Source organism: Malus sylvestris, chromosome 5 (genome assembly GCF_916048215.2).
Source record: "Malus sylvestris chromosome 5, drMalSylv7.2, whole genome shotgun sequence".
NCBI lineage: Eukaryota > Viridiplantae > Streptophyta > Magnoliopsida > Rosales > Rosaceae > Malus > Malus sylvestris.
The window spans coordinates 41,267,085-41,376,606 of NC_062264.1; the positions used below are offsets into that span (position 1 = coordinate 41,267,085).

General features: G+C 37.7%; 8 protein-coding genes, 3 long non-coding RNA genes, 3 other non-coding genes and 1 pseudogene across 16 annotated transcripts; 11 read left to right on the top strand and 4 right to left on the bottom strand.

Moving 5' to 3' along the window:
- The first annotated feature begins 10,432 nt into the window (after positions 1-10,432).
- LOC126622069 (phytochrome E-like) lies at positions 10,433-14,831 on the top strand. 2 transcript variants are annotated; one of them, XM_050290724.1, is made up of 5 exons: positions 10,434-10,945; positions 11,396-12,823; positions 12,986-13,793; positions 13,926-14,219; positions 14,344-14,831. In XM_050290724.1, exons 1-5 carry the CDS (start codon positions 10,777-10,779, stop codon positions 14,585-14,587), a joined length of 2,943 nt encoding a protein of 980 aa, XP_050146681.1. In that variant the 5' UTR covers positions 10,434-10,776; the 3' UTR covers positions 14,588-14,831. The 2 variants fall into 2 exon arrangements, with proteins under 2 accessions (XP_050146680.1, XP_050146681.1); XM_050290723.1 differs by having other exon boundaries at positions 10,433-12,823.
- A 226-nt stretch (positions 14,832-15,057) lies between these two features.
- On the bottom strand, positions 15,058-21,409 carry LOC126622070 (protein MEI2-like 5). The gene is made up of 13 exons (XM_050290725.1): positions 21,123-21,409; positions 19,952-19,994; positions 19,722-19,865; positions 19,172-19,641; positions 18,467-18,625; positions 18,247-18,363; positions 17,986-18,137; positions 17,738-17,829; positions 16,649-17,618; positions 16,481-16,565; positions 16,300-16,368; positions 15,928-16,107; positions 15,058-15,768 (listed from the first exon to the last, which is right to left on the bottom strand). The coding sequence occupies exons 2-13, from the start codon at positions 19,980-19,982 to the stop codon at positions 15,646-15,648; spliced, it is 2,592 nt and encodes an 863-aa protein (XP_050146682.1). The 5' UTR covers positions 19,983-19,994; positions 21,123-21,409; the 3' UTR covers positions 15,058-15,645.
- A 7,390-nt stretch (positions 21,410-28,799) lies between these two features.
- LOC126623555 (uncharacterized) lies at positions 28,800-49,982 on the top strand. 2 transcript variants are annotated; one of them, XM_050292471.1, is made up of 10 exons: positions 28,800-29,044; positions 29,548-29,684; positions 29,785-29,919; positions 30,220-30,330; positions 30,677-30,961; positions 31,659-31,858; positions 32,075-32,384; positions 32,946-33,056; positions 33,625-33,816; positions 49,521-49,982. In XM_050292471.1, exons 1-10 carry the CDS (start codon positions 28,858-28,860, stop codon positions 49,866-49,868), a joined length of 2,016 nt encoding a protein of 671 aa, XP_050148428.1. In that variant the 5' UTR covers positions 28,800-28,857; the 3' UTR covers positions 49,869-49,982. The 2 variants fall into 2 exon arrangements, with proteins under 2 accessions (XP_050148428.1, XP_050148427.1); XM_050292470.1 differs by lacking the exon at positions 49,521-49,982 and adding an exon at positions 34,268-34,703 and having other exon boundaries at positions 28,802-29,044.
- LOC126623557 (uncharacterized) lies at positions 37,201-38,019 on the top strand. The gene is made up of 2 exons (XR_007623795.1): positions 37,201-37,445; positions 37,567-38,019. It is a non-coding gene; the product is annotated as an uncharacterized LOC126623557 (long non-coding RNA).
- A 908-nt stretch (positions 49,983-50,890) lies between the features above and the next one.
- Positions 50,891-53,029, top strand: LOC126624074 (60S ribosomal protein L32-1-like). Its single transcript, XM_050293084.1, has 4 exons — positions 50,891-51,017; positions 51,170-51,272; positions 52,454-52,635; positions 52,723-53,029. The coding sequence occupies exons 2-4, from the start codon at positions 51,183-51,185 to the stop codon at positions 52,850-52,852; spliced, it is 402 nt and encodes a 133-aa protein (XP_050149041.1). The 5' UTR covers positions 50,891-51,017; positions 51,170-51,182; the 3' UTR covers positions 52,853-53,029.
- Positions 51,279-52,453, top strand: LOC126624075 (uncharacterized). The gene is made up of 2 exons (XR_007623981.1): positions 51,279-51,774; positions 51,819-52,453. It is a non-coding gene; the product is annotated as an uncharacterized LOC126624075 (long non-coding RNA).
- Positions 51,361-51,446, top strand: LOC126624888 (small nucleolar RNA U31b). The gene has a single exon (XR_007624262.1). It is a non-coding gene; the product is annotated as a small nucleolar RNA U31b (small nucleolar RNA).
- Positions 51,871-51,948, top strand: LOC126624878 (small nucleolar RNA Z195/SNORD33/SNORD32 family). Its single transcript, XR_007624253.1, has one exon. It is a non-coding gene; the product is annotated as a small nucleolar RNA Z195/SNORD33/SNORD32 family (small nucleolar RNA).
- LOC126624880 (small nucleolar RNA Z196/R39/R59 family) lies at positions 52,044-52,126 on the top strand. Its single transcript, XR_007624254.1, has one exon. It is a non-coding gene; the product is annotated as a small nucleolar RNA Z196/R39/R59 family (small nucleolar RNA).
- Positions 53,030-53,871: 842 nt separating the features above from the next.
- LOC126624073 (pentatricopeptide repeat-containing protein At5g46460, mitochondrial) lies at positions 53,872-55,923 on the bottom strand. The gene is given in 2 exon segments (XM_050293083.1): positions 53,872-54,035; positions 54,037-55,923. Coding segments are annotated over 2 exon segments (1,872 nt in total). The 5' UTR covers positions 55,788-55,923; the 3' UTR covers positions 53,872-53,914.
- A 686-nt stretch (positions 55,924-56,609) lies between these two features.
- LOC126623671 (membrane protein PM19L-like) lies at positions 56,610-57,634 on the top strand. Its single transcript, XM_050292624.1, has 4 exons — positions 56,610-56,815; positions 56,937-57,156; positions 57,262-57,307; positions 57,384-57,634. The coding sequence occupies exons 1-4, from the start codon at positions 56,689-56,691 to the stop codon at positions 57,468-57,470; spliced, it is 480 nt and encodes a 159-aa protein (XP_050148581.1). The 5' UTR covers positions 56,610-56,688; the 3' UTR covers positions 57,471-57,634.
- A 222-nt stretch (positions 57,635-57,856) lies between these two features.
- LOC126623670 (uncharacterized) lies at positions 57,857-61,127 on the bottom strand. Its single transcript, XM_050292623.1, has 4 exons — positions 60,719-61,127; positions 59,650-60,290; positions 59,446-59,544; positions 57,857-58,286 (listed from the first exon to the last, which is right to left on the bottom strand). Exons 1-3 carry the CDS (start codon positions 60,807-60,809, stop codon positions 59,452-59,454), a joined length of 825 nt encoding a protein of 274 aa, XP_050148580.1. The 5' UTR covers positions 60,810-61,127; the 3' UTR covers positions 57,857-58,286; positions 59,446-59,451.
- Positions 61,128-65,207: 4,080 nt separating this feature from the next.
- Positions 65,208-69,152, top strand: LOC126623896 (SH3 domain-containing protein 3-like). The gene is made up of 10 exons (XM_050292875.1): positions 65,208-65,490; positions 66,298-66,420; positions 66,593-66,662; positions 66,831-66,976; positions 67,502-67,603; positions 67,682-67,879; positions 67,965-68,027; positions 68,115-68,204; positions 68,573-68,647; positions 68,813-69,152. Exons 1-10 carry the CDS (start codon positions 65,431-65,433, stop codon positions 68,930-68,932), a joined length of 1,047 nt encoding a protein of 348 aa, XP_050148832.1. The 5' UTR covers positions 65,208-65,430; the 3' UTR covers positions 68,933-69,152.
- Positions 69,113-86,838, bottom strand: LOC126623897 (ABC transporter B family member 9-like; annotated as a pseudogene).
- Positions 86,839-89,446: 2,608 nt separating this feature from the next.
- On the top strand, positions 89,447-91,536 carry LOC126623898 (uncharacterized). The gene is made up of 2 exons (XR_007623928.1): positions 89,447-89,599; positions 91,293-91,536. It is a non-coding gene; the product is annotated as an uncharacterized LOC126623898 (long non-coding RNA).
- The last annotated feature ends 17,986 nt before the right edge of the window (positions 91,537-109,522 follow it).

The following is a 109,522-nucleotide window of genomic DNA, read 5'->3' on the forward strand; positions in this document are numbered from 1 at the left end:
TATCTTTCCCTAATTTTCGCTCAGTAACACTTCACTTGTAAGTGAAGATCGTAAAATATTCATTACAGCTATAAATTTTTACGTAAATTTATATCAATGACAGCTGGCAGTTAAGTTTCACGCATAAGTTATTTTGGGCCGAAGTTGTGAGTATGCCCTAATGTTGATGGTGAGAGTAACCAATCTACCCCTAAACTTTTTTTTAATTAGGAGAATAAATGTATGCCAACTCTTATTTATGCCTACTTTTTTTGGGTTGGAAATTACGTTGCCAAAAATTTATTATATAACTCGGAGATAGTCACGTGGTAAAATTATTTTCTTGCGTTATAAATGATTGATCTTGATCATTAACATCATTTCAAATCAATTATATTTAAATCCTCTTAGTCTCCATGTTAACAAGTTAGCTTCTTAGTTCGGTGTTACTTTTCTAATCAATATTGGAAGAGTTTATAAGTTTGAATCTCATCTCTTGTAAAATTACGTGAGAAGCTTCTTGTCCTTTCTAATTTAAATTATGTCAACCAAACAAATGATTTTGAGGTAAACAAATATGAAAAATGCTCGAGAGGCCATCATTTTAACCACATTTTGTAATCACATGATGTGACAATAGAATAAAATGTCAAGATTTAAAGAATTTAAAAAAGAAGATAAGCAGTTAACAAACATATCATGTCATTTACAAAACACAATTTTAAAAAATAATCTTTCAAGCATTACTAAAAAATATTTAGGGTTTTGGTGTCTAAAGGACAATCTTGGGTGTGAACTCCTAATTTCTAATGAGCCCAAAATCTTAGGGCTTGTTTATTAGGCTTACTTATTAAAAGCCCATGACTCCTTTTCCTGTCATGTCCCAACCCGCGAATAAATTCTATTCACGATTTAGGGTGTGAGTCATATTTTAACTATAGAAATAAATTCTACGACCAAGACATGGTGGAAAAATTAAAATAAAATTATTAAAATTTATTGAATACGCAACAGAATAACTATAGTGCACAAATTAATTCACAACAAAAAGTACCAACAAAATAATAATTAAATGGTAACAATTCTTTTGAATGCATGAAATATATGCAAATGAGATAGATGAATGTAGTCAGTCCCTTCTAATCCCGCTAACACATACCTAAGGCACCCAAGCCTACACGTCTCATACCATACTTATATCACTTGGCTCCGAATACCTTAGAATATGAGTTAACTCTCGTTCATCCCTTAACCCAATTTTTGTAATTAAACTCTCAGTTTCCACTTTATTAAATAGGCACTTCCCCCGACGCCCAATTGTATATTCAAGCCATTCCCCCGACGCCTGACATATACAAGATTTCATTATTTTATAATCAACCAATTTGTATACTCAAGCCTTGCACCCTACGCATGACATATACAAGGTTCATTATTTTATATTCAAGGCAAACTTTAGCTCTTGAATATCCTCACAACTCAAACACTTTACAAAACTCGTCACAACTGAACTCTTTTTTTTGCTTTGCAATGCATATGTATATGTCATGTGCACATAGATATCAATACTCACATTTTATCTAACAATCTTGCGAGCTTCAACATAAATCAATTTGATTAGTAACAAGAGTAATATAATCATAATATTAATAACAAAATAATAATTTATAATCCATCATATAAAGTGTTGCTCGTTGACCAGTGAAATATAAGTCTCAAATGTCACAAGGCATGAAACCATATGACTCAATTTCCACCTCCAACCTCATCTTTCCAAATTCACTCATTTTTCTCTAATTTTAGTACATACACCATCAGACTCCTTTTATGTTTTCTTTGTGTTGATCAAACCACTCTATTCTTCCATCTCACTCATCTTTTATTTTTATTTCAACCCACCACTAATCTTCTCATACAAATTTTCCCAGAATTTCTCCCAAAGAACTATCTTTGCCATCTTTCTTTTGAATTGGTACTCCCACTTGCTCTCTTCCTTACTCTCTCTCTCTCTCTCTCTCTCTCTCTCTCTCTCTCTCTCCATCTCTCTTCACTCACCTGTTGCTTCCCATTCCCACTATTTTCCTTTCTTTCATTTCCTCTCACAACTCTCCATTTTCACTCATCACAAAACACCTTATCTCATCATCTCAATCTATCAAATAATCATAACCAAGGGCGGTGATAGTTGGCAGGGATGGATGAGGCACATGGAATGACTCTCATGAGAGCCTAGCCACAACGTCACCCATTGTCTCATTCATCGTGGTTGTCATTGATGAGTGTGACTGGCCAAGCGTAGCAGTTGTTGCGTGAGAGGTGAGGTTGAGTTGATGATAAATATATGAGGACTTGGGTTGGCAATGGCCAGCTTGACGTGATGATGACCAAAAGAATCCATTTTTGGTTCCTTGGCTTTTTAATGTTGTTTTCTTCCGTTCATTTGTAGTCACCTTAATTCGACTTGCACAACTAACTATTTTTTATTGATTGGTGATGTGTTTTCATAGCTCTTACTAGGAGAGTAAAGAAGAAGAGAGTAAGTGACATGCCCCGATCCCAATATTCCCCAAACACCAAGATAGGTATGTGTTCACCGACACCCGAAGGTGACGCAAGCCATTTAGAATGCTTGAGAACAAGAATAAATAAGACTTATAGATTTAATACGATTAATATACGAATGAGGAACGTGTTCAGAGCATACAACTAATTTAGAATACTAAAATAAATAATATAAAATTGAATGAATAAAGGAATGGGTCCTACACCGAGAGGACTCGAAGATGCCGATGCGGAAGTGCCTTGACGCTGACATTGTACGCCTCGATTCTAAGTCCTTAGAGGGCGCAAAACAAACATGAGTGGACCACATTGATATATATATAATATTGAAATAGTAATCAACATATTAACCCTCAAAGTTTAATGAAAACATCAATAGCATAATATGTAGTAGGTTTTTCCGAAAACCCTAGCATGCCATAAAACCTTCTTGAAACATATATCATATAGTGTGCTAACTAGTGGTATCATATATCAGTATCATACGGCTGAAGCCACCAACTTACACCCGGCCGAAGCCAATATAAGTATCTTTTGACCGAAGCCACCAACCTACACCCGGCGGAAGCCAATATAAGTATCTCCCGGCCGAAGCCACCAACCTACACCCGGTCGAAGTCAATATAAGAATATCATCGCCTGTAGGCAGAACAGTAACCAGTAGATACGCACAAAACATTGAACATAATCTTTCCAAACATAGGTACATATATCTCAAAAACATCTTCATAGTATAAAATCATCCATCATTTATACTATAAAGAAGTTTGTAAAAACATGTTCTAAATAGTATATTGTCATCCATTATATACCCTACAAGAACATGGGTTCGATATAAAGTATGGTATTCCAAAATATTATAAGTAAAGCATAATATCTCATAAAACATAATCAATAAATCATACTTTTCATGTATGCAGTTCTACTATTAAAACATGCATTTTAGAATGGGTCCACTCACAGATACTTCGTCGTCGAAAAGCCACGCAAACTAGCGAAGATAGAATCGCCACAATATATGCACCTAAGCACATAAAGGGTCCAATTAATAAAACTATATTATAACAATTGAATTTGGAAAAACGAACGTCAAAAACGGGTCCAAGATGTCAAAATTAGCCTAGAAGGGGTCCCGGACGAAAACCTAAAAAAGTCAACAAAAGTCAACGTTGATCATTGACCGGTCAAAGTCAAAGTCAACGCTGACAGTTGGCCAGGTAAACGGTCAGACCGGGTTGGGTCAAGGTCAACCGTCCGGGTTAGGTCAAACAAGTTGGTCAAATCGGTTTGAGGGCTTAGGGTTGGACTAGGTTTTGGGCCTGGGCTTAGCCACGAGCCTGGGTTCTATGGCCCAAAGGCCTAGATCCAAGTGTGAGGGTATCGGGTGTGCTTGGTTGTGTGGGTACAATCGGGAAAGGGAGAGCGTCTGAGAGAGATAGAGAGTGAAAGAGTGAGAGATTCGAGAGAGCTTAAGGGAAGGAGAAAGAGGTAGAGAGTTTATGGGTTGCCACGTGGCAACTTGAGGGGGAAAGAAAATCTAGATGGAAGGTCCGAATTAGATTAGGAGAGGGGACCAAATTGAAAACTTCAAATACTTTTAGGGGGAAACGTAAAATTACAAACTAAATTTGGGGCTTTACAGTAAGATCTTGTAATAACAGAGTCACGCACCGGATTTAAGTGGTTCGCCAATTCGGCTACGTCCACTAGAGTTACATATGCATTTATGTTTTCACTATGTAAGAAAGATTTACAAATTACAATGAAAATTGCCTAAAGACTTAAATATATAAGAAAAGGTATACAAGAAGGACGATTTTGCTATCTCTTCTTTCTTCCCTATTTTCTCTATGTCCTTCGTTGGTTCTTTACTCATTCCTTTATAAAGATTGCATGACATCTTCATCTCCAAAATATCTCCCAAGTGTGTCAATAGAAAGAAACCAAGTGTTGTGCTAATCATTACCATAAAATGTGTTCCAATAACAAGGCAACAAATGTTGTTCTAATGATTAAGAATGATAAATGTTCAAGTGGCAAAGCAACAAGTGTCTAGTTAGTTATGAACAAATGAATATCATGCAAGATGTTCCTTGCATCAAAGGCCATGTCCAAACTCTAAGGAATATGAATCCCACCCATTCTCACCTCATTGGAAGATTTGGAACAAAATTGAATAGAGAATATTGTAGCCAAATGATTAAGATTCCTCTTAGCCTTGTCAATCAACACTTTAAAACCACAAAATATTGCCAACTCATGTACTTAGACACATATATAAGCCAAAGACTTCCCACCTCCACATTTAAAGTGGTGAATATCATCCTAATAATTAAGATTCCTATAGATTGATGAGTAAGCACTTCTAATACCTCAAAGAGTTGCCACCTACATGCAAATAGACTAACATACACATGCTATAGACTCCACCTCTTCACCCTAATGATTAGCTTCTATTAAATTACCAACTTTGTCACAGCCCGTCCCGAAATTAATTTATCAATGATGTAAAATGACAACTTTATCCTTGGACGGGAAAATGGTAGTGTGTATGTGTGACATATTGAGACTTAGAGGTTGTTGTGTGGTTTTGGATTGGTGACCATGTGGATTACACACACACCACACTCATTCCTCTCTTCATTCCCGCGCTCTCTCTCTCTTACACTCGAACTCTCTCTCTCTTTCTTCTTGTACGGACAAACAACAAGGACATCTCAAACCTCACAGATCGAGGAAGAAAATGGTACCGTTGTGTTCGTGAGGACCCTACGAGTTCAAATGTACCAATTTCAGGTAAGGAAACCTTCGATTTCACGTGGAAACCCTAGCTCCGATTTTGGTCACTATTCATTTGGACGTAAATATGTTGGTTTCAGGGAATTTCAAGCTCATAGAGAGCTTTAGGAGGTCCTAAGGAGGCTCGGGGTGGTTCGTTGGATAAATTTGGATGTCGGGATAGTTTCAAAGTTGACCGGATTATCGAGCTTCCTCAGGTAAATTCTAATGGATTTCAAGGCTTAAAAATGGTATAACGTGATTCTACATGTTGTTAGCTTTCCAATGGTTCAAATTTCATGAAAAATGGTGCAAAAATAAAGAAGTTAGGACGATTTAAGTATTTTTCTAGAAACCGGCGAAGTCACCGGCGACTCGCCGGATAAGACAGAGAATAATCCGTCATTTTTTACGGAATATGCTGACGCCGTCAATTAGTTTGGACGGTTACCGTTGGGTTTTAATTGAATATTCCAGGAAATATTCCTAACGGCAGTTTGGGAATCCGTCAGGATTCCTTGTGTGACGGCGCGTGGGGGCGCTTGAAGCTTCCAAAATTTTTTCTGAAAATTTGGGGATGATCATAAGGTTGTGTAGGTCACTGTGGTATATTCATATACCCATTTTGAGCTATGTATGATAAGTTATTAACTAGTTTTACCTATGTGCTTTAAAATAATGTTTTTATAGTTAATTCGCATATAAGTGAGACTTATCCCGAGGACGAGCGTATCCACGGGCGACTCGGGGGTTACGACCCATCGACATACCAGTGAGTGGGCTTTTGGTTTTCAGAATATATTTATATACTTGATATTTTCCCAGAAATATGTGTTTAAATAATAATATGACATAATTGTCATGCATATAAGTTTAAAATTCATACATGATTGATATGTAAGGCTTTATATATATATATGTGTGTGTGTGTGGTGTTGTGGATGCTCAGGTAAGCTCAGGTAATTTGTGTTTGGTTATGTTAATCATCTATGATGCGATATGTGATTGAATAATGTTGAGCTCGTAAAACTGCACTTAGGATGATTATGATTTAGCCATAGATATGGCACATGCCTATTTATTATGTCACCTCCCGCACCATATGCTCATATTGGATCTAATTTAGGTGCACAGTCTTGTCGTACAGACCTTATTTATGGTTTCCACTCGTAGGTGACTAGCGATTTATCGCGCCAGCTATTATGTGAGAGTAGTATTGAGCATGATTGTATTACACCCATTAGTGTCGTATAGACTTTTTTGTTTGGTTTCGACTCTTGTGCAGTATATTGCCGTATAGGTCATAGTAGTGACTCCGGGTAGAGTGACTTTTGAGCTATGAATCCAGCTGTACAGACTACCATAAGGGTTCCGGCTCACATGTTATATTTCTATGAAATTATTCTTACCTGAATTGCTTACTCTATTATATCTTGGCATGACATACATTTGAATATGATTATGTGAAGTATAAATTGAATTGATATGATTTCATATATATTTATGTATATGCTTATATCTTGATTCTGGGAAAAATTATACATGTTTTACAGCGAGGGGTTAGATATGTTGATAAATGAAATGGTTTTGTAAAACATTTGTTTTTGCCCACTCAGGTTTTAAGTAAGCTTGATGTTGATGGCTTTGAGGGCGTCGGCAGTTCTGACCTATCTAAATAATAGTAGGACATTCTTGGTATTGTATAACTAGTACTTGTCCTACTGGACTGCACCTAGACTTATTATACTATGATAGGGAGTGTTTACTTTTGTAACTAACTCCTATCACTTCCTGTTTAGTAGTGCACTCTAGTAATTTGGTTTTTAATTATTCGTATATTTCTTATCATTATTACTTCCGCATTGTGCACATGGCTATATCACTCTCACGTGACGGCCAGCATGCCTTGATCTCGATCGGGGTGTGTCAAACTTTCTCCTCATTCTTTGGAGAAAAATCAAGCTAACTCTATTAGAAAATTCCCACCTCTCGGAGCTTAACTCTCCAACCCTTTTACACTTCACTAATTAAAGATCAAAAAGGCTAGCAAGGGTAACTTAGTTGCTATTGGCATGAAAAGGGTAAGTAGAAACCCTAACATTTCAAATTAATACATATATACATATAAGATACACAGTTACTGGACAAAGTTACAAAATTATGATGAGGATGCCAAAAAAATAGAACCCTCTCTGGTTGGAGACATTTGAGTATGAAAGTACTGGTTAGGCACAAAAATATATTTTTGTGGTGAAAGAATCCCTACTAACTTACATGTCAAAAATACAAGTTCTTGTACTTATAATATGTAAAAGGAAATTAAAAAAAATCATTACATTTGAAATAGATATAAGTACGTACACACACATTTATATAACCTTTTTTTTAAATACGGGGTATTACATTCCCCCACTCTCGTGTATATGTTTCATAATTATCTTGAAGCTCGTATGGAAGTCTTTTTAAATTTGCTAAAAATGTTTTCGGAGAAAATGTTTCTGAAACCAATCCTTATTAAAAATAAAATAAAATTTTGGAAAAGCACTTCAAGTGTTTTATACAAGAAACACATAACTTGTGCTTCTTGCAAAAAACATTTCTGTGCTTTTGAAACTCAAAAATATTTTCTCTAGAACCACTTTTAGTCATTTTAAAAATACTTCTAAATGATTCTTTAATTTGTTTGATCTAAAATAAGAGAATATTAGAAGAGAGAATAATGTGCGGAAATCACTTTTCGAAATTAAGCCTTTACCAAAAAAAATTTCCCCAAAAATTGCCAAACAAATGAAAAAAGAAAGAAAGAAAGTTCAAAGTTAGCAAACCTTAGAGGTACACATCATCATCCTTAGCTAGCTATTTGGTCTCAATGATAATGAGACACATTCATTGCTAATGAATAAAACTAACCAAAACAAATTGGAAGGGAGATGCCATTTTATGTGGACCAAAACAATCACAGGACCACCTTATTTTTTCTATTTGTAGGTCTCGAGAGGAGATCAGCCGGTGGCGAAAGCACAACAATCTACTATTTTGATAATTTAAAAAAAAAAAAAAACTGAGGCATTTCAATATTTTCTTGATCACCATTGCATGATTCATAAACACTCACTTGCTATCGTTCTCACTTGTTGTCGATGATGAAGGTGACTGTAGTTTCACGGAGTGGCCGAGAAGTTGTCAAGGGCAGAGAGCTGTTGGACAGGATGACAGAGGGCAATGGGAAGATGGAAAGGAGTATTGAAGGTGAAGGGCATTTTGAAAACAAAATTTTGATTCCAGATGAAGTCTTCTTCCCGGAATCCAAATATCACCTTCGTCTACGTAATTCAATTCCGACACTATCAGGAATCGAAATACTGATTTTACATAAGACCTATAAAACTGTACATTCTGCTTAAGTTGGTAAACAGAGGAATAACCAGGAATGACGAATGACTTTCATTCCGTCATATCCTTTCCCCACATGTAAACACGCTATAAGAAGTAACTCAGAACCGGCTGTACGGAAAAAGGTCCCGCTTATTTTGATCGTCAGTCTCACGTGTTCGTACATATGGAGCTAGATTTTTGGTTGTGAAGCATATGGGGCCTGGCCCACATGTTGATTATTTGTTCCCAAACCACTTATCAGAAGACAATGTAAACCGTGTTTAGTTCGTAATTCCCAAGAAATAAGGCTTAATTAGCAAGTGCTAAGTAAACTTAAATTAATCTGAAATTATGAGTACGATAAAGTGGTTTGAAGTGACTTTGTTGCGGGTATTGGCTGTCTATGCATCCAGGTGGTCCACACAAATTACATTATTTGTGGTCAATACTAAATAAAAAATTATAAGTTTGGTTCATCACTTTATGTCACCTTCCTTTTTTTTTTTTCTGGATATGATATTTAGACACCTCATTTTACTTTTTATACATATTTTAATTCTCGATCGTCGGATCAAATAAATTGAAGAAAATCAATTGATAGAAATTAACAAAGAATGTGTAACAAGTAAAATGAGATGTATGAATAACACATCCATTTTTTTTGCTTTCTATTTTTTACGAAGACTAGTGGTCAGACATTTCTCACAAAAGAGCATGTTTTTATTGTATTTGAGTATCATCCGACTTTATATAGGTAAAATTGTTAATTCGAAGTCCTACTCTTTTGTTAGTCAAATTGTCCTCCTCTCTCATGTTACTAGCCAGCTTATTATCTATGCGGAGGAAAAGAAACTTGCAAGGGATATCATAATGAAGATATTTTACACTAATTTTGTTTTGGCGTGTGTTTTAATTTTTCACACACATTGCAACAATTTACCTAGAATACGATCTGTGTGTCATTCCACCATTAGTCGCGGATTTAGGATTTGAATCTTGAGAGGTTCTAGTGTCAAATACAAGTTTTTCAAATAAGAACAAACATATCCAGATATACATAGCATGTATTACATTGAACATTTAGTAGGCACAAAAAAAATTTGTACCGAACGTTTGGAGGATCCTTAAAAGACATTCGTATATATATTTTTCAAATTTTGTGTGGTCCTAAGATCCCCTTGGTTCCTACTTCCATCCGCCTCTGCCTACCACCTTCTATTCACTCTTCTTAAATCCTTCTTTTCATCTCCATACTTCATCTATTTGTAGCATAAACGTTAAAAATAAAATAATTCTCAAACAGTTTTTGTTATATGTTATTGCAGATCCAACAACGAGTACCATTTCATATCCTAAGAAGGGGCACTTCTTGAACATTTTTCGTTGAATAATGTTAGGTAGACTAAACTTATTGACTAAATTTACAAACTAAATGATGTGTCACCAATAAAAAATAAGTACGTTAATCAACACTTAAATATAAACCGATTATCAACTTAAAGTCATTTAATTTATAAAATTTAATATACAAATTTAATCCCCCTATTATTATCCTTTCTTGTTTAGTGGAGAACGACTTTAGACGGTTACCGGTACTCGAAGAAAACTGAATTTTCCAACTCCCACACTTTTTATAGTTTTTATTCTCTCTCTTCTTTTTAGTTTTTTATATATTTATACGTATGTGTTAAAGCCCTTGATATTGAGGTGACGCGTCGTGCAATTTGCATGGCGGAAAATACAGGAACGCAAACTGGAGAGAGAGAGAGAGAGAGAGGGGAGGACGACAGAGAAGTGGACTGTTGAGCCAAATAACATATGATTAGGAACGGATGATCAGACACGCTTAAGCGTATGGAGGAGATAAATTGTAAACCGCGAAAACGATGACAGGGACGTGAGGAAGGTCCAAGCAGTAGCATGACCAACCAACATCAACTACCGAAGCACCAAGTACAGAACTAGCCATACCACTCATACTATCCTGCTTTTCCATTTCCAACCCCCACATGAATAAGCACTTCCCACTGAAAGCACTTCTCCTCTTTCTCCTTCTCCTTCTCCTTCCCAAAAGCACTCCAAATGGAGCTTGAAAAAAGCAGTGACAGAACACGCGCCGCCGCATTCTCCTCCTCCTCCGCCACAAGCAACATGAAACCCACCCCCGCTGCTGCCAGACCCGACAAGTCAATCGCTCACTACAGGGAGGACGCCAACCTCTTGGCCGAGTACGAGCAGTCTGCCGTCTCCGGTAAGTCCTTCAACTACACAAGGTCAGTGCTTTTTCCTCCGGATTCTGTCCCCGAGGAGCAAATCAGTGCCTACTTATCGAGAATCCAAAGGGGTTCTCTCGTCCAATCCTTTGGCTGCATGCTTGCAATTGAAGAACCTACTTTTCGAATTATCGGTTTTAGTGAGAACTGCCATGAATTGCTCGGTTTGGATAAATTGGATAGTGTTTTCGAGTCTAATGAGTTAATGGGTTTGATTGGGGTGGATTGTAGAACTCTGTTTACTCCTCCTTCCGCGGCTTCATTGACGAAAGCTGCTGCTTCGAGGGAGATTTCGCTGTTAAACCCGATTTGGGTGTATTCTAGGAGTACCCAGAAGCCATTTTATGCTATTTTGCATAGAATTGATGTGGGGATTGTGGTTGATTTGGAGCCTGCTAAGTCTGGTGATCCTGCATTGTCACTTGCAGGGGCCGTACAGTCACAGAAGCTCGCGGTTCGCGCAATTTCTAGGCTTCAGTCTCTCCCTGGAGGGGACCTTGGTGTGTTGTGTGACACAGTTGTAGAAGATGTTCGGAAGCTTACTGGATATGACAGAGTTATGGTTTATAAGTTCCATGACGATGATCACGGTGAGGTTGTGTCTGAAATTAGAAGGTCGGATTTGGAGTCTTATTTGGGTTTGCATTACCCTGCCACGGATATCCCTCAAGCTGCCCGTTTCTTGTTCAAGCAGAATCGCGTGCGTATGATCTGCGATTGCTATGCGAATCCAGTTAAAGTCATTCAAAGTGAAGAACTGAAGCAACCTCTGTGCTTGGTCAATTCAACTCTCCGGTCTCCACACGGCTGCCACAGACAGTACATGGCGAACATGGGCTCGATTGCCTCGTTGGTGATGGCGGTTATTATCAATGGTAATGATTCAACGAAGCTTTGGGGGTTGGTGGTGTGCCACCATACTTCCCCCCGCCATGTCCCTTTTCCTCTTCGCTACGCTTGCGAGTTTCTTATGCAGGCATTTGGGCTGCAAATCTACATGGAGCTTCAATTGGCATCGCAGTTGGCTGAGAAAAAGATTCTCAGAACACAAACCTTGCTTTGTGACATGCTCCTCCGTGATTCCCCATCCGGTATTGTGACCCAATCTCCGAGTATAATGAATCTCGTCAAGTGTGATGGGGCTGCATTGTACTATGGTGGGACATGCTGGTTGATGGGTGTAACTCCAACTGAATCACAGGTTAAAGATATAGCAGAGTGGCTGCTAAACAATCATGGGGATTCCACCGGTCTGAGTACCGATAGTTTGGCGGAAGCTGGTTACCCCGGTGCACCTTTACTGGGCAATGCAGTTTGTGGTATGGCTACCGCAAGGGTCAGTTCAAAAGATTTCTTGTTTTGGTTCAGGTCCCACACGGCAGAGGAAGTTAAATGGGGAGGAGCTAAGCATCATCCAGGGGACAAGGATGACGGTGAAAGGATGCACCCGAGATCATCGTTTAAAGCTTTTCTTGAGATAGTAAAAACTAGAAGTTTGCCTTGGGAGATCTCTGAGATTAATGCCATCCACTCTTTGCAGCTCATCATGAGAGACTCGTTTCAGGATATCGAGGAAACTGGTTCGAAGGCAGTGCAACAGAGTGACGCTGAGATGCAGTTGCAGGGGATGGATGAACTCAGTTCCGTGGCGTGTGAAATGGTTAAGTTGATTGAGACAGCTTCTGTTCCAATTTTCGGGGTTGATTCGGATGGTCTCATCAATGGATGGAACGCAAAAATAGCTGAGTTGACAGGATTACAAGATAGCGAAGCGATGGGGAAGTCCCTAGTTAATGAGATTGTTTACGAGGACTCGCGTGAAGCTGTTGAAAATCTTTTACGCAGAGCCTTACAAGGTAAATCTTTGATTGCAGTTATAAATTACTATCTGTGAGGATTTGAATGCCAATCAAATGGAATTTACTTTCGAAATTTTCGTGCTTAGTTTGTGTCCTCTCTTACGCCTCTCAATAATTTTCCCAAACAATATGACCGTTGTTAACTTCTATACTATCCAGGTGAGGAGGACAAGAACGTTGAGTTAAAACTGAGAAATTTCGGGCTTTCGCAGCATAACTCGGTTGTCTATATTGTCGCCAGCACTTGCACAAGTAGGAGTCCTGCAAAGAATGTTGTCGGTGTATGCTTTGTGGGGCAGGATATTACTTGTGAAAAGGTTGTTATGGAAAAATTCATCCGCCTGCAAGGGGATTACAAGGCAATCATACAAAGTCTTAACCCGTTGATTCCACCGATATTTGCATCTGACGAGAATGCCTGCTGCTCCGAATGGAATTCAGCCATGGAAAAGCTTACTGGTTGGACAAGAGATAACGTTATTGGTAAAACGCTTCCTGGGGAAATCTTTGGAGGTCTTTGTCGACTGAGAGGTCAAGATATACTGACTAAATTCATGATTATGTTGTACCAAGGAATCAGTGGTAAAGAGATTGAGAAGTTTCCGTTCGGGTTTTTTGATAGAAAGGGGAAGTTCGTTGAGGCGCTCTTAACAGCTAACAAGAGGACTGATGCAGGTGGGAATATAATTGGTTGCTTCTGTTTCCTGCAAATTTTTTTGCCTGACTTGCAGTCGGCCTTGGAAGGACGCATACAAGAGGATGGAGAATGCTCTTTGAAACTTAAGGAATTAACATACATGCGACAAGAGATGAAAAACGCGTTAAATGGTATTCAGTTCACCCACAGACTCCTTGAAAGTACAACTATTTCAGAATATCAGAAGCAATTCCTCGACACTAGCAATGCGTGCGAAAGACAAATCATGACAATCATCGAGGATATAGATGTGAAGAGCATAGCCGAAGGGTGAGTATTCGTAGTTGGTTCATGATATGCGTAAGTTAACTGTTGTAACTTTATTTCTACAGTTTCGTTTCTATTTTAGTGTACTGATGAGCCTGTGTGACAACGCCTCACATCTTCTCCGCGTTAATGCAGTAGCGTGAAGCTGAACATGGAAGAATTTGTGTTGGGAAGCGTTGTGGACGCCATTATTAGCCAATCAATGCTCTTGCTGAGGGAAAAGAATCTGCAGCTCTTTCATGAGATTCCGGAAGAAATTAAGTCACTGTCCTTACATGGCGATCAAATCCGGCTTCAGTTGGTTCTGTCAGATTTCTTGCTCAATGTGGTGAATCACACACCTTCCTCGAATGGCTGGGTCGAAATTAAAATTTCACCTGGTTTAAAGTTGATACAGGACGGCAACAATTACATCCGCCTCCAGTTCAGGTAACGGTCTATGTTTTACTACGCACATATACTAAATTTGGCATCAGTTCAACCTGTCCTCGACAAAGTTTATAGCCGGAGCCTTAAACCCTGAACCCTATTTTTCATCTTCTCGTGCGTGTAGAATGACACACCCCGGCCAAGGCCTTCCAACGACGCTTGTACAGGATATGTTCGAGGGAGGAAACAGATGGACGACACAGGAAGGTCTCGGACTAAATCTGTCACGAAAAATTCTGAACAGAATGAATGGTCAGGTGCAGTATGTTAGAGAGCACGATAAATGCTACTTCCTCGTTAACATTGAACTTAAACACAAGAAAGAAAGGCAGAGGGTATTTGTGTCTCATGAGAGCACAACGACTTGAATTTGATGAGAGCATCTGTGTTGATTGAGTCTCCATCTGTTTGGCATTGTATTTTACCAATCTTGTTTAGAACAAATAACTAAATAAATATCATAAGGATTCAACATAAGATAGGAGTGTCGGCTGTCAACTACCTGACGCCCTCCCCCTCCTCCTTTATCCGGGCTTGGGACCGGCAATGTAAGACAAACTTACACAGGCGGAGTTAAAATAAATAAATAAAATAGCATGTATCAATTGTGTATTTTGTGTGAATGCAAATCTTTAGATGATCATATATTGATTGGAGTTGGAGATTCGAACTTGGGTATAAGAAGTCGGGCACAATGCTCTGATCGCAAAAATTGATCCTATTCCGTCTTGAAAAATGATTTGCAGACACCTCTGATTATCTTTGTCCACGGATTCATCTCCGATTTGTTCAATCTGAAGGTTAAAAATATGCAAGGATGCGCATACGAAACAAAGGGTGCGTGAAAATCACTTCCCGTTTCAATATTCAACTACACATTTGATAACCTTTCGATAATTAATTTGGAGCTGAGAAATCACAATCTCAAATAAACATTTGAATTTTCCATTTCAAGAACTGCAACAAAATAATAACGCCAAAAAGCAGCAGGTTTTTCCCCCACTATACAATTTTGTACCCCATGTCAAATAACCACCCCCCCCCCCCCCCCTCAAAACACATGTACTCAGATACCTATATGCACATCATATTTGCAGGCTACCTTATCCACACCCCGAAGTCGAACAACAAAAATGAGCCCAAAAATCAGAAACCTGCACAACCGGCGGCAACTGCTGTCAGCAGGGAGGATTGGATTCGTCGACATGCACTATCGTTCTCTCATGTGACCGTTAACTGCAGATAAACAAAACGCTGCCGGATGTTTCCAGTCAAACACTCTAGAAGATACTACTAAAAGGAGCTACAAAAGAAACTCTGCATCCCGTACTTCTCCGACTTGTACATATATATACTTGATAGTGTATGATTGTTGGAAGCCACGGCCACCACCAAATTCAGCCCTGGCATCTGCTTTGATACACTGTTAACTCTTATCTGGCTTCTCGTCAAAGCCACGCTTTGGGCTTCCTGATGAATCAGAGTCCGACTCCTTTTCCTGACCAACCTGGATGTCCAAATTGTTGGAAGGAAGATGCTCTTGGATGATCTAGATAGAACAAATGCTTATCAAATATGTCTTCAAATGTATGGAATATCAAAACAATTAAACTAGTTTTATGAAGCAAAGAATCAAAGAAAATGCTAGCACATTAATCACTACAAGTTTCATGAAGCCATTGTTTTCCTGTAGTGTTTACTGTGTTACCTGATCACCAGCCTCAGAACCCTCTGAGTGAAAGAGAATCGGACGACAACGTTTGTCTTCATTCATTAGGCTTGAATTTTGAAAGTGCGCTACAAGAGCCACCTTCCCCTGGATTCGAGCATAAGCCAAGGAGGCAACTTTCTCACTATTGAACTTCTCCCACTTCTTTCCATTAAACGCCTGTAGAAAAATGGAAGTGTACATTAATAACACATCCTGTTACCATGCCGATACCATTTCAGTTTCTCAAGGAGAAGGCTCAAATTGACAGTATGCATATCGTTCAATGAATACAATGATGTAGAAATAACCCAAAGAATTGAATATAAAATCCAAAGTGGTGAAAGAACAAAAAGAAAAACGAAAAAGCACCTCATAAAATGGGATGATGTGTGAAGGAGACAGCATATTGATAAATGCATAGCCCACATTGCATTTGTTCTGCACATAAAGAGTAAATATCAATCAAGGGAGAATTGTAGAATAAAATAAATGAAAATATATTATCGCATACAAAGTATCAAAACATACTCTTAAGGAAACCAAAAATTACCTTAAAATCAATTGGCAGATAGAGAAAATCAAAAGTACCCCTGTGATTTTCATCTATTGCAGCAAGTAACATTTTCGAGGTGTACCTAATGACAACAAGAATACGAAAATCATGATAATGGCCGTCAAATATGATAAATACATGAAATATTGTAGACGTCAGTCTTACTTGTTTGGAATATTTTTAATCATTAATGTTGTTCGAGTATCTTCCCCGGAGACAATCTTATCCAAATCAAGCTGAAACTGCTTCTTGCTATCAATCTGGGTCCCATTATTCTCCATTCGTCTGCTCCTCCCACGCTCAATCAAACCATCTATGCTTGTAGGTGGCAGTCCTGCGTACGGGCCATTCCCTAAAAATACAGGGCTAAGCTTCGGTGAGCCCACCATTTTAAAGCTTGACAAACTACTTTCAGACATGTTTCCCAGTATGGATATGCCACTATTTCTTGAAGCACGAGCACCCATGTTAATCATAAAATTTCCACGACTGGGGCCCAAACTCATGCCTCCATAGGCAGCGGGACCCAAAACAGATGTTTCTGGTGACTCTGGAAAGTAATTAAAGCGGCTGTCTAAATGAACACCAGATGGGGCAGATCCAACATGATGATGATGATGATGATGATGATGATGATGGGAAGAGCTGAGCAAAGAGCCATTATGACCCGAGAATGGAAAGGCATGCCCCTTCCCATTGGATGTAAGTTGATGTCCCACTGATTGGTGATGCCAAGCTGAAGAGTTGGTGTTTTCTGAGTAAGGAGTCGGACTCCCCCAAAGGAATTGCGGGCCTGATAATGTTTCCACATGAGATCCACTTGAGGTTGAAGGACTGAACGAGGGCATGGATCCTTGGAAATGGGTTGAGTTCTCTGGAAATGAGTGGGATTGTTGAAATGCAGATCCGTGGGATGAGTTTGTATTGGAAAATATATGATCAGCATGACTCCCCCTTCCATGGTTATTGCCAATGGGTGCAACCTTCACAGTGTTTGATGTCTGGGGATGCAGAATTGACGCTAATCCAGACAAATGGTTGCTGTTTGTTGGACTAATTGTCCCAAAACCAGGAGATTTACTAATACTCCGTACAGGACTATGTTCCATTGGGTTGTGAAACTGAGCCCAGTTACCTATAAAGAATTTTGCATTGACCTCATTTTGTAAGAAAAATGCAATAACAGAAAATATTTATTTGTTGAAGCCCTTATATGTTCACGAGTGATAAAATTTATCTCCAATGAGAAGTTACCTGGTGGAGAGATGGTTATCGGGGAACCCACTGGATGTCGAAAACTCTGAGATTCATCTTGTTCAGGGTCTTGATTCAGTTGCAGCATCAAGCTAAAAGGTAGAGGATACAATCAATTAAAGACACCAACAGTTGGTTCAAACTTCAAACACAAATAAACAAACCAAAATCCAAGAAACCAAATAGAAACAATATCACAATAAATAATCACAAAGCAAGAAATCAAAACATTTATATTGTCAACTCACTTTCGACGAGCTCCACCAGGTCGACTGGGTTCAAGCTTTATGCGTTTACCAGCTATGTCACTCCTATTTAACGACTTAAGGGCTGCTTCTGCAGCTCTAACATCATAATACTCAATAAATTTATGATGCCTCTTGTGTGGTGTTTCCCTTATCTGCTTTGTACAATGAACACCAGAAACAAAAGTTAACCGCCTCATACTTTCAAAAGTAAATAAACACAAAACAAGAAATAGAGGGGGTGAAGCAAGATACAATCATCACCTCTTTGACCTCGCCATAAGCCCCAAATATTTGACGGAGGTCTTCATTTGAAACTGATGGATCCAAATTGAAAACTACCAAAGTTCCTTGATTAATATCCTTCTCTGATGGATTATCCTGGTGTTACATGAGAAAGAATGCAAATATTGTAATTTATATTTTCACATATACAAATGAATGTCAAAGAACAACTAATTTAGTACTGGAAAGTTGTTTTGACCTTTGGAATTGAGAAGTGAATATCAAGTTTCCTACGTCGCAGAGGCTTGTTTTGTAATGTGCGCATAGCAGTTCGAGCAGCACGAATATCATAATAAGATATCATCACAAAGCCCCTATGTTTACATGCAGTGTACAGCGTTCTAATATCACCGTATTGCTACAAAATAGATAAATGAAAACACAAATTAAGAGCTGGATCTTCCAAACTGTATGGTGTCAGATGATGCATCAGATTTTATTATTTAAACAACTGTTCTGGGATTCAAATACACAATGCCGGATGAGTAAGAGGCAAAACTTGTACAAATGTATGATAGGTAAAACCTGTACATCAATATGAAAAATAAAATCTGGTGGCTATGGTCATCTAGCAGAATAACTAAAATGGAACCATATCATTTGAAATGAAAAGAAAAAAAGATCAGGTGATAGGTACTATTTTCCTTTTATGCACAGAAGAACATGCCAGATAACGTCAATACTTAAGATCATCCAAAAACAAATTAATACATTGCTCCTATTCGCAGTTTAAAATCAGGAAGTGCATCTTATGCTCAGAGAGTGAAAGATTTATGCTAAAATCAATTGGGTGAGTAATATAATCCATTACAATTTCTCGGGAGGTGATTAGAAAACCGAACAAAGGATATGGGTATTACTGGTATGAACATGAACACAAGGAGTTTTGCCTTGATTAAACTACCTCAAAAAGTGTTCTCAGTTCTGAATCCTCGACATTACTATTGATATTTCGCACAAACAATGTTCTGGAAGGATGCTCTCCATATGGATGCTCTCCAGCAACAGCTCCCACACCATTTGGAAGGGCAAATTGAGCCATCCCATTCCCAGTAGAACTGTCAGCTAAACTTACTTTTGACATGCTTATTCTCAGGCTCTCCTGTGCATCAGTTTCCAATTCCATGCCGCCTCCACTACCAAATAGATCATAATCTTCCAAGTCTTCCAGTGAACCAGGCAACCCACTGAGGTCAAGATCATCCGCTATGCCAGCTAATAGCTCCTCCTCATCGCCAGGAAGCAAGCTTCCAATTGCATGAGTTTCAATTTCTTCAAGCAGATCATTACCCTCCAAAGTTTGGTGGAGTTTATTTAAGCCAGACGAAAGATCATCAATAGATTGAAAGTCATGTTCAGTACCATTCACGTTCACTGCACATATGCAAAAAGACATGAGGCTTTCCCTTCTAAACCTGGATGTTAAAAATCTCTATACAATAGCTCACGCATACACTTCGGATGTGGAAGAACAGGTAGTGAGCTTGAAAAGAGGGTAGCATCACTTGAGGCATTGTAGGCACCAGATCCAGATAAAATACCCCATCCTCCTCTACCCACTTCTTTAGGAATGCCCACCATTGGAACCTCAGTTGAGCCTACAAGACAAATTAACAGATATGTCAATCAGATCACAAATAGCACATAATCACTACATACACGATATACGATTGAAGAATATTACCAGAAGATGAAAAGTTCAAAGACTGATTCATTGCATCCCTTTCCTGTTTACCGTGAACAATACATAAGAGTTAAACTTCTGTGATGGTAACAAAGTAAGAGTAAGAGGAAAAAAAAATATATATATATATATATATCATTGATGGGAGTACACTGATGCTATTGACCAATGAGAAAAACCAGTGCATGCACATTGAAATTATTGCGAGTAAAGGAACTCAAACCTTACTTGTGCTCTAGCAATGAGTTTCAAGAAAACACAATACCGTTCTGTTTAAATCTTAAAAAAATCAAACCCCAAACTCTTCATCATGTTCACAGTAATACCATTGAGTTAAATATACAGCTTATCGGAAGTCAATCATAATTTTCAAATCTTTCTCACAATTTAAGCAAAACAGAAAAATTCTGAAGGCCACACAAAGGTGCACAGAAACAAATATCACATTCCTAAAAAAATCCAGGAGCCCTTTCCTTTTAAACCAAACTGTAGTTTACCAATTTAAAAGCCCCTTATCCAAGTGTTGAGAATTGGCACCAGAAAAAAAAAAACAACTTCCATCTAGAGCACTCAGATTGCCCGATTCAAGAAATCAAAGACGTCTCGGCATAGAAATACATCAAATTCCAGTTAGGAAAGGAATTAACAGCATATTGTTCGGAGGGTAGGTGTCCATTTCTCTATAGGTAGGGCAATTTACGGCCAGAGATAAATGCTCGTCTTGAATTCACAAATATAAACAGCAATTTATATGGAATCAAAGACCCATACTTTTATAGATTATACTAAAAGTTTCAAACAGCCTTTAAATATTCTATAAAAAAAATAACATAAAATCTCAGAAATGCATCTCAGTCCAAGCTCTCAAGTTCTCAGAGTGGGGAATTACTGATTAGAAAATTCTTTGCTCCTTTTTGTGTATGAACTAATTAGCACAGTAGCCATCTAAATACCCAAAAAAAGCTCATTGATTTATACAATTTGGTCAAATTTTATACAATTTCCAGCAAACCCCAATACTCAATATTTTAAAAGGAACCCAATAAATGATTGAAGCAATATTATACACAACTTTTGCAAGTCCAAAAAAACCCATTTGATCAAACTTACCAAATACTGAAAAAATAAAAATAAAAACAAAATTACAACCAAAATATGGATTAAAAATTACCTCAACAGCTAACAGAGGCAAAGCCAAACCCTAGAGCTTCGAAGTGAAGAGACGATCACAGAGACGGGAGCAGTCTTTCTTCCTTCCCCACTCCTGCAGCCACTCTCTCTCTCTAAAAACCAATTGGAAATTATTTAGAGAGAGAGAGGAGAGAGCGATGATGATTGGACGATAAAAGTATTAAAAAACCTAAAAGGGCAGAGAATGATTGAGAGAGGGAGGGATGGCTTTGGGTCTGGGTTTGGATTTTGGTTTGTGAGGAAAGGGGGTGGGGTGGTTTCAACTTTCAAGTGCTATTTAAATTGAATTTTTGGTAATCCAACAACAACAAGTTAGTCTTTTTTGGATAAGTTAATTAATTTTTTTTTGTTTAAATTATTAAAAATAAAAGCAGAAAAAACAAAAAAGGGAAAGTTTTATCGTTTGGTTTAAGGAAGTTTTAACGTAATACTATGGTACTGTTCATTTTTAATGTTAAGAACATTTTTACTTTAAAAAGTCACTCATGGTAATATTTATTTACAACATTTGTTTGTCTTTTTTATTAAAATTCAAAGTTTTTAAGCTCTTTTCGTTTTTTTTAATCAATGAAAAGAGTTTAAAAACTTTTATCCTTTCGGTTCCAATGTTTATCCACATTGTTATGGCATGATTGGCATGATAATCAGCCATCATATACTCCGAGAAACTTTTTGGTGTTTCTGGAACACGGATGATACTTCACATGTAATGTATCAACGCATGTACAATGACATGTGGCGCATCAGTACCAGTATCACCACGTGTTTCGGTTATACTGAAAAATTTCTCTTATACTCCACCATATCTTTAGGTTTTTAAATTAACAATTTAATAATAAAAAGAGTTTGTAGCTCAGGTGGTTAATAATTTTTAAGTTGATGGTTAGTGGTCTAATAGTATTCGTCTCTAATAGCAAGTGGAAAGTGTTAGGTTCGTATATCGTGAATGAATTCAATACAAAATTAATATGGTTAGCCCATATATATAGTTATGTATCCCTTACGGACTCGGAGAGTCAAGGTCGTATTTATACCATTTGCAACTAAGTTCAAGTCTTTACTTCCTAATTAAAAACAATATATTTCTTTAAAAAAAAATGATTCCGACAATATACTCATCGGGTTAGGTTTTCAACTCACTTAGTATTTTTTTAGTAATAATATTTTAATTTAATATAAACTATAAAGAGGAGAATAAAATTCTAACTTAAGTGTAAAGATGAAGCACACGACTCTAATCGACTTAAGTAAATTTAATCAATTTGACATGTGCGTACAAGTAAGTTGTTTTTTCTTCCCTTTAATTATTGAAAGGAAGAGTGGGAAATGGGCCACACACTCGATAAAAATGTAAGAGTTTTCAACTTTGGAGTAATGTATGAAATTCCACTTGTTATCCATTTAACTAATAGATTTATGGGCCTTTTGCTTTTGCATAACATATTCGTCCTCAAACCTAACTTTCCCATTAAATAATATAATATATTCAAACTTGGTCTAATCACATGACTTGTCAGACATGATTTGTCCAATGGAACCGGATTCCTTCCGAACTCAAATAAACTAAATCTAAAGATCAAAGAATTTGGACCGTTGAAATTTGATCAAACGGCTATAATTATTACAACTTTAAAGGATCCCCTATTTATAAATGTTGGACCAAATTTCAAAGGTCCGGATCCTTTGCTTAGGAGGCTCAGTTTATTTGGGTTCAGAGGGGATCCGATTCCTTGTCCAATTTAGTTTCTCATCGTGATTCTTGGAAATATATCTTCTCTAGATATCTTCCACCAATGCCCACTAATCAATTAATCTATGCCTTTAAAATTTGATCAAACGACTACAAACAGGGGCCCCCTTTAAAAGTTATAATCATTTTAGCCGTTTAATCAAATTTCAAGTGCCTAGATTAATTGATTGGTGGGCTTTGGTAGGAGAGATCCAAAAATGATCTATTTCCTTGATTCTTGAACTAAATTTCGATTATTGCGTGACCTAAGGTATAATGGAGACAAAAATCGTAAGAAACATTGTTTTACGAGGAAATTGTTGCAATAATCCTTTAATTTTAATTGAATTTGAGCAATGATCTCTTGACTAAAATATGTGACTATTGGTCCCCTAACTCATCAAACAGTGTAGCTATGGTCATTTTTGTCAACTTCGTAAGAACTTCCGTCAAAATATATTTCTTCAAAGCACAAATATGGAAAACCAAAATGAGAAAATTGTAGGAATGTCCCCTCAACTTTAACCCAATTGTAGCAATAGTCCTTCCATCATGACTCATTTTGACAGAGTTGACAAAAAGAACTATAGCTGCACGTTTTAATGAGTTAAGAGACCAATAGTCAAATTTTTAGATGAGGGACCAACACTTCAATTGGGTTAAAATTGCAAGACTATTACTAAAATTTTCTCTTATTATTGTGAGTCAGTGTTTAAAATATCAATATATGTGGAAATATTGATGTGCAAATTTATGGATATGCCGATATCGAAATTAGTTGCCTTCAATGGAAATTATGGAAATTTGCAATGGGGTGGATATATAAAATCACTCAAATTTAGTCAAAACTAGAGAAAAACCTCAACAAAAATTAAAAAGTTCGAAATTTACAATGAGTTACAGTAAAATTTATGTAGTGAATCAATATATATTGTCGATATTCATTGGTGAAGTTTGCATTTAACCCCCTCTTCATATCGATCTTTGATGTTTTGGATATTTCGACGAAAATATCGGCAATTTTGTATACATTTTAAACACTGTTGAGATGCAAAATTTGTTGATGATGTTTATGAGGTGGTTGGGCAGAGTAGTCGATGGTCGTCTCTTATTGCGGAAGCTCTCAGTTGATAGGACTGTTTTTCTCTTATTGCTAAAAACATTTGTTTAATTATTTTAATTTTACAAATTAAGAGAAAAATAACATGTTTCCTTCTAGGGATGGTGCAGCTTAATTTTTATAAAAAGCACAAGTTGTTTTGACAAAACAATAAGTTGAGCAAATTATGGCAGCTTGAGTTTTGAGAACACACGTTTGATAATTTTAAAAGAAAACTTTCCCTTAAAGGATATGCATTTAGAAAAAGTTGACTTTAAATTTTCTCATGGTGTCTCTTGACTCAAACCCTAGCCAAAGATAGTGCACTTACTTGTAATCCAAACATAAATTAATTAGGGATTGATAGGGCTCCATTCATTCTCCTAATCATTTTCCCTTTTTCTTGGACATTTCCCAAATCTCAAATTAGTACAACAAACAACCTATGGTGTGTTTAGCGATCCCAAAATGGGTTTTATTAGATATCTTACAACTAGAAGCCCTCTTTTTTCCAATCCAATTTCTCCACCATCGCGAACCCCAGTTAGAGTCAAGCATGATACACTTTTTAGTTATTGGGAGAACCCAAGTACTCTCTTTTGGATCCAGAAAACAACTCTCACAAGTTGCAAATTTAAAAACGTCTTTGTTCGAATATGCGGTGATACAAAGCACATGAATTTACTCGATGTATAAATGTTCAACTTAAGCCTTGTCTAGAAAAATGTTCCTTATTACACAAGTTTTGGTCACTACAATACTTGAAATACATGTAAATTATTCATCACAAGCATCCACCCTCGCCACCAATGTTACCAAGTTGTCGGTTTTGTCATCATGACCTATACTATTTATATTTATCTTTCTTGTCTTAAAAAATGGCATAAAAGCGTCTTGTCTAGTTTGGAGCTATGAAGCTTACCTTATTATAAAAGGTAGTTTACTTGCTTATTTGTTAGAGAAATGTAGCATGCTTACTAAGTGTATGCACTAAGAGGAAAGAGCTTTATCGGTTGGTGCCTGCTACTTTTCCTCTTAGTGCAAACACTTAGTAATAATATATGACTTAGTAATACGTAATTTAACACTTGAAAACTAAAAATTATATTAATCATGGGGAGAGTAGATGATAATCTCATTTTCATTTCTCCTCTCCTTTCATGTACCAACATGATCCTCTTCTGGTCATTTTGGTGAGGATCTTGAGAATCTGTGAATCGTGTTCGTTCATCGTACATTGTGCGTTCAATTTTTGTCAAGTACTGTTTATGTTTATTTTTAAATAAAAATATTTAAAATAATTTTTGACCGCACGATATACGATGAACGAACACGATTCACGGATCCCTATGATCCTCACAAAGAGGATCCGACGAGGATTCAGACTCTTTCATGTATTCTTCAATTCATAATTTTTCCATTATAAAAAAATAAACATACTAAATTTTTTTACAATACACATGGCAACATCTGTGTGCCATAAATAGGAAAAAAATTTCAATATGCCAAAGAACACGAGCTGGTACACAAAGTGTCATAATACAATTGGTTTGAATTATTAGTTTTTTTTTTAGTTTTCAACCAATTATATTATTACACTTGATAAACTAAGCAATGTTCCCGACACGCTAAAAAATATATTAGTGAAAAAAATATTTTAAAATACTTCGGTAGGTTCCCTCAAAGAAAACAAAGCACATTATTCCTAGGTCGCTTTAGCAATTGTCTTGTCTCATCCATTTCTTTAATGTCACTTGCCAAAAATAAAGATTGAAAACATAGGAAAACTAATTAAAAGAGCTTGAAAACTTTGAGTATTAAAGATAAAGACAAAATAAAACATAAAATGAATAGTATCAGAATTGACCTTTTAGTGTAAAAATTTGATTTTTCGTTAAAATAAACATTACCGGAAGTTTTTCTTTAAAGTTCTTAAAAAACTATCGTCATCGCTTTTGTCTATCTCAACTCTCCACTTCTCAAGTGGTGCCATGGGAACATGGGGAGTATTTGATTTGAATTTGATTGATGTCAACAAATAAAAAATTTGAGCAATCTAATGATTATAATCTAAAATATTATGCAACTTGCAAAGCAAGTGTGTAATGCGTGTGGCCCCTTGAGGGAGTGGGTCTCTTTCAAGCTTCAAACTTTAGAATTTGGATCATTTCCGAATCTCACAGTTTGGAACCTAAATATTAGATAATTAGGACAATTCAAGGGAAAAAAAAGAAAAAAATTTAGCATTTGATTTGTATGAAGTGAGCAAGCAAAATGAATTAATAGAAAGTATCAAATTCAATTTAAACGGTTCGAATTCTCTATTACTTTAATATCGAACAATAAAATCAGGAGAGAATCGTTGTCCCAAACTTTCAAGTGATGGAAGTTTTCTCAACTTGTTCTCCACATGGACGTGGAAAGTTGGGTTGGCGCGCACGTAAGCTTGTATGTGGGTGGGGTAAGATTTTGTCGCCTAGTGCATCATCGTACGGCCACACTAGCCTGAGCCTGATGCACGAGTTCACACGTTTTCATGTAGGAACACACGTACTTCTTGCCTGGAGGAGGGATATTCTACCTTTATGTACTAGGAAGCATAGGGAAAAGGATTATTGTCGGATCATTTTTTTAGGGATTCAATAATTGTGTTCGTTTATTGTATATCGTACGGTCAATTCTCGTTAGGTACTATTTATATTTTAAATTTAAATTTTAAATGATTTCTAACAGCATGATGTACGATGAACGAATATAATTGTGGGATCCCTAAGAAAAGGATCCGGTGAGAATCATTTTCCGAAGCATAGCACATGGGACTTTAAAGGAAAATACTCCATTCTCCATAAACACACACCAACCGACCATGGGCTTTCACACACTCTTTATTTCATATTGTCCGTTAATTTTGCTTAATTTATTAATTTTAATGACAAAAAATAAAAGTTGCGTGTTAAGTTTCTAATTACGATTTAAAAAGAAAAGTGAATACAAGGCGAAATTGAAAAAAAAAAAAGTTATCAAACAGACATAAGATATTAAATTGTCATTATGGAGGTGCAAAGTTTAATTGTTGATATTCTCATATGTATAAATATAGCAATGATACAATTATCATCTATTTGACAATCTCTCTAATAGAGGTAGGATTTACTGACACATGTGAATCCTGTTTTAATTATAAAGACTAGCATTTGTCTACACACTTTGTGTGTATAAACATGTTTTTTTAGAAAATGAGAAGGATAGAGGGAGAGAGAGAGAGAGAACATGAGGGAGCGGGAGGTTTTTGTTTTTAGGTTTTTTTTTTTAATATTGGAGGTATTTTAACATCACATTTATGTGAGGTTTCACTAAAAAACAGTAAAATTTGAACATGTGAAATTACATTATTACCCATCATTTTTTGTGTGTGATAGAAGACTAATTTATCTTTTTACTCTCTTTTAGTTGACAAAAAAGGTTTCATTAATTAGTAGAGATAATACAGATGATATATAAATAGATGATAAGAATATCACTTTTTTATAAACACAAAAAAGTTTAAAAATAAGCAACGCCCTTTACAAGTACGAGGATCTTATAAAAAGAAGGAAAATTCATTTGGTTTTTCTTTGTGAGACATTTCTTGATTGACTGACAAAACAAATCACGGCCCATTGGGCCTTGAACAACTGAGTGTGACTGTAGCCTTGCAAGCCCGTTCACTTTATTTTTCAAAAATGTTAAACAATTAATTAATTAATTAAAAAAAATCCAAGGACGTCATTAACACAAATTAAAAGATGGTTATATAGCTAAAATGGTCTATGAGATTTGCATAACTCATTACTTTGTTCCTAACATTTCAAATTGATAAAAGTGGTCCCTGAAATTGTCCATCATCTATCGTTTTGGTCATTCCGTTAAAAACTCAGTTAAGTGTTCGGAGCTCTTGGCCAGAAGTTTGGACAATTTTCAAAGCTTTGTAACTCAATCGTTTATTAACCAAATTCGACTCATAATATATCAAAATAAAGATAGGAAAGTGTAAAATAAGATTATACCTATTTGGAAGCCCAATGGCTGCCGGAGATAGCTAGAAAATAGCCTTAAAGTTGACTGGTCCGATGGAAAACTGAAAACTCGCCGGAAACTGGGTAAACTTTAAACGTTCATAACTTCTTCAATACTCAATGAAATCAAGTGATTTAAAAACGAAAATCATACTTCTCAACAAGACGAAGATAATGGTACATTTTTCAATGGATAAATCACCGTGTTTTGGCTGGAAAACAGCTCGAAAGTGGCTGTATTGGTCTCAAGTTAGCCATTTTCGAGCCGTTTTCCGGACAAACCACAGCGATTTAGACGTCTACAAAGATACCATTCTCTTCTTTTTGTCGAGAAGTATGATTTTTGTTTTTGAATCACTTGATTTCGTTGAGTATTGAAGAAGTTACGAATGTTTAAAGTTTACCTAGTTTCCGGAGAGTTTTCCAGTTTTCCCACGGACCAATCAACTTTGAGGCTATTTTCTGGCCATCTCCGGCATTCATTGGGCTTCCAAATGGTATAATATTATTCTACACTTTATTGTCTTCATTTTGATATATTATGGGTCGAAGTTGGTTAAGAAACGATTGAGTTACGAAGCTTTGAAAATTGTCCAAACGTCTGGCCAAAAGCTCCGGGACACTTAACGGAGTTTTTAACGGAATGATCAAAATGATGGATGATGGACAATCTCAGAGAATACTTTTATCGATTTGAAATGTTAGGGACCAAAGTAATGGGTTATGCAAATCTCAATGACTATTTTGATTATTTAGCCTTAAAAATTAAATGTAAAAATCAAGCCCGTTATCCTCGTGTAACAGAGCTTTGCGGCGGGTGAGAGCGCCAAAAATGCAGAGAGCTTCTTCCATTCTCTGCTCTTCAAATCCACTTCCGGCTCTTCCCCCGACCTCTCACAGACTCGTCGCTCCGTTCCAAACTCGACCTACTCGTCCCGACTCAGTGCCCTCGCCCCTCCGGTTGCCCCTGACTCGTCTGCGCAATTACCGCCTTGCCCTCCCTCCTCTCCACAGCACTGGTAACCTGCTCTTCGCTTATCAATTGGAGTATTTTCTTTTGGGTTTTTTGTTTTGGAGTGTTTGATTGATGGGTTTTGTTTATCTCAGTATTTTGTTTACTGGGTCTAATTAATTTTGGGTTTTAGTGGCTCAGAAGCTCAAAAAATGAGTAAGTTTTTTAGTAAGTTTTCAGTAGAAATTCATATATTAAGGTGAAGCACCAGTAATTATGAGTTAAAAACTTGTTTAGTAACTTAATTATGATTAAAGTCTTTGCTTTCCTCTGTTATTAGCAACTATGTAATTGTAAAATCTGTTTAGATGTATTGCATAATGTGATGAATCGATGGGATGTTTATGATAATTCCATTTGGTGGATTTGGTGTTTCGAACCAGATAGAAAAACCATCGTGGAATTCATCCGAATTGAATACATATGTGGGATGCCTTTGATGATTTTGATGTACTTTCTTATGTTCAATTGTATGCTAAATTTATTTATTGTTGTGTTTTGTCACTTAAGTCTCTGAAGAGATTGTTGAGACTGCGACGGCGGAGTTAGGATTCACTCAAGTTGGGTACATATCGAATGTCCACGGGCTACAAGGGGAGATTCGTGTGAAACCCAGTACTGAATTTCCTGAATTGCGGTTTTCCAAGGTAACTATGTATTCGAGTGGATTTGGAATGTGATTGTTTGAGGGTTTTATTCGTCGAATATTATAATCTAATTGTGGATAAATTGATTTTATTTAATTAGCCTGGAAAAAGATGGTTGAGACAGCAAGTATCGGGCAGAGAAATAATTCAAGAAGTTGAGCTGGTGGAGGGAAGAGGACACCCTGGTCAGAAGAGTTGGATACTGAGATTGGGAGGAATTGAAACGGTGGATGAGGTGAGCTTATTGAGGGCTGGCTTTTGTTTTTGGTTGTGCATGCAATAATTCCCGTGTTTCACTTTTTCAAATTTCATTTTGTGTTAGTTCTGTTTACGCGTAAAAGATATGGTGATAGACTAATTTGGGTCTGGTGTCATCTTTGTTCTATTCACACATAAAAGATATGGTGTATACTATCTCTGAGAATTACGTTTAAGCTTTCCTTGGTAAAATCTATTGTAAGGGAGAACATTGATTACGCTTTTGTGTTCACAATCATTAACTTTTAATGTCTCTATGTGGGGTTATATTTTTCAGGCCAGACAGCTAATTGGTTCAGCTTTACTTGTGAGGGAAGAAGATAGGCCGCAGTTGGAGGAAGGCGAAATTTATACTCGTGATCTTGTTGGGATGAAAGTTATTCTTAAGGTTCGTGTTGATAATGTCCTTTATTTTCAAAAGACATAGCTTTGTGCATGAAAATGTGTGTGTTCCTGACATCTACTAAATATAGATTGGTGTGATAATATCATTTTATACTAAATTCATTCTTTTGAAGAGACAATTTGGTTATCTAGTATTTTTCACAGATTTATGTTTCACTATAATATTTTTCTGGAAAAATGTTTTGTCTGACTTTATCTCTAGCTTTTGTTCATCAGTTTTCTTTCTCTTACTTGGCGCAGAAATTTGTCCTTTCCTTTTCTCATCATGGATTCATGGTCGGAACTCAATGTAGGGTTTTTATTGCTGTAACTATGTTCCTTGTTTTCAGGAAACTGGTGAACCTGTGGGAAGTGTTGTTAATGTTTTCAACAGCGGAGCAAGTGATCTTTTACAGGTCATGCTCGATACATCTCTAAATATTGTTGATTCAACTGGAAAACCAAAGCCAGCAGGAACAAGATTATCTGGTCACCTTGTGTGGATACCATTTGTCGAAGAAATTGTTCCAAATGTTGATATGAACAGGAAAGAAATGCAGATTACACCTCCAAAGGGACTCTTGGAACTAAATTTACGCTTTGATGAGAGGTCCAAGAAGGAAAGGCGCCAACTTGTGAGGCACACTCTCTTTTTTACACATCATATCTGTTATTTCTTATTAACTGAGCCACCTTTTCCAAAATCACAAAATACAGAAATATGGTGTTTCTTGGCATTATAGTCCATGTCATCAAGCTTTTTGTTCAATTCTCTTTGAAAGAATAACTAAGTCAAAGTCCCACCAGTTGGAACTTTGGTTACAGTTGATGTGTTGGAGGCTAATTGGATTATACTTTTGTAGATTGATAGTGTTATAATGTCCTATCATGGCCTGATAACAGACTTACAGTAGGAAATTCCTGGCTTGCTATGGTTTAAAATGTGGATTACCGATAACATGATCTCATGGAAATCGTAAACCCCATATCATCCATGGGATTTTGTACTTAGATATGTGAATTTATGAGTTTCATGGGATTAAATGATTATATTTCTTGTTACTGCAAGCTATGAGGAGATTAGGCCGTACCCAGTGCACAAGGCTCCCGCTTTACGCAGGGTCTGGGAGATTAGGCAAGTGAACAAAATGCAAAAGAACATTCACCTTGTTGTTGTCTGCACAAAAACTTTTGAAAAGCTTACTAGTGTAGGTTACTGTAGTGAATTTAGATGTAGATTAATATCCCGTCGATTTCTTTAAGTTTAAATTATCATGCTATTGTACTCGATGGCTTTTGTGCCATTAGTTAAAATCTTATCATATGATTCAGGAATGGAAAGAGAGAAAAAAGTTGCAAAAGCGCCTCATAGCAGCAAAAAAGAAACTGTGTGATATGGAGCAAAAACATGTGTTCGATGGGTTAAGATTTGGAGAGAAAGCACAAAGAAGCTTACTTGCTGATCAGATTGTTGCTGTAAATTCAAAATTGCTTCAACAGGCTCTAGAAAATGTTCAGATACCATCCAAAAGGTAATATGATTTGTTCACATGTTGGTTTTTTGTTTCTCTGCTTCAAGCATTTTGACATAAAATGGAATGGATTTCAGTCTCAATCATTAAAATCTAATATGAAAAAAAAGTTATGTTGTTTATGAAACTGTGTGCACTGACTGAATAAGATGTCTGCTCTACTGCCAGATGTACTTGTCATTGATTGTTGAACTTTTGTCTGACTTCTTGGTTCAGATGGAATGTAACTGAGATGATCAATGCCCTTAAAACCAGAGAAACAACTAGCACTCTGGAAATTTCAGAGAAATGTCTCGTGTCTTCTGCAAGCAAAGATAAGCTGGGTACACATCTTCATTTGCAAGAGAAAGGACTAGATCTCATATCGAAAGGAAAAGTTGCCATTGCTTTGGTTGTAAATGACAATGGAGATCAGCAAGGACCACAACTGGCCTCTAACCCTGATCTCGAAAATTCTGATGGCACTGAGACAATAATGTCGTCCTCTCTTCAGACATTACTTTGTGACGATCAAAGATTTGTAAAGGTGATGCTGATTCTTTTCTTTTATTCCCTTGAGAGGGTTTTTCTGATCATCTTTATGCATAATCTATACTTTTCCATTTGTTCCCGTAAGTTGTAAAGCTTGGAACAAATTTGTGATCACTTGAGTTCTGGATGGAGTTCTTCTGTTATGTGCATATTAAGAATTTGTTGTTTCAGTTTCCACTTCATTTTAAAGTTTAAACTATATTCTTAATGTAGTCAAATTTTCTCAAGTAGATTTGAGTGGGGAAAAACAATGTCAAACATTTGTCATTTATAAATGTTTCTTTTAGTTGTGAAGATACACTATGGAGTGTGTGCATATTTGAATTTTCAGTTGTCTCGAATGTATTCAATCTCCCATTTCATTATAGAAATGTCACTTGGTACTTAATTGTTCTCCAATAAGATGCATGTTTCAGTACAATTGATGCTTTATGAAAATAATTATAAAAATGGGGAGAATTGTCTCTTCCCCCTTTTTCTTTCCGCGGTGGCAGGGGACTGCCTTGTTTGGATAATGTTTTCACAGTATGGTCTACTGGGATATGTGTTATTGCAGATGGAAGATCGTGTGTCAGTACCTTTGGTTCTGGTTTGCTCGGCCCAGACAGTTCAATCTTTAAGGATGCATTTCTCAGAAAATGATTACTTTGGCTTCGTCCCTGAAAAGGTTTGTAGTTACAGCATCAAGTGAAGAATCTCTTGATAATTTTGACATAGCATATGGCATGGCATGGTACTATAGAAGCACTAAACACATTAATAGTCACACCTTATAATGGTTACAACGTGGCACTCCATTGAAACGGTAATTCACACTGCAGAGGATCAATGGTCGTATAAATTGAACATAAAAATTTCCTTGAATAATCAACTCTTCAATTTATATTAACTTTATTTATACTGATAGTACAGAATATGGTGCTCTAGTTGAAAAGTTTGTCCATTCCAATTGGACCAACATTTTCAATTTAAAATGCATAACCTAATTGTGATGTTCATGTCTCTAATGATATGAGCCTCAGACCCCTGTTTGTGCGTACGTATGTAAGCTAGAAATAAACTAACCATCCTATTTAGAATACTGTGTTGTACACATACGTCTTACTTCTTTTTCATATAGGAGGGTTTCTTTGTCTTAAAAAGAAATCACGAGTAATTGGAGTTTGTTTTGTTTTGTTTTGTTTTTTTTTTTTTTTTGTATATGCTTCCTTGTGCTCCCTTTGAACCTTTCACAGGTCTGGTTCTTAGAGGAAGAGAAACTTCCAGTTGTCAGCAATTCAGTGGAAGAAGAAAAGAAGCATAAGATTTTGATGAAATCCCCTTGGGAAATACTTCAATTGCCGGTTGGATCTGGTGGAGTTTTCAGTTTGCTTTCATCAAACAATATTCCAGAGAATCTCAGTGAAATGGGTGTGGAGTATATTGAGGTTAGATAAATTCATTATAGTCCATTTCGTAGTTTGGGTATTCTCAGAGCGCACTTAAGAATAAGATAGAAAAATCTTTAAGAACTCACATGTATGATTTTATTTGTTTTAGTTCAGACATGTTACATACGATAAACATGTAAAGTTTTCCAACGGGTCTTTCCTTGGTGGACTGATGCTTCATTTTCTTTTTAGTCTTATGAAAGCATTTTTTAACGGTGCCATGGCCTTTGCATTAGCTTTCCCCAATGCTAATGCATTTGTCAACCAGCTCAGCATATGCCAATCTGTCTAGCAGATTACAGTGTTAGTGTTTCACATGCTGCAGTCATAAGTACCTATGCCACGCATAGACTTCGTATGAATACTGTGCCTGCTTGCATCGTTGATCATTTCATCCCTTGAGCACATTTTCTCCTCCTTGATTCATTATTTCTGCTCCCTCTTTCAGGTTTGCAGCACCAATCCTGGACACGTAGGTGCGAACTCGCTACTTCTTGGTTTTGTTAATTCGTGGAAATCTGACTTCGGGATCCAAATTTTCAAAGGCAGAAAGGAGGACTACGAGAAAAGTTTTGACTTTATATTCTCAACAAACTTGATGACGATGTTGACGAAACAAATTGATAAACTCCAGTTCTATGCAACTCCGAAGCAAAATTCGCATGTTGAGATGGCGGGAAAAGAATCGGTGGACGTTACCCCCAGCTCTCCCAACTCTTATGAGTTCGGTTGTTCAATTTACAGCGCTTTAAAGGCCTGTCCTTCCAACAAGCTTTGTATAATGGAGGTTACAGAGTAAACCTTGTCATTTTGGGTAGCCAAAAGATATGAACAGATGTGTATACCAGTCTTTTCAGTATATATGGATAAATATATGTTATTTTTGGACTACTGTACCAAAAAAATAGTCATTCATAAAACCCTAGCAACCCCAATGGCACATACACAGCGGCTAGCTTGCTTTGCAAGTTACCAAAAAATCCTAGGGAAGCTCTCTGTGAAACCCTAAGAGAGAGAAGGTGTGTTTAGGTTAATGGTGGGAAGTTTACAGGTCGAGTTTCGATAGAATTTCATCTATTTTGCCACCAAATACTAACATGAATTTACCCTCAACAGTGAATCACGTACTGGTCCTGGCTAGTTTTTGATAGCAAAGTGGATGAAGTTTCATCAAATCTGACGGTGAGGTGAGATTTTAAATGGCTGATTTCAAATAGCTAAGAAGTCAATTTACTAAAAAAATAATTTGAGGGGTCAATTTCAATTAGCTATTACTCAAACAAGCATGAAACGTTTGCTTGCGTAAATAATAATTTATAGGATGGGTAATGTTTGGGCCCTACAGAGCAATAGGCTAGACCCAGTTTTCAAGCCCAGATCTCTTAACCGGGGTTACGTTAAACCCATTAGCCAAACAGACCAAATTTTAGTCCATCCCCGAAATCACAAAACCCTAGCAAGTAGCAACCCCAACCTCTCCCACTCTTCACTTATAAAAACAACGGCCCCAGCTACAATCCGCAGCGCGGCGGCTCAGCAAAAACCATATACACTGTAAGCCTCACTCTCTTCCGCGCCCAGATCTCTTAACCGGGGGTTACGTTTGCTTTTGCTCCTCCACCCTCTTCGGTCTTCCCTTTCACACTGTCCAGCTCTAAGATCTGCCCTCGGATGGTGAGGTCAGTGTGGTACAGTTGAGGACCTGGGTGCTCAACTGTCCTGACTGTCTTCATTTTCTGAGGACGGATAGCTATTTCGCCGCGTCTTACTTGCATCTTTGCAATGTGGTGAATTACTGATCGACTATCTGATCTTTTTTAGCAATAAAAATTTGGGTTTTTACCATTTGATTGGTTAATTTGTGGGCAATCTACGGAATTTGCTTCAGTCTTGTTCACAAGTTTACTGGTTTGTTCGAAAAGGTTTTAATTTCAAGCGATATGCAACAAGAAGTGATGATTTGCACCCATCTATTCTGCAATTTGAATGATGAATACTTACATGCACTACCATCTGATCCTCGTTGCATTTCCATTTTCATTTACCACTTTTAGTAATTTGTTTTGTTTTCTTAAGATTATTAACTCTTTTTTTTCTGTTTGGAAGTATTCCAAAAAATATTATAAAATAACAAAATAACAAATAAAAAACCAAAAAGCCAAAAAGCAACATAGAAATTTAGAGCAGACATTCTCAGCTAGAGGGGAAGGTTGGAGATTATATTCACATGAAGTCAGGAAGTGGTCAACAAAATGATAAGAAAACAAAACACATGCAGGCCTTTCGGTTGCAGCGGCAAGACTGAGTCCAATTTCGTACGGTGATTACATGCTACGAACAACTATATATTGAAACACCATGACACATCATGAAAATAATAAAGAAGATTATACAAATTTGGAAGAGAAAAGCAATACCTTGAGAAATGGAGGAAGATTTGTTCTTCTTCTGTTTGAGACTGGTCCTCTTCTATCTATAAATGTGAAAATAAATCTGAGGGGGTTAGAGTGAGATTCTTGATGCACCTTGAAATCCATCAAAATTCCTCTATCATTAAAATCCTAACAAATCTTTAGTATTTTGACTACCCCTAGACTTGTACTGATTTTTTTTAAATCATATTTAACTACCCATGGATTTTGTTGTATTCTTTAAAATCATACCAAATCTTAATTTGACTACACTATGATTTCAAAATCCTTTAAAATCATCTTATAAAATTCTGACTGACTACATTTAGATTTTGGGGTGTAGTCAAACTAGGATTTTAAAGTATTTTAAAAGTGATAGATTTGATAAGATTTAAGAGGATTAAAGACTCTTACAAAATTCATATGGATTTTAAAGAATTTGAATGGATTGTGGTGGATTGTGGGGGGAAGGATTTGAAATCCTAGGGGATGAGGTTGAATTCTTTTTAGTTTTGGTTATACATACTTTTTGCTTTTAAATCCCACAAAATCCACAACTTATTGAAAATTTTCAAAATCTTAATTTTTTAATACATTTATATTTGGATGGATTCTAAAATCCTTTAAAATATTTTAATTGACTACACCTAGATTTTAATGGATTTGAAAATCTTTTAATTGACTACACCTAGATTAGATTTGAATGGATTCTAAAATTCTTTAAAATCTTTTAATTGACTACACTAGGATTTTAAAGTCTTTTAAAATAATCTCAAATGATAGATTTGATAAGATTTAAGAGGATTAAAGACTCCTACAAAATTCATATGGATTTTAAAGAATTTGAAATCCTAGGGGGTGAGATTTGATTTTTTTTAGTTTTGGTTATATATACTTTTTGCTTTCCAATCCGACAAAATCCATAACTTATTGAAATTCTCCGAAATATGGAAATATATAAATCTGGTCTTATTGGGTTTTCATTATCTTCAAGATCTAGCATCAGAAACCTGTGATTTTCCTGGAAAATCGGTCTGGGATTTCTCGTTTCCTGAGAAAAAATCTGCGCAACCTTGGTAATCCGGGGTGTCTGAGCCAAAGCTTCAATCTTCACCGTCCACCTGGCGATCAAACTTGGTTCTCATCATTTGGGTTTTGCTATAAATCCTCCCTCCAGTGTTTGATTTCTTCAAATTCACACGCCCACTCACTCTGGTTTGTTTCTCGGTCCTCCAATTTCTTTGTTTTTACAAAAATGGCCAACTTTCTGGGGATTTTCACAGTGAAGAACTTGCTTGGGCTGTCACTGGCTCTTAATCTGAGCTTGGTTCTGAAGGCGATTTACGAGAGCGGGAAGGATGAGGCCTACATGGGTTCTTTGTGGAGGAGCAGAAAGGGCCGTCAATGGCGGACATAGCCAACAACCTCCCATCTCCGTCGCGAGTGGCCGTCCTCCTCCAGTCCCTCAACGTCAGCTGCATCAAACTTTACGACGCAGATGGCGATCTTGCCGGTTCTGGGCTGACCCGCCAGAAGAACGGCCCGACCCGTGATTTTTCCTTCCTTGATCATCTGGAGAATGATGCCAGCGGCTTTTCGGGTGGAAGTCTGGCCCACCATGCCCTCGGAGACGTCACGGCTTCAATGGAGACATCACCATGTATCCAGTAGAAGGGCTGGTTACAATCAGTCCCAAGTTGCTTTTCAGATAGACCCATATCATGGAGCTAAGGTTCAATGTGGTGGTGGACAGAGAAAGCTGATGAAAGAACATAAGAATTTTTTTTTATCTGATGAATTAATGTGTCGACCACCAACTCAAAAAGAAAGGGACACCATCATCAAAAAATAGGCAAAAGCAATCATCCACTAGCAGTGGCACGGGCACCACCAACGGGTCCTTCACGAACTCCAACCATGCACTCACTCATGCTGTAAACGTGCAGTGGAAAAGATAAAAAAGAGAAAGCAAAAGGAAAAGCAGAAAAGGAAAAGAGAAAAAAAGAAAAGCAAAAGATCTTCCTATTATTATGATTCCTTATGTCTGCCAGATAAAGAAACAGAGAGAGTGCAACAGAAAAACACTGCAAAAGTAAGGAATAAACACCCCACCAGAATGATGTAATTTATTATCTTTCGGAGACATATGTATAAACCCCATCAGTGGGTAATATGTATAAACCCATCAGAGGGTAAAAAAAAAAAAAAAAAAAAAAAAAAAAGGAAAAGCCCAAAACAAATGGGCTGACATGTTGTGGAAGGCGAAGACCCACAAGCTTGAAATAGCACCAACCAGGTGACTAAAAGTACGCCTACTACTCCAAATTATACATGAGCATTACTCATGTCATTCATACATAAACATTCATGAGCATCACTCATGATAATCATACATAAACATTCATGATCATCATTCATGTCAACATTCATGAGCATCACTCATGTTAACATTTCATGAACATCACTCATGACAACATCCATGAGCATCACTCATGTCAATCAACATAAACATTCATGAGCATCACTCATGTCAATCAGCTTCAAAAGCTTCATTTACAGAGCTCTAGCTTCAACAGCTTCATTTACAAAAGCTCCAGTTTCGAAAGCTTCATTTACAGAGCTATAGCTTCAAAGCTTCACTTGCAAAGCTTCACTTACAAAGCTTCAGTGCAGGGTATACAAATACCACATCCGAACAACCGCCACTTCGGCCCATACATGGATTCAATTTGAAGTCTCCAGCCAACATACTCTATTGACCGAAGACTTGGGGGACTACATTATGTACCATATATTGGGCCTCAACTGGGCCTCATAAAAAATACTTGGGGGACTTAACCCATTACTTATGTATTGAGGAGCGAGCCCTTATTCTATAAAAGGGACTTCCTCACTTTCATTAGAGAGCACCCATCATTTATGTACTGAGGAGCGAACCCTTATTTTATAAAAGGGACTCCCTCACCTTCAAACGCCGCAAGCCGAGCCAACCATGGCAACATAAGCCACGAGCCGAGCAGCCTCTCAGCGTGTGCTACTTCTAGTTGAGCGTCATTTCAGATTGAGCACGGCCTTATATCGAACATCAGTTCAAGAACAGCATCTAATTACTTCGGCCCACACATGGACTGAATTTCAAGTCTCCAGCCAAAAGACTCTCTTGACTGAAGACTTAGGGGACTACTGTTTATACCATATTTAGGGCCTCGTATTTAGATCTCGTACAAATACTCGGGGGACTTAAATGTAATTATGTGATAAAGGAAGGGGCAAATATGTAATAAGTGAGGAGTCCTTATTCTATAAAAGGACCCCTCACCCTCACAATTGAGGGGAGGCCTCACTCTCACTCTCGGAGGCCAATTCCTAAGCCTCTCACCCCCTCTCAAAGCTCTTCACTCACAGAGTTCCTTCTCTCACAAATACTCTCAGATAAATACATATTCAGTGTGGACGTAGCCCAAACCTTGGGGTGAACCACGATACATCTTGTGTCATTTACATTTCATTGCAGATCCACGGTCGGATTTACGTTGTTCCAAGACCATCCGGTTTTGTGCATCAACACACTACTAAATTGACTCTCTCATCCATATCGTATTAAGACATTGATTTTTTTTTTAGAAAATATAGAATATAATTTTATTTTTTATTTCGGATAGGATTTTTAAATAATATCGTCGCATCACATGTCATTATTCGAAAGTGTAAATTTTGTGGATAGATTGGGATAATATTTTTAACTAATCTTGTAGCGCCACGTGTCACTATCTATTTAAAATCCTTGAAAATAGATTTCGATAAGATTTTTAACCAACCACGCCATGTCACGTGCCATTATTTACAACCTCATTATTTCTTTATTCTCCATATAAACCCTACATCATTCGACAAGAAAAATATAAACCCTACATCCCTTCCAGCACACGGCGTGCACCCTATTGGAACCAGCTGAGCGAGATTTCTCAACAAGTAGGTCTGTTTTTTCCCTCTCTTTCCTTGATTTTATCTTTTCTTTGGTCATCTAAGCAACCGTTTATCTAGGAATTTTATGCTTTTTTTTTTTTTAGGGTTTGTGCTTGTTTTTGGAGGAATTTTTTTATTTGTGTTGGATTATTTTGACGGTAAGTTGGCGTAAAATTGAGCACGGTGACGTTGTTAGATTAATACAACTAACCCAATATAGTGGGATAAAACTTTATTATTGTTTGGTGTTCTATGAGTTGGATAGGGCCAAATGCTTCTCATTTGGCCAAGAAGGCCTCTACCAACGATCACAAAGATCAATGTTGGATTTAGATTTTCATATTCGTTTAATATACCTCAACCCTTTTACCACATCCTTATAAAACAAAAATATTTAATATTAGCAACCAGTAGTTGATTCCATTGTGTATAATAAGATTGGAACACATATAAAAGCATCACTCATCCTAAAATATTTTATAAAAGCATCACTCATCATAAAATATTTTCTAAAGGATCACTGAGCTCTATGTCTTATGATTCTAAAGGTTACAATCCATCTACATCTTCAAATAATAATCCATCTTATTGGGGAAGACGAGCAGTGTTTCCAATCTTTTTTGAGCATATATATTAACTTTGAGCATGTATTTTTTTTGTTTGGAAGAATCCTCAAACGAATCGGCACTTCTCTACCAAAATGAAAACGAAAAAAATCAGTCATTCTTATTTAGAGACAAACCAAATTGACAGTCAAATAATGGGTCATTCATATTTATCACGTGACAGCTTGCATACTTTGTGTTATTTATTAATTTCTCTTAAAATACATTATCCATTTTGTATTAGTTCCGGGAGAGAACGAAAACGGGACTAACATATCGTTGACCTTAATTTGAAATAACAAGACAGTTAATCAGTAAGTTTACCACAAACATAACACGCGGTTAAATTAAAGCATAAGTACACAAAGTTTTAATAAAAACAAAATGAAATAAAGCTGTGTTCAGCCATTTTTTCCTAACTGCATGTTAATATGTTTATGGTAAATTTACTGATTAATTGTTTAATCGTTTCAAATTAACGTCACCGGTGGGTTAGTCCCATTTTCGTTCTCTCTCGGAATTGAAATAGAGATTGATAATGTATTTCAATGAAAATGAATGAATAACACAAATGAGGCGAGCTATAAAGTGATGGATATGAATGACGAATATGAATGATGCATTCAGTTCATATTATTCGACTGTTGCTCTAATTGATGAAGGGTCTAGATATATGCTTAAAGTTGATGCAATGTGCACAATGCACACTTAAAAACTTCTTTTTTTATTATCTTCACCAACAAGATCGAACATAATTGGGCAGAGAATAATAACTTAAATCCTAGAACTAGAAAGCTCTGTGATGATTTACAAATGATTTTATGGTAAATTAGGCTTTAATATATTTTGTTCCAATTGTTTTTATGTAATGATTTTGTTTTATAGGATGTGATGAGAGGCTTGAGATATCTAATAAACCCAACCTCAATCTTGAGAATGAAACCTAAAATTCGGCTTCAATATTTGTGGTTGCGGTTCTTCTACTACTGTGATTGTCATGTTGCATTGTTATCAGCAGAGGAGAAGTCACGATTTCGCTATTTTGTTTTTTAGAAATTGGAAGAACGGAAACCTAAACTTGAGAGCAAGTCGGAGGGAGGTTGGATGCGAATTGCCATTTGCCAGACTATGTAAACTGTAACCAAAGCTTTGTTAGGGCTAGGTATGTGAATGTTTTGACACATACGTACAATCCAAATCCACTAGCGGTCCAATACAAAAATCACAAAATATCGTTTTTGGTTTATTCTCGCAACTTGGTTAAGCATAAACTTCGACTAAAAAAAAACACATAAACATTATATAAGTCAGTTCGGTTTATTTTTAAGAACTTAATATTTTTAAAATATCATTAGTTCTGATTTTTTTTCGATTTTATTAAGTGCAGAAAATTGCCGATTCGTTTGGGGAAATAGAAAAAAAGTTGGAATCATTCCTTCCTTCCAAACAAAAAACAATCAGTACTTCTCAAGACTTACTTGATGAAGACATCAAATCTACGTTCAAAGTTAATACTATTTACAAACTTGAAGATGACGTTTTCCTTATCATCACTCATAAGGTGTATTAAAATTTGAAGACGTGGCTGAAGGATAAGAAGAATAACCTTTAAAATCCTAAGACGAGAGAGCTCAGTGATTATTTAAAAAATAAATAAAATATGGCGAGTGATGCTTTCATATATATGTTTCAATCTTTTAAAATCATGAAACCGACTACTGACTGATGATATGTAATGATTTTGTTTTATAGAGATGTGAGAAGGTTGCGTTATTTTAAAGGGTGTGATATCCACACACCTCTTTTTACTTCTCTCACATTTTTTTTGTTTTCAGCTGTCGGATCGGATGAATTAAAAAATATCAATGAATATAAATTAATAAGGGGTATGTGGAAAGTAAAAACATGATGTATGAATAGCACATCACTATTTTAAACGCACCCTAAAACAAAAGCATGGATATCTAAATCCAACCTCTATTTTGTTGCGTCGGCATAGGCTGTCTTGGTTGGATTAGCAGCGTGGAGACTTTCCGAAGCCGAATATTGATGCATTTTGTGATATCTTCTCTAAATCTAATTTGCAATCTCTACTTATGCATTTTTTGGATAAATCTAGTTGGGGAACGTCACCAACGCAGATGGAATCTCGTCAAAGACTGAATTATTCGACAAATAAACCATTTCTAGCTTTATCATTAAGAACAGTTTGACTTTTGATTTCATTTTGCTCATAGAATTTAAAAGTCGTCACTTTACTTTTTAAAACTCAAAATTCACTTCATGTTATCTTGTTTCTGTTGTTTGCACGCAAAAATAGTCAAATATGTTGATGTGGATTAAAACATACATTTTTAGAATTAGTTTTAGTTTTAGTTTTTTTTTTTTTTTTTTTTACGTTTCCTGGAACTCGATTTTGGGATGGTTCCGTTTAAAAGTTTACTAGACAAGTTTGAGGTTGACAAGATTTGAGGAGGAATTCCACCATAAATAAGACTAACTTCTAAATGCATTTGTACAAGATGGGTAGAAAGATTGCCAATCATTTCCAGCTAATTCAAGTTCTTGAAGGTTAGTCATTAACTAAACAAGTTAAAAACGCGGGAAGAGTAATTTTTTGTGTTGATGCACAAAACCGGAGGTCTTGGAACAACGTAAATCCGACCGTGAATCTGCAAGTAAATGTAAATAACACAAAATGTATCGTGGTTCACCCCAAGGTTTGGGCTACGTCCACACTGATTGTATTGTATTTCTCTGTTGAAGAGGGAGAGAGAGCTTAGGGGATGTGAGGAGCTTTGAGAGGGGGTGAGAGGCTTCAGAAATGGCCTCTGATGGTGAGAATGAGCCTCCCCTCAATTGTGAGGGTGAGGGGTCCTTTTATAGAATAAGGACTCCTCACTTATTACATATTTGCCCCTTCCTTTATCACATAATTACATTTAAGTCCCCCGAGTATTTGTACGAGATCTAAATACGAGGCCCTAAATATGGTATAAACAGTAGTCCCCTAAGTCTTCAGTCAAGAGAGTCTTTTGGCTGGAGACTTGAAATTCAGTCCATGTGTGGGCCGAAGTAATTAGATGCTGTTCTTGAACTGATGTTCGATATAAGGCCGTGCTCAATCTGAAATGACGCTCAACTAGAAGTAGCACACGCTGAGAGGCTGCTCGGCTCGTGGCTTATGTTGCCATGGTTGGCTCGGCTTGCGGCATTTGAAGGTGAGGGAGTCCCTTTTATAAAATAAGGGTTCGCTCCTCAGTACATAAATGATGGGTGCTCTCTAATGAAAGTGAGGAAGTCCCTTTTATAGAATAAGGGCTCGCTCCTCAATACATAAGTAATGGGTTAAGTCCCCCAAGTATTTTTTATGAGGCCCAGTTGAGGCCCAATATATGGTACATAATGTAGTCCCCCAAGTCTTCGGTCAATAGAGTATGTTGGCTGGAGACTTCAAATTGAATCCATGTATGGGCCGAAGTGGCGGTTGTTCGGATGTGGTATTTGTATACCCTGCACTGAAGCTTTGTAAGTGAAGCTTTGCAAGTGAAGCTTTGAAGCTATAGCTCTGTAAATGAAGCTTTCGAAACTGGAGCTTTTGTAAATGAAGCTGTTGAAGCTAGAGCTCTGTAAATGAAGCTTTTGAAGCTGATTGACATGAGTGATGCTCATGAATGTTTATGTTGATTGACATGAGTGATGCTCATGGATGTTGTCATGAGTGATGTTCATGAAATGTTAACATGAGTGATGCTCATGAATGTTGACATGAATGATGATCATGAATGTTTATGTATGATTATCATGAGTGATGCTCATGAATGTTTATGTATGAATGACATGAGTAATGCTCATGTATAATTTGGAGTAGTAGGCGTACTTTTAGTCACCTGGTTGGTGCTATTTCAAGCTTGTGGGTCTTCGCCTTCCACAACATGTCAGCCCATTTGTTTTGGGCTTTTCCTTTTTTTTTTTTTTTTTTTTTTTTTTACCCTCTGATGGGTTTATACATATTACCCACTGATGGGGTTTATACATATGTCTCCGAAAGATAATAAATTACATCATTCTGGTGGGGTGTTTATTCCTTACTTTTGCTTTCTCCGTGTGTTTTCCTTTGCTTTCTCTTTTCACTTTCTTTTTCTTTTTCTGCGTAGGCGCAGTGTATTTTGATCTAAATCTGCCAATAGCCTTGCTTTTGTCAGTGCTTTTGCTTTTCTTCTTTGTGAGCACATGACCCCTCCATGACTGCACCACTTTTTTCTTTTTCTTTTGCATTGTCTCCCATGTGCTCTCGAGGAGGGCCTCCATTTTCTTTTTCTTTTTCTTTTGCACCTCTGTCTCTTTCCACCTCCATTTCTGCTTAGCCCTATCTCTTCAACCCGCCAATCGATCCAACATCCTGCTCCAAATCCGAGAATGGTTACTGCCTGCCCGGGCCCTCGTTGCCGTCTCCTGCGTACTTTCTGTGCTCGGCTGAAGAGGGAAGTCCCCACTCAAGGGCTTCACACCTAGCGTCGAGAGGGAGATTGCAAACGAGCAAATCGAAAGGGGCGAGAGAACTACGGTCTCTGTGAGACCTACTGTCACAGTGTCGATCACGCGGCTCGTCGTCGTATCGCTTGCGTCCGAAGACGGAGTCCGACTGCGCCGACGAGGGCTGTAGCTTCTGCTTCGCTTTTTGTACCTGGCCATTATCACGTGTACGTCGAAGCTTCGACCATGTCTGCAAGATTGAGTGCTTCGTGTTCAGTTTCTATGTTGAGGCAGTCCAGAAGGTGGTCTGGAGAGAACTTGTTTGAGGCGGAGAGCATGACGAGGAAAGCCAGAAGCCACCGCTTATGTGCCGTGACCCGCCCGACCGAGAACTTGTCAGGCTTGAGTACACGTCCTCATTTGGCTGTACACCTGCACCTTCGAGGGCTTGGATCTGCGGGTTTGGAGATGAGAGCAAAAGAAGAAGGTGTCGTCTTTGGGCCCCACCAGTCTCGCGATTTGCATCAGTAGGTCTGTCGTTGACGCGGTGGTTGGGGTTGGTGAGGATGACGGTGGAGAGCCAGGATCTGAAATTCCAGAAATTGGAAATTGCAATCGGATTCGGAGGCATGCAGATGGACGGATAGGCAAATTGATGGCAAAGAAAGCTCAATCGTTGAATATAATTTGGTTGAATGAATGGTAGGTAAATTGATAGCCCAGTCTTCGTCGACCAGGGAGAGTTAGAGAGAACAGAGGATGGAGAAAGGTTTGATCCCCTGGGTTTCCTGAAAACCCAAAACCCAAAAAGCAACGCCCTTTTTCTTCCCTGTGGGCTTGTGAGGAGTGTTTAAGATTTTGATTTTTTTTGTCTTTGGGTTTTTGTGATTTTGCAGATTCAAGGTGGAGATGAAAAAAAATGAAAGAACCGACATAGTTTTTCGTGTCGCTTCCCACAGACGGCGCCAAATGTTGATGCACAAAACCGGATGGTCTTGGAACAACGTAAATCCGACCGTGGATCTGCAAGTAAATGTAAATAACACAAAATGTATCGTGGTTCACCCCAAGGTTTGGGCTATGTCCACACTGATTGTATTGTATTTCTCTGTTGAAGAGGGAGAGAGAGCTTAGGGGATGTGAGGAGCTTTGAGAGGGGGTGAGAGGCTTCAGAAATGGCCTCTGATGGTGAGAATGAGCCTCCCCTCAATTGTGAGGGTGAGGGGTCCTTTTATAGAATAAGGACTCCTCACTTATTACATATTTGCCCCTTCCTTTATCACATAATTACATTTAAGTCCCCCGAGTATTTGTACGAGATCTAAATACGAGGCCCTAAATATGGTATAAACACACTTAGATTTGGATAGATTCTAAAATCTTTTAATTGACTACACCTAGATTTGAATGGATTCTAAAATCCTTTAAAATCTTTTAATTGACTACACTAAGATTTTAAAGTCTTTTAAAATCCTCTCAAATCCAAATTTAACTACACCCCGCTAAAGTATATTAAAATCCTACCAAATCCTAATTTGACTACACAACCTAAGTCTGCCCGTGACGCAAATATTTAACGTTAATGACATCCTGTGATTATTAAGTTAAAAATCACCATCTTTCGACTGAGATTGCAGTTTGAACAGTTAGTTCATACATTGTGATTGCTCCGTTTGTCGGTTTGTGTGTAATATGGGGGGTCGTGTGTGTGAACATGCATTGGTGTGGTATCGTTTTAGGAGTCGTTTGCCTATGGTTTCTGATGTCCAGTTTTATTATCTGTGGCTGGACATTTCATTTAACAAGACGTACATTAAAGTTTACAGGTCTTTGCGACACATTTAGCTTTGATTCTCAACAGCTTTCTGTTACTTGAACCCTGCAAGCATTCACTTTTTCATTTCCTTCTTGTAAATTGCTCCGAATGATCATTTTCATAAATTTTTGGTTTCACAGCCCAGCTGGAGAAGACCAAAGGGTATTGATTCTCGTGTTAGGAGAAAGTTCAAGGGACGTGTTCTCATGCCCAATATTGGTTATGGGTCAGACAAGAAGACTCGCCATTACCTTCCCAATCATTTCAAGAAGTTCGTTGTGCGCAATGTCAAAGAGCTTCAACTGCTGATGATGCACAACAGGTAAACCAAGGACCTTTGTTTTGCCTCTGAATTCCGATTTAGTTTTCGCACCACATTTCTAACTTGCATTGTCTTTCTCAATTAGGACAATGTTTCCACAAGGAAGAGGAAAGAAATTGTTGAGAGAGCTTAAGCTAGAAATGAAACTAATCATCCTATTTAGAATACTGTGCTGTACATGCGTCTTACTTCTTCATATTGGAGGGTTTCTTTGTCTTAAAAAGAATCTCGAGTAACTGGAGTTTGATTTTGTAATTTTGTATATGCTTCCTTATGCTTAGGGGTGGGCAATGGTTATGCGGGCGGGTAACCGCGGTTAATTTACTCATAACCGTTTATGCTCATTCCCGCATAACCGTTTACCCGTTGGGTAATTGCCTAAACGGTTATACCCATACCTATAACCGTTTATAAACGGTTAACCATACTCATAACCGCATACCCATTTAACCGTAACCGTTTAATACCCGTTTACCCATTTATCATTTTTAACCCGTTTATCTTCTTTGTTTTTACCATTACCTTTTTTTACCCGTCTACATGTTTTTTAACAACTTGAAAATTAAAAAAAATTGTCATAATTTTTTTTTGACAATTAAACACCGTTATAGGTACATTCATCATATATTTCCATATTTTAATTTTTTAAGTCCTTATACTATTCCAATAATTGAAATAATAGTTTACGGACGATATTTTTAATTGTTACCAATAAAGGTAAATATAATATTTTCTAAGTATTATTGGGTTACAAAAATTGTTTATAAGACATTTATGTCAAAGCATTTCTGTCAATTTCACGGTTACCCGCAATGAATTTAAATTAATTTGGCCAATTCCTTGATGATGAGAATCATCATTCCTGTAGTAGTGTTATTGAGAGAATGACCGATGAATTCCTTGTTAATTTATTGGGTACTAAATATTATTGGATCGAGAACATATATAAAATGGGTAAACGGTTACCGTTTATAACCGTGGTTAATACCCATAATCGTCCATTTAAATTTCGCGGGTAAACGGTTATAGCCATAACCGTTTATTTATCTAAACGGTTACCCATAACCGTAATCGTTTAATTTAAATAGGCCCATAACCAATGGGTATTTGCTCATCCCTTATGCTCCCTTTGAACCCTTTACAGGTCTGGTTCTTAGAGGAAGAGAAACTTCCAGTTGTCAGCAATTTCAGTGGAAGAAGAGAAGAAGCATAAGATTTTGATGAAATCACACTGGGAAATACTTCAATTGCCTGTTGGATCTGGCGGAGTTTTCAGTTTGCTTTCATCAAACAATGTTCCAGAGAATCTCAGTGAAATGGGCGTGGAGTATATTGAGGTTAGCGAAATTCGTTATAGTTCATTACGTAGTTTTAAAAAAAATGTTTAAGAACCAACATGTATGATTTTATTTGCTCCAGTTCAGACATGTATTACATACGATAAACATGTAAAGCACCTAATTTACGTATAACCTGCCTATGCTGGAGTTGACAGTATCTGAAGTACTCTATATTCATATCTGTGAAGTTTTCCAACGGGTCTTTCCTTGGTGGACTGATGCTTCATTTTCTTTTTTGTCATTTCAAAGCATTTTTTAACGGTGCCATGGCCTTTGCATTAGCTTTCCCCAATGCTAATGCATTTGTCAACCGGCTCAGCATATGCCAAACTGTCTAGCAGATTACAGTATTAGTGTTTCACATGCTGCAGTTATAAGAGTTGAATATCAGAGTGCGGAACGAACAAGGTTAACAAAATAATAATATTATTAAACAAATAAGAATGCTCAAACGGCTACAAAACCCTAAGAGGCTACATTGTGATTAACTTTTTTCTCAAATGAATAACAAGCATGTTATTTATAATAAACTAACCCTAATCCTAAAAGGTAAGAAATCAAAATCCTAATGCTAACGGGTTAAGTCCAGAAAACCAAATATTCAAATAAATTAAAATCTTAATATTTTCCAACAATTTCCAACAATAAGTACCTATGCCACGCATAGGCTTCGTATTAATACTGTGCCTGCTTGCATCGTTGATCATTTCATCCCGTGAGCACATTTTCTCCTATTTGATTCATTGCTTCTGCTCCCTCTTTCAGGTTTGCAGCACCAATCCTGGACACTTAGGTGCGAACTCACTATTTCTTGGTTTTGGTAACTTGTGGAAATCTGACGTCGGGATCCAAATCTTCAAAGGCAGAAAGGACTACGAGGAAAGTTTTGACTTTATATTCTCAACAAACTTGATGACGAAGTTGACGAAACAAATTGATAAACTCCAGTTCTATGCAACTCCGAAGCAAAATTCGCATGTTGAGATGGCGGGAAAAGAGTGGGTGGACGTGACCCCCAGCTCTCCTAACTCTTATGAGTTCGGTTGTTCGATTTACAGCGCTTTAAAGGCCTTTCCTTCCAACAAGCTTTGTATAATGGAGGTTACAGAGTAAACCCGCAACAAAGTGACTCTAAATTTTGTAATTTTGTGTACCCAAAATCTATGAAAACAGATGTGTATACGAGTCATTTGCTGTATATATGCATAAATATATGTTATTGTTGGACGTTGGACAACAACAACAAAGCGTTTTGCCACTAAGTTGGATCGGCTATATGAATCCTAGAATGTCATTGCGCTCTTTAGTGCAATTTCGTTCATAATTCATTATCATAAGGATTCGACGTAAGATAGAAGTGTCGGCTGTCGATTACCTGATGCCCTCCCCCTCCTCTTTTATCTGGACTTGGGACCAGCAATATAAGAGAAACTTACACATGCATAGTTTTATTTTTGGACAACTGTATTAAAAAAATATTCATAAAACCCTAGCAACCCCAATGGCACATACACAGCGGCTAGCATCCACCGCAAGTTACCAAAAAACCCTAGGGAGCTCTCTGCGAAACCCTAAGAGAGAGAAGGTGTGTTTAGGTTAATGGTGGGAAGTTTGCAGGTCGAGTTCAACGTCCTTTAGCTGCTGGGTTCGTGGATGACTTAACTTTCTAGGGGTAAACTACCTTAGTTGAAATTGACTCTCCCAACTAATTTTTTGGTAAATTAACCTCCTAAACTATTTGAAATCAACCATTTAACCTTTCACCGTCAGTTTCAATAGAATTTCATCTATTTTGCCACCAAATACTAACACGAATTTACCCTCAAGAGGGAATCACATGATGGTCCCGTACCAATTTTTGACAGCAAAGTGGATGAAGTTTCATCAAATCTGATGATGAGGTGAGAGTTTAAATGGCTGATTTTAAATAGTTAAGAAGTTAATTTACTAAAAAAAATAGTTAAGGGGATCAATTTCAATTAGCTATTACTCAAACAAGCATGAAACATTTGCTTGAGTAAATAATAATTTATAGGATGGGTAATGTTTGGGCCCTACAGAGCAATAGGCTAGACCCAGTTTTAAAGCCCAGATCTCTTAACCGGGGTTACGTTAAGCCCATTAGCCAAACAAACCAAATTTTAGTCCACCCCCGAAATCACAAAACCCTAGCAATCCCAATCTCTCCCACTCTTCGCTTATAAAACCAACGTCCCCAGCTACAATCCGCAGCTCGCCGGCTCAGCAAAAACCCTATACACTGTAAGCCTCTCTCTCTCCTCTCTCTCTCTCTCTCTCTCTCTCCCCCGCCGCTTTCTCCTAGGAGTTCAGATCTGTTCTATGTATCTAAATCGATTATATTAGGGTTCCGCTAATACAATTCCAATCTATTGTATGGATGTTTGGATTTGCAGGAGGTAAGTGAATATGGCGGTGCCGTTGCTGAAGAAGTCGATCGTGAAGAAGCGGGTCAAGCACTTCAAGAGGCCCCAGAGCGACCGCAAGGCCTCCGTCAAGGTATAATACCAAAATCCTTCATCTGCCATTTTTTTCTGATTTTTTTTTTTTTGAATTTTCGTTTTGTTTTAGTGTCGATTTATCTGGAGAAAATGATGATACTGTTGTCGCCCCAGTCTTACTTGCATTTTACAATGGATGCAAGATGGTGATAGACATACTTATATCTGATTCCATTCCCATATATTGAACTAGGTAATTAGTTTGTTTGTATAGATTTATATAACCGTTTGATTGGGTGTTTTTTTTGTTAAATTTCGTTGAAAACGTATGGAACAATTGTTTTTCGTGTTGTCGAAGCGGTACAAGATACCAGTTCGTTATTTGAACTTGGTTTTTGATGGATATGAGGATAGCTATTTCGCCGCGTCTTACTTGCATCTTAAGATGCAATGTGGTGAATTAGTGATTGACTATCTGATCTTTTTTAGCAATAAAAATTTGGGTTTTTACCTTTTGATTGGTCAATTTGTGGGCTATCTACGGAATTTGCTTCAGTCTTGTTCACAAGTTTACTGGTTTGTTCGAAGGGGTTTTAATTTTAAGCGATATGCAACAAGAATTTGTTCGAAAGGGTTTTAATATGAAGCGAAATGCAACAAGAAGTGATGATTTGTACCCATCTATTCTGCAATTTGAATGATGAATACTTACATGCACTACCATCTGATCTTCGTTGCATTTCCATTTTCATTTACCACTTTTAGTAATTTGTTTTGTTTTCTTAAGAGTATTAACTCTTCTTTTTTTTTTTCTGTTTGGAAGTAAGTCTGCAATCCGTGATGCAAATATTTAACGCTAATGACATCCTGTGATTATTTAGTTAAAATCACCATCTTTCGACTGAGATTGCAGTTTGAACAGTTAGTTTATACATTGGGATTGCTCCGGTTGCTATGTGGTTGTGTGTGAATATGCATTGGTGTTGTATCTTTTAGGAGTCGTTTGCCTATGGTATCTGATGTCCAGATTTATTATCTGTGGCTGGACATTTCGTTAAACAAGGCGTACATAGAAGTTTACAGGTCTTTGCGACACAGTTAGCTTTGATTCTCAACAGCTTTCTGTTACTTTAACCCTGCAAACATTCATTTTCCTACTTTGTTTATTTATCGGACCTTATCATGTCCTTGTTTTGAATGGCTCGGACTAAACATGTTAATAAACTTTTGGTTTGACAGCCCAGCTGGAGAAGACCAAAGGGTATTGATTCTCGTGTTAGAAGAAAGTTCAAGGGATGTGTTCTCATGCCCAACATTGGTTATGGGTCAGACAAGAAGACTCGCCATTATCTTCCCAATCATTTCAAGAAGTTCGTTGTGCACAACGTCAAAGAGCTTGAACTGCTGATGATGCACAACAGGTAAACCGAGGACCTTTGTTTTGTCTCTGTAAGTTCCGATTTAGTTTTCACATAACATTTCTAACTTGCATTGTCTTTCTCAATCAGGACCTACTGCGCTGAGATTGCACACAATGTTTCCACAAGGAAGAGGAAAGAAATTGTTGAGAGAGCCGCGCAGCTTGATGTTGTTGTCACGAACAAGCTGGCCAGGTTGCGCAGCCAGGAAGATGAATGAGCTCGTCTCTAACCTACATTTTGTAGTGAGCATTATTTTTTGGCACAATGATGAGTTGTAATCTTGATACTTTAAACACCGAGCGTCGGATTTTTATCTGTTACAATGTGAGCTATTGAACATGGGGTTTTATTTTTGATCGTGATTCTGTTATGTTAGAACCATGTTCATTTCAAATCCTGTACCTTCGTATTTCATTTTGTTACCAGGGTTGCCGTACGAATTACAAATAAAGTTGCCATGGACGATCCCAAATAGATTTACAAATTCATCTCCAAGAGACGTAGATCTGCAAATTCGTCTTCAACGCCGGGCGATTCACTCATCTTCCACTCCACTTCTCTCTCTTTCGCTTCCATTTCCTCTTTCATTACTTGCAAATCAAGCAACCCAACCCTGCTCCTCTCTATCATCGAATCCAGCATTTCAATTTCCGCAAGCAGTTGAGAAACCCCCTTCCCGCTTTTATAGTCATCTCCTCTCTCGGGCATTACATCGAACACCTTCACTTCAATACGAGCTTCCAGTTCTTCCGACTTGTTGAAGTCTGGCATCCGCGTAATTTTCTTCGTCTTCTTCGGGAACCAAATTGAAGTCTTTGGTTTCGATTTCAGAAGCTGCCTCAGTGCGGTGGTTCTCCGCCGCATGATGATCGGCGCTGTCGATGGTAGGGCGGCTCGCCATTGATGATCTCCGCTACGAGAACTCGATTTGGTAGTAGTGCGGTCAGATTCAGGCAGAGTCCATTATATAAAGAACTCTCAAAACGGTGCCGTTGGCATCTCAAAGCAAATTTCAATTTTGCTATTTATTTCTCCTTTTTTTTTCTTTGGCCCCTCCGATTGTACCATTTCTTTATTTCTCCATTGAATAAAGTTAAAAGGAACAAAAACACCCTCAATTTTTGTCAAATCATTTTGGCCTATTGTTTATTAAATTAATTGTATTTTTGTCATTTTGGTCATTATCCAAGATTTTTCATGAAACGACCCAAATGATTGATGATGAACAAACTCATGGACCAAAAATGAGAAATTATATAAATTCCAGAGACCATTTTAGCTAAAAAAACTTCTTTTTCAGCCTTAGTATCATGCAAAAGGCAAATCTTTGATCGAAAATGTAACCAACTTCCTTCGATCTTCCTTCTAACCAACCCAGTTTCTGATAAATTTGCTCACTAAGTAACCCAACTGTAACCAGGTTGTTTTACAGTTCTCGACTGTTTCATCTTCTCTCGAATTCTCGAGACGTCGCTCCATCTATTTGCAGAAGCATATAAATTTGACAGTAAAACATAAGCAGCGCTGCAATGCGGGTCAAGATCTTCAATGCGTTTTGCAGCTCTTTCAGCCACGTCGAAATTGCAATGCATCGTGCAAGCGCCAAGTAAAGTTAGCCATACCGTCTTGTTCGCTTGCACGGGCATGTTCTTAATCAGCTCCTCTGCTTCTTCCAACTCACCGCATCGAGCTAAGACATCCACCATACATGCGTAGTGCTCAAGTTTCACCTCGACAGACTTCCGCTGCGAGAAGTATTCGAAAAAGCGTCTTGCTTTCTGTAACATCCCCGAATGGCTGCACGCAGAAAGGAGCCCCGTGAATGTGATTTCATCTGGCTCTACTCCAGCACGTATCATTTGGTTAAAGAGTGTCAAAGCCCACATGCCACAACCGTGTTGCGCACATCCGACTATGGTTGAGTTCCATGACACAATGTTCTTATCACCGATTCTCTTAAATATAGCAACTCCATCATTTATGCTTCCACATTTTGTATACAAGACGATGAGTGAATTACCGACAAAGACATCAGTTTCAAAACCTAGCTTAACCGCTGATGTTTGAATCTCCTTGCCCCGATCAAGATCTGCTAATCCGCAACACGAATTCAAAGCACTAGTGAAAGAAGACTGATTAGGAAGGACGCCCGATTTCAGCATGTTCCTGAAAACCCTCAACGCATCTTCGTGTTGACAGTTCAAACCACATCCTGTCAAAAGAGCCGTCCATACTACAACATTCTTATGCAAGCTCTCGTTGAAAACGCTGTACGAATTCTCCATTTGCTTGCAGTTTGCATAGAGTGTAATAAATGAAGCAGCTACAAACTCATCGAAGCAGTACCCTAACTTGACAATCTGACCATGAATCTGAACACCTAAATCTAAACGCAACAAATTTGCAGAAGCTGTCACCACACACACAAGTGTTGTCAAAGTGGGCTGCACACCAGAACCCATCATCTCTCGAAAAAATTGCAAAGCTTCATCCGTCCTCCCAATTCTGTCAAGCCCCCCAATCATCGAAGTCCATGAAATCACATTCTTACAATGCATCACTCCAAACAACTTCTCAGCATCTTCCACTCTTCCATTACTGAAGTATCCATGAATCATCGAATTCCAAACCGCCACATCCCTCACAGGCATCTCGCGAAACAACCGCTCTGCCATCTCAACATCACCAAACTGCAAGAATCCATTCATAATCGTCGTCCACGAAACAACACTCTTTCCAGGCATTCCATCAAAAAGCTCCTTAGCCTTGCTCAAATCCCCACAATCCAAACACCCTTTGATCATCGAATTCCAAGAGACTGCATCCTTCTCAGGCATTTCGTAGAACAGTTTGAGGGCATTGTCGAGCCTGCGCATTCGCGCATACCCCGTGATCATCACGGTGTACAAATCAACGCTGGGAAAAGGGATTTCATTGAAAACTCGGCGAGCTTGGTCTAGATTTTGGTTCTTTAGGTGATCAGAAAGCAGTGATTTGTAAGATGGGGCGGTCAATTTGGTGTAATTCATCAAACCCACCAAGCATTCGGAGAGTTTCGGAAAACTTTTGTGTAAATTGGAGCGTGAAAGGGAGAGTGAAAGTGGAAACTGTGAGGCTCCGAGGCTTTGAAAAATGGCGGGAAATCTTTGCATGACCGTTAATCGGTAACGGTGCAGAAAACGAACGTGCTGCGGAAGACAGACTGGTTGGGTGGTTTACACTAAAAGGCTAAAACGCACCGTCTTGTACGCGTCCAAAGTTTCTTGCCCTTCACATATGACTTCAGCAAACTATTTTAATCCCAATGCACTTTGAATAAATTAGAAGAGTATTAAACGTAAAAATAAATACGAGCGTGTAGAAGGAGAAAAATAGTGCAAAATCATTTTATTATAAGTTTTTTCTGTTAATAAGTAAAATAAATTTGAATTTTATCGAACTCTTATTGCACTAGACAATAACAATTGATCGGTGCAATATTTTTTTCTCTAGTTTGATTCTTGAAGTTCTCACTAACTTAACCGTAGTCAGGGAGGTTTCATTCTTATTGTTCTTGTGGATTAGGACATCTGTCTGGCATAGTGTGTTTGCTTCTTTGCACCCGAGTTTGAATTCTCTTTGTAGTTTAGAGCAGTTTAAACCATCGTTTGCATTAAAAAAAATAAATGAGTCAGGAAGGTAACGCTACGTAAACAAAAAATAATAATATATGTGTCCAACTTGATAAGAATACCACTTTCTTTTAATCTCTTAGGAAGAATTGAATGGCACAAAGCCTAGAAAAAGAATGTACCCCAAAAAGAAGACTTAAAAATGTGAGCCAAGTAAGAATGTGGACATTTTTTGCTTGGTTTGCCTTGATCATCAAGCATCTACCTCCTTTACAGCCCCACACATTTAGGGACCAACACCCTCAGCAAGAAAAGAACCAAAACCTTCTTCCAAGTTCCATTCCATTCCATATATATAATAAGATCACCTCTTTCTGCTTTAACACATGCAACAACAAGTACAAATCCTTTCTGCATTCCAACAGCTTTTGATCCTACAGAAATGGCCAGCCAGCAGTTAAAACCCGTTGCCGGTCTGCTTTTGGTTCTCAATTTATGCATGTATGTCATCGTTTTGGGCATTGGAAGCTGGGCCATCAACAGAGCAATCGACCACGGTTTCATTATTGGTAAACGCTCTTAACTGCTTGAGCTACAACCCCTTGTCTCGGTGTCTCTCTTTCTTGTTTTACACTTTTTGTAGTATATGATTTCTTCTATGTATGCTAATGCTGAGTGAGACTTCTGTAGGTCCTGATATTCATCTCCCGGCACATTTTTCCCCCATATACTTCCCCATGGGAAATGCCGCGACCGGGTTCTTTGTGACATTCGCTCTGCTCGCTGGAGTTGTTGGCGCAGCTTCAGCTATTTCCGGTATCAATCATCTTCGATCTTGGACCTCTGAGAGCTTGCCGTCTGCAGCCACAGCTGCTACCATTGCCTGGACCCTCACCGTACTTGCCATGGGGTACTTATAAGTCATTGCCATCCATAATAACAGATGCATAGTTGCATACAATTGTTTGAACTACTTTTTCTCTGTATTAACTGGCTGTTAACCTAATTCGTGTAGCTTCGGTTGCAAGGAGATCCAGCTTCGGATCAGAAATTCCCGCTTGGTAAGATGAAAATTTTATGTTTTGACAAAAATGGTTATCGAACGAATCCTAAAATACTCATTCAATTTCTTTGCAGAGAACAATGGAGGCCTTCTTGATCATCCTTACCGCGACGCAGCTTCTGTATTTAGCAGTCATTCATGCCGTCGCATCGAGGAGATGATCTTTTAGAGTAGAACAACTTTTGTGTTTGTGTGTAGCGTCTGAATTCTTGTGTGTTAATTTATTTTTTTTCACTTTTCACTTTGAATAAACCTAGCCATGGTTATGGTATCAATAGTGTGATATAATTGGATTGGATTGAATACATAATGTTTTCAACACTCATCTTATGAATTACGCTCTCAACGCTGGAATTTTTATAGCATGACGTCCAACGCCTTCATCTGGTGTTACTATCCATCCATCACGACTGGTAAATAGAAGATTTTCAACTCCAATCAATAAGATATGTAAAACGGCTATGAATGCAAACAAGTACAAGAGCGCAACATGCCAAATAAGCAACAAAATTGATGGAGAGAAAAACCATCAATCAAACACTTTCACTTTTTGAGCAATATGCTAATATATAAATTACGGGAAGCGGGATTCAAACTTGGCTACAACAATCAAGTGAAGACTGATTGAGAAGAAGTTGCAAATTTATGTCACACCACTGGCCTACCAATGCAAAAAAGGAAGTAAAAACAACAGAGAGAACTAGTCTGCAAAATTAACAAGAAAGAAAGGTTGTAAAAGCAGGAGATATAAAGCTGCCTACTATTCCCAACACCATCACCACCACAAATCTTAAATTGGTTTTTATCTGATCGGGTTCTTGCCCGGTGTTCTTTAGGAGACAAAAATACAAGTTCAAATATCGAAATATCATAAAATTCTCTGAACGTTCTTGATTCTTCACTTCCATAAGCTTCATGAGTCCACTGAAACCCGTCATGCTCGTTTTTTGGTTACAAAACCGCTTCATCCGTTGTTTCTGCATCACAAGAAACCTTGAAAAAGTCAACCAAGATGCAGTTTAAAAGGTAGCACAAAATCGAACGGTAACATCAGTCAATTCCATAGAAAATTGTTATGCAGGAAGGCCATGCTTATATCTCAATGCTGACATATAGTTGAGCAATAATCTATAGCTCAGCACCTAAAACTCAGCAACGTTCTCAGAATATGAGACAATTTAAGCAGGTTCGGATCAAATCGGAAAATACCTGACTCTTGAAAAGATCACATTCAGATAGCACGCTTCATAGATAAGGTAAAACAGAAATGCCTAATAAATTCTCCTTTAGGTGAGCCAGCAGCTATCTAACCACTCCTAAACGACAAAATATGAGACCCTGTTCTTTTAATCTCAAGTACAATCTCTATCAACCTTTACAATCGGCATAAGGGACTGTGGACATCAAGATATGAGTTCTTGAACATTTGGAATTCCGGCTTCCATCTAATTTCTTCTCCACGAGGACAGCTGAAAGTCTGAAAGTACTGCTTTAGGTCTCCTTTGGGAAAAAGCCTCAACAATTTCTTCTCCATTCTTATCTTTAGAAAAAAAAATACTTAAATCCAGGCACTATGTATTGTTATAACTTTACTCTTCTTCTCACTGCTTTACTACTCAACACTTGTATAGCGTGACAATCCTACTCGATTGATAACTAAATTTCCTTTTAACTCCGTAGGATAACACATTATGCAAAACATTAAACGTAATTCTCCATCCACTATTTACATTCCATAGGCAACATGATAAACATTATAAAACCCTTCATATGAGAAAATCGTAACCGAGGCCTTTCGTGGCAATATAGTGACTAGGGTGGATATCTCGTATACGAAAGCTAGCAGTTCGCCCTACCTCCTCCAGGGACACTTCCAGTTTTTTGTTACTATTTTTAACTAGAACTGCTATCCATATTCTATAAAAGCATAAATCAGACACCTAGAGACCTCAGTCAGTAAAGATCAAGAATTCAAAATTTCGTAATTAGAAATCACCACTTAAACAATTATGGCATCGCTGTTACATCATAAACACTTCTGACTACCTCACTGACCCAGTCTGCTCATTTGCATTGACAAATATATAGAGACAAAAGGCAAGACATGTTATTTGAACTCGATAGAAAAATCCCAACCTGAACTCATCTACCGGAGCCTGTTATCACATCCAGAATTCCACAGCAGCTAAGCCAAGATGCTTTTTGCGCCATGGGTGGGGCCGGAGCTACTAGAGGCTGCATAATTCCAGGCAAAGAAATTGCATTTAGTTATGGAAAAAAAAAAAAAAAGAAGAAGATATAACATCAAACTTTCAATGAAGAAAAAACTGTGGCCAATACCTGCTTTTCAGAATATTCTGGAACCTCAGTATCTTTGATGGGTTCAGCATCATTACTAACTTGGGCCAGAGAAGTACCTAATGATGGCAATGCTTTACTCTCATTTTCTTTAGACGCAGATTCCACCACACTCGAAGATGCCTTGGCAGTATCATTCAGTAATGGCAATGATTTATCCTTAGTTTTCTTTGATACAGGATCCCCAATAGGCAGTGATGTCTCTGTACCATTCTCTAACCCCGCATTTACTACATCATTGGAGATCGCTGCACTTTCATCTAGCGTACTTTCTGTGACAGAAACCTCATGCTTAACAGAATCAACAGAAGGGGCACTCTCTGTAGTAGCTGAACTTGTAGTCTTCCCGGCTGGTACATCTTCATTATGAATTTTTTCCTCCGGAACTGATGCATAGGTATCCTCCTTTCGCCTTCTATTGACAACCCGAGACTCTTCATCTGAACTACTACTGCTAGAGCTTCTATCGTCTCCGTTAGATGATCCCTTTCCAGACTTAGCATCCTCAATAACCACATCTTTGCTCCCAGAATCGTCTTTCAGTTCCCTCTCAATTCCAACTTTATGAACAGCCCCCTCATCCCTAGGCACTCCGTTATCTTGGGAGTTCACATCATTACTTCCTAACATGGTTCAATTCAATCACAAGACTTTCAATCAAAATCATGCAAAGCTTAAGACTTCAATAAACACCCATTAAGCCAATTCAAAACCTAAAAGTGTCAAAGACTCAAAATTCAAAACTGTCATTAGTGGGGCATTAGAGTACGAAATGAGAGATTCACTAACTAGCATGCAACCACAATTTGTACACCCAGAATAAAGCTAAACACATCACATCCGCAAATACCCCCAACCCATATGGGGGAAAATGAAACAAAATCAAAGCTTCTTGATTCTTCCCAACCAACCCAAACCAAAAACAAGAAACTGGTAAAAACCCAATTACCCAAATCGATAAAATAACAAGAAAATTTAACTGAAAAGGGTTCGGAAACAATCGAGTGAGAGATGGGTAAGTGCGGGATTGATGAACGGACAAAGAAAGCACCTTGAGGAGGAGGAGGATTGGATATGCCGTTGTGGGTTTCCTGCTCCTTCTTTTTCTTGGCAGCTTTTCGCTTCTTGGCACCTGATGGCATGATTACAGGCTCTCTCTCTCCTCCTTGTGGGGATTGTACAGCAGGAATGGGGTCTCTCTCTCTCCTCTCGGACGGCGAGACAGATCTTCGTATTATTCAATCGAATTCAAAACCCCCGATAGTCTTCTCCTTCTGTCTCTCTCTAAAAGGTAATTATGTGGGACTCTGTTTTGGTGGCGAGGATCTATAACTGGATATTTTTTAAAATATAATAAAAATTAAAACTTGAAATTGGTAAGAAATAAGGAGAAGAGGATTGGGATTTCCCAAGAAAATTTTCAGGCAATGATCCTCTCTCCCTCCATATATAGATTTGTGTGAAGATTCTATGTGTTTTGGTTGTGCTAGTTTATATAAAAATTGGAGACTTATGTCCGAGTCATCCGGCAACAGTGGCGGAGTCAGTAATTTATAATTATAACTATGAAATCATAAAATAGAAGCTTCCAAAAATTGATCATACTTTTTTATATAAAATTGCCTATATATATATATATATTGCAAAAAATTAATTCCATAACAATAAGCCCATGTTGAGAAAAAAATACTAATATGATATGATTGAGAGTTCCGTGATACAACCAAGTGCGATGAAGGGTATCTGACCTAACTTAAACACCGGATAAGTTTTGATAAGAGATATGACTGGGTGAGGAAGGCATTTGCGTGTTTGATAAGTCTTCATCATGTTTGATAAGTCTTCAGCTTGTTTGAGAATTAGCATGTTATAACTTTTTTTAAAAAAAAAACATAACACAAACAACGCAATTTTTGTTTGTTTCAATTTAAAGATATTGATTAAAGTTCTCCTTGTTTCATTTGTCTTAGTTAGTATAGGGCTCAAACGACATTTCAAATAGGGAATTTTATATTTATTGTGGTCAGCAGTAGCCAATGCCCCCATATTGGCTTTGTTATTGGCCGAGAGAAGCTTACTTACAATTTGAATGTCATTGTGCCAATATTTAAAAAAATAACGAATTAGCATGAGAAAAAATTAAATTTTACCATAAACATAATTGATTTGAGATAATGTTACAAATAGCGTTTGGAGGTAAGTCCTAGATTATATATCATGGGTTATAATTTAGTGCCAAGTGTCATTTTATTAGTGGGTTCTTGATGTCGATATGTGAATGTTTGAATTTGGAACGTTCACGAGGAGTGGGAAAAAAAAGTTGGGGATGGGCCCTAGAGATTAGGGAGTGGGTCTTTTTTTGGGGAATGTGGCTTAAAATAATTGGGTGCAGGTGTGCGGTATGCAATTTTTGCGTGTCTTTTTGTTTTTCATTTTGGTTCCAAGCGCTAAGACTAAGATATAGTTATGTTAGACTTTGCACGACCAGCTAAAGATAAGGATTTGGCCTTCCAAGAGGCAAGTTTACTTTGCACCTTTTCAACAATTTCCCTGTAAGTACTCTTGGTAATTCTGGAATGGCGCATGGTCGTGTAACTCGTAATTGTAGTGTTTGTATCATATATGTTATCTTATTTGCCTAACAAATAATCTGATAATAATTCAATTTATTAAAAGGTTGTATTATTTTATGTCGGATTAATGGGTCGAAATTTCTATACTTAATGTATAAATCTGGAAAACGATATATTATTTGTACTTAACGGATGACTCGATATTGCCTCGAATAGTTAACGGATTCTTAAAGAATGATTCGATAACGATCCGAATTATTAACGAATTGATCTGAAATATGTTATTTTCGTATTATTTTGTATCGAGTTAACAAGTCTTGCAAAAAAAATCAGTCAAAAATCATGTATCATGTTTTAATTTTGTGTTATGGGACTAATGATTTTTTCTTGGGGTTTTTGGGTTATGTTTTTTTGGTTGAGTGGACATAATAATATGAATCCGGGGTGCATGTGATTCTCTGTGAATCTGTGACTACCATTATTATTTTATGGTTGGAAGTAATGTTTGGCTTTATTATGATGTGATTTGAAAATTTTGATATTGTGCTACATCTTTCAGCAGCAAAGCCGAATTTTTCACAGAAAAAAAGTGAATATATATATATATATATTTTTTTTTTGGTAATTCGAGAAAAATTTATCTAAATTAATTTTAAACTATGAAAATGGGATTTGAATAAAAAGGACGAGCACACTGATCTAACAACTTAATTAAGTCAAAAGGTATGCACCCACCTTCTTATGCAACGATCTAATATCATATGTTGTCAACAAGACATGCACATATAAAGAAATTAAAACCATTGACTTTTACAAGAAAAATGAAAGTAAGTGAAAGAGTAGGTTGTGAAGTTTCATATTCTAAGTTCGTTGAACATATGCAAGAACATAATCGTTGTAATTGTCGTATTATCATGTAATGTTATTCTATTATTTTGTTGTAAATGTATAATATAATATTGATTTGTTAAGTTTTGAATAATCAATAACAATTCTCTTTAAAAATATCAATCATTTTAGATAATTGTATTATACGTGCAACTTAATAACACCTCGTACGTTCTAATCTTTAACATGTATATATAAACGAAATAACTAGATATTATTGCGATAATGTTTTATCTCACTTTGTCGAGAAATGTTGCAAACTCCAATACCCCACTCACAAATAAAAGAGAAAAATATCAAAGAAAAAGAAGAAGAAGGAAAACGAGTGATGCTTGAGAAAGTGTCTACTTAAACAATAATTTGTAAATTACATAATGTGTCGGTTAATTATTGGATTTTCTCTTTAAACCACTAAAGAAGGAAACCAACCATTAATCATCACATCACGTGATCTACAAAATATAATATAAAGAGATGACATCCCTAATATGTTCTCAATTAATGGTCGGATTTTTTCTTTAAATTATTAAAAAAAATTCAATCATAAACTGCTGCATCCCGTTGTTTACAAAAAATAATCTAAAAATCTATGTGGATAACTCTCGTAAAGTGAGGAGGCATACTACTGCGTCTTCTCACCCACATCACACTCAAAAGTGATTCAACATCCTTGACTTGTCTGATATGATTATTTATTTTATAATATAATATTTTAAACAGGTGTTTAAAGTTTAATGTGGACAACGATAATATTAATAATACCCAATTTGACAACATAACATTCAAGATTAATGATTAAGACGTTGGACGATGCCACTTAAACCTTTCATTATGAATACTGATTAAGTCGGGATCTGTCGGCAGACCCAATTCTAATAAACATGCTTGTATTGATAAGGGTTTCGTAAGCAAATTTGGATTAAACTAGTTAGTTCCGACATCGTATTTTTTGAACTCATATTTTGAATCTTTCTGTATAGCAGATTAAAGGAAAAAAAATTTGAAATGTTATACAAATTTTTACATTTTTTTCAATTTGTCATTTTATCTTAACTGCATTAAGTTTTCCAAATTAGTAACTTGTCTTCAAGGTTATTTCAGACATTTCAACATCTCATTCCCCTTCAAATAAGTTGCCTTTGACAACCCTTCAAATAAGTTGCCTTTGACAAAAAAAAAATCTAAGGTTCCTGAAAAAATATAAGAAAGGGTTGACCTAGTGTACGATGATCTGAGGGTTTTTCGTTTGAAAAAGGAGAACGACCTGCATTCACTTCTCTGTGTTTTGGAGTGAACATGGCTAAAAAATATAGTCATTGAGGACCCTTCAATCTATGGTAGTGTTGGATGATAAACTTTATATTGAAATATCCTAAATAATCCTAAACACAAATCATGTGACTTATTTTATATGCAAAACATAACGGAGTTAGAGTGAGATGACAAATTAATGATTTCGGAAAATTAGTACGACAAATCGCTTCAAAATTTTAGTTCATAGGACAAATTGAAAAAAATGTATAACTTCATATGACATTTTAAAAACAATTTCCTAGTTTAAAATATAATTTTTCTGTAAGTAGTCAATTTCCTTATTAAATAAGACATTTCTCTTCAACTATCTGCGTTTCAAGTTCAACTTATCTCTTCTCATTCTTTAATATAAACCAACAAACATAAAAGTTTCATTGACCATGCTCAAAGAATTAGATGGACATTGAACCAGGATCATCTCCTGAGCAATTCCCTAGGGATCCTAGGGATCCTGCAATTATGTCCGTTCATCGTATATCGTGTGGTTAGAAATAATTTAAAATTTAAATTTTAAAATTCAAATATGTATAGTACCTAACGAAAACTGACCGCAAGATATAAAATGAACGGACAAGATTGGAGATCCCTAGGATTCCTAGGAAATTGGTCAAGAGAGGATCCTGGTTCATGGACATTATAGAGACCAAAGATCCAATGTAAGTCCACTGTTTAGGCCCATGATCAAGATCTTCCAATCAACTCCATCCGACGGTCAAGAGCCTAAGAAAATCATACACCTCACCACCACAGAAACATTTCCCAGAAAACAGAGCAGCACTTTTCACTTTCTTTATGTACTTCTCCGAACCCAACCCAGTCTCTGAAAAATTCTACTTCGATTTCAGAGTTGCAGATCCATAAACCTTCATATCCAAAATCTCACTCACTTCACCAACAATCCGTCGTCGTTTTGAGCTGGATCTCAGTTCTCTACTCTTCAAGGAAACAGAGCCTGAAGAGGAAGAGGGAGAAGAAGAAGAAGAAGAAGATGGATGCTATAAGGAAGCAAGCCAGTAAGCTCCGAGAGCAGGTCGCCAAGCAGCAGCAGGTGATTTACGAACAACCCATTTCTTTGTTTTTTGATTTTCTCGTTCTCGTTCTCGTTCTTTTTTATTTTTTGAAGTAAAGTTTTAAGCTTGCTGGTTCACTGTTTGGTTACTGAGAAAATGCGGCGGTGGATTTCCTGCTTTGTGCTTGTGTTGATTTTCTAAATAATGAATTGGGTTGTAAATTTGAAGTGATTTCAGTGAACCCAGTTCGTTATTCGATCGAAAATTTTACTGTTGTTGATTTCTTGAGAGAAGAATGGAGCTAGTTAATTGAATTAAGCAAATTCTGTTCATTTCGATTTGAATCCTCAATCCGGATCACCTAAATCTGAAAATTTGTTCCTTTTCTGTAATCTGTATAGAACCAGTGAGCAAATATAGTTTGAATTCGCTGTATTTGTTTGTATCGAATTTCTTGGCGAAGGGGAAGATTGAATTCATTGTTTTTCAAATGAACCCGAATTCGGTAATTATCTGTACACTTTGTTGACAAAATTCAGTAGTGGTCGATGATTTTTGATAGCACACTTTATGCAATATATAGCAAACACCACCCTTGGACAAGTGTAGAAAATAGCACACTTTATGCGTTCGATGATAGTAGAGACAGGTGTAGAAAATACCACCCTCGGATTGCTAACTTAAATTATATAAGTTCATATAGCACTCCATTATGGTTCTTCTGCGACTCCGTTCTTTTGATTTATCAACTTTTTTTAGCTTGTTAGAAATATTCATCCATTGATTAGTTGCTATTGTTTCTGTCCCACCAATTTGATGTTGTAATTTTGTTTTCAAATTTTCAGGCTGTGATAAAACAGTTCAGTGGGACTGGTTATGAAAGCTCAGATGTAATGGTAATAGATGAGGTTGAGATGCAGAGACATCAGCAGCTAGAGAAACTGTACAGGTCCACTCGTGCAGGAAAGGTATATTTTAAATGTGACCAACAGCCATTTTGAAATTATACATTAACTTAAAACGATATATTCTTTCTGTCTTCGTTAAAAAAAAGCAAAGCACTCCTGTCGTGCTTTTCTAAGATGTTTAATATCTTTAAGGTTGGTGCCAGAAACTGATTTTCGCTGTATTTATTCTCAGGATTTTCAGAAAGAAGTTGTTAAAGCAGCAGAAGCATTCACAGCCATAGGGTATAAGCATATTGAAGCAGGTAGAAATTTGTTATTCGTTATCGGTGACATTGGATTTCTATGGGGAAATGTGTATTGGAGTGAATAACCTTAGCCTATGAAATTAGTTTCATAACTTCACTTAGTAAATGGAACCCATATGCCTTTGTAGTTGCACTTATTACTTGTAAACTTTTCGTGGTAGCCAGGAACCAAGTTGTCTGAGGACTGTAGCAGATATGGTGCGGAAAACACCAGTGACAAGATTTTAGCTAAGGGTGCATCTATATATGGTGATGCTCGTAAGCATGTAGAAAAGGAACAAGAAGACTTGAATAAGCTGTTATCTTCACAGGTTGACTTCTGAATATAGTTTTATATATGTTGTGCTTATGACATCATCATTGGGTTGTTTCTATCATTTGTTGTAATTCGTAAACAGTTCTTAAAGAATTAGTTACATTGTTGGATACATGATTCATCCATACACAGGCATGCTTGCACATACAACATTTTTATATAACTTTTTGGATGACAAAAGTCTTCTGTATTTTTGACGATTATTTCTCAACCATGGTTGCATTTTAGTCATCACTGGAGTATTGTAGCCATTTTGTGCTGTGATGCAGGACATGAATTCTTTCATGGATATTTTTTGAAGTATACATGTTTGTGGATTAGAATTATATTTTAGAATGGTATTGATTGAAGTATATTACACTTACCATTGAAGCTTTTGAGTAGCTTGCAACTTTAGATGGATGTTTTATACAATTAAATTTGTATACGTCGACTTCATTTTTTAAGATTGTAATTATAATAATATTATTATGAGTGAATTAAGATGGAGCGTGTAACTTATCCTTCACTGTTTTATTAGATTTTAGATCCGTTAAGAGCAATGATAGTTGGTGCTCCTTTGGAAGATGCTCGTCATCTAGCTCAACGTTATAGTCGAATGAGACAGGAAGCAGAGACACAGGTAAAATACGTTCCTATCTTATCATGCTTGATTTATTTGCCTTTTGCCAGCATATTAGTGACCTTAAGAAAACAACAGGCGGTTGAAGTTTCCAGAAGACAAGCACGAGTAAGAGAACTTCCAAATCCTGAAAATGTTGCAAAGCTGCAGGCAGCGGAAGCCAAGATGAAAGAATTAAAAGCAAACATGGCAGTTCTGGGTATTGAAGCTTCAGCTGCATTGGCTGCTGTGGAAGCACAGCAGCAAAGACTAACTTTCCAGAGGCTTGTTGCACTGGTAAGAACGCACATGATTTCAGATGATTAGTTTTTATGTTGAAATTTATAGTGATTCTACAGCTATATGCGTATGCACTGTTAAGGTTGAAGGAGAGAAGAATTATCATCTGAGAGTAGCTGCCATACTTGGTGAGGTTGAAGCTGAGGTCAGTTCCACTCAGGATTGTCTTTTAAAGAAAAGCATTTCCGATTTGATTATATATACTTATGTTATGGATTGGATTTTGTGGCAGTTGGTCTCAGAGAAACAACGGAAAGAGTCTGCTCCTCCTGTGATTCCACAAGAGAACGGCTCAGAGAAAACAATGTACTTCTTGGCTGAAGTATGCTACTTTTCTTATCCGGGATGCTGTATTTCTGATTGCTTAATCAAACTTAAAGTATTAAAAGAAACTTTATTTACCCTTTTATACAAAGATTAACACGGGAATACACAATAGGCTGCATATTGCAGGGGTCATATAATTGTAGAGAAAGTTAACAATTTAGGTTGGATAGAAAGAAGGGAGAGAGGAATTAACAGATAAGATAGTAAAAGATGAGATAAGTGTTCTTGGTTTTCTATTCTTAAAACTGTAGGCCTTAAATATCCAGTTTTGTGCCTGTTTTAGCCATTCTTGAACTGGCTCTATGACATATCATACTTCAAGTGCGTCAAAGATTCTGAACTTGTATGTTTTTACTCTTTCAGGCAACACATTCTTTCAGTGCTGCATCAGAGAAGGAACTAAGCTTGTCAGTAGGTGACTACGTTGTTGTGCGAAAGGTAATCTCCTCGACACCAGTCTTTAAAATGTTCATCAGCACACTGAAATATTGGTTGACATTTCGCTGCTCTGGATTAAACTCGCCAAATCTTAAGTTTTTCTTTGTTTGAATTAACGTGCCTAATGTTCTCTTGTTTGCTGTTCTGGAAAACTTTGTTATTCAGGTGAGTCCATCAGGATGGTCAGAAGGAGAGTGCAAAGGTAAAGGAGGATGGTTTCCGACAGCCTATGTGGAGAAACGCCAGCGGATTCCATCCAGCGATCTTGATGGTGAAGTTTACTGAGCCCTCCTCAACCATTCATCCCGGTAGTTTCCTTTGTAGGACTCTCGTCATGTACACAATAACAAAAGATTGTCTAGACATGATGTTTGGTTTTCTCATGTGCTCGTTTGGTGTCGTCCCATGATGTACTCAGGACGTGCGTGTGCATATTGTTTCGTACAAATTTTCCAGACAGAATGCTACATAAATATGTAATTTAATTGATTCCCCTTCATCAAAATTGCTCATCGTTTCAAAAAGGAGAGAATTGGTGCTTGTCAGTCCTAAACTCAAAACTCAAAACTAAAATGTGTGCCTCAGGTCTGTGATACCGAAAATTTACTCGAATTCTGCTTGTCCAACTTCTTTATGTGTTCGAGCTGGAATGAAGTGCCACCAAAGAAGCGTAAGCCCCGTCAGCGATATTCTTGAGGAAATCATGGCTTCCCTTCTCCGCAATCACGCCATTCTTCACCACCGCGATCGTGTCTGCTCCTTTGATCGTGCTAAGGCGGTGCGCGACTACAACGGTTGTTCTGTTCACCATAACCCTGTCCAATGCGTCTTGCACTTTGCGTTCGGACTCTGCATCCAGTGCGCTCGTAGCTTCATCAAGTAGAAGGATTTTCGGGTCCTTGAGTATAGCCCTCGCAATGGTGATTCTTTGCTTCTGACCTCCTGATAGCTGAACCCCTCGTTCGCCTACTGAGGTGTCGTAGCCTTGAGGCAATGAAGATATGACATTGTGCACGTTAGCTGCCGTGGTTGCTGCTATGATCTCTTCCTCGGTAACATCTCCTGGCTTGCCGTATGCAATGTTGGCACGAATGGACTCGTTGAAGAGAACTGGTTCTTGACCAACCAACCCTATCTGCTGCCTCAGCCAGTTTAGCTTGAACTTTTGGATTTCTACTCCGTCTAGCAGTACGCGACCTGAATCAGGATCATAGAATCTCTCTATGAGGGCTATTAGCGTCGACTTCCCGCTGCCACTCTCTCCAACCAAAGCAACAGTCTGCAGATGGAATTTTAAGCTAAGTATGCAATATATAACTCAAGGGAAGAGATTTCCGCACACCCTGTTTACTTTTTTGCCTTGATTCTCCTTTGATTTATTCGATTCAAATTCCAAAACAGCGGTGTTGCAGAAACCAGTTCTCGTAACTCAAATGCAAATAAATAAAACAGACACTCTCAAAACAAACTGGTGGTGGTAATTACCCTTCCGGAGGGCATCTTCAAACAAAGGTCTCTGGATATCTGCACATCTGGGCGCGTAGGATACTTAAAGCTGACACGCTCAAGCTCGATTTCTCCAATTAAATGTGATGGTGTCATGCCTTCATCGCTGCTCGAGTCAATCTTAGGCTTGCTGTCGAGAATTTGAAATATCGAAGCTGCTGAGTCCTTGGCTTTGTTGAAGTCAGGAGCCATGCTAGTAGATTGTGAGACCCCCATTGCAGACATTGTTACAGCGAAGAAAACCTGTGAAAAAAAATGAATTGTTAAGAGTTAGAGCAGAACAGCAAAAGCACTTTGTCGATGAAGTTAAGGAGCAAATTAAGAACAAGAACAGTGAAAATCTCACCATGAATACTTGTTCAAATGTAGCTTGACCATGTTTCACAAGAATAGCTCCAATATAGAAAACCAACGCATTTGTGCAGAACATTATGAAGAACGAAAAGCCAAAACCGAAACCACTTACTACTCCTAACCGTACTCCTTGTTTCAAGGGACCCTCACACTTCTTCTCGTATGCCTCCATCACCTTCTTCTCAGAACAAAATGATGCAACTGTTCGGATGCTACCAATCGCATCGTTTGCCACTTGACTGGCTTCTTCATACATAAGCTGCAGATATTCAAAACGTTACAAGCACATTCAGCAAATTTTTTGTTCGAAAAAATATAAAAATCTCGGGCAAGACTCTCACCTTGGCATCTGCACTAAACCCTTTAAGAAATTTTGCCTGAAGTGTTCCTTGCAGAATCATCACCGGCGAAATGGCTAAAACTATCAGCGCCAGTTTCCAGTTAGCTGTGAAGCCTATAATGAACCCTGCCATGATTGTTGCTATATTCTGCACAATCAACGCTAAGGCGTCACCAACAAGACTCTTAATAACCGAAGCATCTGTAGATAACCTTGCACCAATGGTGCCGCTGAAAGAACACAAGATTTCAGTTAGAACTTAAAATAAGAGTTCAAAGCTCGCCAAAATTACCATTTCAATTAACATACCTTGAATTTTCAGGGTCATCAAACCAACTGACTTGCTGGTGCACAACCTTCTGGAATGACAAGGCACGAATTCTCTCTACCAATTTACCACCGGCGACTCCAAAAAAAAAATTCTGCACAGGAATCACCAACAGACCTGTGCAAGCTAAACCTACATAAACTAATGCCCATTTTCTGCAATCCTGCCTAAGCTCATTGGGTGGTTCGTAGAAAATTCTTATGGCTTTCGTGAGTAGTAAGCCAAAGATGGGGAAAATTACTCCATGCCCTGTTGCAGCAATGGATCCTAGCAGCAAAACTGGAAGCTCAGGTTTGTAAAGGGCTGCCAGCCTTCGGATTGAAACAGTTTTGCGCTCTTTGGGATCAACCTTAGGTCTGTCATGATCGCCCTCGTGTTCTACTTCACTCTCTTGTATATCAATTGGACCTGGAATGCCAAAGCCAATAGTGAATGAGTGCCGGCTACCTGGTGAGCCTCTGCTTATAGACCTCCTCATTGATAATATCTGGTTCCCACAGCTGAGCATAGTCCTATCTATATCTAAGCTGGTATCCACTCTATTTGGATCAGAGGTTTGTGTTTTGTTGTCCACTTTCGATCCTTCTTGCAAGCGGATTAGTTGGCTGTAAGCCCCTTCTGGATCTTTGGTCAACTCATCATGAGTCCCTATAACCAATCCAATGGAAACGTTAGCTTGAGGATCTCAAGTGTGTCAAAAATTGAGAATGATAGCATAGGCACGCGTGTTGTCCTTACCTTTTTCCACAATTTTGCCTCTGTGCACCACTGCTATGCAGTCAGCATTCCTAATAGTTTTCAACCGATGCGCAACAACTATGGTTGTGCAATTTGACATCAAGTTCACCAATGCATCTTGAACAATCTTTTCGGACTCAGCATCCAGCGCGCTTGTTGCTTCATCAAGAAGAAGAATTCTCGGGTTCTTTAGAATGGCTCTTGCAATTGCAATTCTCTGCTTTTGTCCACCGGATAGAGATGTCCCGTGCTCACCTACCATTGTGTCGATTCCCTGTAAAGAAACGCAGGATTTCATATTACAGATACCAATCTCCGAAAAAAAAATGTCAAAGCAGAATTTTTTAAGAACATGAAAACTTTAAAAAGTCGGTTTACCTGGGGTAGCTTATCAATGAATTTTGCAGCATTTGCAAGCTCAGTTGCTCTTCTAATCTCCTCATCAGTTGCATCATCCTTCCCATATGATATGTTCTCCCTTATAGTGGTGGTAAAGAGGTTTGGTTCCTCCTGACTAACCAGCCCGATCTTCTCCCTTATCGCTTTAAGCTGAAACTTCTTTAAGTCCACGCCATCTATAAGTACTTCACCGGCTTCTGGATCATAAAACCTTTCTACTAGCCCAATCACTGTCGACTTCCCGCTTCCACTCTCCCCGACCAAAGCGGTGGTTGTGCCACTTGGAACATATAATGAGAACCCACCAAAGATCGGTACGGCTGGTCTGGCAGGGTACCTGAAATACACGTCTTTGAGTTCGACATCACCTTTGACATATTCCAATAGAATTCCACTTGTGTCATAGGGATCGATAGTTGGATTTCGGCTGATGGTCTCAAACATTTTATATGCAGCAGCTTTCCCTGATGCAAATGCATTCAAAGACGGTGATGCCTGACCAAGTGACCTAATCCAACAAACCACAATCAAAATGTTTCAGAAAGTGAAAATGTCATCATCTTAATTCACAAAAAACATTATGAAAACTAGTTAAGCATGCACATTGAACATGGTTTTATACAATGCACAATATATCATGCCATTACCGAATCAGAAAACCAGTATATATACTTACTGTCCACCAATCATGAGTGCAAATATAACATTTATGACTTGGCCTCCATTGTATCCTCGCTTGATGATCAATTGGGCTCCATACCATACCGCAAGCGCGTATGAGCTGAAGATGACAAGCATTAATATTCCAAGTCCAAGCCCTGTGACTAGCCTTTGATGAACCATAGTATTGTAGGCAACTTTTAGCTTCTGGTTGTACTTTTCAATTGCTTGCTTCTCCCCAGTGAAAGATGCAACCTGAAACACATTTTTTTTGTTTTTCAAAAATCAATTGATTAAGATATCATGCAATTAGTTATGAACTCTGAAGAGTTAAATTAAGGAGGTTTAGCATCAAGGCCTTACTGTTCTAATGGAACCAACTGTTTGTTCTACTATATTGCCAGCTTCTGCATAAGCAGACTGTCCGCAAGACGACATTTTCGACATGATAATAGCCATGATTGCACCAGCAATGACAATAGCAGGAATGGTTGCTAGCAATACAACGGTGAGGCGCCACCCTTTGACAAAAGCAATCACAAAACCACCAAGAAAAGTTGAACAAAGTTGGATAAACTTCCCCACCTGCCACAAATTAACAAACCCCTCATTATATGTACATACATACATATGTGTGAAGTTGAAGACCAAATGAAACCATAAGACTTCTTCACAAACAAACCATTCAAAACTCCCTTCCATTGTCATAAGTACTTAAAAGTACCGTCTTGGAAAGAAAAATAAACCCGTGGACTCAACTATTATTACGCCATCGCACTACAGATGACGGGTTTTCCTCTAAAGTTTGTTTTTTTTAAAAATGTTTTCACTAACATTGTAAGGTGTCGACGGGAATGATAGGAGCATATTTATGCACCTTAGTTAGCTAGTTCTTATGCATCTTTGTTATGTTTTCTTCGTTAGAGTAGTCTTTTAAGCTACTTTCATGTGTTTTCAGGTTTAAAGGACATATTACATGAAATGATGCAAGTTGGAGCTTTTGGAGCAAAATATGAGCTTGGATTGAAAAGGACATGCTTGGAACACAAGGTTGGGATGGAATTGAAGAGTTGAAGATTTGAGGTTTCCTACTTGAAGTAGGAAAGCTAAGCCTAAAAGTTTCCATTTTGGGTTGATCTTTCCTAAATTGGAATTGGCAACCAAAGTTTCTAAAGTTGGAAGTTTCTATTCTTGGAGGTTTCCATTTTCGTGAATTTCTATTCTCGGCTTTGGGCTTTTGGATGACCCATCCTTACTTCTTGGACCTATGTCGCACCTAAACCCTAACCCTAGCCACTTAATCAGCCGCACCTAGGCCTTGTTCACATGCAAAAATCTGATTATTTACCCTAAGCCCATGCCGCACCTTTCCATCCTAGAAGCCCTATTTTACAAACCTTAACCCTAGCCCATTGTCTAACCTGATTTCTTTAGGGTTTAGGTGCCTATATATATGTGTTTTACATCCTTTGGCCGAACATCCACCCTCTACACAATTCAGAAATTCGTCCAACCTTATTTCCCCACCTTGCCGCAGCCATCATCACCCTTAGAACCCCTAGCCGCCACTCCTCCATACAAACCAGCCACTCCCCACTCCTTGCCGCAACCAGTCCACACCTCTAGCCACCATTATACACCTCCATACACCATCCATACCCCTTGCCGCACCACCATATCATCCTAACTCCATTCCTACACCAAAATCACATCCAAAATCACCCTAAACCCTCTCTGCCGCAGCAAGGAGAAGAAGAAAGAGGAGCTTGAAGTCAGAAATTCAAAGTGGAATTCTTGGGCGTTTTAGGTGTAATCTTTCTTATGTCTTCGATGTTTCAATTCAATAAACTTTGTGTTGTGAGTATGAGGAACTAAACCCCCTTAGTTGGGGGGTAATTCGAAACCATGTATATGCTTGCAATATGATTTGATTACATTCAGTTGTGGATTCAATTCGTTCATCTATTTGATTGATGACTTATTTGTGTATGTTGATTGAGAGTGCACGCTTAGTTTTCATGCATGAATATGATGCTAGATTATGAGGGAGTTTCACCTAATAGTTACAATCTTATAATCACAAGTAGTGAAGGTCGCTTGAAAACGATCACGTTGAATGAATTCTTAGCATAAGTTTCATGCAATTCATAGTAACGAATGCTTCGTCAATGCTTATGTTTTTCATAGAACTTAATGATTCTTGCTTGTTTCTCTATTATGCAATTCATGTAGGGAACTTGTAGGGAATGTTTTGGGTTGTCGTATGCAATCATCCAACTTAATAACTTGTGGAAAAACTAAGGATTAATTAGTGCAATTCACGGTTAATTTGGGGCGTTGAATATTTATAATTTATTGGAAGAACAACTGAAAATCGTTTTGTTTGCAAGTGTGACATGTGTGGAGAAGAACCTCCTAACTAGCCTTTTATCCATCCTTTTCATCCAAAAACGTTTTACAATCTGCTTAGTTTTAAGTTTCTGTTTTGTTTTCAATTTTCGTCCAAAACAAATCCCCCTTTATTTTGAAGTCTTAGATTAGTTAGAAAGTGTTTTGATTTGTGTTTCTAAGTGTTTTGATTCAAGTTTTCACCCAAATTCGTCCAAGTTCTTGTTAGGTTCTCAAAACTGCCCAGAAAGTGGTTTTTAGGCAGTTTTGAGTCATTAGGTTGCTGTTTTGAGTTTTAGGTTTGTTTAAGTGTTTTAACCTTTAGTTTTGCATTCTTTGAGTCTAGTTTAGTGTTTTAAACTTTGTTTTTGAGTTTTTAAGTCAGTTTCCAAGTGTTTAGCAATCCCTCCTAATCCCCGGTTTAGAACGATCCCTACTTACATCTTTGCTACAATTTGACAAAAAGAGGGTTTAATTTGTGTGCTTATCTATTTCGCATCAAATTTTTGGCGTCGTTGCCGGGGATTAGCAATTTTGCTAATCCCTTGGATTGTTTTTGTTTCTTTTATTTCACTTTGTTTCTGACTTTGTTTAAGTTTCTGACCTAATTTTGTTTCTTGTTTCTTAGGTACTAATGTATGACTAGAAGCTCTCAACCGATTCGTGCAAACATCTTGGATTTTGACGACGATTTTGAGAGGAAGTTAAGAAGAGCTAGAAACCAGCAAGAACACCATCCACCCAATTCCGAATCTGACCTTGAAGAAAACGTACAACAAGAGGAGGAGGAAGCCACGTCAGGGATATTTGAAGAAGTCCAAGGCATGGCCATGGACAATCGTACACTCAAGGAGCTTTCCGCCTCGGGTTTGGATAATGCCGCACCCTTGTGCATCCAATACCCCGTGGCTGCCCAAGGTAAGACAGACGAGTTTGAATTAAAGTCAAGTTTGCTTCATCATATTCCTAAATACCATGGCTTGTCCATGGAAGATCCTAACAAACATTTGAAAGAATTTGAAGTAGTTTGCTCTAGTACGACTCCCGTCAATGTTGACGGAAATATCTTGAAGATGAAGGCTTTTCCATTCTCTTTGATGGATAAAGCCAAGGATTGGTTATACGAGTTAGCTCCCGGCACTGTCACTTCTTGGGAGAGTATGAAGAGAGCGTTCTTGGAGAAGTTCTTTCCAACTTCTCGCATCACCCTCCTACGCAAAAAGATAAGCGGAATTCAGCAAGAAGAAGGTGAGTCTTTTCCTACATATTATGAACGATTTAAATCACTTGTTGCTTCTTGTCCACAGCATCAGATGAAGGAGGAATTGCTCTTGCAATATTTCTACGAGGGCCTCCTACCTCTAGAACGTCAAATGCTTGATGCTTCGGCGGGGGGAGCATTGGTGGATAAAACACCCATGGCTGCCAAGGTCTTGATTGCTAATAGAGCGTTGAACGCTCAACAGTACGAGGGTGTAGGCCAAAGAGGACCCTCACGGCACCAAGTACATGAGGTAAGTGCGACTTCCGATCTTCATTCACAATTGGCTAATCTTACTTTTATTGTTTCACAGATGGCCGAGGGAATGAAGATGCAAGGACATGTGGTATGTGGCGTATGTTCTATCCAAGGACATGTCTCCGAAAAATGTCCTCAACTCATCGAGAATGGCGGATGGGAGAGTGCGAATGCCATTGGGTTTCAAAGCCAAAATCAGTCAAGACACGATCCATACTCCAACACGTATAATCCGGGGTGGCGAGACCACCCAAATTTCAAGTGGAGGGATCCCCAACAACCTCAAAACCAAGGAGGCTTTAGGCAACAACCCCCGGGGTTCTTTCCCAAAACCTACGGCCCACCCCAAAATCAAGCCCAATCCGGCCCAAGTGCCTCAGGTACGTCTCTTGACAATGATGCACTTCTTAAGATACTAACTAAGTTATCTAATGGGCAGGAAGATCAAGCTAAGGCTATGCAAAACCAAGATAAAAGGGTGGATCAACTTGAGAAACAAATTGGGTAGATTGCCGAGTTTGTAGGTAAGTTTCGAGATCCCGGACAACTTCCTAGTGTCACCATTCCAAATCCGAAGGGAGGTTTCGAAAGTGCAAAAGCAATCACCCTAAGAAGTGGTAAGGAAGTTGGGGCAGGTCCTACATCAAAAACAGGTCATAACGAGGATGAAATTTTGCAAATGGAAGAGGAGGAATCAAGGTTGCCCACGGCAAAGGTGGTTCCACCTTTGCCGCAAGCTCCTAGCATCCCAAATCTGCCCAATTCGTCCCACAAAGGTAAGAATGTGTCCAATTCAGTTCATACTAATGTTTTCCCTTCAAATGTGCCTTTTCCTAGTAGGTTCATGCAAACGAAGAAAGAAGAGGCAGAAAAGGATATCCTTGAAACCTTTCGGAAAGTTCAAGTTAACATACCTTTGTTAGATGCAATCAAACAAGTTCCAAGGTATGCTAAGTTCTTGAAAGAGTTGTGTACTACTAGGAAGAGGATGTCGACTAAGGAAGTGGTAAAGGTAGGTGAGAATGTGTCCGCCATCTTGCAACGCAAACTACCTCCCAAATGCAAAGATCCAGGTAGCTTTAGCATTCCTTGTGTCATTGGGAACACTAGATTTGAATCTGCCATGCTTGATTTAGGTGCTTCTATAAATGTTATGCCATATTCCATTTATGCATCTATGAACTTAGGAGCGTTGAAAAATGATGGGGTAATAATACAATTGGCCGATAGATCTAACGCCTATCCAAAGGGAGTTTTGGAAGATGTTCTTGTGCAGGTTAATCATTTAGTTTTCCCGGCGGATTTCTATGTCCTTGAAATGGATGAATCGGACCATGCTCATTCGCTGCCCATTCTACTTGGAAGGCCATTCATGAAGACGGCCCGGACGAAGATTGACGTGTATAGTGGAACTTTGTCCATGGAATTCGATGGGGAAGTTGTTAATTTTAATCTTTCTGATTCCATTAAATACCCTAGTGAGGACCATTCATGCTTTTCTATTGATATAATTGACTCTTTAGCGCAGGGATATCTCAACGATTTGAATGACGATGCGCTTGAGAAAATCATTACACGAGGCATGGAACTCAAAACCAAGGGGGCAGATTCTAGTGTAACCCACGGCATACATGGACTAGGCCATGCCGTGCACCCTAGTGAAGAACTAATTGAAGTTGTGGCTGCCCTTGAGTCCTCACCTAAGCTTGATGGTAAGTATACTACCCGTGAGTCCATTCCCATTTCGACTAACAAATTGCTTCCATCCATAATTCAGGCACCTATCCTTGAACTCAAGCCTTTGCCAAGCCATTTGAAGTACATTTTTTTGGGAGAAAATGAAACACTACCTGCCATCATTTCCTCCTCCCTCACGGCACAAGAGGAGGAGAAATTGCTTCGAGTTTTGAAGGAGTTCAAATCTGCCCTAGGTTGGACATTGGCCGACATCAAAGGTATAAGCCCTACAACTTGTATGCATCACATATTTCTTGAGGAGGGGGCCAAACCAACTAGAGAGGCTCAACGCCGTCTTAACCCTCCAATGATGGAAGTAGTGAAGAAGGAGATCATAAAGCTTCTAGATTGTGGGGTTATCTATCCAATCTCGGATAGTAAGTGGGTTTCGCCCGTTCAATGCGTGCCAAAGAAATCCGGAGTGACGGTGGTAGCTAATGCCGAGAATGAGCTTGTCCCTCAACGTATTCAAACCGGTTGGAGGGTGTGCATTGACTATAGGAAGCTAAACACCACCACGAGGAAGGACCATTTCCCATTGCCGTTCATTGACCAAATGCTTGAGAGGTTAGCGGGTTATGCTTTTTATTGTTTTCTTGATGGTTATTCTGGTTATAATCAAATTGTCATTTCACCCGAGGACCAAGAAAAAACCACTTTTACATGCCCGTTAGGTACCTTTGCATATCGTCGCATGCCTTTTGGTTTATGTAATGCACCTGCTACATTTCAAAGATGCATGATGAGCATATTTTCTGATCACGTAGAAAAGATAATTGAAGTGTTTATGGATGATTTTAGCGTATTTGGTGATTCGTTTGATAGCTGCTTGCATAATCTAAGTTTGATCTTAAAACGTTGCGTTGAAACTAACCTTGTTCTTAATTGGGAAAAGTGTCATTTTATGGTTAAACAAGGCATCATTTTAGGTCATATAATCTCTGAAAAGGGTATTGAGGTTGATAAGTCGAAAATAGATCTTGTACGTCACTTACCCTCTCCGACTTCGGTTAGAGAGGTTCGTTCGTTTCTTGGCCATGCAGGATTTTATCGTAGGTTTATCAAAGATTTCTCGAAGATAGCACAACCTCTTTGCCGACTCCTACAGAAGGAAGTGGCGTTTGAATTCACCAAGGAGTGCACGGCATCATTCAACCAACTCAAGGAGTTGTTGACCACGGCACCCATCATTGTTCCACCGGATTGGAGTCTACCTTTCGAGCTCATGTGTGATGCGTCCGACTATGCTTTAGGAGCTGTTTTAGGACAAAGAAAGGACAAGAGGCCGCATGTCATTTACTACGCCTCCCGGACGTTGAACGATGCACAATTGAACTACTCCACTGCGGAAAAAGAACTCCTTGCCGTTGTCTTTGCTTTAGATAAATTTCGATCATATCTAATTGGAACTAAAGTAATTGTTTTCACTGATCATGCAGCTCCGAAGTACTTGCTCACCAAAAAGGAGGCCAAGCCACGGCTTATTCGATGGATATTGCTACTTCAAGAGTTCGACATAGAGATTCGGGACAAGAAGGGAAGTGAAAACGTGGTGGCTGACCACCTAAGCCGAATGGTGCATAATGAGGAGTCTTTGCCGATTTTGGAGACATTCCTCGATGAACAATTGCTGTCCATTAAGGTTAGTGCACCTTGGTATGCCGATATTGTTAATTTTTTGGTGTCAAAACGTATTCCAAGTGAGTTCACTAGGCACCAACGTGATAAACTTAGGCATGATGCACAGTTTTATGTGTGGGATGATCCGTACTTATGGAAATTTTACCCCGATCAGATTATACGTCGTTGTGTGCACGATTCTGAATGTCATTCAATTTTGAGTTTTTGTCACACATATGCATGTGGATGGCACTTTGGAACACAACGCACAGCGCTTAAGGTGTTACAATGTGGATTTTATTGGCCTAGTATTTTCAAAGATGCTAAAACTTTTTGCTTAACATGTGATAAATGCCAACGAATGGGTGGTATTAGTGCTAGGGACCAAATGCCGCAGGTTTCTATCCTAAATGTTGAAATTTTTGATGTTTGGGGTATTGATTTTATGGGTCCTTTTCCTTCTTCGTATGGTTTTACATATATTTTGCTTACGGTTGATTATGTGTCGAAGTGGGTGGAAGCAAAGGCCACCCGAACTAATGATTCTAAAGTGGTTGCAGATTTTATTAGAACTAACATTTTTGCGAGGTTCGGAATGCCACGAGTGATCATTAGTGACGGAGGGTCACACTTTTGCAATCGGACCATTGAAGCGTTATTGAGGAAATACAGTGTCACCCATAAGGTTTCTACACCTTACCATCCTCAAACGAATGGCCAAGCCGAGGTTTCCAACCGAGAGATCAAGCAAATACTTGAGAAGACCGTTGGGCCAACACGGAAGGATTGGAGCTTACGGTTAGATGATGCACTTTGGGCGTATCGTACGGCGTACAAAACCCCCATTGGGATGTCCCCCTTCCGACTTGTCTATGGCAAGGCGTGCCATCTTCCTGTTGAATTGGAGCACAAAGCACTTTGGGCCATCAAGAAGTTTAACATGAACCTCGAGGAAGCAGGAAGTCAAAGGAGATTGCAATTGAATGAGCTTGATGAGATACGGCACGAGGCGTACGATAATGCAAGCATTTACAAACAAAAGACCAAAGCTTTCCATGACAACATGATCCGTGGGAAATCATTCTCAATTGGGCAGAAAGTGCTATTGTTCAATTCCCGTTTACGTTTGTTTCCCGGTAAGTTACGTTCTAAGTGGATTGGACCGTTTGTTATTACTAACATATCTTCTTATGGTGCCATCCAGATTCAAAGTCTCAAAACAGGTCATGAATTCCAAGTGAACGGACACCGTTTGAAGCCATATTATGAGAACTTTGTTGAACAAACCGTGGATGATATTTCTTTGGGTGCCGTGGGCACAAATGGAGAATGAATGGGCTTTTCGTCCGGCTGTACGACGGTAAAGAAAGCGCTACTTGGGAGGCAACCCATGCAATTCAACAAAGGAAGACCAAGGACTTACTCCAATTCCAGATTTGCGTTCCTAAACTCTTCACTTTGTTATTTATTTCGAATCTGCCTATTTAGTTGTTTTAGTTGCTGTTTGTGTGTTTCTTTTTGTTTAGTGTGATTTTATGCTTGAAACATTGAGGACAATGTTTGATTTAAGTGTGGGGGGGGGGGGGGGTAACTAAGTGTTTTAGATGCAAATTCGTGGGATTTTATCACCCTTAACTTGGATACTTGTTCCTTGCTGTTTTTAAGTGTTTTTAAGCAGTTTTGATGTGTTTTAGTGTGTTTTGATGCAAAAATCCGAAAATCACATAAAAATTTGAAAAATTTGTTTTAAAAAATCCAAAAAGAGTTGTTTTTGTGTGTTTGTTGTGTCTTAGGGTACCTTCCAACACAATGACGAGGATTTGGTTTTTAATTGCATGACTGTTAAAGAGAGTGATTAACATGGATGAAAGTTTGATTTACTCTTTGTTTATGCTTGGTTGTGGTTATAACTTATGAATTCACATGCAATCATAAAAGAAAAAAAAATCAGTTTTTGTAACATGCTTGAAGGAAGGAACTCAAACTAACGCTACAACCTCGTGAGACTTGAGCCTAAACGTTTATTTGGAGAGTTAAAATCTGTGCATTCTTTGTTTTCTAAGTCGTTGCATGATCTCATTATTCCTTGCTTGGTTACTATTTAGAAGGCGTTTCATCATTTAGTTCCAAATGCTAGAACTCATGCCCATTTCATTCAAAGCATGTTATTGATTTGCATAACACATATTCAAGATGAAGTTGTGTAGTGACCACCACCTTAGCCAAAAAGCCATGAATCCCCTATGTCATTATGTTTTGTAGGTTTTAACCCCATTGAGCCTTGTTTAGCCTTTTCTTTGTTAACCCACATTAACCTCACCTAGCCTAGTTTAGGACCATCCATACCCTTGTTCTTAAAGCCTAGTAATGCATGATTCGAATTGAATTCCTTTTGATTTATGTTGGCAGAAAACAAGTGTGGGGGAAGTATTTCTTTTGGTGATTTTGTGTGCCATAGGCACGTGTGGAAAGAAAAGAAAAGAAAAGAAAAAAAAAAAATTCGTGGAAAAAGAAAAAATGAAGAAAAAGTGTGAAAAGTATGAAAAAAAAGAGTGAAAAGATGTGAAAAAGAGTTTCAAAGTATTGTTTGTTGAAGTAAGGGTCCAAAACAATGAATTCGGCCCTAAAGAGTTGTCTAAATCTTTCCCTTGTGTTTTAAAGTTAATTTCTGCAATCTAAGTGAATTCTAAGTCTCAATTTCATTACTTTGCTTACTATCGCTTGAAGAACGTTTGTTGTCCTTATCCTTTCCTTGTTAACCAACACCCCAAGCCCCATTACAACCCTTAACTTCTATCTTGAGTGTTATGTGTTTCAATTTGTGGAGTTTGAATTTGGTATGAGCATATGGTGTCACTGGTTCTCGCATCTAAGTAATAGCATTCCATTCATGAGATCATATCTAAACATGCTTCTTAAACTCTAGAAATTGCGTTCTTTGGGAAACATATATATGAGCGTTCGTTTTCATATCTACATCAATCTTCTCACATATGACTAGTATAGGGAGTGTAGTTAGAAAATCTGAGTGAAAATAGAGTGTGTATCTTGTAAGGAATTGAGGGAATTCTCTAAGGCATGTTACTACATTCAAAGCATTGTTTTAATTGATTACTTGTCAACTAGTAAGTAGTGGCTTTAATTAAGTATGTGCTTGTGTAAAGATGACTCAAATCTGTGGGGATTACAATCTTTAACATGTCATGTGCATTGGAAATCCCTGAGGCAAACGTTGGAAGGTTTAGGTTTTGTTTTGGTTAGTTGGTTTCGTTTTGTTTCCTTTCTTTTGTTTGTTTTGCTCGAGGACTAGCAAAAACTAAGTGTGGGGGAATTTGATAGGAGCATATTTATGCGCCTTAGTTAGCTAGTTCTTATGCATCTTTGTTATGTTTTCTTCGTTAGAGTAGTCTTTTAAGCTACTTTCATGTGTTTTCAGGTTTAAAGGACATATTACATGAAATGATGCAAGTTGGAGCTTTTGGAGCAAAATATGAGCTTTGATTGAAAAGGACATGCTTGGAACACAAGGTTGGGATGGAATTGAAGAGTTGAAGATTTGAGGTTTCCTACTTGAAGTAGGAAAGCTAAGCCTAAAAGTTTCCATTTTGGGTTGATCTTTCCTAAATTGGAATTGGCAACCAAAGTTTCTAAAGTTGGAAGTTTCTATTCTTGGAGGTTTCCATTTTCGTGAATTTCTATTCTCGGCTTTGGGCTTTTGGATGACCCATCCTTACTTCTTGGACCTATGTCGCACCTAAACCCTAACCCTAGCCACTTAATCAGCCGCACCTAGGCCTTGTTCACATGCAAAAATCTGATTATTTACCCTAAGCCCATGCCGCACCTTTCCATCCTAGAAGCCCTATTTTACAAACCTTAACCCTAGCCCATTGTCTAACCTGATTTCTTTAGGGTTTAGGTGCCTATATATATGTGTTTTACATCCTTTGGCCGAACATCCACCCTCTACACAATTCAGAAATTCGTCCAACCTTATTTCCCCACCTTGCCGCAGCCATCATCACCCTTAGAACCCCTAGCCGCCACTCCTCCATACAAACCAGCCACTCCCCACTCCTTGCCGCAACCAGTCCACACCTCTAGCCACCATTATACACCTCCATACACCATCCATACCCCTTGCCGCACCACCATATCATCCTAACTCCATTCCTACACCAAAATCACATCCAAAATCACCCTAAACCCTTTCTGCCGCAGCAAGGAGAAGAAGAAAGAGGAGCTTGGAGTTAGAAATTCAAAGTGGAATTCTTGGGCGTTTTAGGTGTAATCTTTCTTATGTCTTCGATGTTTCAATTCAATAAACTTTGTGTTGTGAGTATAAGGAACTAAACCCCCTTAGTTGGGGGGTAATTCGAAACCATGTATATGCTTGCAATATGATTTGATTACATTCAGTTGTGGATTCAATTCGTTCATCTATTTGATTGATGACTTATTTGTGTATGTTGATTGAGAGTGCACGCTTAGTTTTCATGCATGAATATGATGCTAGATTATGAGGGAGTTTCACCTAATAGTTACAATCTTATAATCACAAGTAGTGAAGGTCGCTTGAAAACGATCGCGTTGAATGAATTCTTAGCATAAGTTTCATGCAATTCATAGTAACGAATGCTTCGTCAATGCTTATGTTTTTCATAGAACTTAATGATTCTTGCTTGTTTCTCTATTATGCAATTCATGTAGGGAACTTGTAGGGAATGTTTTGGGTTGTCGTATGCAATCATCCAACTTAATAACTTGTGGAAAAACTAAGGATTAATTAGTGCAATTCACGGTTAATTTGGGGCGTTGAATATTTATAATTTATTGGAAGAACAACTGAAAATCGTTTTGTTTGCAAGTGTGACATGTGTGGAGAAGAACCTCCTAACTAGCCTTTTATCCATCCTTTTCACCCAAAAACGTTTTACAATCTGCTTAGTTTTAAGTTTCTGTTTTGTTTTCAATTTTCGTCCAAAACAAATCCCCCTTTATTTTGAAGTCTTAGATTAGTTAGAAAGTGTTTTGATTTGTGTTTCTAAGTGTTTTGATTCAAGTTTTCACCCAAATTCGTCCAAGTTCTTGTTAGGTTCTCAAAACTGCCCAAAAAGTGGTTTAGGCAGTTTTGAGTCATTAGGTTGCTGTTTTGAGTTTTAGGTTTGTTTAAGTGTTTTAACCTTTAGTTTTGCATTCTTTGAGTCTAGTTTAGTGTTTTAAACTTTGTTTTTGAGTTTTTAAGTCAGTTTCCAAGTGTTTAGCAATCCCTCCTAATCCCCGGTTTAGAACGATCCCTACTTACATCTTTGCTACAATTTGACAAAAAGAGGGTTTAATTTGTGTGCTTATCTATTTCGCATCAGGGAAACAAACTAACACTTTTCAGTATTAATTAGAAGTTAAGCCAAAAACAAGGTAGCTTAATTAGTAAGTTAATTACCTTTTCCCCCATGGCTGATTGAATAAGAATGGTGTCCCCAGACATCCTGCCAATGATCTCTCCAGTGCTAGTTTCAGTGTCAAAGAAGGCAATGTCCTGCCTTAGGATTGCCTTCATGTACTTGCCTCTTATTCTAGCGGCCTGCCTTTCTCCTGTCACCATCCAACATGCCACCTCTACAAATTCACAGAAACCCAATTAACAAAGTAAATAAATTTATGAGATAATGAAACCCAATTAACAAAGTAATTAAATTTATGAAATAATTAACAGAAATAAGAAGAAAAATAGAAGAAAATAATTTAGGATCATTGAGGCTTACGTAGAAGTGCTGCAGCTCCAGTGCCAATGGCCAAGGACAAAAATTGTAGAGACACCTGCAAAAAATGGTTCAGAAAAAAATGACTCGGAATGAAGTACATGCATGCGAAGTAACCCAGAAAAAGCGTTTTTTGGTTGAAAAACATATTTTTTGTTTTACGGTTAAAAAAAAAAGAAAAAAAAAAGAAAAAATGAAGATGGATAAAAGAATAGGGTTCTTCTGAAACTCTTCCAAGAAACGCAAGGAAAGCTGTAGACTCTTTGAATTCTAAAGGTTTTCGGTGTTTCTTAAAACCAGTTAGAGAAATAAATGTATAAGTTTCCAAGATTTCTTGATTAAATAGAGTCCATATAATTAACATGTTCGTTAAATGATCACATTACCATAACCAATCAAAGAACCCAGAAAACTCAGAAACCATGATCAAACAAAAAAGCCCAGAAAATTCAGAAACCAAAAATCTGTTGTATTCGGAAGAAAAGAAGAAATGAAAGCCAGAAAACCAAGAATCTTGACGTGCTTGTAAATTTGTAATCAAGAACATGAATACATGTAAGTATATGTATTTGTACCTTAGAGACCATGGGAACGATATGACCAGGATCGGTGGAACCAAAGGTGTTGATAAGATTGCCAAACACAAGAGTCATGACCGGCGGCGACAGTCCATTCCCCACGGCACATATCGTTCCAACGATCATCAACGCCACGTCCAAACGGTCTGCAAACGAGAAGAGCTTAAAGAAGGCGACTTCCTCCTTTTCTTGAACTGCTTTCGTACCCATTATTATTATTAACTTCTGCGTTTCCATCTCCTCCTCCTTTTCCTCCTTCCATGGCTGTTGCTCGCATTCGAAGAAGACGCTCTCTCTCACTCTCACTCTCACTCTCCTCTCTTTCTAGGGCTTTCTCTCTCTCTCTCTCTCTCTCTCTCTCTCTCTCTCTCTCTCTCTAGGGCTCTCTCTCTCCAGAGCAGATGATCGATCTCTTTTGTTGTTGTTTGATGAGTTGAATGGTGCAGGAAAACAAGTGAGATATCAACTCTTTTGGTATGGTGTGAGATGGAAATGGAAGAGGAGTTTGTGTACAACTTCGACAAGTAGTGGTTGGTTAGAGAAGTATTCGGCGTTTGGCTGCAACATATATTTCATCAGAGTCCTACTAATCAGCTATTACGTTGAGTTATCGCAAGTCCTACTTACTAATCAGCTACTACGTTGAGTTATCGCAAGTCCTACTTACTAATCAGCTACTACGTTGAGTTATCGCATCCTCACTGTATGGCTACTTGGTGAGAAAGAAAAGGCCGGAGAGTGGCGAGAAAGAAAAGGCCGGAGAGTGGTGAGAAAGAAAAGGCCGGAAGAAAGGGACGGAATGCATGCATGGAAAAGCAACAGAAAAGTATCTGCCTTTGATAAATGTTACCAGATAATGAGAAATCTGCGTTATTAATTTGAGAAAACTTCATTTTAATCCCTAAATAATATTGCTTTTTCAATAATACCGTATGTAAGATTAAAAACTAAAAATAGTCCTCCATGTCAGATTATAGTATTCCATGTCACATTTAATCATTTTTAATAAATTTATTGCATTTTTAGTTTCCCTATTTACCCTTAGTACTCTCTTAAAACCAATTAGAGAAACAAATATATAATTAATTTTTCAAGAATGCTTAATTAACTAGATCCATAATTAACATGTTTGTTATAACATAAATCTCCATGTGTTATTCCAATCAAAGAACCCAAAAAACTCAGAAACCATGATCAAACAAAAAAAGCCATAAAACTTACAAACCAAAAATCTCGTTGTATTCGGAAGAAAGAAGAAAAAAGGGGCTTTTAGATGCCAAATTGACAATGAATCCAGAGATAAATGAAAAAAAAATACAGATTGAGAAAATAGAATGTGAAATCACAACTTAATTGACCATACCAAATTAATCGGACATACACTATATAGTACCTAACCGACCATACCGAATGGATAAGACCTAATTGATAGTATCTAAATAATTAAGGTGCATTCATATAGGTACTATGATTTAGGTGCATTCATATAGGTACCATGATTTAGGTGCATTCATATAAGTACCATGGTTTAGGTGCATTCATATGAGTACCATGGTTTAGGTGCATTTGACTTAGTACTATGATTTATGTGCATTCGACTAGGTTATATGATTTAAGCACATTAGGACATGGTTTAAGTGCATTCGATTATGTAAAATATATGATTAGACTATTTATATTTCCTCTATGCTTTGAATGGTGATAATGAATAATTTGAATCAGATATTTGTTAATTCTTGTAACGTATCACTAATATTTTTTTGAATTATGTTTATCATTTTAGAAAGTCAGACAATAATCAATGTCAAAAAATATGGAGCTAATTAAAATCAAATATTTAATAGGGGCATTATAGGAACAAAAAAAACACAATAAATATTTCAAAACAAGAAAATATAAATTTTAATATTTATGGTGACATGGAAATTTAGTCAAAGGACTATAATGAATATATAATCTAACATAAGGTTTTAATTGAATTTCAATCTTTATCAAGGATTAAAATGGAGAAACCCCTTAATAATGTGGATTCTTAACAACGCAGATTGTCCTTATAAAACTAGATAAATCTAAAATAATTAAGACATTCATTTATAGTGAATAAAATAAACGAATATGGTTCTTAAAAAATATTCTAATTTATTTCAACTGTCATACGACTTCCGGTTTGGTGATTGTTGGCAGAGTTGATATAGAAATACATTATCGAATGGTCTCCACAAAAACGTACGTAAAAACAAAAAATAAACATTTCGTTAGGACATAAACAATTACATCCTTTGATAATAAAGAAAGCAACACGAATGATTCTTCTTTAATCGAAACACTAAAGCCTGAATCCCTTAGAAATATTATAGCAACTTGAGTCACATGCTTCTTCCAGTTAGCAACACCTAGTGTGATGATGAAGAAAGCAACACGATTGTGTATTCTTCAATCGAAACATCAACCCTGAATTAAAAATAGCATAGCAACTAGAGCTACAAATTTACAGTTAGCAACGGTTAGTGTGATGTAACTCAAATACAATCTCAATACTATGTTTGCTACATATTGAATAAATAAGAAACGAATTTGAACAATATTGCTGCTAACATATTGTGACAAAATCAATTTAAAAAGATAAATTAAGACTAAATAAGAGCAATTCAATTAATAAGCCTTACTCAATAGAGAAAGCAAAGCCAAACCGGCAAAACCCAAAACTCTTTTATCTTATTCAGTTAAAAGATTAATAACTTAAAAATTAAAATTTTCCATCACTTACATACATAGAAACACGTAATGTACCATCCATATTTATGTAACAACTAAAAATTTCTCATCTTTTCTCTCAAAACCCACAAAACGCCACCTTTTTATTTCAAAGAAGCCACATTTCCCCCTTTCCCTTTACTTCTTCTACAGAGGAGAGTCTAGGGTTTAACAAACATGTCTTCTGCTTCTCAGTTCCAAGCCCACCATGGCCATGGCCTTCCCCATTTTTCAGTGCAGTCCCCTGAGACCTGCCATATTCAAGAAAGGTACCTTCTTTATCTTCCTCATTTAATTAATTAACTAATTTGTTGAGCTGTAAGTTTGCTACAGATAAACTCATAACCCCTGTTTTGTGTTAGGCTTTTGAAGGTGTTTTGGTAATCAGCAAATGCTTGTTCGTTTTATTTGTGATTGTGAGTAATGGGTTGTGATTATTTTGTCGATTTGTAAGTTTAGTGATCAGATTTCTTTCAGCATACATTGTGGGGTTCTTTGATTCAGAGAGAGAGAGAGTGTGTGTATGAGAGTTTTTCGATTTGTTTGTTTGATACAAGCAATATTGAGGGAGGGGAAATTGAACTTAGGACCTCGGGTGAAGGGGTAAACGCCTTATCGCTTGAGCTACAAGCCCCTTGTTAGTCCTTACACTGTTAGGTTTGTTTGACAATGCTGATTTTCATCCAAATTTTGGATCTTTTAAGGAATTTAAGAGAAAAAGATCATGTTCATGTGGGTTTCTTTTAACTAGTCCAGTTTGTTTTGTATTCCTAGTACATTACCGCGATGGTGATGTATACATTTTCTACAAGGTTTCTTGTATTTGTCCTATTGAATGCTAGACATACCTTGCCTAATCACGACTTCAACTTCCTTTACGGATTTATGCTGAAGAATTCGATACAGTTATAACAGCTGGTGGGAAATTTGACTATTAAGATGAATTACTTCAGAGGATCGGATATCATAACTCTCACATGCGGCTTAGATGGGGAGGATATCCTTAGGACCAGGAGAGAGGGGAGAGGCATTGTGATTTGTTGTACAATGAATGTGCAAAACATGTGCAAAAGCCAGTAGATGTCAATGCGGTTTTGTTTTATTTTAATATTTGATTTCAGAATATGAAAATCTCTAATGAGCTTTCACGTACATTTTTAGTCTTTTAAGAATTGAGACCTCTAGGCTCTAGGCATATATCTCTATAAAAGCATATGCATTTGTACCTTATTGTTAGAGTGGGCAGTGACTTATGGGTATGGAGCACATGCATATGGACCTTGTTGCAGCAAACATATGTCATGATCGAGGGGAAAGTTTTACAAGAAAAGAGGAAAAGATGATGACGTAATAGTTTAGAAAATATTTTCCACCTTTAATACCAGTTTAGGTTGAAACTTTCTGTAAAATTTAAGTTTAGGAATTTTCTTTGCTGAAGCCAAGGAGTTTCCGTCTTGCTTTGTATTTCCAAGTGGTTATTTAAGCTCAGTACATCGGGATTAATGTTTTGAACTAGTTCGGTTATCTTTTGTAGTTTATTCCTTGGCCAAAGCAACTAGGGTCAGATTTAGTTGAACTGTACTCAATGGTCAAGCCTAGCGCTTGGTGTGCATTGCATTCTCACAATGGTTTCATGCCCAAGAACTTGATATTTCCGACAAAATTTTAGGTAATAGGCTTGAAGAGAGAGAATCATAAGTTTTTCAGGGTCATATTGCTTTCTCAGAACCTCCTTGTTTTTAACACATTGCTTAAACCTCCTAATTTCAAGTAACTTATGATGAAGCATAATTTATCCAGTGATTCAGATACGAGAATTTGGAAAATTACAGAAACAGTTCACTTTTAGGTTCTTCAAATGGAGTAATTATTGGTTTTGTTCAGATCAGCAATGCTTATTTATAACTGCTAATTTGTATCTAGTTTTCGTTTACTAACACTTGTTCTGTTTGATCAATTTAGGTTCAGGGACAGTAATGGCTGCTCGAAGGAACATGATCCCCTCAAACATTGTACATGAAAGATTTTCTCGTTAAAGGTACTGTTGTTGGGTTTATGTATTTGTAATACATAAAGGTTTGACATAGGGAATGAAGCCGATTGGTCCGTGTAGCATAGTTAGAAATCTAATATTCACAAATTGTTGTAAAGTGCGATCACATTGACATATTTTGGATAATATATTTGGTGCTGCAACTTCTGGCTATAGGCTTATCATAATAATTTGGTATCTAACTCGCAATTTGCAAGTGGAGGGAAATATCACGGAAGTCTATTTTTAACTTGATCTCCCTGCATGATATGACAAGGCTCTCTTTAGAAGTTTACATAGTTTCTTGGTTTTTGTTATGGCAAGTAGTGACGATTAGACTCCCCTTAGACCTGGCTGCCCCTGCCTTCTTCTTGGTTATGAATCCTGATGACATCTATGCATGATCTAGTGGGAGTGAAAAAGATCCCCTGAAGAAATCTGCAACACCTATTCTCTTGAACAATGTGGGTCTCTCTGGGTAATGAGGCTCGGTGCAGGTCCCGTATCTCTGTCCAGTTTCGGGCTGTAAAATGTGGCTATGGACAGCCTCTCGTTCTCCCGATTAACCGTTGCATGATGTTCGATGCTGCGGTAAATTCAATCTGTCACAATCTGTCAAATGTGAGAGACATCTAGCTAATGTCAATCTAAATTATGCATTCAAATTAACAGCCTAATAACGTAACATATGATATTATTTGACAATAAAAGCATTGTTCAGGGGTTTTAGAGGAGCCCAAATCTCATCCTTGTTTTAATCTGAAGGCCTTCGATTTCATTGACCACGAGGACAACGTCCGAGCAAGGGTTGAGGCCAATGGCGAGCCTAATGGTAAATTGAGGAAAAAAAAGCATTTCATTAAAAAAAAAAGAGTAGATCTTGAGGTGTTCACGGGAAGGAAAAGACTTAATAGGAAGCGAAGTTGAAGTCAATTTATTCAATCGAAAAGATGAACCTAGGGTCTAATATTGGAGATGTTTTTGTCCTACTTAAAAGTGTGATACCATCTTTTGAATCATATTTTATAAACCATATGATGTGTAAGTTGATGGTTGGAAACCTTCTTTTTAGACCATATTTTTTGAGTCATTAAAGATGAAATCCAAGTATTAACAGACATACCATGTGGTCGACAACACACCTATGCAATATCACTTCACACTACTAGACAATATTAGGTTGTCAATAACATATCAAGATGATTTTCGTATAACTTGCACAAAAACTATGCTACAATACTATAGTGCTATTTGAGAACATTGTGTTGAGAATGTATTTCAAATTAATGTGAGAATGGGTTTGCAATAGCTTATAAATAAATTGAGGTTCTACTATAAATCCAATTAGCAAACGTTTTTCATGGTATCAGTGTTGGTTGTCCAACGTGTGAAGCCAACGGCCATACGTACTCCAGTGTTGTCCACGCATTTGACCTGAAAATTCGTCACTCATGAGAAGCATATTAAGAATTTATTCCACATTGATGGGAGAATAAACCTTGCATGAGTTTATAAGTAAGCCGGTTACTCTCCTATATTATCAATTAGTTTTATAATGAAATCTCAACTTTGTTTCACATTATTGCGATATTATTCTAACTTTGAGAGTACACGGTCGTTTGTTTTTAATATTATTTTATACAAATACAATGTACCTGGATTTTAGACAAGATCCAAAGTTAGATTTCTTTGGTGCCCCCAATTGTGTTACTTCTTGAACAAAAATAAACAAACAAACAAGTTGTATTATTTCAGAAAATGACTCACTAATTCTGTTGATGCACAAAATCAGTGAGGATTTTGGTACAACAGAAAGTGTTAAGATTGTGACATTCGCTAGATTACTCCGGTCACTAGTGTGGATAAATATGTAAATGGATAGAGACAGGGAAGCAAACACAAGATATACGTGGTTCACCCAGATTGGCTGCGTCCACGGAGTAGAGGAGTTCTCATTAATTGTGAAGGGTTTACACAAGTACATAGGTTCAAGCTCTCCTTTAGTGAGTCTAGTGAATGATTTAGTACAAATGACATTAGGAAATATTATGAGAGAATGATCTCTATTTATAGAAGAGAGTTTCTAGTTTCATTCTGACATTGACATGTGTCGTGTTGTGATTGGCTTCTGATCTTGACATATGTCGCGCTATGATTGGCTTCTGATGTCGACACGTGTCGCGCTGTGATTGGCCTCCTGGTTGGAGGGAAACTCTTCTGGGTCATCGATGGTATAACGTTGACCAGTGCTCAGTAGTTTTGGGATTGGTCAAGTATGGTACAAACAGTGCTCCCCTAAGTTCCCGAGTGAGGGAAGCTCCTCGGTTGGGGACTTGCAAGATCCAAGCCATTGAGTAATCACGAAACTTCTAAGTACCGAAGTGTGGTATCATTTTCACTTGCCTTATCTGTCTCATATGTAGATGTGGCATCTTCTTTGGAAGTACTTTTCCTTCTTCCAGGGGTGGTATCTTTAACCGATGAAGATGTACAAGGTAATGTATCAATTTCACTTGAAGCTTACTTGTAGTTTCGGGCTTGGTTAAGTGCGATACAAACCCTATAGTAGGAGTCTCCCAAATCACCGAGCTAGGAGATTTTCCGAATGAGGTAACAGACAAGGTAAGCAATCAGACTTCCAAGCAAGCAACCTGGATTAGAGGTTCGACTTCGGCTTTCGGTTGATTGTTCTCCTTCTCCTTGTGTCGTAAACAGCAACAAGGATAAGAAGAAGCAAATGGAGAAGAAATGATATAAGATACTTTTGCTTTTGAAGAAGTAACTTTCCACAGGCTTATTCTTGAACTGGGCTGAAGGGTTTTCTGGTTTCCTCTAGAGTATAAGGCCGACTCAAGAATTTGAGGGTCAAAACAACTCCATCAAATCTAGAGTACGTTCGACCCTGATGATATGTGATACTTTTGCTGTTGAGAAAGTAGTGGATGTATCAGCACATGTTCTGTTACGCTTGCCTCCACATGCTTCCTTGTATCATTCTCACTTGCCCTATTTATTCCTCAGGCATGTGTGGTATCTTCTCTGGAAGCATAAGATGTTGAAGATGAGTACTTGAGAGCAATGCTAGGTAAGTAATCAGGTAAGGGGTTCCAGGCAGTCAGTTCCTGACTGGAAGCTTGATTTCAAGTGCTGACTGGTTGCTTTATTTCTCCTTGTCTTGCAGGTAAGAACAAGGGCAAAGGAAAAGACAGGGAAAAAGCATGATATGGGATACTCTTGCTTTTAACCCTGATGATATGAGATACTCTTGCTCTGGTCTGGCTTGTTTGCAGAGGTATTATCGGGGGGAAAAGAAGCTGAGTATTTCGAGAGACTCTGCTGAGAGTGCCTTCTCGGATGTGAAGAAAAGTTGAGCATTTTTTTATTTGCAGGTCTGCCTGGCTGTGGAGGATGGAGGTCGACATATATATGTGTCTCCCTAACAACAAGTAGTAGTGTTATTCCTTTACCCTTCTTGGTCATAGCAATGTAGTGGGAGATGCAAACTTCACGTGTTTTAACTTTGTCAGAGCATTTTGAAAAAGTGGTATGTGGTATCTGGAAAGCTGATGTTGCATGTGAAGATTGCAGACAAGCTTTATCCAAGGAAATCTGGCTCTCGAAGTTCAAAGAGCGGTGCCTCTTCGGTTTTCAAGCAAGCAATCATGTCGAGGATCTAGCTCTCGAGATTCAGATAACGCTGCCTTTTCAATTTTTGAGAAAGCAATCCTGTTTGGAGTCTGACTCTTGATATTCGGATAGCAGTGTCTCTTTGATTTTTGAGAAAGTAATCCTATTGGAAGTCTGGCTCTTGAGATTCGGAGGGTCGTGCCTCTTCAATTTTTGAGCACGTAATCCTGTTAGGAGTTTGGCTCTCGGGATTCAGAGAGTGGTGCCTCTTCGATTTTTGAGCAAGCAATCTTGTTAGGAGTGTTTTCTCGAATGTGAGTAAAGGTTGGGCATTTTTGCCAGTCTGCCTTGCCACGAAGCACGGAGGTTGACACACATTGGGACTTTCTAGTTATCAAACAGTGGTGTTGTTCCTTTACCCTTGTGGGTAATAGTAGGGTAGCTGGACTTTCAAAATTTATGTGTCTAAACTTTGTCAGATATCTTTGGCAAAGTTATCTGTGGTACCCGATGAGCTGATGTTGCGTGTGGAAAGTGGTGCCTCTTTGGAATCCGAAGAGTGGTGCCTCTTCGATTTTTGAACCAACGGCCCTGTTGCCCTTTCTTTTATAAGAGCACCAATTGTGTGCAAGAAATACATTCAGAGAGTTATTGCTTGTAGGAATTTTCCCCTTACTTCAGAGATTTATTGCACCTCATTTCTCCTTCATCATTTCTGAGAATGTCTGGCCCATCCGACCGTCGTTTTGACTTGAACTTTGGTGAAGAGGCAGCCATGCCTTCTCAAGACAACATATAGCACCCATCATTCTTATCCTCTACTGGTCCTCTTACCGTTGGGGACTCTGTGATGAAGAATGATATGACCGCTGCAGTGGTGGCCAGGAACCTTCTCACTCCCAAAGATAACAGACTATTTTCCAAACAATCTGATGAGTTGGCTATTAAGGATTATCTGGCTCTCAGTGTTCAGTGTGCAGGTTCTGTGTCTAATATGGCCCAACGCCTATTTGCTCGAACCCGTCAAGTTGAATCATTGGTGGCTGAAGTGATAAGTCTCAAACATGAGATCAGAGGGCTCAAGCATGAGAATAAACGGTTGCACAGGCTCGCACATGACTATGCTACAAACATGAAGAGGAAGCTCAACCAGATGCATGAATCTGATGGTCAGATTTTACTTGATCATCAAAGGTTTGTGGGTTTGTTCCAAAGGCATTTATTGCCTTCGTCTTCTGGGGTTGTACCGCGTAATGAAGCTCCAAATGATCAACCTTCGATGCCTCCTTCTTCTAGGGTTCTGCCTAGTATTGAGGCTCCGAATAATCACACTTTGGTGCCTCATCTTTCTGGGGCTCTGCCGACTACTGAGACTACTCCTGAGCAACCTTTGTGAATGCTCCATTTTGTTTGTTTATTTTGATTCATGTATATGTACATAGTTGTAACTTATCGGAGATATCAATAAACAAGTTTTGCTTCATTTCAACGTATTGTGTTAAATACACCAAGGCTTTCTTCACTAAGTTCTTTGAATTTTTCCTTTTGTTGAAACTTGTATGTTGAAGTTTTGTGAGTGAAGCATGTAGGTTAAGGTAATGCTCCCTTAATTTCCTGAGTGAGGAAAACTTCTCGGTTGGAGACTTGAAAAAATCCAAGTCACTGAGTGGTCGTAAGACTTCCGAGTATCAAGATGCAGTAGCATATGGTAGGAGTCCCCCAAGTCTCCGATCGAGGGAGTTGACTAATGAGGTGTCTTGCTAGTAGCCAAGTTTCCAAAGTAACAAAACTTCACCATTTTCCTTTCTAAGTGGTAGCCCAAAACTCCTCCTTCATATATATTTGTTATAAAAGTTGTTAGGCCTAAAAAGAGGAGGCCTTGGCATTTTATTTTTAATTTTTTTCAATTTTCGAAATTTCGAATTTCCGAAAAATAAATAAATATATACATAAATATATATATATATATATATATATATATATATATATTAAGCTTTATAGGTGAAGCTTTGAGGTTGAAGCTTTGTTGGGTACCATGAATTGATTTTGCTTCACACTATCTTGATCAAGATAGTGTGAAGTTTTTGTAGGTGAATCTTTTGTGTTGAAGCTTTGTAGGTGAAGCTTTTGTAGGTGAAGTTTTTGTAGGTGAAGCTTTTGTGGTGGGTGAAGCCTTCGTTGGTGAAGCTTTTATGAATGAAACGTTTTTGGTGGGGGAAGCTTTTGTGGGGGAAGATTTTGTAGTGAGGGAAGCTTTTGTGGGTGAAACTTTTGTGGTGTAGGAAGCTTTTGTGGGTGAAACTTTTGTTGGTGAAGCTTTTATGGGTGAAGCTTTTGTGGTGGGTGAAGTTTTTGTGGGTGAAGCTTTTGTGGTGGGTGAAGCTTTTGTATGTGAAGTTATTGTGGGTGAAGTTTTTGTGTTGAAGTTCCTTCATCACCTTTCATCACCTGGTTGGTGGCACGAGGATGAGTTCTTTCTTCACCTAGTTGGTGGCATGAATGGCAAGTTGCCAAATGATATTAGAGTACGGGTTGTACATTTCATCACCTGGTTGGTGGCATGAAGAAGAGTACGGGTTGTACATTTCATCACCTGGTTGGTGGTATGAAAGAGAGTACGGGTTGTGCATTTCATCACCTGGTTGGTGGCATGAAGATGAGTTCCTTTTTCACCTAGATGGTGGCATGAGTGGTAAGTTGCCAAATGATATTAGAGTACGGGTTGTACATTTCATCACCTGGTTGATGGCATGAAGGAGAGTATGGGTTATATATTTCATCACCTGGTTGGTGGCATGAAAGAAAGTACGGGATGTGCATTTCATCACCTGGTTGGTGGCATGAAAGAGAGTACGGGTTGTGCATTTCATCACCTGGTTGGTGGCATGAAGATGAGTTCCTTTTTCACTTGGATGGTGGCATGAGTGGCAAGTTGCCAAATGATATTAGAGTACGGGTTGTACATTTCATCACCTGGTTGATGGCATGAATAAGAGTATGGGTTGTACATTTCATCACCTAGTTGGTGGCATGAAGATGAGTTCCTTCTTCACCTGGTTGGTGGCATGAGTGGCAAGTTGCCAAATGATATTAGAGTACAGGTTGTACATTTCATCACCTGGTTGGTGGCACGAAGATGAGTTCCTTCTTCACATTTATCACCTGGTTGGTGAGAATAAAGACAAGGTGTCGAGGCACATTGTAGCAAGTATCGAAGACACAAAGTATGTTGAACCCTTTCGAAGCACAGTTGGCTTATGTATGGATGTGTTGGATGTATGATGTTTATGTATGAATGTGTTGGAATGTATGATGTTTATGTATGAATGTGTTGGAATGTATGATGTTTATGTATGAATGTGTTGGAATGTATAAGGTTTATGTTGATTGATATGAGTGATGCTTATGAATGTTTTGCTATGCATGAAGGGATCCATGCTTTTGATATGTGAACCATGTTGGTTGTAACACTTAGTATCACATACTTTGTGTCAAATGACGCATGTTGAAGCTCTGAGTTGGAGTATAAGGGTAGGTCAGCGTAGACCAAGTGTTCCAGTGCTAGGAAAGCAAAAGACTCATAAGAAGTTGTCTGAATTCCCTCTTCTTTAAATATTTACCGAATGGCTTGTGTGACAAAAGATCTCAAGCGGTTGAGAGTCAAAACATTTGTAATGTGTATTCCTTCTTATAATAGCATTTCCTTCAATACTTAGTCATCCACTTTGAAAGAGTGAGGCTTGGCCCCATAGTCATAATAGTCGACGGTACGTTCACCCCTGGTTGTCTTGATACGAACTTTTATCCTTCTTGTTGTAATGGGCTTGCTGAGAGTAAAAATCCTTCCTCTTACCAAGAAACATATACGTTTGGTGACTTAGTGAGTAGCTAAATGAGGCAGAAGATGATGCAATGGGTGTGTGAATGGCCAATATCTCCTCACTTGGTAGAACTTGACTTCCACTTCCCATTTATTGATAAGGGTTAACCATATGAGGGTTCTCTTGGTATGTCCTTGCTTCGGTGGATGTGTGGTTGTAAGCATGTGCCATCACCTCAGAATAAGTCTTCCAAGTGTTGGCATTGATCATGTACTTGAAGAAACAATCACGTAGGCCTGCCGTGAAGGCCTTGAGGGCGGTCTTGTCATCTGTCTCAATGCAGCGAGAATACTCATAGCTGAAGCGACCGGCATACTCTCGTAGTGACTCGTCCGGCTTCTGACGAATAGTGTACAAGTCATTTGCAGAATGCAAGTGATCGGTCTGGAATATGTGTTGAGAGACAAACAGTTTCCTCAATTCCTCAAATGAGTCTACTATCTCAGGTGGAAGACGACAATACCAGTTTAGAGCTCCGCCAGAGAGGATGGAGGGGAAGAGAAGACACCACTCTTCGTCGGTGTGCATCTAATATGCCATGGTGGACTCAAAGAGGTTAAGGTGTTCAATTGGGTATTTCCTTCCAGTATAGAGTTGTAAACCAAGCATTTGTTTTGTCTTTGCTTGAAGGGGGTGTCGATGATCCTTTTTGTGAGAGGGCCAGGCCTGGGTTGGTTCCAGTCAGGTATCTCAGCCTAACGTTCAACCTTTAACTTGTTTACTTCCTCAAGAAGTTGTAGGACAAAGGGGTCCTGAGTGGAGTCATGTACCACTAGAATTTTCTTTCGTAAGTCTTCATCGCCTCTTGGAAGTAGGAAAGTTTGAGTAAGGGCGTGTGGTTTTTTCTTGGACTCACCATACTGACTTCTAGGTGAGTCTGTCGGAATACCTCAAAGTCCCCCGTACCTTCATATTCCTCTGGAACCTGTCGTTCCCCCTAAATTGGCAGCTGGCCTGGGTCGTGGGAAGGGACCGAGTCTTTCAGAAACCCTTGGGTCATTGATCTTCGAGCATATGTGGAAGGGATTCTCTTGACGTTGCTTTAGGAAGTCTCGGCAGTCACGATAAATGACTTTCGATCATTCCAACCCTTCTGCAAGGAGGTGTATTCCTCCACTTCTTCTACTTCGGGCCAAAGCATCTGGGTTGAGAGAAGTCTCATGTTGATCAATGTTTTGATGATTAGCTCGCTCCTTATCAGGGATACCCATGTCGAAGGGAGGTGACCCTCCGTGTTGGGGGGGGCACCCAAATGATGGTTAATGTCCACAGGGGCAACGAGCTCGCGTGTTTAAGTACGCCTAGTTTCGTGGAGCGTCTCAAAGAGCTTCTCATACTGCTCCTGGAGGACCTCATTCTTCATTGCTATCTTGTTGTTCTGAGCTTCTAGCTCATCGACTTTAGCTTGAAGAGCAACCCTCTTTCCTTCATTCTTTCGTTGCTTCGCACTAGGTGCAAGGGGGGTGTCATTATGTGTGTTGTGGCTTCATTCGCTCCCCATGTTGGAGAGGGATGTCTGGTCAAAAGAGAGTGTACGAATGGTGGAAACTAGCTTGGCAAAGCTGAAGAGAGTGAGAATAAGTGTCGTTTCCCACAGACGACGCCAAATGTTGATGCACAAAATCAACGAGGACTTTGGTACAACAGAAAGTGTTAAGTTTGTGACCTTCGTTAGATTGCTCCGGTCACTAGTGTGGATAAGTATGTAAATGGGTAGAGACAGGGAAACAAACACAAGATATACGTGGTTCACCCAGATTGGCTACGTCCACGGAATAGAGGAGTTCTCATTAATTGTGAAGTGTTTACACAAATACATAGGTTCAAGCTCTCCTTTAGTGAGTACTAGTGAATGATTTAGTACAAATGACATTAGGAAATATTGTGAAAGAATGATCTCTATTTATAGAAGAGAGTTTCTAGTTTCATTCTGACATTGACATGTGTCGTGTTGTGATTAGCTTCTGATGTTGACACTTGTCGCGCTATGATTGGCTTCTGATGTTGACACGTGTCGTGCTGTGATTGGCCTTCTGGTTAGAGGGAAACTCTTCTGGGTCCTTGACGGTATAACGTTGACCGGTGCTCAGTAGTTTTGGGATTGGTCAAGTATGGTACAAACAAATTCTAGTAATGCCCTTAAGTTTAATATAACAAACAATGTCATTACGTCAAACACTAGTCTCCGGTAACTATCAATATATGCATACAAAATAAATGGCACTTAAATCTTCTTGACAATCACCTCCAATCAATTGCACCGATCCCTCCACTTTGAGGATGAGGAGGCATGACCATTATTGGTTTCCATCTTATCCAGAGAAACCAGATCACAAGTAGCTTTCTACTCTAATTTGGATATAAGGTTACGATCCAAATCTTAAACCTAGAATTAAACCGCTACACCGTGACTTATTTTTGAATCCATTCGATCTCTTAAAAGGATTACTAATCCTTGAACTTTTCAAGGAATCCTTCATCAATGGTTGTGAATGACTGATTTCTCTCAATCTTTTCGACCTTGGTTATGTAGGAGCAAGTCAGACAGATTAAGAAATAGAACCATGTAATTTGATTCGTTTCTCGATAGCCAAAGAATACTTCCAACAAGATATATATCGAAGAATTAGTGCTAGGTTATTTATCTGAAGCTTGGTCGAAAATTCCATAAAAAATTAGCTTTTTATGATTACATCGGCAATAAGGCAAAGGAGTGGTTGTTCAGATTTCGCCTTTCTAAAGGAACATAAGCTATAACAATTGTGTCTCCCTCTTCCAAAACAACCGGAAATGTTATAAAAAGGTATGCCACGACGTACAAAGCGTTCATGCTCCTCTTTATCACTAAACATAGAATGTCCTAATTAACCACCCAACAAATATTCCAACCTTGTTTTCCATTGTGCCAGTAGCATATGTTTACTTATCATGAAAGAAAATGTAAGATATGAGTATCATTCTCATTTATGGCAAGTAGTAGTGACGATTAGACTCCCCTTAGACCTGGCTGCCCTTGCCTTCTTCTTGGTTATGAATCCTGATGACATCTATGCATGATCTAGTTGGCGTGAAAAATATCCCCTGAAGAAAATCTGCCGCGGGTCTCTCCCGGGTAATGATGCTCGGCGCAAGTCCGTATCTCTGTCCAGTTTCGGGCTATAAAATGTGGCTATGGACAGCCTCTCATTCTCACGATTAACCGTTGCATGATGTTCGATGCTGCGGTAAATTCCATCTATCAAATGTGAGAGACATTTAGCTAATGTCAATCTAAATTATGCATTCAAATTAACAATCTAATAACGTAACATATGATATTGTTTGACAATAAAAGCATTATTCAGGGGTTTTAGAGGAACCCAAATCCCATCCTTTTTTTTTTTATCTGAAGGCCTTCGATTTCATTGACTACGAGGACAACGTCCGAGCGAGGGTTGAGGCCAATGGCGAGCCTAACGGTAAATTGAGAAAAAAAGCATTTCATTAAAAAAAAGAGTAGATTCTTGAGGTGTTCACGGGAAGGAAAGGACCTAACAAGAAGCGAAGTCGAAGTCAATTTATTCAATCAAAAAGATGAACCTAGGGCATGGACGGAGCCAATGAAGGTTCACTGGGGGCAGATGTCCCCACTCAAGCAATTCGTTTGTTTAGTTGCAGATTACAATAATATAATATACACGGGTTATCTTTGAAGAAAATATATGTATTTAATATCCAACATACATTCATTCTACTTATACTTCATATCAAATATTATATGAGCAATAGTGCTCTTGTTCTGTCATTCAAACTGAAAAAAAAAACTCTCTCCTGCCTATCATGTACTTATATTTTTCTCATCACTTTGCCACTTTCCACTACTATATTGAAATTTTTGTAACATTGGAATTGTGATACATCATCATTTGAAACCATCCTTAATATCATATTGCATATAACCATATTATAATAAGGTTTTCTTAGTTGTTTTCGATTACCCTCACTAGAAGAAATTTCTGACTCCGTCCCTGACCTAGGGTCTATCATTGGAGATGCTCTTATCTCAGTTAAAAGTGTGATGTTAAAGGACAATCTTTTGAACCATATTTTATAAATCATATGATGTGCAGGGTGATGATTGAAAACCTTCTTTTTAGATCATATTTTTTGAATCATTAAAGATGGAATCCAAGTATTAACTGACATACCATATGGTCGATAACACACCTACGCAATATCACTTCACACAACTAAACAATATTATGTTGTTGATAACATATCAAGATGATTTTCGTATAACTTGCACAAAAACTATGCTACAATACTATAGTGCTATTTGAGAACATTGTGTTGAGAATGTATCTCAAATTAATGTGAGAATGGGTTTGCATGAGCTTATAAATAAATTGAGATTATAATATATAAATTCGTTACTCGTGAGGGGCATGTTGAGAATTTATTTCACATTGATGGGAGAATAAACCTTGCATGAGTTTATAAGTAAGTCGGCTACTCTCCCATATTATCAATTAGTTTTATAATAAAATCTCAATTTTCTTCACATCATTGCGATATTATATTTTCACTTTGAGAATAAACGGTCGTTTGTTTTTAATATTATTTTATACAAATACAATGCATCTGGATTTTAGATAAGGTCCAAAGTTAGAGGATTTCTTTGGTGTCTCCAACTGTGTTACTTCTTGAACAAAAACAAACAAACAAACAAGTTGTATTATTTCAGACAGTGACTCACTAATTCTAGTAATGCCCTTAAGTTTAATATAACAAACAATGTCATTACGTCAAACACTTGTCTCCAGTAACTATCGATATATTCATACAAAATAAATGGCACTTAAATCTTCTTGACAATCTTTTTCGAACTTGGCGGCAGCAATCGATCGACACCTCTAATCAATTGCACCGATCCCTTGAATTTGAGGGTTGTCCACTTTGAGGATGAGGAGGCATGACCATTATTGGTTTCCATCTTATCTAGAGAAACCAGATCACAAGTAGCTTTCTACTCTAATTTGGATATAAGGTTACGATCCAAATCTTAAACCTAGAATTAAACCGCTACACCGTGACTGATTTTTGAATCCATTCGATTTCTTAAAAGGATTACTAATCTTTGAACTTTTCAAGGAATCCTTCATCAATGGTTGTGAATGACTGATTTCTCTCAATCTTTTCGACCTTGATTATGTAGGAGCAAGTCAGAAAGATTGAGAAATAGAACCATTTAATTTGATTCGTTTCTCAATAGCCAAATAATACTTCCAACAAGATATATATCGAATAATTAGTGCTAGGTTAGCTGAAAACCATAGTTTATCTGAAGCTTGGTCAAAATTCCAAAAAAAAAAAAAAACTAGTTTTTTATGATTACATCGGCAATAAGGCAAAGGAGTGGTTGTTCAGATTTCGCCTTTCTAAAGGAACATCGGCTATAACAATTGTATCTACCTCTACCAAAACAACCGAAAATGTTAAAAAAAAAAAAAAAAAAAAAGTATGCCACGACGTACAAAGCGTTCATGCTCCTCTTTATCACTAAATATAGGATGTCCTAATTAACCACCCAACAAATATTCCAACCTTGTTGTCCATTGTGCCCGTAGCATATGTTTAGTTATCATGAAAGAGAATGTAAGATATGAGTATCATTCTCATTTATGGGAGAGTGTAAAATACATATCATTTCCGCAACATCTCTCTATATAAACATGTGTCAATATAAAGGCATGTTTGCTTATCATGTATGAGGATGGGAATTATGGGTGATTCTAATCTTGTGTTTACTATGAAGAAATTTGAGGTTCTATCATAAAATTACTTGACAATATGAAAAGTAACACAACTTCTAATAAATTCTTGCATAGTTTGATCCCTTACCGATGTGGAATGCTCTAACCATATGAGCCGCATCAGTTTTGAATACGGGATACTTGAAAAAGAAAGATATCTCAACGTAGGAAGTGGTCCTTCAAATCCTCATTCCAATCCACATGGTTTGACGACTTCCTTGATACATTCCCCATGTAAAGTTGAAATCTTTGGATGAGAGATTAGTTTACTCTCGCATCATGGCTTTATTTTAATAACCCATTCTAATAATTAACCTTCCATTATCCACCAACAAATTAAGATCTATGTATATCACAAGAAATTTTTCAGTATATTGGAAACACGATATGTTATATCAAGTGTAATAATAAAATTGGTACTTAAAAAATAAAATCCAACTAATTATATTATAACACTTAGTGTACCAGACCGTATTGAAATTAAGAAGTGCTTATTTCCCGCATATTTACAACGGCGACCGAGAATAAAATTATCACTTTATTTGATCATTTTCCACTTCTTTCCCCTCGCCCTACAAATTGAGGAATGTACGTACGTGGAAGCCCTAATCTTCTTTTTTTTTTTAATATAGGAAACCCTAACGTGTTAAGACTGAGACTTCAGTATTAAACAGAATGGAAAGATTCTAATTCAACCAAATAATAGAGTTCAATCAATTCAACAAAGTGTGCTTGAAGAAATGTTCTTGGTTTGTATTTACTACGCTTTAGTAGCAAGGAATACGAATCCTACCCCTTCGAAATTAATCGATTTTCGAATATGGATAGAGAACCAAATGCATATCAGATTATAGATATTTTGGCCATTGATTAAGTCCATTTCTTTGCTCTGGAAGGTCATCATCCACTAACTTTCGGATATTCTATTTAATCATGAATTCTTGGAATCAATATTAACCACTCCAAGAATATGTATTAATTAATTCTAAATTAGCTATCTAGTTAATCATCATAAAATACTCAAAGCACATTAGACAGTTAGCCCTTCGACTACTTCAAGAACAGCTTTTTCAGTGTTCCAGAAACACAGTTTAATACACAAAGTGTCGCAATATAATTAGTTGAAAATTTGAAGAAAAACAAAATTTCCAACTTATTGCATTATAACACTTGGTATACACAGCTCGGCACACTAAAAAATTTCTCCAAGAGATTAAATTGGCCAACTTGAGTTAAAAAAGCCATCATACTTGCATCAGTTGTATTAATTTGTGGTTAAAACATGACTAATTGCCCTTCCAATTCCCAGCAGCATGTATGTCACTCACGTCAGTCGTAATCCTTAGTAATAATTAAGTATCTTTGGGGTCTTTTGATCGGATCGTTTCGATATGTAAATTGTAATGATACTTCACATCAACCTCTACGTAGCCTAAAATTATATACAATCTTTTTTTTCTCAAAGAACATGAAACATGCATGTGCCATGTATGATGACCCAACAGAAACATGGCATATATATACTGTTTTGATAAACAGGGCATGTATAACTTTGACATTTCAGCACAGAGTCCATCATGCATCCCAGAATCCCATGCTATATATATTTCTACATGTACGTATGTAAGTTATATATACCCATGCATGCACAGCCTTCTGGCAGAGAAATTATTAGGTGATACTGTAGCACCAGCCAGGACCGATCTTGAAATTTTGAAAGCCTCATACGAAATTTTAACTAAGACCGTTATTACGAAAAAATTTATCCCGAACTGAAGATGCACATTAGTTTTTCGGCTCTTTTTTGATAAAATTATTTTAGCACAAGTATATTCATATATATTATAGTTAGTTGAATTGGCCATGGATTTTTAAGTCATCTATGGGGTCCTGGTTTCCAAACAATTGGTGCTGTTTTGAATTTTCCTTTTTTTTTCCCCTTAAAAATAAGGAAAATTAATAAAAATATCTTGAAAATTATGAGTTTTAACGATAAAAATAAAATAAAAGGTAAAGTAAATAGTACCAGGATTGACTTTTTAGTATAAAAATATGATTTTTCGTTAAAGTGGACAGTACCGGAAGATTTTCGTTAAAATTCCCTTAAAAATATGCACAAAAAAGAAGGGGGAGTTTTAACGAATAGTCCGTGGTACTGTTCACTTTAACAAAAAACCACATTATTACACTAAAAAGTCAATCTTGGTACTATTCATTTTACCTTTTATTTTGCCCTTATCCTAAACCAGATTTACCACCTTGGTTGGGCCCACCAAACTCTCTCCCCAACCCACCACCAGGATTAACCTTAAAAATTTCAGGACCCTGTGCAGGTGCATCTCTTGCACTCTCTCAGGGCCGGCACTAGCACCAGCTGCTAGCTAGCAGTCCCGAGTGCTGTTACTGATCCACTAAAATTTGACACGTGCACAACTAAAATACGTCAACTTCTGTTGTTAACGCCCAATTACAATTACAAACCACCCTACCGGGTTCAAGCAACTCCATGCGATTACAAATAAGAACGAGAGAGTGAATATAGGGTTTAGGGTTAAATTGGTTGCGCACTAGTACTGCTTGGTATTGAAAAGGATCAAGAACGATGAAGTAGTTTCTCAACGAAGGCTGTTTGTTTAAGTAGGAAACAAGATCAATAAAAGTTGTGGAGCCCCAAAGGCTCTGATACCAAACCAAGACAAAAGAACAAAAAGATTAGAATTTCGTGAATTTTATCTGTGGATAATTACACAGGCAGCACCTTTTAATGCAACAAACACGCAGCACCCAGATTTACAAGCGGCGGGTTAGCTTCCAATAACTCCCTCCGCCACCACCATTTTCAATTAGAAAGATTTTCTCCCATCTTCAAGCTGTTGCTCACAAAATTGAAATCAATTGCGGCGGTGGCCATGTCTGTCGCAATGGTTTCTTATTGTTAAAATTATATATTAATGAACACAAAATGCAGATAAAAAAATAGAGAATACTTAATGATCTGAGTCTTGACCATTACCAGAATAATTTGACATAATTTTTAGTATGTAACAGGGCGTTAACAGCAGAAGCTAATTTGTTTTAGTTGTACACGTGTCAAACTTTTAGCGACGAATATCACCACTCAAAACTGCGAGCTGCTGCTACAGTAACGCCTAATACCGTGGACACGTATATAGAAACGGCTCCAAACTCCAGTTTGTTGCCCGGCGCGGTGAAATTTTCCATCACTGATGATGATTGTCCCTTCATTTAATTAAGTGATTGCTTGAATATGTCCGTCGAATCAAGACATTATTGCACCACAAATTGGCTCGTCCTAATCAGAAACGTGCTCTTAAACTACTAAACAACTAATAAATACTCCATCAGTCAGACAACGTGTATCCATTTTCCAGTTAAATAGTACATAAAAGGTCAAATCAAATTACAGGTATCAATTTATACCCAAAAAAATGGATAATTAAGCACGTTTTTGTTCTGTAAGGATTAAATAATTCATTCCGTGAGTAGCAAGCTGTAGGTGAAAATGACATCCATTAGGCACCCATCACGCAACCTTACATTGTTTAAAAAGAGAACAAAATTGTGGCGTTGTTTACTTTAGAAAATTAGATTGTCATCTCTGAATGAAAGTGTTATTTTTATTAAACTCTGATATTTGTTGAAATATTAATTTATCATAAAAAAATTGAACGTCTCCCTTTATGCAAGAGCAAAGAAAAACTTACATGACGTAGATATCAGAGTAGTATTATGTGTCAATTAAATGATAATATGTAGAAAAAATTTGCATGTATTATTATATCATGTGCAATGCTAAAAAGACTAAACTTATAAACCAAATTTTGTAAACTAAATAACATAGAAGTTGATAATTAAATTATTATTTAAGTATTTATTAACATACTTTTTTTTATTAATGCTAATTTGCAAATTTGATTTACCTAGTATAGAGATGACAGTGTAATCGGGTGGTCAAATCCTTATCGGGGACAAGGACATGCATTCACCTAATTATGTTTTTCGAGGAGGGTAATGTTTAATTAGTTGCGGGAAAGTAGGTAGGAGAAAAATAAATACGTGTACAAAAGTACATTGTATATATGCACTTACGTACCTACATAAAACCAAAATCAGAAGATCTTAACTACATTTGGAATATTTTTTTTAGGGGTGTGATATCCACACACCCCATTTTACTTCTCACACACCTTTTTAATTTTCGGCCATTGGATTTGATGAATTGAAGAAGATCAACAGACAGAAATTATCAAGGGATGTGTAAGAAGTAAAATGTGGTGTATGGATAGCACACCCTTTTTTATTTTATTTTATAAATAAGTACATTTGGGTTTGCATCCTTTCATACAATATGGCTTTTTTTTCACTAATGGCGCGTTTACATATCCGTAATCGGAATGAGAATGTGAAATTGAATTCTGATTACGAAATACTTCAGTGTTTACTAAACACGGAGGAACCAAAAAAGCAGTGGAGCCCACACAAATTTTGGAATTCAATTCCTTGTATTGGTAGAATTTGATTCCTTAGATATATGTGGTAATCCAATTCCTGATTGTTTGGGTAATCGGAATGACACTTTTGTTCTCTTTATGCCCTCACTTACTTTTTTTATTTCCAAGACTGTCCTTTATAAACCCATTAAAGTATATAAAATATTTGATTTGGGGCAAGGGCATTTTAGTAATCATACTGGTTTATATTCCGATTTTGCTAAATTAGTAAACAGCTTTATAGAATTTTATTCCGATTCCAGAACATTTAAGTAAACAATTTCAACATGAATCCGATTCTGACTTCTCCTCATTGGAACTCCTCCTCAATTCAATTCCTCCTATTTTC

Coding starts and splice junctions, on each gene's coding strand:
- LOC126623555 (XM_050292470.1), top strand. CDS start 28,858: ATGCAGAGAGCTTCTTCCATTCTCTGCTCTTCAAATCCACTTCCGGCT. Junction 29,045..29,547: donor CCCTCCTCTCCACAGCACTG/GTAACCTGCTCT, acceptor TTGTCACTTAAG/TCTCTGAAGAGATTGTTGAG. Junction 29,685..29,784: donor CTGAATTGCGGTTTTCCAAG/GTAACTATGTAT, acceptor TTATTTAATTAG/CCTGGAAAAAGATGGTTGAG.
- LOC126622069 (XM_050290723.1), top strand. CDS start 10,777: ATGGAGCTTGAAAAAAGCAGTGACAGAACACGCGCCGCCGCATTCTCC. Junction 12,824..12,985: donor TTTACGCAGAGCCTTACAAG/GTAAATCTTTGA, acceptor TATACTATCCAG/GTGAGGAGGACAAGAACGTT. Junction 13,794..13,925: donor GTGAAGAGCATAGCCGAAGG/GTGAGTATTCGT, acceptor GCGTTAATGCAG/TAGCGTGAAGCTGAACATGG.
- LOC126622070 (XM_050290725.1), bottom strand. CDS start 19,982: ATGAATCAGTCTTTGAACTTTTCATCTTCTG. Junction 19,866..19,951: donor TTTGAACTTTTCATCTTCTG/GTAATATTCTTC, acceptor TTTGTCTTGTAG/GCTCAACTGAGGTTCCAATG. Junction 16,369..16,480: donor ATCTGCCAATTGATTTTAAG/GTAATTTTTGGT, acceptor CTTTATGTGCAG/AACAAATGCAATGTGGGCTA.
- LOC126623671 (XM_050292624.1), top strand. CDS start 56,689: ATGGCCAGCCAGCAGTTAAAACCCGTTGCCGGTCTGCTTTTGGTTCTC. Junction 56,816..56,936: donor CGACCACGGTTTCATTATTG/GTAAACGCTCTT, acceptor AGACTTCTGTAG/GTCCTGATATTCATCTCCCG. Junction 57,308..57,383: donor GGATCAGAAATTCCCGCTTG/GTAAGATGAAAA, acceptor ATTTCTTTGCAG/AGAACAATGGAGGCCTTCTT.
- LOC126624074 (XM_050293084.1), top strand. CDS start 51,183: ATGGCGGTGCCGTTGCTGAAGAAGTCGATCGTGAAGAAGCGGGTCAAG. Junction 51,273..52,453: donor ACCGCAAGGCCTCCGTCAAG/GTATAATACCAA, acceptor TTGGTTTGACAG/CCCAGCTGGAGAAGACCAAA. Junction 52,636..52,722: donor CTGCTGATGATGCACAACAG/GTAAACCGAGGA, acceptor TTTCTCAATCAG/GACCTACTGCGCTGAGATTG.
- LOC126623896 (XM_050292875.1), top strand. CDS start 65,431: ATGGATGCTATAAGGAAGCAAGCCAGTAAGCTCCGAGAGCAGGTCGCC. Junction 66,421..66,592: donor GGTCCACTCGTGCAGGAAAG/GTATATTTTAAA, acceptor ATTTATTCTCAG/GATTTTCAGAAAGAAGTTGT. Junction 66,977..67,501: donor ATAAGCTGTTATCTTCACAG/GTTGACTTCTGA, acceptor CTGTTTTATTAG/ATTTTAGATCCGTTAAGAGC.
- LOC126623670 (XM_050292623.1), bottom strand. CDS start 60,809: ATGCCATCAGGTGCCAAGAAGCGAAAAGCTGCCAAGAAAAAGAAGGAG. Junction 60,291..60,718: donor CAATCCTCCTCCTCCTCAAG/GTGCTTTCTTTG, acceptor GAACCATGTTAG/GAAGTAATGATGTGAACTCC. Junction 59,545..59,649: donor CAGAATATTCTGAAAAGCAG/GTATTGGCCACA, acceptor GGAATTATGCAG/CCTCTAGTAGCTCCGGCCCC.